The sequence below is a fragment of the Prionailurus viverrinus genome, chromosome D3 (genome assembly GCF_022837055.1).
Source record: "Prionailurus viverrinus isolate Anna chromosome D3, UM_Priviv_1.0, whole genome shotgun sequence".
Lineage (NCBI taxonomy): Eukaryota > Metazoa > Chordata > Mammalia > Carnivora > Felidae > Prionailurus > Prionailurus viverrinus.
In genome coordinates this window covers 452,370-572,646 of record NC_062572.1, presented here as the reverse complement: position 1 = coordinate 572,646, position 120,277 = coordinate 452,370, and the positions used below count along the sequence as shown (strand labels likewise).

Sequence of the window (120,277 nt, the reverse complement as noted above, 5' to 3'; positions counted from 1 at the left end):
GGAGCCTACTTTGGATTCTGTGTTTCCGTCTCTCTTTGCCTCTCCCCCCACTTGTGCTATGTCTCTCTCTATCAAAAATAAATAAAATGTTAAAAAAAATACATATCACAACTAAGTAGAAGGCATTGCAGGACTTTATAAACTAATGTAATTAGTAATGTAATGTAATTATTAAAGATTAAAGGGGGAAACGTGCATCATCATCTCAATGGATACTGAAAAATCATTCAATGAAATTCAATCTGGAATGTGTATTTTTAAAGAATTTACTCATACAGGGGAGCCTGGGTGGCTCAGTTGGTTAAGCGTCCAACTCTTGATTTCAGCTCAGGGCGTGATTTCACGGTTCCTGAGTTCAAGCCCCGTTTGGGCTCTGCACTGACATTGCAGAGCGCGGTTGGGGTTCTCTCTCTGCCTCTCTCTCTCTCTCTCACTCTCTCTCTCTCTCTCTCACAATAAGTAAACTTAGAAAAAAAAAAAGAACTGTGTTATAGCTACAGTTTTTTTCACATTTAAAATGCTCATAAAATTTCTCTCAAGTAAGAACTCTCAGATATGGGGATGCCTGTGTGGCTCAGTCACTTAAGTGTCTGCCCTCAGCTGAAGGGAGCTGCCTCACCCAAGAGTAACCTCCTTGGGGTCAGCCCATATCCAAAAACTGGTCAATATAAGGTTACAAAGTCCCCACCCCTTTACCTCCATTTTCTTCATCTCTGAACAACCAGTTTCAGAGATTCTGTGAAATTAGTTGAGGCCTCTGTTGTGAAAGCATCGCTGTTCAACTTTACCCCTCTGTCCGGTCCTGCTTCCCTCATTCCCGCACGGTGGTCGTTCCTGAGAGCCGTCCCTAATACACCACCCGTTCATTATAAAGTCTGTTTCCCGCAAAATTCAACCTACTGCATGCGTATACTAACTGTCCTAGCTAGCTTATAAATCTTAGAAAAATAAATTTGTCTCATTCTTTGCTGAGTCCCTTAAGGGAATAGACTTAGATTGTAGATATTCTACAAGAGCACGGTAATAGGAAGATCTAGAAAAGCTAAGACTGAGAAGAAACTATTACGGGGGTGCCTGGCTGGCTCAGTCTGTGGAGCACATGATTCTTGAAATCAGGCTTGTTGAGTTCAACCGTCATGTTGGGCGTGGAGCCTACCCAATAAGGAGGAGGAGGAGGAAAGAAAAGAAGAAATGGTGATGTAAAAGACAATTCCAAAAATGAAGAAATAATTATTCTAGGGGTATTCCATATAAATTAACCAACCAATCCAATATCTAATAACAGCCCATTGTTTCCAAATTTGGGAACAAAAACAAATAAGAGCACTTTTTAAAGTTTATTTTGAGAGAGAGTGTGAGCAGGGGAGAGGCAGAGAGAGGAGACAGAGCCACATTCTGTAAGCATTTATGGGAGAAACAAAGCAGCAATGACAGAAAATCTCATGATCTTGAGTAATTATAACAACACCAAAAAGGCAAATTAAAGTCTCAAAAACCTGGTGAAAGAACAAGTAAATAAGCCAAAAAAAAAAAAAAAAAAAAAAAGCAAAGGATATATTAAACGTAAAGGCAAACAACCAGACAACACTGGCAAGAACTAAAAGACGGAAAGTAACGGACATCTGGAGAACACACTGTTAGAAAACCACAGGCCCAAAGTGGGGGCACTTGTAATACCTAACCTAATACAGTCCCAACTTCCTAGAAATGCAATCCTAATAGGTCAGCACCAGTAAGATAATCTGTCACATAGCCCTTTTCATCCCCCAAAGGAAGAGGAGGTAATCCACACTAAACATCCTTTGTCCTCAAATGAAGGTGACCTTACCTAAAATAATCTTTTTTGTTTGTTTATGACCTCTTTGTCCTGCCTTTTAAAACCTTTTCCTTTCTGTAGCCATTTGAGGCTCCCCTCTACCTGTTAGATGGAATGTTGCCTGATTCATGAATTGATTAATAAAGCCATTAGATCTTTAAATTTTAGTTGGTTTGATTTTTCTTCAACAACACTATCTAAAGACTGTTAAGCATGCTAATCTTTATGTGCACATGGCACACTGTCCCGGATAGGTTCTATATTGGACCACAAAGTTAGTCTCAATAGATTTACAAGGATTGAAATTAAAACAAGACAAAACTCAACATACCAAAAAAGTCTAAACTGATAGAAATACAAGTCCTGAACTCTTTTCTTTATTCCACTTGCCTCCAATTTAATCTTCCCTTTCTATCTGAATCCAGAGCTACTCAGTTATAGACTCATAAAACTGCCAAGCAGATTATATTTTTAGCAAGTCTCAAAAATATATTCTCTGCCTAGTTCTCTGATTGATGTAAATTTTTACCACGTAAAACCTTTCTTAGGCTAGCCTCCAATCCTCCAATCTGGATTGCCATTTTATGTCATGTAAGTAAATGTAAATGCACAGGCTCTAATCCTACAGTCTTCCCTGATCTTTCCATAGGGGCTTTAGTCTCTTGCTAATCCAGGTCTCCTTATTCATAATTGTGTGCCTACATTTTTGTCTTTATTTCCCTATTTCATTCAAATATTTGTTGAATAGAAAGCTTTTCTTTAAAAAAAAAAAAAGATTTTCAGGCAGAAAGGCCTTTTAAAATTATGCTGTTCAGGGGCACCTAGGTGGCTCAGTCGGTTAGGCTATGGACTCTGGATTTCAGCTCAGGTCATGAGCTCAGTTTGTGAGTTTGAGCCTTGCATCGGACTCGGGATTCTCTCTCCCCCTCTCTCTGCCTTTCCCATGCTCTCTTTCTCAAAACAAGTAAAATAAACTTAAAAATATGCTATTCATAGTTTTGGAGGGTTTAAAAAATTTTTTTTTAGTGATCTCTATACCCAACGTGGGGCTCGCACTCACAACCCAGAGATCAAGAGTCGCCTGCTCCACCAGGAGCCAGCCAGGAGCCCCATTATAGTTTTATTGTATTGTTACGAGATAATTGTTTGATCTTGGACCAGGAATCTATTCGTGTCTATTCTTGGTGCCCTTCTATTCATTTCTTTTCACCTACTGTAGTTTCTCTTGTATGGAGTTACTGTGTTATTCAGTGCGCTGCTATTCAAGACTTGTTTTATAACGCTGGGAACGGCAGCTGGTGGCCTTACAAAGTGTCCTTCTCTGCTACGCGTTGGGATCTGAACCCTGTCTTGTTTGACAGCGGACCTCAGCCAGTCGGTCCCTGCACTGAGGCCGGAACGCAGAGGGGACCGACACTAACCCACCAGACTTGGTCCGCTCTGCACAGCCGCCTTCTGCTGGAGGCCGGGCCAGTGAACGGGGACCCTCCGCAGAGGATTCTGGGAGGTGTAGTTTTTCTTCGGGGCCGTTCCTTCAGGTGCATCGACGCATGACGTACTTCCGCTGCGCCGCACCCGCGGCTGTAGTCGCGTACTCTCCTGCAGGGCTGTTTCCGGCTCGGTGTTGGTGGACCGGAGCGGGCCCGGGAGTTGCGGGTTCCCGGGGCCCTGGACCCGCGAAAGCACAGACTTAGCCCTGCCCGGCACGTCCTGTGCAGACCGGGAGCTTGGCCAGCTAAGCCCTACGGTCGGTCTGGGGCGTGGTCGGAGCCAGGCCGGCCTCGGGGGTTCCCGTGTCAGGGCCGCGTCACCGTACAAACTCCTCTCCGACTTCTTCTGCCCGGGGCCCGAGGCCTCGGACGGGTAGGTGACAGGTGCCCGCGGACCCACCCTCTGTGGAGCGGGAGGTCCGTCCTGGGTGGGCGCGGGTGAGACCAGCAGGGAGACCCTCACGGTTCGGTTCTCTGCTCCGCAGTCTGCACGAAACAGCACGGGATGGCCGCCGGGTTCCGGACAGCTTCGTGTTGGGTAAGTAGGGACTTTCTCGTTTTTAAAAAGGTGACTCGGCACGGAGGATGGGCACGTTCATCTTATGGTCACAACCGGGGCCCGAACTCGCGTGTTCCCGCGCTTCACCCCTCCCCGCCCCCTTCTCCCCGTGTCTCTGGTCTCTAGAAACGTTCCCTGTTTTCTGGCATTTTGTGCCCGGTGTCCTCCCCTTTGAAAGTTATGCTTTATTGCCAGCTGCAGACCCTGAACTTTGGGGGAAATGAGGGTCCTTGTTAAGGGAGCAGGAGGGAGCAGTTTTGGAGCTGGGGAGGGCCAGTGGATCTGGCTGGTGACTAGCCAAGTGATTGATGGAGGGAGCGAGAGGGGACTTGACAGTGATTGCTGAACTTCTGACCTCTTGACAGGGTGGTGATGCTTCCAGTCTTGGGAACGTTATAAGCGACATCCAGGAAAAGAGTGTAGCTTTGTAGGTGTTGAACATGTGGTGCCTACAGTTGAATCTGTAGCTCGAGTGGGAGTTCTCAATTGGAAATGTCCGGATTAAAGGTCCCTATGTTAGTCGGAGCTCAGGATATGATGTCACAGAGCCCTGCAAAGGGCCAAATGGAGGGTTTGTGGCAAAGACCAGAAAGGACTGTAGTGCAGAAGGGCCAGGGAGCAAGAGAGGTGGAAGTTTGGGAGAGTGGCTGTTTCCCTGTAAATTTGAGAAAAGAGATCTTCATAAAAGCCGTGAAATGAAATACTTCAGAGCAGTACTTCATGAGACAAATGGTATCTTTTGGACTTGGATATTTATAAATCCTAAGCAGTTTTTCCCTACCAGAGAGAACGTTGGAATGGTCACTTCCTGAGAGGTAGTGGGAGTGTTGTAAAGTGGATCACATAAGATCGTGGACAGTGGAGCGTAAGGAAAATTACTGACAGCAGAGACCTCTCTTAGGTGGTGTGACACTTCGTGTGTGACAAGAGTTTGGGTGCCAGTAAGAAGGGAGTTCACTGAGGTGGCCTGAGTGATACACTTGACCTTAAAAGTAAGGATATTTTACTTTATTTATTATTATTATTATTTTTTTAGTACTCTCTATACCCAATGTAGGGCTCAAACTCACAACCCTTAGATCTAGACTAAGCCAGCCAGGTGCCCCAGGATCCCCAGGATATTTTTATCCTTTTTTTAAAAATTTTTATTTATTTATTTATTTATTTAAAAATTTTTTTTTCCAACGTTTATTTATTTTTGGGACAGAGAGAGACAGAGCATGAACGGGGGAGGGGCAGACAGAGAGGGAGACACAGAATCGGAAACAGGCTCCAGGCTCTGAGCCATCAGCCCAGAGCCCGATGCGGGGCTCGAACTCCCGGACCGCGAGATCGTGACCTGGCTGAAGTCGGACGCTTAACCGACTGCGCCACCCAGGCGCCCCTTATCCTTTTTTTTTTAAACGTTTATTTATTTTTGAGAGAGAGACAGAGAGACAGAGCCCAAGCGGGGGAGGGGCAGAGAGAGAGGTTGACACAGAATCTGAAGCAGGTTCTGGGCTTTGAGCTGCCAGCACAGAACCGAGCGTGGGGCTCAAACCTATGAACCGTGAGATTATAACCTGAGCCAAAGTCAGATGCTCAACTGACTGAGCCACCCGGGCGCCCCTAGGATATTTTTATTCTCAGTAACTATATAGGAGCGCCCGGGTGGCTCAGTCGGTGGACTGTCCAATTCTTGATTTCAGCTCAGGTCATTCCTGGGTTTGTGGGATCTAGTCAGGTCTGCATTGAGCATGGATCCTGCTTGAGATTCTCTCTCCCCCGTCCCTCTCCCTTGCTTGGTCATGTGCACGCTCTCTTGCTCTTTCTTACAAAAACAAACAAACAAAACCATAACCATATAGAAAATACCGTAAGAGAAAACATGTTTACGATAGCAACTAAAAAAAGGTAAAATAAGTGAACGGAATCATACTTTATAAAGAATAAGTAAGTAAACAAGACTAAATTAAGACTATTTTTTTAAATGAAGACTCTAAAACTATTGAATAGTAGTAGGTACCACAGTTGGGTAGGTACTTTGTATGAAATCATTAAAGACTTGTGACGCCGTGAGGCAGGTGTGTCTCCATTTTACAGGTAAGGAAACTGGGAAACCTGTCCATGGTACCAAACTGGTAAAGGATACAAGGGGACCAGGGTTGCAGGGCAGGGATTCAAACAAAGCAGTGTTTTCAGAGTTTGTGCTCTTACTGCCCCTTACATTTTAACGTGAACAGTATTTGCCTGTTTTGAGTGCACGTTTTGACTTAACAAACATTTACTGACTATTACGCCAGGTAATTTTCTAGGGCGTGTAGGAGTGAGCAAGATTGTCAGGGTCCGTGATCCCATGCAGGGTGTGGGAGATGGTCAAACATTCCAGAGGAGCGTCATAAACAGACAAAAACAGCTGTGAATATCACGCGTGTGAAAGAGAGCGGCTGGGTGGCTACTTTAGATTGGCTTCCTCTCGAGGCAACGTAGAAGTAGAATCTGAGTGATAACTTCATGATCATAGGACAGTGGGTGTAGCAGGGGAGGAAGCATTGCAGCCTGGGGTTGCGTTCCAGGCAAGTGGCAGGTGCCTCTGGTGGAAAGCAAGCCCGGGCTGGAGTGGATCGGGTTGGTGCATCAGCCGGGGCCAGATTGTGTAGGGCCCTTTAAGTGAGGGGAAGGATCATGATGGAGAGTCCTAGGAGATTTCATGTTACCTTATGTTATGTTATTATTTTCAAACTGTAGAGAAGTTGCAAGAATAGTATTAAAAACTCCTGTACGGTATTGTATTAAAAAACCCAAAAACCCTTGCCCCAGAAGGCAAGGCAACTATTTGCCATATTCAGTCTGTCATTTTCTCTTTTCTTCCTCGTCTGTGTATATACGCATGTGTACACACGCACACTCATTTTCCTCCCTCCCTCTTTGTTGTTCCAGTTCGTGGCATCACTTCACCTCTGAAAGCCAGCTCTTGCCTACACACCTCATCTTTTCCCCCCAGTCCTCTCTTCCTTCTTTCTTTCCCTTCCCTGTTATTTTATTGACACATATATTCTAGCTTAAAAGTATTGCTTTTCCTCTTTCATATTAAACAGTTTTTGATTGCATCCTTTTAGAAAACGGGATTGTAAGACACAGCCAAACCCCCTTTGGCTTCCTCTTCTGTCAAGAGGTAGTCAGTAGCGGCTGCCCGATCTCAGGGTCGAGTCAGGCCCCATAGTGGTGTGGAGCCTACCTAAAATAAAATTTAAAAAGCTTTATAAAAGGTAGTCAGATTGGGGGCTCCCCATCCAGACTTTTCCTTTCCTTTCCTTTCCTTTCCTTTCCTTTCCTTTTTTTTTTTTAAATGCTTTTTTTATTTTTGAGAGAGAGAGCGCGCCTGAGTAGGGGAGGTGCAGAGAGGGAGACAGAGGATCCAAAGACAGCAGTGAGCCCGAATTGGGGCTCGAACTCCCGAAGCATGAGATCATGACCTGAGCCGAAGTTGGACACTCAACTGACTGAGCCACCCAGGTGCCCCCAGACCTTTTCTACTGGAAACGTGGTTTTATGTTTTTCTTCTCTTCTGTAAATGGTGCCGTTTGCCATTTCCCCTACATTTGTTTTAGAATTCTTTATGGCAATACATAGAGATTGTTGTGTTTCTTTATTCTTTTGAGGGACAAGTATGTTTAAATTTTTAAAAATAATTGATTAAAATTATGATTTTTATGGGTGATGGGGTGGAATGTCAGGTGTGCTTAATTCAACATTTGAAAAGTTTTGTTTCTATATGAATTGCATCATACTGTGTATAATCATATTCCAATTTGAAAAAACGTCACTATGGAATGGACATACCATATTCTCATTTAGCTATTCTCTTATTGATGGAAATTTAGGTTGTTGAGCGTGTTGCTCTTACAGACTTTGAAACAGTGAACAACTCTGCACATGTACGGATGTTCCTATCATTAATTTTGGGTGACAAATTTGGTACTTCTACATTCTCTTAAAACACAGTGCAGTCACAGGGCGCCTGGGTGGCTCAGTCGGTTAAGCGTCCGACTTCGGCTCAGGTCACGATCTCACAGTTCGTGGGTTCGAGCCCCGCGTCGGGCTCTGTGCTGACAGCTCAGAGCCTGGACCCTGCTTCAGATTCTGTGTCTCCTGCTCTCTCTGCATTCTCGCACGCGCTCTTGCCTTCTCTCTCAAAAATAAGTAAACATATTTTTAAAAATTAAAAAAAAAATGCACAATTCAGTTTCCTATAATCGTCTTCCCATCCTACTTCCCCTTTCTCTCCTTAGAGGTAATCAATTTGGTGTATATTCTTCTAGATCTTTGTACATACCTTTGTGTATAGCTGCTTATATCCTTAAAACATTTGGTTTATTTGTGTGGGTTATTATTTAAATGGGTTTCACTCTATATAACATTATTTCTGTTTTTTTCCATTAAAAAATATATTTATAGTTGTGCCTGTAATGGTTTTATACATATTTATCCCTATGTGACTTCTGACTTTTTTTTTCTTTAATTGAGTTCTAACTTAATGATAGTAAAATGCATAAATCTTAAATAGACTATTTATATTCTTTTAGGTTTCTGGACCCAATTCCAACGAGAGGGGTGGGGGTGCAGTTCCCCTACATACAACAGCAAGCAACTCTTGGACACCAGCAGGTTGTCTGAGAATTCAACTTAATTCCAGCACTGTCTGCCCAGAGATGGCGCTAGATTTCACAAGCTGAGGGCTCAGTCCCACCAGACTGCCCTTCTTCCCCCAAGCTCAGCCACAGGTTTCAAGGCCCAGGCTGTTGTTACCAGGGTTACAGATGGGAAGTTTCAAAGACTTGCTCCTTAGGTTCAGTTAATTTGCTGGAATAGCTCACAGAACTCAAGGAAACACTTAATTTACATTCACCCGTCTATTAAAGGATATGGTAAAGAACACCAAGTCAACAGCCAGAGTTAGAAGCGCACATGGGGAAAGGGCTTGGAGCCTCCGCGCCCTCCCAGGTGCGCCAGTCTCCCCTCTCCACGTCTTCAATCTGAAGCTCTCCGAATCCAGACCTTTTGGTTTTTAGGGAGGCTTCGCTGCATCGGTGTGATTGATTAAATCATTGACTGCTGGTGATTGATTCAACCTCTAGCCCTTCTCCCCTCCTTGGAGACTGGGCAGAAGTGGGGGGGGCACTCTCCCATCAACCAGCTGCCCATCTGTAGGTTACCTAAGGGTTTCCTATAGTTGCCGCATTAACATAACAAAAGATACCTTAATCACACTTATCAGGGAATTTCCAAGGGTTTTAGGAGCTGTGAGCCAGGAACCCTTGGATGAAGACCAAATACATGTGAGAAATATGTTTTGAACATTTGAATGACCAGATATTTTTACAAATCACAAAACTGAAGCATACACTGAAGACAAATCAAAATCAAAATCAAGATTTCCGACCCCCTAGCAGGTTCCGTTGTGTTTCCTATCACCACTGCCCCCGCCCCCCCCCCCCCCCCCCCCCCCCCCCCCCGGCCCAGGGGCCACTTCTTTTTTTTTCTGTTACACCGTAAATCTTGCCTTTTTTTTTTAAAACTTAATGTAATTGGAATTCTAAGTAAAGTGTCTGGGGTTATGTGTCAAAGAGTAAAATTCCTTTCTACTTTTAGCTGAATTCTGAATTTTAAGTGTTGAATTCTACCACATTACTTTGTTTCATCTATTAAAATGATTGGTTGGCTGTTCTCCATGAATATACTAGTGTGACTTCACGGATAGATTTTTGTGGGTGTTTTGTTAATTTTGGATTGTCCCTTAATTTTTTGGATAAATTTCCTCGTCCTAGTGCTATGTGTGTGTGTACAGGCCTTGTTACTTTACTAGTATTTTTATCCAGATATTTTGATCAGAGTTAATAATAAATGAGTTAACACTACAGTCTGTGCTGTACTTGCCTGGTTTTGTCCATGGGGTTTTGTGTAAGTTTGTGTGATATACTGTGTGGGCATCCCATGGTTTCCTGGCTCAACATCAGTTAGACATTTTGGGAATTTTGTGTTCTTTCCATGTTGGTAGAACTGACTTAAATGTAGTGTGGGTCCATTGCCTTTCTGGAGAGGGTATACCTTTGTGGGGTTTTTTGTTTTTTTTTATTTATTTTTTATTTTTTTAGTGTGTTTTATTTTTTATTTTTTGTGAGAGACAGAATGCGAGCAGGGGAAGGACAGAGAGAGAGGGAGACAGAGAATCCGAAGCAGGCTTTAGGCTCTGAGCTGTCAGCACAGACCCCAATGCAGGGCTCGAACGCACAAACCATGAGATCATGACCTGGGCTGAAGCCGGACACTTAACCAACTGAGCCACCCAGGTGCCCCAAGAGGGTATGCCTTTGATTGCTACTTATTTATTTATTTTTTTTATTTATTTTAATTTTTTTTTAAAGATTTTAATGTAATCTCTGTACCCGACATGGGGCTCGAACTCCTAACCCTCAGATCAAGAGTCACATGCTCTTCTGACTGAGCCAGCCAGTGTCCCACTACTTATTTTGTGACCATTGATTAGTCAAGCTTGCTTTTTAAATTATTTCTGGGCCAATTTTGGTTACTTTTACTTTTTTAAAACAATTACTTAAATCCACGTTAGTTTACAGATTACTTTTACTTTCTTAGAGGATTTTTGTTTCTTAAGTTTTCAAATTTATTGGAACAAATTTGTAAATATAGTTAGGTCTGCCACCATGTTTGCTTTAGAAACGTGAATTCAGCACAGTTGGTACTGTAGGGAACAGCGTGAACTTTCTGTCTGACTTCAGACAGGCCTCTTTCCACTATTTTATGATCAGCTGCAGCCCCTCTGACATCCAAACACCAGGTCTTGCAAAGTGAAGTGCTATATTGTCATTTTATATATTTCTTAAATAAAAGAAATATTTTTATATATTTCATAAATGTCATTTTATATATTTTATATATTTCATAAAACTTCTGTTTTTGGTAGGTTCCTGGTGTTCATTTTTATGTGTTGCTGACAAAGGTGTTGTGCCCCAACCCCATTCTCCCCATAATCCCCGTGAGTTTGCTGTGTGACTTTGCATAGTGATGATTTTTTGCAGCGTACCTGTCACATTATGGTAGAATTGCCTCTGTATAATAATCTCATGAATTTAACAATCTCAGAGTTATGGACTCTGTCCTGGTCATAATAGTTTTCTTTTTTTTTTTAATTCCTGCGTTTCTTGACCAGGCTTGGCCAATAAAAGCTTTTTAAAATAGTTTCTTTGTATTTTATTTTTATTCTCATCAAGCTCAAAATATAGTAAAAAGCTTAAAATAAGCCTCATGGCTTGCCTCCACTCTCTGCTCTGCACCTTTTTTCTTCCATCCTGTGTCCACACTCAGCCATTTTGGTCCCTGTTCACTCTTGTGGCCCTGCCATAGCTTTTACACAGTCACTTTGGTGTGCGTTGCTTTGGTTTCTCCTCCGTCATAAAGTTGCTGGCTTGATGAGTGGCCTGGGCTTGATCTGGATGCAGGAAGTCACGGCCTCATTTTTCTCCATCACAACCTCAGATATGCCTGTCAGCTCTCCCTGTCCTTGGCTCCGGCGGTTGTGTCGGCGAGCATTCATGATTCTCTGGTCACTTTCAGACATTGGAGAGTCCAGTCTATGCTCTATTCCCGCCTCCTCTTCTCGCCCGACTTAGGCTGCGGAGGAGAGATGGGAGGGCTCATCTCTTTACTCCCACTTCCTGTGGAGGCTCCTCCTGGGTTCGGAAGATCAGTGCTGAGACCAGAGAAGCTCCTGTTGTCAGGTGGTCCGTGCCCAGCACCAACACGGTTGCTTGGAGCCTGAGACGGGCCCCGCCCTGTATTTCCATGTTGTGAAGCGATTCTCTCTCACTCACCTCTGCAAGTTCCCCCAGAATTCACTGTCTCTTCCCACTGCAGGGTCTTCCTGCAGGCAGCGCTGTTGGGTTGGGATCCTGTCAAGGGGGATCAAGTTCAGGAATCTTTGGGTGTCACTTCTCCACTGCCTTTGCAGAGTGCTCCAGAATCCTCATCTTCAGGAATTCCCAGAGTGCAATGTACCAGATTCCTGGTTTACTGAAATCCCTGAACACAGACCAGTTCCTTCTGACTGGGCTCAGTGGACATCCACACTGCCTCTTCCTTCCCGCCCTTCCCCCAGTGGCCTGCTTCAGGGAATTGTGTCCGGCTGCTTCTCCAGCCCCTCGTTCCCCTCATTCCTTCTCCCTCAGGCATCCTCGCCTGGTTAAAGGGCCGCGTCCTTGCCGTCCTCCTCAGCACCCTTCTCTGTTGGCCATGTCATACCCACCAGGATGTCATCTGGCCCTGTTCTCACTGGATGCCCAGAACCCAACCACTACTTACTACTCCAGTGCTCTCACTCTGATACCAGCTACCTTCATCGCTCCCAGATCCAGGACCCTCCCTCCTCCGTGGCAGGAAGAATGCTGTCAGGTGTGAGATCACTCTGCTCTTGTCTGAGGCCTTCCGACGGCCCCTCCTCTCTAGGAATGGAACCCCAAGACCTTACCATTCCCTTTGAGCCATGCAGGACTGTGTCTTAGTTTTCATGTAGCCTGGAGGGCTCTTCCTGCAGAAATCTTGACATTCCTTCCTATAGCGCTTGGGTTTCTGCCAAATGTTGCCTCACCGGAGGGCTCCCTGATCACTCCATCTTCCTGTGCCTGCTTCCTGAACTCTGTCCCCTTACCCTGCTTGAGTCTTGGCAGAGCGCTGTCCCCACCTGCTTGGTGGGTAGTTACAGGTTTACTGTCACCTCCCCCTGAAGGAACAGAAACCCAATGTGCATTGCTGAGCCCCCAGCACCTGGGACAATCCTGGCACTGTCGGTGACTCATAAATGCTTGTTGAACGATCAGTACTTTTTTGGTCCCATGAAAGGATTTATTACGAGCCTACTGGGTAGTCCGCGCTTACGGCTCACACAGAACTGCCAGCCCACGCCCACCCACAGTGGCTCTCCGTCGTCTTCAGCTCTGCAACACGAGCTCCAGGCCCAGAGTCTGCTGGAGGGAACCCTGCTTGGCCTCAGTAATGGATCCCTTCTTTTTTTAATCAAAAAATTTTTTTAATTTTTTTTTTTTTTTTGAGACAGAGCACGAATGGGGGAGGGGCAGAGAGAGAGGGAGACCAAATCTGAAGCAGGATCCAGGCTCTGGGCGGTCAGCAGAGAGTGCGACATGGGGCTCGAACTCACAAACTGAAATCACGACCTGAGCCGCTGAAGTTGGATGCTTAACCAATGGAGCCACCCACGTGCTGCTGGGCCCCTTGTTTTTTAATTAATTTATTTATGTATTTATTTATTTAATTTTTTTTATGGTGCCAGGCTCTCACTCCCTCTGAGACTCAAGATGGGTTGAGTAGCTGTGAAGATGACAGCTACTTTGGAGGGTAGCCCTTCCCATGTGTTTAGAATTGTTCTCTCCATTCCTGGGCAAAATGTATCCTGGATAATTTTTTTTTATCAAAGATTTGAAACACCTGTTTCATATGCATGTATGGATGTTTATCTCCCTCTACAAGACTGAAAGCTTCTTGAAGGCAGAAGCTGGTTGTGTTCATCCTGATTATTTTCAGGATCAAAAACAGTATTTTGAACATGGAAGCTCAAAAATTTTTTTGTTTTGGTTTGGTTTTATTCTAAAAGCCTGTGCTGAACTGGGCACAGGAGGCAGTCAGTCTATGGAGGAACATTTCTCCTTTCCCAGCTCCTGTACATCTGTCCACATCACCTAATGCAGTGGCATCCAATTGAATGGGATGTATATTATTACAGGGGTTGTTGTCATTCAAGGATATATCTATGGAGTTCACCTGGGATGAGTGGCAGTTACTGGATTCTGCGCAGAAGTACCTGTACAGGGATGTGATACTGGAGAACTATAGCCACCTGGTGTCTGTGGGTAAGTGCAGCTTCTTTGTTGACCTCCGATCACGAATTACAAATTGCCATCCTTTTGTCTTTTATCTACCCTGAGGTCTCTAAAGTACTTAATGATTATGGGCTTGAACTTTGGAGGTCAAAGGCTCCTAGTCCCTATTTGGCCCTCATCTCCTAATTGTAATCTTTCCCCCAAGTGCAAGTGAGCAGTTTCACTTTGTAGTTCCAGACCCCTGAGTTCCTAGCGGCTCGGCCCACATCCTCTGTGATTTTCCATCAACAGGGTATCATGGTACCAAACCTGATTTAATCTTCAAGTTGGAGCAAGGAGAGGAGCCATGGATAATAAATGCCAAAGTTTCCCGTCAGAGCTGTCCAGGTGGGTGAGTGGGAACCAGGAAGATGTGGGTGGGGGTGTGAAGCACAGCTTGCACTTAGGCCGTGTGGTGCAGAAACTTTCCTTTGAAGCCCTTGAACCATGGGGGGCACTCGGGATGGGCCCACAAGCTAGCTCCTCAGGAAGGGAAGGGACCATCGCTCTGTCCACGTGTGGGTTTTTGTCTCTTAGCTCTGAGGGGCAGGCGCACCCTTCCTATCTGCACTCTGCTCAGATGCTTTCTGGGTTAGCTTCCTTCCCCCCATGGTCCAGGGCCGCCTCAGCCATCCCAGCCTCTGAACAGTCCTCTCTCCTCTCCTTTTGTGTGACTTCATGCCCTCTGCTCTCCTTATGTGTACTTCCTCTCTTCCTTCCACAGATAAAGCCCTCAGTCTTTTCGTCCTTTGCTCAGCATCATCGTGTTGCGTTATTTCAGTGCTTCCTTTTCTCAAACTGGTCACCTTGATTACAACTGTTGCTTTCTTGGGCACTTTTCTTAAAAGGATTCCAAAACCTGCCACGGACTCTCCTGTGTCATTAAGTGATTTTGTCACCTTACATTTCCTGGCTCCTTACTCTTCCCTTCGGAGTCATACAGAGTTTCCCAAATTTACCTGTTCTTTCCTGCCGATATTGTAACGACTGAAAGTCTCTTGCACTCTGAGGATTTAAGCTTTCTTTCCCCCGTGTTGTAGCATCCTGTGGACATCCTTGTCCTCTTTCTTCCGCCGTCTCTTCCTGGCTGTAAATGCTCATAAGAGAGCCGGGCTTCCTCACTCGTTCTCAGCAGCAGAACTGGGAAGGAACGCTTCCTCTGTGCCTTCTTCTCTTTGATTACTGCTGCTGTTGCACTTGAACTACCACGACCCGGCTCTGCAGGCTCTCCTTGGGTGCCCCGTCTCCCTTCTCCTTTGCTAATATCAGTTCTGCTTCTGTTTTTGCTAGTAGCTTAACCTTTGGTGGTGTCTCCATAGCTCCTATGTCCTCAGTTGTCACCCAGACAGGATCAGTATTTTCCCAGGCGTGGACAGCTCAGATTCTTAGCCATATTTGAGAACTCTAGTCTTTTCTTTAGCTGTTCCTGCTGTAGTTATTTTCATAAACATCCCTGTCACTAGTTTGAGGAAATACACAAGTATCTTACATCCCAGATTCAACCTGAGGAAACATTAAAGAATTTATAGTTTCAAGTGACTCTTGTCTGGCACCGGATGGCAGCTCCACAGTGGCTCAGTGCAGAAGGTCGGTGATGTCAGGGACCAAGGTGCCACGTGTGTCCCTTTTCTCACCCTCAGATGTTACACTTTTCTTCTGCCCAGGTGGGTACCTTCATGCCGGGCATCACATGAAGACACAGTCAGTGGATAAGCCCTGGTTTTTTCCAGAAAATCCCTCTCATCAGTCCCCAGAATTTTTCCCAAAGCCTGCCAGCATGTTTTCTTACAGTTGACATGCCAGTGTCTGAACTAGCTGGGGGGCGGGGGCGGGGTGGCAGAGCTTGGTGGAGCACCACGTGGACCCTGTCTTCCCTGGTCAGGGCTGGTGCTCGGGAGGAGGGCAGTACCGTTGGGAGTGTAGTGAACAGTGTGTGCTGGAGTCCTGCCTCTGGGTTTTCATCACACTGCCCTTCTTGCCACCTGGACGCCTTTAAATGCGCGAATGTGAACATGAAACACGGTCATCGCTTCTCCGGGGAGCGGTACGTGTCTTGTCCTGGACCTGAGTCCAGTCCCAAGTCCAGAATTTCTTGAGATGTGTGTGGTATCAGCAGACAAGTGTGGCTGTGGCCTCACGATCTGAAGTGATGGGGTGAAAAGATCGACGGTCTGTTCCAGACACATGCAGTAGTGGGGAAGGAACTGGAAGCTATGGTGAAAGCTTCTCTTCCCAGAGGGGTGGATGAGGGATGGCAGTCATCACTGGTCTGTCACACACTCTCCTCCTTGGGAAAAAGTTCAAGGAAGACTTCTTGCCCTGGCATTGGTGTAATTTCCCTGTTCAGTCTTCTCTTTTTGTCCTGTGCAGCCCCTGGTGAGATAAGGCTTGGGGAGAATGGCCCGTGTCTGTTGGTGCAGATTTGGGGGTAGTTAGGGCTAAAAAATCATAGGCTGTTATCAGATCAGGCTGAGGTTCCCTTCAAAACTTCGCGAGTTTCCGGTTAGTTTTTTTTTTTTTTCCCCTGACTAATTCTGTTAAGCCAGTAACAACAACCAAAAATTGTCCAGACATGTCTTCAAGCCTGAGAAGTCCTCTCTTCTAGCCATTGGTCTTGGTATTATCACCCCATCCCCCCATTCTTGAGTTTAGTGGGCCCGCTTTGAGGTACAAAACATACTCCAAATTGTTTCCACGTGAACAGGGAGAGAGGGATTAGCAGGAGGTCCTCAGGAAGCAGGAGGGCTCCTGATGATTCCACGGTGTGAGGCTGTCGTGGGATGATGAGGCTGTACCCCGATGAGTGCTCGACCCACACCTGCCACTTCTTTCCAGGCGCCCTGTGTGGACATCACACTCACCATGGCGTGATTGGGCCTCATCGCTGTGCGGCCTTCAGTGTCATCCGCTCCAGGGCTGTTTTGGTACCCCTGCCCTGGAGCGGATGGACAGGGAGTCCTGTCCATCACAGCATGGAGATCAGCCCCCTCTTCACTGAGCACTGACCTGTGGTCTGTGTGCCTGCTTACTGTCTTCATTTGGATATTTGGTATCTCAAGTGTAGTAAGATTCAAAACAAAGTCCTTCGTTTTTCCTCCAAACATGGGTCTCTCAGTGTTTTCCCCCTGCAAGGGCAGCACCCCGTTTCTCAAGCCTACAATCTGGAGTCAGTGAAGCGTCCCCTTCTCAGCTTCTCCTCCATCTAGTCCTTTGGTAGGTTTTCTTGGTTCTGTGTCTGTGTATGTTCCACATTTGCTCAGCTCCAGAGTTCAGTCTGGGCCACTATCAACGTCTTCCTGCCTTACTACAGCGGCTTTCTCATTGGTCTGTCAGCCCTTCTCTTCATTTTTTACTTAACAGCCAAACATCTTTTAAAAGCATGACATGAAAGGGGGGCCTGGGTAGCTCAGTCCGTTAAGTGTCCAACTGGCAATTTCAGCTCAGGTCATGATCTCAGGGTCATGAGATTGAGGCCTGTGTCATGTGGAGGATTCTCTCTCCCTCTCTCCCCCCATCCTCTCCCCTCTGCCCTTCCCCCACTCTCACACATGCTCTCTCCCCCAAAAAATGTTTCAAAAAATGTTTTCTGGAAAAAAAAAAAAAGAACAGGGTGAGTCGGTTAAGCATCCAACTCTTGATTTCGGCTCAAGTCATGATCTCACGGTTCGTGGGTTCGAGCCCCACATCAGGCTCTGTGCTGACAGCTCAGAGCCTTCTTTGGATTCCGTGTCTCCCCCTTTCTCTGTCCCTCCCCCACATGCACACTCTCTCTCTGTCTCTCAGAGATACATATACTTAAAAGCAGAACACGAATCAAGATGTCCTCTAATTAAAACCCCTTGGTAAGATGAAAACTTTTTGTCATAGCCTTGCCTGTTTGGTTCCTGCCTCACTCTATTCATTCAGTGGGCTTTAACTATCCTGACCTTTTTCTATTTCTTTTTTTTTTTTTTTTTTAATTTTTATTTAAAGTAAGCACATGCAACATGGGGCTTGAACTCACAACCCTGAGATCAAGAGTCTCATGCTCTACTGACTGAGCCAGCCAGGTGCCCCATTTTTTCTGTTCCTTAACTATGCCAAGCAGGTTCCCTTCTCAAGAACTTCGTATGTGCTTTTCCTTCGGTTTGAAATGCTCTTGCTTTAATTTTCGTGTGGCTGACTCAATCTTCTATTTTTTTTTAATTTTCACTTTTTTAAAATATTTATTTTTGAAAGAGTGTGAGTGGGGGAGGGGCAGGAAGAGAGGGGGACAGAGGATCTGAAATGGGCTCTGCGCTGACAGCAGAGAGTCTGACACAGGGCTCCAACTCATGAACTGTGAGATCATGACCTGGGCCCAAGCTGGACACTCAACCACCCAGGAGCCCTGCTAACTCAGGCTTTTAGTGTCTCATTGTACCTGTCTGAATATTATACCCTAGTTACTCTGTATTGTCTCAGTTCACTTTTTGGGTAATAAGCATCTGTAATAATGACATTTCGATATCAGATAAATGACATTGGCTCCTAAGTGCAGGCTAAGCTTTGTAAGCCTCTGTTTTAAAAGCCATTTTGGGGGCACCTGGGTGGCTCAGTCGGTTAAGTGTCTGACCCTTGGTTTTGGCTCAGGTCGTGATCTCGAGGTTCATGAATTTGAGCCCCACGTTGGGCTCTGCACTGACAGTGCAGAGCCTGCTTGGGATTCTTTTCCCTCTCTCTGCCCCTCCCTGGCTCACCTGCTCATGTTCTCGTTCTCTCTCTCTCTCTCTCTCTCTCTCAAAACAAATAAACTTAAAAAACCATTTTTAATCACTGCTAATTTGCCACCCGTATTTCCGTAATGGGCTTGGTTTGACGTTGTTCCTCGTGCTCCCCAGCTCAGAAAGAAGGCATGTACACTTGGCCAGTATTTCTTTTGAACCAGTGTCTGAGGTCTGTTATCAAAAAAAGACTCATTTCGTGGCAGTTTTAAAACTAATTTGATATCAGCTACATGTGATGATTAAAAATATATATATGTATTTTTTTCTTAGAAGATTGGAAAGAATGGTACCAGAAAAATCCAGATGAGCTTGAAAATGTTGAGAGAACTTATGCTTGTAGTGCATTTGGAAAACTTAATCTGAGCAGAACCCATGTTTCTTCAAGACAGAGAATCCATAAGTATAACACACATGGAAGAAGTCTGACACAAAACTCAGGTCCAACCAGAAACTGTCTGAGAAAAAATCCTGATAAGTTTCATGGATACGAAGAATCATATTTTCTTAAGCATCAAAGAGCTCACAGTATAGAAAAAAACTGTGTGTGTAACGAATGTGGGAAAGCTTTTCGTTGTAAATCACAGCTGATCGTCCATCTGAGAATTCATACGGGAGAGAGGCCTTACGAATGCACGAAATGTGAAAGGGCGTTCAGTGCGAAGTCAAACCTCAATGCTCACCAGAGAGTCCACACGGGAGAGAAGCCCTACTCCTGCAGCGAGTGCGGGAAAGTTTTCTCTTTCAGGTCACAGCTCATCGTCCATCAGGAAATTCACACGGGAGGGAAACCTTACGGCTGCAGTGATTGTGGGAAAGCCTATAGCTGGAAATCACAGCTCATTTTGCACCAGAGAAGCCACACAGGAGTGAAACCTTACGAATGTGGCGAGTGTGGGAAAGCCTTTAGTTTGAAGTCCCCGTTCGTTGTACACCAGAGGACTCACACGGGAGTGAAGCCCCATAAGTGCAGCGAATGTGGGAAAGCCTTTAGGAGCAAGTCCTACCTCCTGGTTCACATCAGGATGCACACAGGCGAGAAACCTTACCAGTGCGGTGATTGTGGGAAAGCCTTCAATATGAAGACACAACTTGTTGTTCACCAGGGAATCCACACGGGAAATAATCCTTATCAGTGCGGGGAATGCGGGAAAGCCTTCGGTAGGAAGGAGCAGCTCACTGCGCATCTGAGAGCGCATGCAGGGGAGAAGCCCTACGGGTGCAGCGAGTGTGGGAAGGCTTTCAGCAGTAAATCCTACCTCGTTATACACAGGAGAACACACACAGGAGAGAGACCCTATGAATGTAGTTTCTGCGAGAGAGCCTTTTGTGGGAAATCACAGCTAATTATACACCAGAGGACTCACTCAACAGAGAAGCCCTACGAATGCAGCGAATGTGAGAAAGCCTATCCTAGGAAGGCTTCACTTCAGATACACCAGAAGACTCATTCAGGAGAGAAACCTTTTAAATGTAGTGAATGTGGGAAGGCTTTCACCCAGAAGTCGTCCCTCAGTGAACATCAGAGAGTTCATACAGGAGAGAAACCGTGGAAATGCTCCGAATGCGGGAAGTCCTTCTGTTGGAATTCAGGGCTTCGTATACATCGAAAAACTCACAAGTGAGAAATTGAAGCGAAGTAGATGTTAGAAACTCTCTCATAGAAGTTGATCCTCAGGAGACTAAATGATAATATGGGTGGGATGCATTAAGCGGGAAGTCCTAAAAATACACTCCTGCCGATTGAGTCCGAGAGAGACGGTCATATTTGGAAGAGTGGGCAAAAGCTTTGAGAAGTAAGTCCTACAAGTCTCTGTAGACAAGAACTGAAGGAGTGAGGAACAGTGACATCAGATGCGGTGGTGTCATTATGAAGATAAAATTCAGATAATTCATATTTAAAACCTTCTAAATTTAATAAATTGGAAAAGCATTGTCCCATAGAAAATGTTATCTGTGGAGAGTCACATTCCAGATTTGAAGCTATGTTTTAGATTGAAGAAAACCTCAATTATAAATGGTAGATTTTTTCATGGTGGAGTATAAAGTTGATTTTTATTTTGATATGTAAATAAAGCAGTGGAGGGAAATGGCAAGGAACATATTCTGAGGGTTGAGAGATATTTAGTGTGACTTTCCTGAGTAACACTGAATAGCATTTTTAAAAATTTTTGGTATTTTATTTTTTAACGTAACTTGTTAGACATATATTTGGTAGCTTGTGGAATAACATCCCCCCAATATTCTCCATATTAAATGCTAAATATCAGTATTGTCTCTTCATTTCTTAGCAATATGACAGAAATAATGTGGGTTTTAATAATGAAAAGATACTGCTCCCTAAAGGAGTCGACTCACTCACCAATCTACGTAAGTGGGTCTGGCAGTTATTACGCGGCTGCTGCATAAGAGAACTCATTGGAACGAACGTGGATTATATGTTAGCAGTGCGGTGTCTGTTCACGGGTAAGAGCACAACTAGTTTTCTCTGCAGAAGCACCTCTCGTGTGCGTTGTCCAGTTGGCGTCTTTCCGGGCATCTGTTCATCGGCCATTGCTGGATCTTTGCTAGATTTTGAGCCTCAGATTCAGTGTCACATGAACCAGAAGGGAAGTGTGGGAACTCACTTACTCTTGCCCCAGAGTTGAGGCCATCAATTCCTCCTGCCCTCCTGGTTTCCCAGAATAACTCTGGGTGCTGTCTCTCCTTGCATCTGCTTTGCTGGCCTGTGTGCTTCCTCCTCTCCAGTAAAAGTGTTTTTTTCTGCTAAAGTTAAAGAGAGTTGATTTTTTTTTTTTAAGTTTATTCATTCATTTTGAGAGAGAGCAGAAGCGCAAGTGGGGAGGGGCAGAAGAGAGGAAAGAGCAAGAATCCCAGGGAGTCTCCACAGTGCCAGTGCAGAGCCTGACATGGAGCTTGAGCTCAGGAACCGAGAGATCACGACCTGAGCCGAAGTCAGACACTCAACTGACTGAGCCACCCAGATGCCCTATTTCTTTTCTTCAATATTTATTTATCTTGAGAGAGTGAGAGATTGTGAGTGGGGGAGGGGCAGAGAGCCAGGAAGACAGAATCCCAAGCAGGCTCCACACTCAGCGCAGACCCGGACTTGGGGCTTGAACCCAACGAACCAGGAGATGATGACCTGAGCCGAAATCAAGAGTCGGACAGATGTTTAACCGACTGAGCCACCTGGGCGCCTCAAGGCGAGTGAATTTCTGGGGTGCCTGGGTGGCCCAGTTGGTTAAGCGTCCGACTTCAGCTCAGGTCATGATCTCACGGTTTGTGGTTTGAGGCCCACTTCAGGCTCTGTGCTGACAGCTCGGAGCCCGCTTCGGATTCTGTGCCTCCCTCTCTTTCTGCCCCTCCCCCACTCGCGGTCTGGTCTCTCTCTCTTCCTGAGTCAAGAAGAAAATCAGATTCTGTTTACATTCCAGTATGGAAACCTGTTAGCCCATAGTATGAAATAGTGTCCTTGTGGACACCAAGAACCTTGTAACCCCTGATGATTAGATTTTGGGAACACTGAGGGACTGTTGCCAAAGAAGAGTTTTTAATTTATGAAGAAATAGACGGGGTGGGGTGGCTACTCCTGGTCATACTAGCCCTTAAGCAGTGACAGACGTGAAGCCCTGAAATCTCTTCTCAAGGAAGAGTATTAACTGTGACATTTGTCTTGCTGAAGTAAGCCGTCCATTTCACGTGCTCGCTGATCCCTTATGTAAACAAGTATTGGTCTAGAAAAAGTTGTCTCTTGATGATTTCGTGTATTGATAGCTGACAGGAGCCTGAGGACTCGGTCTAGCAAACTCCTGGCAGACGTCACTAGAGGCTCTAGAAATACGTAGCTTGGATGTTGGAAGCTTACAGCTCACCCGTCACATGCAGCTTGCTGCCTGCATTTGTATGGCTGGCAAGCCAAGAAGTCTTTATGTTTTTAAATGTATTTTTATGGCTGTATGTATTTGTATGGCTGTATTTGTATGGCTGGCAAGCCAAGAAGTCTTTATGTTTTTAAATGGCTGCAAAAAGATCAAAACTACTTCATGAATTGAAAAAATTATTTGAAATTCAAATTTCAGCATCCATAAATCAAGTTTTGTTGGAACACTGCCAGGCCTAATCGTTTGTGTGTTGTCTGGCGGCTTTTGCACTAACTACAATGGCAGAGCTGTGACAGATACTGTTGCCCAGGAAACCTGCCAACTCCTGATGTAGGGCCCCTTTCCCTCCCTGGAAAAGTGGAAGAGAAAACCTCGCAAGAGCAGGTTTATTCTGCCAACACCCCAGGGCTCAATACTACCAGTTCTGTGCCCAAATCTGTTCTCATAAGGATCCCAGTCATTGGCTTAAGTCTCACCCTTGTTATCTAATTTTCACGTGATTATTTCCATAAAGAAACTATTGCTAATTAACTTCACATCCTGAGGTACTGGAGGCTAAGAATCCAATACGTCTTTCTTGAATGGACGCAATTCAAACCATAAGTTTGCCCTCTTGCTCCCCCTCACCAAATCCGTGTTCTTTTCATATGCAAAGTACATTCCCCCCAGCCCCAAACCCCCTGAAGGCTTAATTCACCCAGCAAGCAAGGGAGCTCAACTTGAAAGACTCCTCTAAACACCATCTAAATCAGATGTGTGTGAGACTTGGGGTAGCTTTGTCCCGAGGCAACATTTCTCTCCATTTGGGAACGTGAAATCAGACAAGTTCTCAGCTTCCAACGTACAGTGATCAGACAGGCACAAGATAGACCTTCCCATCCCAAAAGGGAGAAGTCAGGAAAAGGAGTTGTGAGGCCTAAGCAAGTCCAAAATAGGGCAAATTCCATTAGATTTTAAGGCCTGAGAATAATTCTCCTTGGCTGAATGCTCTGTCTTCTGAGCCCACTGGGGTGGTGGCCCTGCTTCTCATCCTGGATGGCGGCCCCGCCTCTGGAATTGAAAAGGTGGCTTCACCCTCTGGGACCGAGGAGGTGGTTCTGCCCTCGAGGTCGTTCTGACCTGTGTGCACATCTAGATGGCTCTATCAGCCTGTTTTTCTGCCTGCAGAACCCCAGACATCCAACGACTTTCCTTCATTTCAACCCGTCTCTGTCCCCATCAGTCCAAGCTGGTAACATTTCTGCTGAGTCGGTTGATGGATTTAGTCCCACACCTAATATCTCTGCTGTTCTGCCACATCCTTGTTCTCTCCAGAGCGTGCTTTTGCATTTTTTTGCAGGATGGGTAAATTGAGGGTCTTCCAAATTTGTTTAACAATTGGTTCTTCAGTGTACCTCTGTCCTCCCAAATTGTACTATTAGCAGGAAGAAGTCGGGCCAGGTCTTTAACGCTCTGCTTAGAAATCTCTTCCGCTAAGCATTCCAGTTCATTGTTTCTAAGTTCTGCTTTTGACAACACACTAGAACACAATCTAGCCACGTTCTCTGTCACTTCATTACAAAAACCATTTCTTCTCCAATTTCTAGTACCATGTTCCTCACTGTTACCTGACACCAGAAGTACCTTGGACTTCCACGTTTCTACCAACAGCGTCTTCAGAAGGCAGTCCAGGTTTTTCGTACCAGGTGCCATCCTCTGCCAAATCCAAAGCTACTTTCACATTAAAATATATAATTATTTTTTATGAGAGCGTGCGAGTGAGAGAGGGGCAGAGAGAGAGAGGGAATCCCACCAGATACAGAGGGAGAGAGAGTGCAGAGCCCAAGCTGACCTGATGCCGGGCTTGAATTCACCACCTGTGAGATCATGACCTGAGCTGAAGTCAGATGCTTAACTGACTGAGCCACCCAGGTGCCCTGCTTCCATGTTTTAAGGTATTTGCTGCAGCAGCACCCTGCTTTCCAGTGCAGAGACCTTTATTCATTTGCTAGGTTGCCATAACAAAGTCCTTCAAAATGAGTGATTTAAACAACAGACACTTGCTGTGTTATGGGTCCAGAGGTCAGAAGTCTGAAAACGAGGTGCCACAGAGTTGTTCTCTCTGATGCTGAGAAAGAAGAATCTTGTTGCTAGCTGCGCTCTTTGGCTTGTCCATTCCTTTGCCTCTTCACATCATTTTCTCCCTGTGTGTGTCTATATTTGTGTCCAGATTTCTCCTTTTTTATATGGATACCAGTCATATAGGCTTAGGGCCCATCCCAATGACCTCACTTAAACATGATTATCTTTGGGACACCTGAGTGGCTCAGTCGGTTGAGCATCCAACTCTTGATTTTGGCTGAGGTCATCATCTCATGGTTCAAGGGATAGAGCCTTGGATGGGGCTCTGTGCTGATAACCTGGAGCTTACGTGAGGTTCTCTCTTTCTCTCTCTCTGCCCCTCCCCTGCTCTCTCTCTCCCTTTCTCCCAAAATAAATAAACTTTAAAAAAGACAATGATTATCTTTTTTTTTAAGGTTGTTTTTTTTTTTTTTTTTTTTTTAATTTATCTTGAGAGAGAGAGAGAGTGAGCAAGCAGGGATACTGAAGCTACGTTTTGTCTCTTGGACTTTATTAGGACTACTGATGGAATTTGAACAAGTTTTGTGTAGTTGATAATAGAACTGCATTTATGTTCGATTTCTCAATTTGATAACTTACTGTGGTTAGATAATGGAATGACTTTCTTGGAAATACTCACTGAAGAGTTCAGGAGTGTAGAGGAATTATGTCTGTCAGAAAAATATGTTCTTACATAGAGAAAGCAGACATGGTAAAATGTTAACATTTGGGGAATATAGGTAAAATGTATTTAGGAATTCTTCACTATTCTGTGAATTCTATAATTATGTGATTTTTAAAACTTTGCATCAGTATCAAATAATTTCTAAATAATAAAAAAAATGATTCATCAGATCAGGTCAATATATCCAAATCAATGCTATTTTTTGCATACCAGAAACTTTACAAAATGTGATTTAATAAAATGAATCCATTAAAAAATATATTAAAACACAACATGTAAAAAAAAAAACTTGTGGTGTTGGAACTGTTCAGTATCATGACTGTGAATATGGATACATTAACCTACACAGGTGTGAAACTGAGTAGAACCTAATACATAAACACGGGTGTAAGTGAAACTGGAGAAATCTTGATGAGTACTGTGGGCCATATTAATGCCAGTATTCTGACTGTGATACACTATAGTTTTGCAAAATGGTAACATTGGGGTAAACTGGGCTAAGTCTGTAAGGGATTTCTTTCTATTATTTTTTACACTGCAGGAGAATTTACAATTGTCTCAATAAAAGTTTCAATCGAAATAAGTCTATTAAAGATGTAAAAGGGGAATGAATATTATATACAGTCAATGGAATATTAAGTACTATGACACAAACTACAACTGCATAAACCACATGTCCAAGTATTAGATACATAATACTGAGTGATAAAAGTCACTCTCAGAAGGCTATGCAGAATCCCATTGTTGAAGGCCAAATTAAAGTGAAATGGAATTACATATTATTTAGGCAGGCATGTAATCTGTGATAAAATGATGAACCAGAAAAGAAAGAAAGCTCCTCTCCTGTGCAGAGGAGCAGCAAATAGAAGCTGCAAATTCCTTGTAATTTCTTGTTTCTCAGATTGGATGACAGAGTCATGAACATTCATGAGAAAGAACTTGAGAACTTGTAACTAATGTTAGATGAAAAGAGGACATAAATACAGATAATTCATATTTTTTAAAATTATAGGAGAGGGGCGCCTGGGTGGCTCAGTCGGTTAAGCGGCCGACTTCAGCTCAGGTCACGATCTCGCGGTTCATGAGTTCGAGCCCCGCGTCGGGCTCTGTGCCGACAGCTCAGAGCCTGGAGCCTGTTTCGGATTCTGTGTCTCCCTCTCTCTCTGACCCTCCCCCGTTCATGCTCTGTCTCTCTCTGTCTCAAAAATAAATAAACGTTAAAAAAAATTTAAAAAAAATTATAGGAGAATACTAAGGGTAACCATGTGCCACTAAATATGAAAAATTAGATAAAATTTCTCCATTTTCTTGCAAATTTCTCCATTTTCTTGCATCGCCAAAATTGACCAAGCTGAAAAAGCAAGACTTACTAAGTCAGTAACAAATAAGGAAATTGCATTGTAGTTAAAATGTTCCTCAATGAAATGTAGCAAGCTTAGATTACTGAACAGTAAAACTGTACAAAACATTGACGGACTTGATCATCATTGTGTTATACAACGGTATGAGAAAATTTTATTTTATTTTTTAGTGTTCGTTTATTTTGAGAGAGCGCATGAGCAAGGGAGGGGCAGAAAGGGAGAGACAATCCCAAGCAGACTCCATGCTGTCAGTACAGATCCCAACGCACAGATTGAACTCATGAACCGTGAGATCATGACCTGAACTGAAATCAAGACTCAGATGCTTAACCAACTGAGCCACCCAGGCACCCCAGTATTAGAAAAATTTAAAGGATAGATCACTCCTAAATTCATTTTACAATCCTAGTATAAACTTCACACCAAATCTGGATAGAGACCACAGAAAAACATATTGTAGGCTGGTCTGATAGATGAAACCTCTCTGAATAAAATGGAATCCGAGCTTTCCCATGTACACATCAGTATATGTCCATTTAGGCCGAATTATGTGAAATTACTGATAATTGGACATTTTTTACATATGTGGTAGATTTTGCTTTCCAAAGATGGGTGTAGCCAAGAGCCAGCCCCTTCTCACCTCCTCTTCTACAGTGTGGCCGAGCCACCCCTCCCACCGAGAGTTCTGTTTGCTGGTGGTCGCCGTAGCCACCAGAATGTGGTGGAGGGCTGCTGCGTGCTCCCTACACACACACACACACACACACACACACACACACACACACACACACCCCGGAAAGGCAATGCAGCTTCTGCTGTCCTGCCTGGAGTACTTGTTCTTGAAGCTCTGGGCTGCCACGTGAGCAGTCCTTCAGGCTGTGATGCTAGGGGTACCCCTGAGAGTCCATAAAGAGAAACAGCGTAGACCGGCCCTGAGGCCACATGAAGAGAGAGATGCCGTATTCGTCAATGCCATCTTCCCAGCTCCAGCCACCAAACAGCTTTGCATGCGACATCCTGAGCCAGAAACTGCCTGGCCAAACCTTTCTGGAATTCCTGACCAACAGAACCGTGAGAGAGAATAACATCTTTGTTGTTATGTGTGCTAGGGTTTTGAGGGTGATATTTTAGGTAGCAGTTGTGATTAGAATAGAAATTTGGTCTACAAGTGGGGTGCTACTGGCCTTGGCACTGGGTGGTCAGCAGAATCTGGAAGACTCTAGAGGAAAATAGTAGTGAAACCCTGAAGGGCCCTTGGGGAGAGTATTAACAGAGTCCAAAGTCATAGGTTGTTGCTGAGCACTTGAAGGAATATGGGGAGAGTGTTATGGGAACATGGGGAAAGGAGGCTTTTTAAATTTTATTTTTTAGAGAGAAAGAGACAGAGCATGAGCAGGGGAAGGGCAGAGAGAGAGGGAGACACAGAATCCGAAGCAGGCTCCAGGATCTGAGCTGTCAGCACAAAGCCCGATGAGGGGGCTCGAACCCATGAGCCGTGAGATCATGATCTGAGCCGAAGTCGGACGCTTAACTGACTAAGCCTGCAGCTGCCCCAAGGAGACTTTTTAGATAAAGTCAGACCTTCTCAATATTGCCTTTGCCCTGGCATACCTAATGCCCTCAAATGGAATACCTGGGGATGTGGCTTTTGCCTAATTGATACATAAAAAGCCCACAATGTCCCCGCTCCCACTTCCTATGTATCCCCTGCAACAATGCATATTTATAATTACCAAACTCCTTCTCTACGAAAATACTCCTAAAACAGAAATGGGGGTGGGGGGAGTAGGCGGTGCCTGGGTGGCTCAGTTGGTTAAGCATCTGACTCTTGATTTCAGCTCAGGTCATGATCTCATGGGTTTATGGGATTGAGCCCCATGTCCAGCTCTGAGCTGATTGTGGAGACTGCTTGGGATTCTCTCTCTGCCTCTCTCTCTCTAAATAAATAAATAAACATTAAAAAAAACAACAGAAATTTGGGAGCTCCTCTTTTTAAGAATAGAAGTCAAGCCTTCAATGAGATAAGCCATAGCATCAGCTGGTGAGTTCTAAGAACCTGCTTGCAAATCTGGTAGAAAATCATTTTGAAGAAAATTTTATTACAACTTCAATTCCCAAGAGTATTTTCCATTACTTGAGTTGGAGACATGCTAACCAAAGAGTTGTCGTGAGATTCATGAATGTCTAGTTAAAAACAAACCAAAAAAAAAAAAAAGGTAAAATTGCAAAGTTAGTGGAAAAATACAGGATAAAATTATGGTATGACTAATTGTAGTGTTCACAGCGAAAAAGAAAATGGGAGAAAAATCAAATTGTAATCTGAAAAGTGATATAAATACATACATGCACACAATAAGTTTTAATTTTTGAATGTTTATTTATTTTTGAGAGAGAGACAGAGCATGAGCAGGGGAGGAGCAGAGAGAGAGAGAGACGGCGACACAGAATCCAAAGCAGGATCCAGGCTCTGAGCTGTAAGCACAGAGCTCGACGTGGGGCTTGAACCCATGAACCATGAGATTGTAACCTGAGCTGAAGTTGGACGCTTAAATGACTGAGCCACCCAAGTGCCCCCAAACCACAAAGTTTTAAACAGCAATATCAACTTTGACTAAAAAGGACAAACCCTATGCAAAATAAAAGGAGCTCTGGGGCGCCTGGGTGGCGCAGTCGGTTAAGCGTCCGACTTCAGCCAGGTCACGATCTCGCGGGCCCGTGAGTTCGAGCCCCGCGTCGGGCTCTGGGCTGATGGCTCAGAGCCTGGAGCCTGTTTCCGATTCTGTGTCTCCCTCTCTCTCTGCCCCTCCCCCGTTCATGCTCTGTCTCTCTCTGTCCCAAAAATAAATAAATGTTGAAAAAAAAAAAAAAAAAGGAGCTCTTAGGACTGCCAAGAAGAGACTGAGAAGGATTTCTTCTTGCAAACATGGATCAGTTTTTATTAATAAGGAAGGATGACTCAGATGGCAGAATCAAGGTCCAGAGGGCGCAGCCAAGAGCTAGGAAGAACTCCAAGAGAACAGGACCAAACCCTAAAGGGCGAGCTGGTAACCCGTATTTAGTAGGATTTAGGCATTTCTGTAGACCAATGACCGCGGGGTGGGGACTGTTGTCCCCGGTTTCGAATATGAGTATCTGTAGCGGTTTTTCTGTGTGTGCTCTGCTATTGTATTTTGGGTGTGCAAGATGAAGACAGCCTCATTTAACCTTAATTTCCTTAGATGTCCATCTCCAAATATAGCCACCCTGGGTTGTGATTTCAACAAAGGAATTTTGAAAGAACACAAATATTCAGTCCATAGTGTATTTAATAGCAAGTAAGAAAATACACTAGGGGAAAAAAACTTCATTATATCATTAGGATTGAGAAGCTTCTTAGGAATACATCTGGTACAATGTTGAATTAAAAATGATGGGGCGCCTGGGTGGCTCAGTCGGTTGAGTGTCCGACTTCGGCTCAGGTCACGATCTCGCGGTCCGTGAGTTCGAGCCCCACGTCGGGCTCTGGGCTGATGGCTCAGAGCCTGGAGCCTGGTTCCGATTCTGTGTCTCCCTCTCTCTCTGCCCCTCCCCTGTTCATGCTCTGTCTCTCTCTGTCTCAAAAATAAATAAATGTTAAAAAAAATTAAAAAAAAAATAAAATGAAAACTATCAGGGTGTCTGCATGGCTCAGTTGGTTAAGCCTCCAAATCTTGGTTTTGGCCTCAGGTTACAATCTTGAAGTTGTGTGAGTTTGAGCCCCAAGTCAGGCTCTGTGCTGACAGGGCAGAGTCTGCTTGGGATTCTCTCCCTCTCTCTCTCTGCCCCTCCCAACTCACCATCTCTCTCAAAATAAAGAAATAAACTAAAAAAATAAAATAAAATGAAAACTATCTAGGAATAAGTCTCTTAAAAACTTACAGAAGCAGAATTTATGAATAAAACAATAACATTCATAAAAGAACTGAAAAAATTTAGGGTGCCTGGGTGGCTCAGTCAGTTAAGGGTCCGGGTCTTGATTTTGGCTCAGGTCATCATCCCACAGTTTGTTGGTTCGAGCCCACATCAGGCTCTGTGCTGACAAAAGCATGGAGCCTGCTTGGTTTCTTTCTCTCCCTCTCTCTCTGCCCCTCCCTGCTTCTGCTCTCTCTATCTCAAAAATAAAAAAACATCTAAAAAAAGAACTGAAAATTTCAAAGATACACTATGTTAAAAAATTTTTTTTTTAATTTTTATTTATTTTTGAGAGAGAGAGAGAGACAGACAGACAGACTGTGAGTGGGGAGGGGTAGAGAGAGAGGGAAACACAGAATCTGAAGCAGGCTCTAGGCTCTGTGCTGTCAGCACAGAGACCTACCCGGGGCTCGAACTCACAAGTGGCAAGATCATGACCTGGGCCAAAGTCAGACGCTTAACCAACTGAGCCACCCAGGCACCCCAAAGATATACTATATTGATAGAGTCAAGTCAGTATAATGAAAATATTAATTCTTGCAAAATATACATTTAATAAAATTCCAATGAGAACAATAAAAGAATTTTCTTTCTTGAAATGGGACAGATTCTATCGTTTACAGGAAAGTTTACTGGTCTCCAACTATGCAAGATCATCAAGAACAAGCACAGATAGAATAGTTTCCCTTCCAGATACAGGAGGTTTTTTTAAGCTAGAATATGAAAACATTGTGGTACTCACACAGTGATAGACTAATAGGCAGGTGGAACAGAAAATATTCCAGAAAGGGTAACTTGGGCATATAGGAAGTTGGGATATAAAAGAAATTAATTTGTAAGTATTGAAGAAAGAATGGGTTGTTTGATACTTGGTGTTATGGGCTGAATTGCGCCCCCCTTTCAAATTCTTATGTTAGAGTCCAACCCCCAGCACCTCAGGAAGTGACTGTATTTGGAAACAGGGGCTTTAAAGAGGAAATTCAGGTACAACTCAGTCATATAGATGACCCCAATCTGGAAATGACTGGTGTCCTTGTAAGAAAGGCGATTAGGACACAGACACACACGGAGGGACAGCCATGTGAGGACACAGCCACCTGCAGGCCAAGGACGGAGTCTTTGGAAGAAACCAAACCTGCCAACACCTTAGTCTTGGACTTTTCACGTCCAGAATCTTGACACACGAGATTTCTGTTGTTCGTCCCACCCTGTGGTATTTGTTGTGGCAGCCCCCGTGCTACTGCTGAGAGGGTCTGTGTTGTGTCTGTGGAGTCTTGGTTCTTGGATTCCCCTCAAAACATTTGCGTGGGGATCCTGCTCAAATAAAGAGGGCCAGAAGGAAGGGATCAAGCACAAAGCAGCTTGCTGAGGACAGGCCACTCTCGGGAAGGGAGGGCGGGCAGGTCCAGGGTGGCACCTGCACTGAAGTTTTGTATTGGTGACGGGTCACAGGTAGGGCAGTCTCCGACTGAGGTTGTTCCCCTCCCCTGGGAGGGGGAGTTCTGGCTCCTACAAGGTTCTTGCTGGAACTGTCATGGCCATCTTTCCCCACGGGGAGGCGAGGTGGGAGGGGGGCTGAAACCGCCAAATGTGTGAACTATAATAAACCCGGGGTGGGGGGGGGGGGTCATGCTGGGCAGAAGTTGAAGAGGAGAGCACGTGTTTTGCACCTGTGGCTCTTGGTCTGTCAGCTCCCGGGGTGTTAGAAGCCACAAGGCCAAGATGTTGAAAACCACAAAGGATGTTGTGCCCTCGGCTTCTAATGTGTCACCTGTTTCTCACCACCCTTGCCACCACCAGCTAACTGCCTGCTCTATCACTAGCAAACGAATACCCTTGGAGTCAGGAAATTAGCTTCCCATAGGGCAACAAAATGAAATGAGATCAATACTTCGCACTATACGCATACACACAACTCCAGAAAGATTAAAACTTAAGTGTCAAGCCAAAATGCTGAAACTGTTAGAAGATAATTAATACAAGGAAATATTTTACGTTAACAAAATGGAGAAATATTTCTTTTTGTTTTCTCTTTCAAGAGAAAGATTTCTCAACGAGACACATAAGGAACCCATAAAAGAAAACCTACATTTTATAATGTCAAAACTAAAATCCAAGGGACCAACATGTTGATAATCTAAGTTCAAAGACAATGAATTAAACAAAAAAATTAAAACATGTTGCATATTGAGGATTTGTAAACAATATACATTCAACTCCATGAATCTAGTAGAAAAAGATAACCTGACAGAAAAATGGGCAAAGGATAATCGACAGTCTATGAAACAAAACCCCAAATTGTGTGGAAATATATACACTTCAGCAGACACGTTACCTGTATGTTCCGCATTTCAAATATTAGTCCAGTTTTTAAAATCTTGATCTTAACTATTCATATCTCGCCACTAACTCCTCCTGATGTTCCAACATTAAACAGCATACTAGCTTTATGGTTATTGTCTATTTTTAAAATTATGTTAAAGCAGCTAACAATTTTTTCTAATTTGTTCTTCTTTTATTCTTTTTTGAGGGGGAAGGGGGAGGGGCAGATGGAGACAAAGACTCTTAAGCAGGCTCCAGACTCAGCACAAAGCCTGACATGGAGCCCCATGCAGGGCTCAATGCCATGACCCTGGGCTCACGACCTGAGCCGAAATCAAGAGTTGGACGCTCAACCGACTGAGCCACACAGGTGCCCCTCTAATTTATTTTTTAAAACTCTGGAATGTAATTGTAAAATGTTTATTTATATTTAGAGAGAAAGAGCATGTATGCAGGGGAGGGGAAGTTAGAGAGGGAGAGAGAATCCCAAGGAGGCTCCGCACCGGCAGTGCAGAGCCAGACATGGGGCTTGATCCCACGACCCGGGCGATCGTGACGGGAGTCAAAATCAAGAGTCAGATGCCCAACCAACTGAGCCACCCAGGATCCCCTCTTAGTATTTTTGCATGGGTAGTCATAACCAAGTTTTGTCTGAGCTTCCTTTTCAAGTCATACATGTGGATTTTGGTGTCTTTATGCTGCCTAATAAATAGAAACAGTTCCTTCTTCTATTTCCTCTGGAAATTTTTATGTGTAAGAATTCTGTAATCACTGGATGTTTGAAAGAATTCCCCAGAAAGTCAATGATTGGTGCTTTTTGGCAGATAATCTCTGCCAAATTGTCCTCATTTTTATCCATGATGTGTTTTTCTCCTTTCTTGAGTTGAATTTGACACATCCATCCCAGGAGAATCATTTAATTTCAAATTTCTTAGCATAGAGAGGATTCTCATTCAATTTCCTGTATGTCTGTGGTTGTTCTCTTTTTATCATCCTTTCCTTCTCTCTGTAAGGATAGTGACTTATTTAGAACTTTCCCCACATCACTTGAATTATGGATCAGCTTTATTTTTTTGTTAATTCCTATCTACTTAATATAAACGTATGGATAAATTTTTTTTATTTCCTCAGTTGGATTCTTAAACCAATTGTCTCTTCTTTTTTAACGTATTGATAGATTTGGGTTCCCAGTGTTTCAAATCGTAATCTTTTTTTTTTTTTTTATAATGTTTTTGTTTCTTTTTGAGACCGAGAGAGACAGAGCGTGAGCAGGGGAGGGGCAGAGAGAGAGGGAGACCCAGAATCCGAAGCAGGCTCTAGGTTCCGAGCTGTCAGCACAGAGCCCGATGCGAGCGTCGAACTCACGGACCGTGAGATCATGACTGAGCCTCAGTCAGACGCATAACCGAGTGGGCCACCTAAGCGCCGCCTAAATCGAGATCTTTTACGTTTTTCCCAAAAGCGTGTTCACGCAACTCGGTCCTGGGCGAGCGGTCGCCCTCGCGTCTCTAGGCAACCAGCGCTCCTCAGACGGCCGGGCGCCTACGTGCCGCGGAGCCTTCTGGGAAATGTAGTACAAAGGCCCCTTCCTTGAGTGAAGCCGACCGAAAAAAAAAAAAAAGAAAAAAGAAAAAACAAAGGCGTCTTTCTCTCGCGCACGCGTACTCGCACTCGCACGGCCACCGACGCTTTCGGGTTGCGCCCCTTCTCTTTGTCCTTCGTCGCCAAGCGAGAGGCGAGTGTGGGCGTCTCCGCGCGCGCGCCCGCGTACCCGTGCGCGGCCCCGGGCCCCGCCGCAGCCCGGTCGGGATTTCGTGGGCCCGCTGGCTCAGCACGGAGGCCAGCGGGTCGTGGCCCGGGGCGCGTGCGGGCGGGGGGCGGGGCGTCGGTGAGTCTGGGGGGGGGAGGGGGCGCGCGGGGCGGGTCACGTGGTTCCCGGGCCTGCGCGTCCGAAGACTGAGGCCTGCGGTCGGTGCCGGGTTTTTGCGGGGTCCGGGCCGGCCGTTGGGGTTACGTGTGGCGGGGCTCGCGGGAAGGACTCGGCGGTCGTGTCTGGGCCGCAGGCTTGGAGGCCTGTGGGCGTCGGCGCGGGGCTCGGGGTTCGCAGGCAGCGCGGCGGGGCGCCGGGTGAGTGCAGGGGCGCGGGGCCGGGGCCGCCGCGGGGACGCCGCCGGCCCCGGGCCTCTGGGCTCTTACTTGCCGGGGGGGGGGGGGGGGGGGAAGGGGGGGGCTTTCCGCTGGGGTTGTGAGGGCCGTGCCTCCCCGCCTGGGTCCCCGGACGCGGGGGGCTGCGTGGGTGGTCCCGGCCTGAGCCCAGAGCTGGTCCTTGAGGCGTCGGGCGGCGAGGGGACTTCTTGTCTGGGCCCCTGTAGCCCGGCTTCATCCGCCCAGCCCCGCCTGGATCAGTAGGATTGTTTGCAAAGGCTTCGCGGCTACAGAACAACCCTCCGGGCCAAACCCCAACCCCAGGCAGTTTCTGGCCGACCATAAGTGGCCGCCGTGGCCGCGACAACAATGGCCCGAAGTTCTTAGGGCCGAATTTGGTCCACCCGCGATTTCTGGGCCTCACGTTTATCGGCTGAAAGTGAGGGGGTGAAAAGAAATGTTTTTCCCCTAGCTCTGATGCTTTTTGCTGTCATTAAAACATATTTCTGTTTATTTTAATCACTTACTGCTTGTTTCATCCGTGTAGTGCTCGGCTTGCCGGCTGTGCTCTTGGATTAGGGACCTTAAGATTTTGAAAAATAATGTTTATACTTTTTTTCTGTTATGGATTTAGAATGTGTTCACTGCAGTCAGTCTGGAGCATCTGGACCCACAGACTCAAGGGAAAATCTTCCATGATCTCATCGCCAGGAGATAGTGACTGTTAGCATTTTAGTACATTTCTTCTAGTCCGTACACGCGTGTCTACTTTTGGTACACGTTATTTATGTTTGCTTAAAAAAACAAATTGGGAGTATGCTGTTCGCAGCCATTTCAGTTTATCACAGATACGTTTCTTCAACGGGAGCTATTTTGTTCCAGGCCCTCAGTGTTTTCAGCGGGCCTCTGAGAACTTCTTTTGTTTTCCTCCTTACTCTGCCCTGGTGTCCTTATTTCTGGACAGCGAGTGGACTGCATGGCACCTGTACTGGAAATCTGAACAGAGACTCTGGGGGCCTTTGTCCAGCTCTCCCTCCAGCGTTTTGGGGAGCGGGGGGCTGTGACTGCAGGTCTGAGGGGCACTGAGGGGACCAGCGGCCCAGATTTGCCACTTCCTAGGCGTGTCATCCATGTTGGGCAACTTGCTGAACCTCTCTGTGCCTTATCACTGTCTGTGATGGGTGCGGGATGCATTAAAAAAAAGGCACGGTGATGTTTAAAACGTCTGTCACAAAGTAATTAAGTCAACACTTTTTATTCTCCATTTTCCCCCTGAATTTCCTTTAGAACTTGATGCTAAGTGGAACTGTGGGATGATGACGAAGGTTGTGCCTTCCTTCTGAAGATAAACCTGAGAGCTGTCACAGGGAGAGCTGCAGTGTGATGCGGGAAACTGCCCAGGTACACGACAAAACCGCTGAAGTTAAATCGGGCCAAATTGTACAGTGAAGGGCATAGGCTTCATTTGCTGAGAGGACGTGTGGTGCCAAATATAAAAGTTCAGAGAAGAACTTCTCCCTGAGGGGCCAACTTTCAAAACATTTGTTTAGAGTAAGGTTGGATCTCCCTTTTTTTAAACCTTTTTTTAAAAGAATGTTTGTTTATAGGGGCTCCTGATTGGTTGAGTGTCCAACTTCAGCTTAGGTCATGATCTCACGGCTCGTGGGTTCCCAGCCCTAGGTGGGGCTTTGTGCTGACATCTCACAGCCTGGCACCTGCTTTGGATTCTGTGTCTCCCTCTCTCTCTGTCCCTCCCCGGCTCACACTCTGTCTCTCTCTCTCTCAAATGAGAGAGACAGAGCACAAATAGGGGAGGAGCAGAGAAGGAGAGAGGGAGACCGATTCTGAGGCAGGCTTCAGACTCTGAGCTGTCCGTACAGAGCCTGACATGGGGCTCAATCCCATGAACCCTGAGATCATGACCTGAGCCAAAGTTGGAGGCTTAACTGAGCCACCCACTTGCCCCTCCTTTTTTTTTTTTTTTTTTTTTTTTTTTAAAAGATTTTATTTTTAAGTAATGTCTACACCCAGTCTTGGGCTCAAACTCACAACCCAAGATCAAGAGTCACATGCTCCACCAACTAGGCCAGCCAGGCACCTAACTCTGCATTTTTCTTAATGATAAACTTAAATATGATCGGAAATGTTTGATTTTTTATTTTTATATATTTATTTGTTTATTTATGTAAGTAGGCTTCATGCCCAGCATGGAGCCCAGCACAGGGCTTGAACTCACATCCAGAGAACAAGACGTGAGCTGAGATCAAGAGTTGGATGCTTAACCGACTGAGCAACCCAGGCGTCCCCATCAGAAATACTTTAAAACTACCACACTGATGGCTTGTCACACCCTGTTGAACTGAAATTCTCAACTCTGTTTTCTATAGTAAGTCTACATCATGTTGACTTAAGTTTTCCACTCTTGATAGGTTCTCACTGAAAGCAAGTAAACTTTCTTTGACAACAGTTGTAAAGGAAATTTTAAAATCAAATTGTGAATTTGTGTTTAAAGAAATGATTTCAATAAGAAACCTAGTTTCATTTGTCACAATGCCAGAAATTTTATTGTGTGAAATGAAGTGAAAGCATAATGTGAAGCAAGTGACATTTGTTGTAGGTATATTTTCTTGGTTTGTGCTGTGTGTGTTGATGTTTTTTTTTTAGCCACACGGGGGTTTTTATATTTAAAAAAATTTTTTTTTAAATGTTTACTCATTTTTGAGAGAGAGAGAAACAGCGTGAGCCGGGGGAGGGGCAGAGAGAGATGAAGACACAGAATCTGAAGCAAGCTCCAGGCTCCGAGCTGTCAGCACAGATCCTGAGGTGGGGCTCAAACTCACAAACCGTGAGATCAGACCTGAGCCGAAGTCAGACACGTAACTGACTGAGCCACCCAGGCCCCCTAAATTTTTTTAATGGTTAAATTTATTGACTTTAAAAAAAAAATTTAAAACATTAAAAAAAAAAACGTTTATTTATTTTTTCTTGAAAGGGAACATTTTATTTGCGTTTTCTAGGGAAAAAATAGGATCAAGAAATACCCTCGAAAAGATTAATACATCCCCATGGAGACTAGAACAAAGAACTCTCAATTCAAACTCTTTTATTTATGTAAGGATTGTCATTAAGAAAAAAGAAAGATGTACATATATCATTATCTACTCATCTATCTATATAGCTAGGTACAGAGAGGATACATTTACACACATGTTCATACATGGTATGTATTGGTTATATAGATACGTGCATGTATACGCCCACACACACACACTACTGTGTGTATCAAGTACCGTTTTAAGCACTTTGCAAATAACATCCGAGATGTATAGATTAAAATTACTAAGCCATAGTAATTTTATAGTAATTGTAATCTGTGAAGTTTGAAATATGCAAATAATGGTAGAAAATTATTTATAAAAGAGGTTTAATGTCATTTTGGTGCCTTTTTTTTTAACACATCTTTTTTTTTTTTTTTTTTTTTTTTTTAATTTGTATCTGAATTAGTTAGCGTATAGTGCAACAGTGATTTCAGGAGTAGATTCCTTAATGCTCCTTATCCATTTAGCCCATCCCCTCTCCCACAACCCCTCTAGTAACCCTCTGTTCTCCATATTTAAGAGTCTCTTATGTTTTGTCCCCCTCCCTATTTCTATATTATTTTTGCTTCCCATATGTTAATCTGTTCTGTGTCTTAAAGTCCTCATATGAGTGAAGTCATATGATATTTGTCTTTCTCTGACTAATTTTGCTTAGCATAATACCCTCCAGTTCCATCCACATAGTTGCAAATGGCAAGATTTCATTCTTTTTGATTGCCGAGTAATCCTCCATTGTCTATATATACACCACATCTTCTTTATCCATCCATCGATATACATTTGGGCTCTTTCCGTACTTTAGCTATTATTGATAGTGCTGCTGTAAACATTGGGGTGCATGTGTCCCTTCGAAACAGCACACCTGTATCCCTTGGATAAATAACCTAGTACTGCAATTGCTGGGTCATATAGGGTAGTTCTATTTTTAATTTCTTGAGGAACCTCCATACTGTTTTCCAGAGTGGCTGCACCAGTTTGCATTCCCACCAGCAGTGCAAAAGAGATCCTCTTTCTCCGCATCCTTACCAACATCGGTTGTTGCCTGAGTTGTTAATGTTAGCCATTCTGACAGGTGTAAGGTGGTATCTCATTGTGGTTTTGATTTGTATTTCCCTGATGATGAGTGGTGTGGAGCATTTTTTCATGCGTCGGTTGGCCATCTGGATGTCTTCTTTGGAAAAGTGTCTATTCATGTCTTTTGCCCATTTCTTCACTGGATTATTTGTTTTTTTGGGTGTTGAGTTTGATAAGTTCTTTATAGATTTTGGTTACTAACCCTTTATCTGATATGGCGTTTGCAAATATCTTTTCCATTCTGTTGGTTGCCTTTTAGTTTTGCTGATTATTTCCTTTGCTGTGCAGATGCTTTTTATTTTGATGAGGTCCCAATAGTTCATTTTTGCTTTTGTTTCCCTTGCCTCTGGAGATGTGTTGAGTAAGAAGTTGTTGCGGCCAAGGTCAAAGAAGTTTTTGCCTGATTTCTCCTTGAGGATTTTGATGGCTTCCTGTCTTATGTTTAGGTCTTTCATCCATTTTGAGTTTATTTTTGGGTATGGTGTAAGAAAGTGGTCCAGGTTCATTCTTCTGCATGTCGCTGTCCAGGTTTCCCAACACCATTTGCTGAAGATGCTGTCTTTATTCCATTGGATATTCTTTCCTGCTTTGTCAAAGATTAGTTGGCCATACGTTTGTGGGTCCATTTCTGGGTTCTCTATTCTGTTCCACTGATCTGAGTGTCTGCTCTTGTGCCAGTACCATACTGTCTTGATGATGACAGCGTTGTAATACAGCTTGAAGTCTGGGATTGTGATGTCTTCTGCTGTGGTTTTCTTGTTTCAAGATTGCTTTGGCTATTCGGGGTCTTTTCTGCTTCCATACAAATTTTAGGATTGTTTGTTGTAGCTCTGTGAAGAATGCTGGTGTTATTTTGGTAGGAATTGCATTGAATATGTAGATTGCTTTGAGTAGTATTGACATTTAAACAATATTCTTCCTATCCAGGAGCATGGAATATTTTTCCATTTTTTTGTGTCTTCTTCAATTTCTTTCATAAGCTTTCTGTAGTTTACAGTGTGTAGATTTCTCACTGCTTTGGTTAGATTTATTCGTAGGTATTTTACGGTTTTTGGTGCAATTGTAAATAGGATCCATTCCTTGATTTCTCTTTCTGTTGCTTCGTTGTTGGTGTATAGGAATGGAACTAATTTCTGTGCATTATTTTTATATGCTGCCACTTGGCTGAAAATTTTTTTTTTAATGTTTATTTATTTTTAAGAGAGAGACCAAGTGTGAGTGGGGGAGGGGCAGAGAGAAAAGGAGACACAGAATCTGAATCAGGCTCTAGGCTCTGAGCTGTCAACACAGAGTCCAACGTGAGGCTCGAACTCATGGACTGTGAGATCATGACCTGAGCCGAAGTTGGATGCTCAACTGACTGAGCCACCCAGTTTCCCCCCCTCCCCCTTTTTTAAAAATTTCTTTTTAACGTGAAGTGCCCAACTCTTGATCTCAGCTCAAGTCTGGATCTCAGGGTTGTGAGTTAAAGCCCCGTGTTGGGCTCCATGCTGGATGTTGTCGTAGACTCTTTTTTTTTTTTTTAATATGAAATTTATTGTCAAATTGGTTTCCATACAACACTCAGTGCTCATCCCAACAGGTGCCCTCCTCAGTACCCATCACCCACCCCCCCCCTCCCTCCCACCCCCCATCAACACTCAGATTGTTCTCAGTTTTTAAGAGTCTTTTATGGTTTGGCTCCCTCCCTCTCTTTTTTCTTTCCCCTCCCCCATGGTCTTCTGTTAAGTTTCTTAGGATCCAGGTAAGAGTGAAAACATATGGTATCTGTCTTTCTCTGTATGGCTTATTTCCCTTAGCAAACACTTTCCAGTTTCATCCACGTTGCTACAAAAGGCCATATTTCATTCTTTCTTATTGCCACGTAGTATTCCATGCAAACTCTTAAGTCTAAACTTCTTTCTTGGCCAGCAAGAAATCGGGTGCAGGATTAAAATGGGAGGGATGGCTAATGTTCGTGAAAAGACAAGAGCCCCGATTAAGGGTCCTTGCTCCGTTTTTATTAGGATCAGAAGGCTTACAAACATGGTGATGGACGTGCACAAAGAGACAATGAAACTGTGGACATTAACTCATGGACGTGAGGGAAAGGGGTTCTTGAAGATATTCGGGTTTAGGGGTTGGGTTGATAAAAAAACAAAATGCTGGCGACAGGTGGATGGGCAGATGTTAATGGCAGACATGAGAAGCTGTGTCTGTTTATCTTCGCTAGCCTAGGGGATAAGACATAGCATGTAACCTCAGTGTTAACAAGGCACCTTTCTTTTGTTAATTAGCTCCCCTCTGGGCAGCTTCACCTGCAGTGCTCTAGCCCTATTTACCTAATTTGGCCGTTCCTTCCTATGAAAGCAGCTTTCTGCTATAGTACTGAATTGGGGGTGCTTTAGCCTTGAATACCTAATCTTGCTTACCTCATGTACTTTTGTATTGGGGGCCTTCCCCCACCCTACTCCATTCTGGGGGCCATAGCCCCCCTTCTCTATCCTTATTCGCCTAATCTTGTTTACCCAATCTTGGGTGTGAGCATCCTATGGCCTTGTAATTCTTTATGCCTTGTTAACCCATCAGTGCAGGCTCAGGGAGTTCCTAAGCTTATTCCCCACAGACATGAAGACTACTTGAATTCCTGGTTCCTAGCAAGAGGAGAAAAGATTTTAGGTGCAGTATGAATATACCAATAAAGTGCTTTATTCCTATGTTCACAGATCCTGGTTACCCACAGATGAGCCTGCTCATGTGATATAAGAAAGGAGCTCCTGGAGCCAGGAACTTGTCAGTGTGAAAGACCCAGCCACCGCCTTACATTGGAGCTTTGGGACAGAAACGGAAGAGGTTCAGCGTGGAGCAGGTCTCAGATGTGCAACTCGTCTGGCCTAGGCAACAGAAAATGACCACGTTACAGGTTAGTTGATTGTTTCTTCTTCATTATTTTCCGGGGGATTAGAAGAGGTATGTAAGTCTTCCAGTGAAAAAGAAAAGTGTAAGTAGTTCAGAAATCAGAGGAAGATAACCTTGGAGTTGAAGATCCAGGTTGGGACAAAACTGGAGCAGTTAGAATAACGTGGGCATCAGGGATGGCAGCTCCCTGCACAGTGGAAAATCCATGTGTAACTTTTGACTCCCCAAAACTTAACTACTGGTAGCCTACTGTTGACCAGAAGCCTTACCGATAACAGGTGATTAACACGTACAGTATTTTGTATGTGTATGATATACTATATTGTATGATAAACCCATGATGTCCAAAGTTCAAACCCATGTTGTCCAAACATGTTCAAACCCATGATGTCCAAAGATCAACTTTATTTAACTATAGGGCTTTCAGAAGGTCTTGAGATTTGAATTTTAATGAGCCATAGTGTCCTGCATAATTAATGAATTTGAGGTACAAACTTGGTTCTCAAATTTTTAGCAGTTTTAATAAAGAAATTAGAACATTTCTATGAGTTGCACTATCCTAGAAAAACGTAAACTAATTCTTCATAGAGAGTAAATATTTTTCATTCTTTGATGAAGTTTTGAACAAATAATACCGTGTGAGTGATGTCCTCAGAGAAATATAGTAAATACATGGGTCTTATGGTAATTTTTCATAGTTTTCTGGAGTGTGACCCAGGGAGAAAATGCCAGAACAGAACTTAGTAATCATAATTTCTCTCTTTAAATGTGGAGCAGAATTCACATACAGAAAAGTACATAAAATGTAAAAGTACAAAGTAATGAGTTATTATCAACTGAACGAATACCCATGAACCCACCATTCAGGTCAAGGAACAGAACATTCCAGCCCAGGTGAGGCCTTCCATGTGCCTCTGCCAATCACAACTTCTCCCTCTTAACAGAGGGAACCAGGACCCTGACTTTGTAACCATTTCCTTGCTCTTTATGGTTTTACTCCAAAGTATCCGTCCCTAAACACTGCAGTTTCATGTTGTCTGCTGCAGTATGTACTAATTTGTGTTTGTTTCTTTCACCATTTTGATTGTGAGATTCAGTGCAGTTGGAATCTTCTTCAGTTAAGGCAGCTTCTCAGTATCACCAAATCCAGTCGGTGGTCACATCTCTAGTTGTCTCGTAAAATTTACAAGTCACTTGCAGTTTGTTTGCATCAGAATCCAGGAAAGTTCATACAGTGTAATTCGTTCATCTGTCTCTTAAGTCTTCTTAACCTGTTGGCTCTTTTTTTTTCTAGCCCCATTCTTGATTGAAGAGGCCAGGGCATTTATTCTGTGGATCTCCCACTGTCTGGGTTTTGCTCCTTGCATCCCCACAGTGTGCCAATGTGTTCTGTGTTTCCTGTAAATAGGCAGATTTAGAGTTGTGCTGGCTAGTACCCAAGCCACTGGCCACACAACAATGTTTAAATTTAAAACCACTAAATCCAGCCCTTCAGTCACACTAGCCACATTTCAGGTACTTAGTAGCCATGAATTAGCACAGATAAAAGCATATCTTCATCATTACAGATTTGATTTGGAGGCTTGATCAGACTTAGGTGTGACTTTTTGGGTAAGAGTGTTTCAGAGGTGGTGGTGTGTATTCCAGGAGGTGACTCCTGTCTGCTTGCCCGTTTTGTCACGTCAGCAGCTTTATGATTGTTGCCTTGATGGACTGTTTTATTAGGGGCCACAGAATGATACTCTGCTTCTAAGCACTTCCTTGTTTCTTAAATGAAGTTATTGCTCTATCACATGATAAAATATGTCAAGGATCAGCTTGTACACTTTCTGTCCCAGATCTGTAATTAGTCATTTCCACAGTACGTGGCATTTGAAATTTTATGGTATATAAAATTTTAAAAATTTTCTTGCCGAAACGTGGAAATATAGTAGGTTTTTACATACTGACTTTGCATTCAGGAACTTCTTAAGCCTGTTTGTTTATTTTTAAAGTTTATTTATTTATTTTGAGAGAGAGAAAGAGAGACAGTACCAGTGGGAGAGAAACGGGTAGAAAGGGAGATGGAGAATCCCAAACAGGCTCTGTACCTGTCAGTACAGAGCCTGATGTGGGGCTTGAACTCACTAACTGTGAGATCATGACCTGAGCGGAGATCAGGAGTTGGACTCTTAATCCCTTGAGCCACTTAGGCTCCCTTAAACCTTTTTATTAATTCTAATAATTTTCTTTAGATTTTTTAGATTTTCCATGTTAACAAAAATATCAGCAATATTTTTTTTCTTAGTAAAAATAAATTGTAAATTCCTAGTTTGCCAGGACTTTTTTTTAAATTTAATTTTTTTAAATATTTATTTATTTTGGAGAGAGAGAGACAGAGCACGAGTGGGGGAGGAGCAGAGAGAGAGGGAGATGCAGAATCTGAAACAGGCTCCAGTCTCTGAACTGTCAGCACAGAGCCCGATGTGGGTCTCAAACTCACAAACCATGAGATCATGACCTGAGCCAAAGCCGGATGCTCAACCGACTGAGCCACCCAGGTGCCCCAGGACTGTTTTTTTTTTTTTTTTTTAAGTAAGCTATATACCGAATGTGGGGCCGGAAGTCAACGACCCTCTTAGATCAGGAGTCGGACAGTCCTCCTACTAAGCCAGCCAGGCGCCCCTGCTAAGACTTTTTGTAACAAATGTTGATTACTTTTCAGTTTTTGGTATGTTTTACTCTTTTCTTGTCTGCTTGTTCTTTTTCATATTTTTGTATTCCTTCCTTATGAAATCCAGTCCTTCTATATGAAAACTTAAACGAGCATTTTAGCAATTTTGTTCAGTTTTTTTCTGTTGTTTGTAGTTCTTGTGTATATTCTTTTAATTTGCAAATATTCTTTATCTGCATCTATTGACGTGATTACATATCTTTTCTTAATCTGTTAAAGTAGTGAATATATATATTCCTTTTAATGTTAAATGCAACTTGAATTTTGAATTTCTTGGATAAACTCCAACTTAGTCCTTTTTTTTCTTTCCCCCCAGTGCAAAAGGTGATTTTCTTAAAGCACAGGGATAGGACCCATGGGCAGGAAATGCTGCCTGCCCCAGGACTGTGAGGAGAGACTGATTATATACCCAGGAGTAACTCTGACTTAGCCTTAAATTTTTTTTTTTTTTAAGTTTATTTATTTATTTTGAGAGAGAGGGTGAGCAGGAGAGGGGCAGAGAGAATCCAAAGCAGGCTCCACCCTCACAAGTGTGAGATCACGATCTGAGCCGAAATGAAGAGCTGGACACTCAACCGACTGAGCCACCCAGGTGCCCCTCCAGCTCAGTCTTGCTATATTTTCTTCTTTACATATTGCTCAGTATAGTTGTCATTTAGGATTTTCACATGAATGTTCATGTGTAAACTGGCCTTTGCTTTTCCTTTCTTGCAGTATCCTTACTGAGTTTTGTTATCAAGGTGATGATGCTTGTATCAAAGTGTAGGGTTGTGTTCTTGCTTCTGTGTTTGGTAATTGTTTAGTAAAACAGGAATTATTTCTTCATTAAATGTCTACAGAATTAACTGGTAAAGCTGTTTCTTTGTGAGAAGATTTTAACTCATAAAACCAATATTTTCCACATGACTAATGCTTGATGTTATAAAATCTTTAATGGGAAAATTATCCACTGAAAGATCCAGATAAAACGTTAGATTTTAATGTAACAATATGAGAAGCTCATTAATTGATAAAGGTGGAGGTTGTACACTGCAGCTCATCTTTTTTTTTTAAATTTTTTTACATTTATTCATTTTTGAGAGACGAGAGCATGAGTGGGGGAGGGGCAGAGAGAGAGGGAGACACAGAATCCGAAGCAAGGCTCCAGGCTCCGAGCTGTCAGCACAGAGCTCGATGCGGGGCCCGGACTCATGAACCGTGAGATCGTGACCCGAGCCTGAGTCAGATATTTAAGCCACTGAGCTACTCAGGCGCCCCTGTTGTAGCTCATTTTTAAGAGACTACAAGTTGATTAGATTTGGTGTGGTGTCAAAGAATATCCACAGTTAACTAATTATCATCGTTTGTAGGATTTCTTAAATTTTCTTCATATGCGGTCATACTATGCACGACAGTGTTACATCTTTTCAGTATTTGTACTTTTTCCTTGCATTTTATTGTACTGGCCAGGACCTCCTGGACAATGTGGGTTAGAAGTGTCATTGCCTCCCTGCTCTCGGCCGGCACTGCTTTCTGTCTGGTGCATTCCAGCATTCGTTTCTGGCACCATCTGGAGTTAGTACAGACTACAGGTTAAGGACACCCAACAAGACTGCTCTCATTTCACTTGCCAGCTGTAAGTCTCCCAAGCCACCTGTACTTGTGACCAACTGGCTACAAATTTGGGGGGTTCCCATGACCCCTTCATGTTTGCTGGAACAAGTCACAGAACTTAGGGAAGTGTTATACTTACAATTACAGTTTTCTTATCAACAACACAAACTGGAACCAGCCAAATGAGGAGACACAATAGGATGGGGTCTGGGAGGGTTGCGGATGCAGAGCTTCTGTGCCCTCTCCCTGTGGAATCAGGGCACATCACGTTTCTGGCACGTTTTTGTGTTCACCACCTAGGAAGCTAACCTCACGTTCCAATGTCCAGAATTTTTATGGAGTTTTTATCACGTAGGTATGGTCATGTAGGTTGATTGAATCAGTGGCTGTATGATTGAGCTCAGCCTTCTCCCCTTCCTGGAGGTTGTGCTGATACCACCTGACTCAAAGCCTCAACTGTTTAATCAGATGGTTGATCTTTCCAGCCAGTGCCCATTCGGAAGACTAGGAGCCCACCGTGAGTCACCGTTTTTGTGAGAAGCATAAACTCAGGAGGGGCCCCCATGAATAATAAAAGCATTTCTGTCACTGGGGAAAGAGCAAGGCTCTGTCCCAGGAATCTGACACAGGCCAGACAAATTATACAGCCGTTTGCCATTAGCTACCTGTGCTGTCTAAATTTAAATTGGTTAAAAATAGGGGCTCTTGGGTGCCTTAGTCAAGCGTCTGACTCCTGATTTTGGCTCAGGTCATAATCTCAGAGTGGTGAGATCGAGCCCTGCGTAGTTGGGTTCTGGGCTGGGCATGGAGACTGCTTAACATTCTCTCTCCCTCTGCTCTACCCCCCTTACACACACACTCTTGAGTGCTCTGTCTCTGAAAAAATAAAAAGCTGAGGGGTGCCTTGGTGGCTCAGTCGGTTAAGTGTTTGACTTCGGCTCAGGTCATGATCTCATCGTTCTTGAGTTCGAGCCCCATGTCGGGCTGTCTGCTGTCAGTACAGAGCCCTCTTCACTTTAGATCCTCTGTCTTAAAAATAAACACACATTAAAAATAAATAAAAATAAATATAAGTTGGTTAAAAATAAGTAAAACTAAAAAGTCCTTTCCTAGTCACCTTTGAAGTATTCAGTAGATGTTTGTGGCCGACGGCTACCTTGCTGGATGGTGCAGATAGAGGACATTTAAGTCATCACAAAACATTCTTTTAGATAATGCTATTCCAGTCCCCAGGGAGCAAATATTCCTTATTTTGCCGTTAAGTGTGATGTTAGCTGTAGATATTGGTAGGTTATGATTATTAGGTTTGTTCGATTCTTAGTTTGTTTGACAGTATTTTACAATGAATGGATTTTTATTATGTGCCTTTTCCACGTCTGTTGAAATAATGGTTTTTTTCCCATATTCTGTTAATAAGTTTTATGGATTTCTGAATGCTAACCCTGTCTTGCACTGCTGAAGGAAACCTTATTTGGTCAACTGACATTATGCTTTGTTTATATATGGCTTTTTGTTAGGAATTTTGTTTCTATTAATTTCCCTGTGATGTTCACTCCTTTTGTGTTCTTGTTTGGTTTGGTCTGCTGGCCTTATACAGTGAGTTGAGAAGTTTACACTCTTGCTCTGGTCTCTGGAGGAATTTCTGTGAAGTCACTTTATTTATTCCTTAAATGGTTGGAAGAATTCACCTCTGAAGCCTCATAGATTTGGAGGTTTCTTTGAAGGAAGGTTTTGGGGGATGGGGTCAGTCTTTTTAACATTCAACTAATACAGATTTTTATTTCATATTGTGTAATTTTTGAGTGCATTGTTTGAATATCTGTTTCATCTAAGTTGTCAAATACATTAACATAAATTTACTAATTTTGTTATCTTTTTTAACAGCTTTTTTGAACTATGACCTCAGTAGGATCTACCCAATTTAAGTATATACTGGGGTGATTTTTTGGTAATTTTATGTTGTGTTACTGTCCTTACCCTCCAGTTTTAGAGGGTTTGTTTCATCCCAAGAGAATTTTGTCATTTTGCAGTCAGTTCTTATTTCCATCCATGGCTAAGGAAACCACCAGTTTGCTTCCTCTCTATATAGGGTTTCCTTTTGGACATTTCATATCAATGGATTTATATAATGTGTATTCTTTTGTGTCTAGCTTCTTTGCATTAGCATAGGTTTTTGAAGTCCTTCAACATTTTAGCATATGTCAGAAATTCATTCTTTTTATTGTGGACTAGTGTTCCATTAAATGGATATACCTCTCTTTGTCTCTTTACTACTTGATGGGCATGTGGATTATTTACCCTTGATGGGCATGTGGATTATTTACCCTTGATGGGCATGTGGATTATTTACCCTTCGCAGTGGTTGTAAGTGCTGCTCACAGGAGCAGCCATGTACAAGTTTTACATGAACACGTTTTCATTTCTCTGGAGTATATACCTAAGAGTGTAATTGCTGGGTTGTATGGTCAAATTATATTTACTTTTTAAGAAACTGCCACAGTCCATCGTGTCAGACCACTTTGTATTTCTAGCACTGTTGAGTTCCAGTTTCTCCACATCCTTTCCAATACTTATCATCTGTCTTTTTATCATTATGGCGAGTGTGAAGTGGTGTTTCATTATGGTTTTAATTTCCTTCATAACTAATGATGTTGGTCATTGTTTCATGTGCTCATGTGCTTAGTAGCCGTTCCTGTATCTTCTTTGATAAAATATATTAAAATATTCTACCTACTTTTAATATTTATTTATTTTTATTTTTTAATATCTTTTTTTTAATGTTTTTTTTTTTAATTTTTTTTTTCAACGTTTATTTATTTTTGGGACAGAGAGAGACAGAGCATGAACGGGGGAGGGGCAGAGAGAGAGGGAGACACAGAATCGGAAACAGGCTCCAGGCTCTGAGCCATCAGCCCAGAGCCTGACGCGGGGCTCGAACTCACGGACCGCGAGATCGTGACCTGGCTGAAGTTGGAAGCTTAACCAACTGTGCCACCCAGGCGCCCCTTTTTTTTAATGTTTTTAATGCTCATTTATTTTTGAGAGAGAGAGAGAGAGAGGGAGAGAGAGAGAGACACAGAGCATGAGAAGGGGAGGGGCAGAGAGAGAGGGAGACACAGAATCCAAAGCAGGCTCCAGTCTCCGAGCTGTCAGCAAAGAGCCCGACGTGGGGCTAGAACCCAGGAACCGTGAGATCATGATCCGAGCCGAAGTTGGATGCCCAACCAACTGAGCCACCCAGGTGCCCCTATTTTTTAATATCTTTTTAAAGTAAGCTCTACGTCCATGCAGGACTTGAACTGCTAACCCTGAGATCAAGAGTCACCTGAGCCAGCCAGGTGCCCCTACCTACTTTTTAACTTTTCTTAAAATTTTAATTTAGTTTTTTTATTGAGTTCTAAGAGGTTTTTCTTATAAGTTCTGAGTCAAGTTTTTTTTTTCAACATAAGTAGGATTTGCAAATAATTTTTTCCTGATTGTGGCTTGGCTTTTCATTTTTCAGTTGTGTAGTTTGAAGTGCAACAGTTTTATATCTTGTTACTTGGATAGGAATATGGAAACCTTACACTGTCTAGGTGTTGTGACACTCTGTCTGCTGTGTTTATGTTACACCTTTGCATGTTGAAAATCCATCAGAAGATACTACGATACTACGATTTTTGCATCCAGCGGTCAAACATACTTCAAGGAATGAAGAGGAGGGGCACTTGGGTGGTTTAGTTGGTTAAGTGTCTGACTCTTGACTTTGGCTCAGGTCGTGATCTCATGGTTCATGGGTTCAAGTGTGGAGCCTGCTTGGAATTCTCTCTCTGCCCCTACCCCACTCTTGAGCGTGAGCTCTCTCTCAAAATAAATAAACATTAAAAAAAAAAAAAGGGAGCATCTGAGTAGCTCAGTCAGTTAAGCGTCCCGACACAAGCTCAGGTCATGATCTCACATTTTGTGGGTTCGAGCCCCACGTCGGGCTCTGTGCTGACAGCTCAGAGGCTGGAGCCTGCTTCGGATTCTGTGTCTCCCTCTCTCTCTGCCCCTCCCCCACTCATGCTCTGTCTCTGTCTCTCTCTCTTAAAAATAAGTGAACAGTAAAGGAAGGGAGGGAGGGAGGAAGGAAACAAAGGACGTTAGAGGAGAAGATTGTGTTGTATTTGCATGGATATTTGCCATCCCTGTTCTTAATTCTTGAGCCTGGAGTTGCCTGCTGGTACTGCTTCCATCGGAAGGCCTCGCATCTGTCAGCCCTTTGCCGGCAGCTCTGCTGCCCTGGATTCTCTTAGTTTTTCTTCATAAGAGAAAATGCCCTCACTTCACAAGTATTCCTGGTGAATAAGCTGGTTACAAAATCCTCGGTTAACAGGTTTTTCTTTTCAGCACTTTTAAAGTGTTTTCCTTTTCTGTCCTCTGCTTTTTAATAGGAAATTTACAGTCATTTGAATTGCTGTTCTCTGTAAGTGAGGTGACTGTTTCCTTGTCTGTATTCTGTAGCAGTTTGATTATGATGTGTTTGGTGGTGGCTTTCTTTTTTTCACGTCAGACACGTAATGTGCCGACATCGTAACAAGGTTTAAGGGTGGCACATGTCACACAGTGGCGTGAACGCTCACTTATCACACTTATGAACTACAAAAGCTCCGTGGTGGCTTTCTTTATGTTATCATCCAGTTGGGGGATCACTGAGTTTCCTGTTGACTTACGCCTTTTGCCCCATTTGAGGAGCATTTGGCCATCATTTCTGTTTTCCACCATGTTCTTGCTTTTTTCCTTCTGGAACTCCTCTGACATGCATTTGGTGACAGTGTCCTGAGGCCTGAGTGTCTGAGCTCTTTTTTAAGTTTTGTGTTTTTTTTTTTCCTCAGTTGCTCAAAATGGGTACTTTTATTGACTGTCTTCAGGTTCACCAGCTCTTCTCAGAGTGTATGATGTGCTGCTTAGAGTCAGGTTTCTTATTTTCTGATGCTATTATGGATTATTTGGAGTGCATGTTTTCTGATCATCTCAGGTAACTTTGGGATGGAAATCCATCTCTTTAAAAATTTTTTTTCTTAACGTTTATTTTTGAGAGAGAGAGAGAGAGAGAGATCATGAGCAGAGGAGGGGCAGAGAGAGAGGGAGACACAATCTGAAGCAGGCTCCAGGCTCTGAGCTGTCAGCACAGAGCCTGATGCAGGACTTGAGCCACAAACTGCAAGATCATGACCTGAGCTGAAGTTGGATGCTCAACAAACTGAGCCACCTGGGTACTCCGAGATGGAAATCCATCTTGACCTAAATCCAGAAACCTTTCTAAAACCTAGATTTGGTTATATCTCTCCCATCTCATGGAATCATGGCTAGCTGTTGGCAACGAGAAAGTGTCTATCTCTGTTAACCAGCCTGCCCCCCCCCCCCCCATGTGGCCTTTTAATCTAATTACTACTTTGTACCTTGTGTTCTTATCTAACTGAACTGTTTGTATCTCCTCAACTCTCCTGGTTTTGGGGTTTCATTGGAGCTGTTGGCTCCCAGAATGCCTTTGCACCTCCTTTTTTTGTGGAAAGCATTGCTAATTTCTTAAAACTCACCTCAGGCTTTACCTCTTGCAGAGAGCCCGAGTTGACACCGAAATTGAAGCTGTCCTTGCTTTGACCCACGTGGTGCCTCAGCTACAGCAGCTTATTTTATGAATAGGCGTATATATTTGTAGCCTCTACGAGACTATACAGTTTTTTAGGGTATTGTGTTATTACCTTTTTTTGGGTACCACCTCTCCGGTGGCAGATTTGAGGTTCAGTAAATATTTTGTTGGTGGTTCAGAATATTTTTGAATTTTTATTTATTTATTTTTTTAATTTGATTTTTTTTGGGGGGGGAGCGGAGAAAGAGTATGTGTGTGACCAGAAGAGGGACAGAGGGAGAGAGAATCCTAAGCAGACTCCAGGCTCAGCATGGAGCCTGACATTTGATTTCACGACCCTGGGATCATGACTTGAGCCAAAGTCAAGAGTCACACCCTCAACCAGCTGAGCCATTCATACGCCCCCTGTTGAGATTTAAACTCCTGAATTCCATTTCTAATGTATTGTATATATGGAAGGGTGGAAGAGTGCATCATCGTGTTTTATTGCAGAAATACCGTGCAAAGGACACAGTCATTCTCCATAACTTGCTGTGATGAGAAAAATGTGCTTACACTCCAATTCTTTCCTATCTCTCAGAGTGATAATTGCTTCAGATTCACCAGGGTTATGCTTTTACAGGAGGCATTCTCATTTGAGGATTTATCTGTGGACTTCACCCAGAAGGAGTGGCAACTCCTGGACCCCAGTCAGAAGGACTTATACAAGGATGTCATGCTGGAGAACTACAGCAGCCTAGTTTCGCTGGGTAAGAAGAACTTCCTGGAGGACCTCAGACTATGCCTAATACCTTACTTGTTTAGTTGCTGAGAGCTGTGGGGGTTCTGAATTTTTTAATGGTTTTGAACCTGAATTCAGGAGATTAAAAGTTCCGTGTACTGTGACACTAGGGAAAACATCTGGACCTGACCTTCCAATTACAAAGGCTTATTTTCTTTATGCGTCCTCCGAAGCTTACCGCATTCATGGGGGGTTGGCACCTAATGCAAGGAAATGGCTATGTTCCACTTGCTTCTTCTGTGTTGACTTACTTACAGAGCAGTTTTGTATAGCAGGTACAATTCTCCTTTTAAGTCACTTTCCCAAGGATTGACAGCTAGTCATTGAAAGGGCCTGGATTTGAACCCAGGCTGATGGGCTCGGGAGCCTCTGAAGCAGGTAACGGTTTTGTATTTGGATTACAGAAGTGAACAATCTTAGGACCATCAGCCACCAGGGAGACCCCTGCTGTTGAGAATTATTTAGTCTGTTCATACACAGATGGGTACTTCACTGGGCCGGTGTGATGCCAAACCTTTCTGTTTCTTCGGTGGCCCTGAAGCCCAAGCAGTCAGGGTCAAGGCTTTTGTGTTTTCCCCTGAACAGGGTATGAAGTTATGAAACCTGATGTCATCTTCAAGCTGGAGCAAGGAGAAGAGCCATGGGTGGGAGATGGAGAAGTTCCAAGTGCAGACTGCTCAGGTGGGTGTGAGAACCAGCCAGAAATTCAGTCTCAGTTGGTCACTGGGTTGATGACATCTCTGAAATGTGCTTTTGAGAGCTCTTTTCACAATCTCTGGCCCCGTGGTGGGGTTTCAGAACACCTGATGTGAGCCACTTTGTGTCTTTAGGTGTGGCTTCTTTGCTTCCAGCTTGTTTAGGCCATGAACTACTCCCTGTCTGCCAAGTCTGGAACTTTGGCTTCTTTCATATTCTGACATGTTTAATCTTCTGTCCTCTGCTCACCTACAGTTAGACACGTCTGCTTGTACAGTTAGGAGGTTTCTTTCTCGCCTCAGTGGGGTGTCTGATGCCCAGAGAAGTACCCCGTGGGCCCACTGCACTCCATTCAGCCTCTGTACAGCTGAGAACAGTTGCTCGTTCCTCCCAAACAATTGGTCCTTTTTCTCCCTTTTTAAAATTAGGTTCTGTTGTACTTTTCCTGTAGATTAGATACCACGGAGTACATTGAATGGTCTGTCTCTTATTTAAGTTTTTTGCGCTTTGGAAGTTATCTTTTTAACTTAACTCCTCAACACACACTTAAAACTAGGCCCATGATGTCCCTTAGGGACATCTGAATTATCCAAATAATTGGATTTGGAATTTACTTCACTTACTGAATTATCCAAATTTCTAGATAGGTGTAGAATCTAACCTTCTTTTATAAGTTCAGGCTCCCTCGAAATCACCCCCTGAGATACGTATCTGAGTGGCACTGCGGTGGGAGGAAGGGCGTTGATGTGGGGGTGGGGAGGGAATGGCAGTGCATGTGATGGAAGGATGCTCACCTGTGGCGGCTGCCTGGACCCCCCAAGGGACCAGGAAGCCGGTCACCTGCTAACGCCCAGTGCTCAGGGCTTGAGCGTTGCTCTGGGGGCGTTCGTGAATTCTCCAGAATGCCCAGAATCCCTGCACACAGACCAAGCATGCGCTTGCAGCTTAAGGATTATTTTGGGCAGAGAGAGATGGGTGCCTGGGGTGGGCCCCACAGTCTTCCCAGGGTGCAGGTGCCATCTGAATGTAGCTGAGGCATTGACAAGAGTCTGCTACAGCCTATAGCCTCTTCTTCCAGGCTCTCCACTGTGTGAATCTGTGCAGCCTCTCCTGCTGTTTATACCCTCTTCCTCAAATTCATGGTCAACTCCATTTGAACATTTCTCAGTGTTTTCAGACGAAATACTTACTCTTCTCTGCATCTCCGTTTGATTGTGCTGTGTTTTATCTTAATCCTCTCCACACAAACTCTGTTTTCACATACACATTCATACACATGGAATGTTCCTTGACTGTCCAGCTCAGTTGGTCTCACTTTTTTCGGAAGTCCCATTCCAGACCTGATCACAGGCTGGGTAATATTCTTTAGTTGGTTGGTCTCTGAGCTTTGTGTGCATGCACAGACACAGGCTTATAGTTTTATACCCAGCTCTGTGTCAGACAGGATTCATTCCGCAAATTCTTCTCCACAAGCCCATTGTTCTAATACAGATGTTTTTAGCCAGGTGTGCATTAGATCACATGGGGATTTGATTCAGTAGAGTGCTGTATATGTATGTTAAAATGTAGTATTCTAGAACTGGAATTTGTAGTTTGAGAAACTCTTGTGATTTTTTTTTTTTTATGTGCCCCTCTCTCATTGATGGCCACCACTTGAGTTTCTACTAAAGTGATTAAAAAGTAAAATACCTGGAAAATACCATACAGAAGCATAGAACTTACTTAAGAAGTGACATTTGCATCCAATTTTTTTAACTCTGCATTTAAATAGTGAACATTTATGTTTCACTGCAATGTAGCGCAAAGTTAGTTGTCAAAATTAACAAGGCCTGCACTTCAGGGTCCCCAAGAACACCACTATGCTCAGAGGTTCAACGGGACTGCGGATGTTGTAGGAATGGCTAAGATTTATTACAGTGACATAATGACACATAGCTGCATCACCATGGAACGGGCCCAGGCAGATCCAGGTGCAGGTTTCCTGTGCTGCTCCCTCCATGAGGGTGACACAGAGCTCACTTCTTCCCCAGCAATGAAAATGCAGTAGTATGTGTGGTATTTCTGCCCAGGAAAGGTCACTAAAGACCGAGCACCCAGGGTTTTATTGGGAGCTGGTCAGAGGCACCTCTGCCTAGCACTTCGGCTAGGAGTCCAGCATTTCAGACTCCCAGGAGACCAGGTACTCAGCATAAACCACGTGGTTTGCACACAGTCCACCACAGGGAGCCCCTTTTATCAGCTGGGAATGGTAGGAACACTCCAGAAACCCAGGTTCCCAAATGCTAGCCAAGAGCAATCTTGCAAGTAGTCGTGTGTGCATAGCACTCTCAGGCCTGGTGCCAACTCTTTTCTGCACAACAACTTTAGCAGTTCATAGAAAATTGAATATGTGTTGATTTCTCTTATTATTTTTAAGGTATTGTGCTGGATGGTGTGGGTATTCCTTGTCTACACAGTGCTTACTTTCTCACGGGAGGATAAAAGTGAACAAGTTTTCAAATAACCAGGGTAAAACCGAGATCCTGAAAGTGCTCTTATAGAAATAAGGTAGATAATAATATGGTAGAGAGAGTGTTAGTCTGCTCAGGAAGTTACTCCCGCAGTTTTGGAGGCTGGAAGTCCCAAGATCAAGGTGCCTGCGTGATTTGGGTTCTGATGAAAGCTGTTTTGTTGGCTTGTAGCAATGTAGCTCTGCCCTCATATGGCCTTTCCTCATTCATGCATGTGGGTAGAGTAGGGGCCAAGGAGTACTCTGGTGTTTCTGATAAGGATACTAATCTTTTTGGGTCAGGGCCCTACCATTATGATCTCATTTAACCTTAATTCCTTCCTTTGGGATCTCATTTCCAAATACAACCACACCGGAGGTTAAAGCTTAAATACATAAATTTTGGGGAATGGCACAAACATTTGATCCATAACAGGGTCATGTGGAGAAGGCAATTCTAGACATGAAGACTGAAAGGAACAAGCTATCTGAATTAGGAGAAAGTGTTCCTGAAAGGAATGACAAATATGGGGGTGCCTGGGGGGCTCAGTTGGTTAAGCATCTGACTCTTGATTTCAGCTCAGGTCATGATCTCATGGTTTGTGAGTTCGAGCTCTGTGTTGTCTGCTCTGACAGTGCAGAGCCTGCTTGGGATTCATTCTCTCTCTCTCTCTCTCTGTCTCTCTCTCTCTCTCTCTGCCCCTCCCCTGCTCGCACTCTCTCTTTCTCAAAATAAATATTGAAAAAAAGGAATGATAAATATGAATGCATTAAGTCAGGAAGGGACTTAGTTACTTAGAAAGGCCTTGCCTCAGGGAGATGGGGGTTGGGGAGTGTGCGGAAACTAGATCATACATCAACTTGTAAGCAATAGGAAGGAGTTTGAATTGATTCAAACAATTTTAAATGATAATAAAATTATCTGATTTGTATTTTAAAAAGCTTAACCTGACTGCAGAGTAGAAAATTAACAGGAAGCAGGGAAACCAGTTGGAAGGATATTTTACTGAGATATTAAGATGGATTAAACTACAGCAGAGAGGAACACCTGGGTTGCTCAGTCGGTTGAGCATCTGATTCTTGATTTCAGCTCAGGTCATGATCCTGGAGTCATGGGATTGAGCCCTACGTGGAGCCTGCTTGTGATTCTCTCTCTTTCTCCTTCTGCCCCTCTTCCTCACTCATGCTTTCTTTCTCTCTAAAATAAAAAATAAAATACTTAAAAATAAACAAGCTACAGCAGAAAAAAGTGGTGGGGAGAGTTGGGGTATCTGGGATATACTACAAATGGTCAAACATGAAGCAAACCCATTTTTCTAATGGGGAAAAATTAAAGTTGGAAGAAGTTAGATACAATTTCCAAATGTGTATTTAGTTGAACAATGTAACAGTTAAAGTAACAAAATTACAAGTTTAATTTGTAAGTACTCATTTTCTGTTCTCACGTTACCGCTTTATTCATACTTGTAACGTACATCTCAAAGCTAATATTTCTGTAGTAGACTTTTGATTTTAACCCCCAGGCTTCGTTTTCCTTCATTCTTCTCAACTCAGTAATGAACACCATAATCCACTGAATTGCTCAAACCCCAGTCTTAGGGTTCATTCTTGATTCCTTGCTTTCCCTTATTTCTTACATGTCAAATCCATCAGCAAATCTTGTTGACTCTACCTCCTGAATGGATATGGCCAACAGTAAGTTGTGGGTTTCCTGCAAATTTATTACCCTTGATTGACATTTAAGTCTTTAAAAAGTTTTTCACATTACTGGTTGGCTTTCATACCTGTGGGTAAGAGCTCAGGAAAAATTCCAAGTGTTGATTGTTAGTGAAAAATAAGCCTTTTGAAGAACACTTATAACAGTGGCCTAAGTGGTTATGTTGTGAGAATAATGACAAAAGAGCTATATAATAAAGGGCAAATTGAGAATATTTGAAGAATGGGAACTTGTATCTTAAGATATTTTCAGTGAAAGAACACATAGATTGTGAGGTTTTGTGCCTAAATACGTTAGATGAAAAATGGTGTGCTCCACGAAGTGGCTCTCTTGGTGATAATGCTGAAAATGTTTCTGGTAAGTTTAAAACATTCAGAAATTTTTAAAATGGGAAAAGGGACAAATATGATTTCTCATTCTCTAAGCTTGTAATGGCTTTAGTAGTTACTCTGTCAACCTGTTAATTTTCTCTATTTGTTTTCTTTTCCATTACAATTAAGTTGCTCAAGGTCAGGGGCTTGTTTCCTGTCTCTTGTGATTCGTGCTCCACCTGGGGCACAGTGTGTACTAAGTAGGTGTTGAGGAAATCATTTCCTCACAATATTGGATCAGTGCTTCTTCCAACCTCCTTTCTTTGTTCCTCATTGCTCTTGATATATTTTTTACATTCTCTTACATTTTATAAACTTACATTTGACCACAATCACAGGTGACATAATATACTGCCTGTATGTCATTCCTATTTATAGCATTTTATTTTCTTTTTTTCCCCAGTACCTAGAGGATAGACCTTCTACCTGGGACTGGGAAACGGCCTTCCCCAGCATTCATCCCCTTACATAGCATAGCTGGTTTTTCATTTAGGAAAGACAACCACAGAAACATTCACAGGTTTTTATTTCTTTGTAGAACAAGACTTGCAAGGAAATGGTCATATGACGTGGCGCCAGGATGACCAGGAGAAGCTTAGAAATCTGAAACAGGATCACGAATGTGATGCATTTGGAAAAAAACTCAATCTGAGCATGAACTTTGTTCCTTTAAGGAAATCAAACAGTGAAGATAATGTAGATGGATTATTTTTAAAACATCACTTAGATTTACTTATTCCAAAAGCAGATTATGGAAAGACAGAATCGGATGGTTTCAGTGTATTTGATAAGTTGTTTCTCGATACCAAGCCTGAGGAAACTGATGCTTGGTTAAAATACTATGAATATGATAAATATGATAAAATTAGTTCTAAGAAGTCACAGATTATCATATTTCACAGAACTCGTCTAGGGGAGAAACTCTATGAATGCAGTGAATGTAGGAAACGCTTCACTAAGAGATCAAGTCTCATTAAACATCAGACCAGACACATAAGGGAGATAGCCTATGGCTGTGGTAAGTGTGGCAAAACCTTTCCCCAGAAGTCACAGTTTGTTACACATCACAGGACTCACACAGGAGAGAAACCTTACAATTGTAGCCAGTGTGGGAAAGCCTTCTCCCAAAAGTCACAGCTCACATCCCATCAGAGGACACACACAGGAGAGAAACCATATGAATGTGGTGAATGCGGGAAAGCCTTCTCCCGGAAGTCCCATCTCATATCACACTGGAGGACACACACAGGTGAGAAACCCTACGGGTGCAATGAATGTGGAAGGGCCTTTAGTGAGAAGTCAAATCTTATTAATCATCAGAGAATTCATACAGGAGAGAAACCATTTGAATGCAGAGAATGTGGGAAGGCCTTCAGCAGGAAATCACAACTCGTTACACATCACAGGACTCACACAGGAACAAAACCCTATGGGTGTAGTGATTGTAGAAAAGCCTTCTTTGAGAAATCAGAGCTCATTAGACATCAGACAATTCATACTGGAGAGAAGCCCTATGAATGCAGTGAATGTCGTAAAGCATTCAGAGAGAGGTCAAGTCTCATTAACCATCAGAGGACTCATACAGGAGAGAAGCCTCATGGGTGCATTCAGTGTGGGAAAGCCTTCTCCCAGAAGTCACATCTCATTTCCCATCAGATGACACACACAGGAGAGAAACCCTTTGTATGCAGTAAATGTGGGAAAGCCTTCAGCAGGAAATCTCAGCTTGTTAGACATCAGAGAACTCACACAGGAGAAAAGCCCTATGAATGCAGTGAGTGCGGGAAGGCTTTCAGTGAAAAATTAAGCCTTACTAATCATCAGAGAATTCACACAGGAGAAAAGCCTTATGTGTGCAGTGAGTGTGGGAAGGCCTTTTGTCAGAAGTCTCATCTCATATCACATCAGAGGACTCATACAGGAGAGAAGCCCTATGAATGCACTGAATGTGGGAAAGCTTTTGGTGAGAAGTCCAGTCTCGCAACTCACCAGAGAACTCATACAGGAGAGAAACCATACGGGTGCAGGGATTGTGAAAAAGCCTTCTCCCAGAAGTCACAGCTCAATACTCACCAGAGAATCCACACAGGAGAGAAACCCTACGAATGCAGTCTTTGCAGGAAAGCTTTCTTTGAGAAATCTGAGCTAATTAGACATCAGAGAACTCATACAGGAGAAAAACCTTATGAATGCAGCGAATGTGGGAAAGCCTTTAGGGAGAAGTCAAGTCTCATCAATCATCAGAGAACACATACAGGAGAGAAACCCTTTGAATGCAGCGAATGTGGAAAAGCCTTCTCTCGGAAATCACACCTCATACCGCACCAGAGGACACACACTGGGGAGAAGCCCTACGGATGCAGCGAATGTAGGAAGGCCTTCTCTCAGAAGTCACAGCTTGTTAACCACCAGAGAATTCATACAGGAGAGAAACCTTACCAATGCCATGAATGTGGGAAAGCCTTCTCCCAAAAGTCACAGCTCATTAATCACCAGAGAACTCATACAGCAAAGAAATCCTAGGATTGGAGTTAATATTAGTCTTTGACAGAGACCTTACCTCTTTGTACTTCAGAAAATGCAGTTATGGTAAACCTTTCAAATAAATAGTCACATCACATTGTAGGTCTGAGTAATCTTTTAGGGTAGGAACTCTAAGTGAGGTTATGTAGGGAAAGTTTTCAGCTGATTAACATGCTTATATAGGAACTCATGGAGTAGAATGAGCCTATGAGATGCAGTGGATTTTAAAAGCTTGGCAAGCATACAGTAGGAAATTAATAGCAAAGATGAGTACTGTGAACATCAGAAAGTTTTGCAGAGGCCACATCTCATTAGCTGTTGGAAATATGCCCACTGGGGTAAACCCTAATCCAGCAAATGAAGAAAAATCCCATGAATACGGCAAGTGAGGTGATGTTTCCATCAAGAAATCACAGCTCATTGTGCATTAAAATACTCTCAGGAATGAAGCTCTGTGAAAATACTAAATATGGGACACTCTTCAGCAGGTAATCCAACCATATTTTTTTTTTGGGGGGGGGGGATTTACATTGTGGGTAAGCCTAACGGTTGAAAGAAATGGGAAACGTGCCCCTAGAAATAAGGCTATAAAGGGAAGCCATACATTTTTTTATAGACGTGGTTATTAGAAACCCCATACTGATGATTGACATGTTCATTCTGAAGTATGAAGTTTTAAAAATATGTGAATAAATTGAGTCATTGAAACATCTAGATAAGACATTTCTCAGTGGTATTTATGGTTTATTTTCCTGTGTCACACAGTGTGTCTCATATTTTGGAATCACATATGATGATGTAATTGTGAGCATGAAATGCACATACCTTGTAGTAGTGCCTCTGATGTCAGGACATAACCACATGCCGCTGGTTTTTCTGTTTTAATGATACTGTTGAAATGGCAATTGGTATAACATGTCTTACTGTCAAGTACGCAGCTTAATAACACTACATCTCTTTTTTTCCTTATGGCTTGTTGGCATATAAACGGGTCTGTGGTTGCTGATGTTTCTCTTCCGTTATGAAAGCCAACATTATATAAAGTCTGCAATCTCAGAAACAATTTACCTAATACCTGGTTAATGAGTATTCAAAGACAGGAACGCAAAACGCAATAGTGACTCATTATGTACTGAGTGAGCAAAAGAAAGGCGTGTGAACTGTATCACACAGCACTCGAGCTAAATGGCAGTAGTGCTGTCCAGGTGTTGTTCTCATTCAGTGTGGTGCCTTTGTGCATCCAGTGTATGTACTTCAAGTGCTGTGTGCCCAAGTACAGCTTGTATTTAAGTTACTCTGATGAAATATGCTGTGTGCTATTGTTTTCAGTGTTTCATAAGATATTTTGTGGAAAAGCTAGGGGGAGAAACCAATTATTTAGGGGTCACGTTCGGAAAATGTAAAGTATAGATTTTTGTGTGCTGAGAAATATATTTTTGATGTATTCAAGGAAGCCTATTTTACCTTCCTGCACATTTCTGTGATGTCCGGACAGGTATTAGGAAGTAGGCCTTTCACTGCTTCATCATTTGAAGTACCTGTGCTTTGCCTCTCTTCACCAGCTGCACCGTGCACATGGTGATCCTGTTGTGAACCTTTCATTGTAAGTAGGGCTCACTTCGACAGTGCATGAACCACCCTTTAGCTCAGGTGGAACTTTGCAGTGATCTTTATAATGATCCTTGACAAAGTGTATAATATTCTTTGTATGATGGTGAAATTCAGAAAAGTCCTGACTTTGATACCAGACTTGGGAAAATCAAGACTTCTTTCATGCACAAGTTGCTTTGTCCGCACCTTTGAGTTTACCAGTATTCTTTCCTGTAATTACCAATTTTACATCATTGTTGAAAAATTGGGACTTCAATGAGAGTAATTTTCTAATCCACTACACCAGGATGGTAATTTTAAAAGTATCTAACTTCCCAAATTTTTATTCATGCTCAAACATATGGACTTCCTGCTTTTCTCCCTCAAACCTGAAGGTGATTTTATCAACTTCATTTGTAAAAGAATAGTTATAGGGTTATGTTTTACTTTGTAGATTCTCCCACTTTTAAATTTTTATCTCTCCTGATTCTCTTCCCTAGTCCCAGATATTGATTCGTTAGTTCTTGGATTGAGTTTGGAGTCTGTGGTCTAAAAATGACCTAATTTTTCTCACTTCAGTTCTAGATTGTTCCATTTACTATTAAGGAGTTAAACCCAGTAGTTTACTCTCTAGATAACCAAACTTTGGCTTTAGCCTACTGGTTGAATACCGAAGAGCAGATTTTTTCCTTAGGGGTCATGTGTCAGTCATAGGGAGTGCTAACGCTGGCAACAGAGGCCTTGTTTATCAAAATACCTTACGCGGAGACCCAGGTATGCTGTGTAGAACTCACTGGGTACTCTCTTTCTGAAGAGGGGTCTTTGATTCTGAAATTAGAGATTTTCAGTGTCCACGTTTTAAATTACCTTGGTAAACCACAAAAAAACACGAGTCCCCACATTTCCCCTACCACAAATCCCACATCAAGAAGAGAGCTGGTTTTGATGCTAAGAGGGATTTACTTGCAGCTTCATGGAGCATAGTAGCTGATGTTGGTAGAATGCATAGGGAGAGCATCCCCTCCCTCCTCTTTCACCACCCAGGTTCCCCCACTGTCCTGGAAGACCGTTCTGCCAAGGACAGTTCTACTGTATTCCTTTTACTAAGTAATGGATCATTTGGAGATCAAGTCTTTGAGTCTTGGGGAGTGCCTTTCTATTCAGTGTTTCTTTGTGGGCTTTTGTAACGTGACACCATTCTCTCTATGGATCCAATGTTCTGGGTATTTTGATCTCAAGATCATCACCTGTAGAACCTGAGGTGAAATAAACCCAAAGAATATCCAATTTATCCAGCAATACCTGTACCAGTAGAAGAATGTAGGTCAGTGGGCATCTGGAATCTACATCTGAGGCTTCCCTCATTTGGCCGTTTATTCTAGCAGTATATGCTCAGGTTGTCAGCTCTGCTGGGCTCATGAGTCTACAGATACGGTACCAGCAAGCTGCTAGGTGTTCAGCACCTAGTCTGGCCTATGCTGATGTGCTAACCCAACCATGACCCTTGTAGCTGTATGTATAATTTCTTGCACCTTGCCTTCATTCTTTTTTTAGTCCATTTTCCACACTACACATAGTATTTTAAGGTGCAATTCTGATTATACACTTCTGTGTTGAAACAGCAGGTAGCTAATTGTGGACTTAATGAGGACTTCTGTATAAATCTGGCCTATCCATCATTTCTGAATATCTTTCCTCCTGCACAGTACTTTTTGGCCTCCTTGAACTACTTGCAGTTCCTTTGTATTTCTACAGTCTCACAAGTCTCCTGTCACTGAAATGCCCATGTTCCTTATTAACGCTTGGCCATCCTTTATGAACCGCACATGTGTTTGTCACTGTGGTAATACAATCATCGCATGTGTTGTCTTTTCCATTAGAAAGCTTCTGGAAACCTGGGACTATCTTGTTTGTCTATATGGTTTTAGCAACTGAGGTTGTAATCTATGAACGTGGGTGCTCACGGTGGCTGCTTTCCCCACATAGGGAAACATAGTCTGCAGTGAGGGAGAAGAGTGAAGCCTGGAAGCTTATTCCGGGACCTGGTTCTTGTCCTAATGTCCAGACTCACATCTGCCCTTTTCATGCCTTGATTGTTGCATTCTTCTGTGAGATAACCCAAATACCCTTCTAATAAATTCTCATGCTTGCTTCATCTGGTTCAAGTTGTGTTTGTTACTTACAACCCAAATATTCCTAACACAGGAGGTTAGGCTGTGCGATAAGTTGGGTTCTCTGGAAGTGGATCCTGAGATGCAGTTTGGAGTGCAAGGTGTTTATTGAGGATCAGCATCTGTGGGGTGATGGGAAGGTGAATAGGAAAGGGTGGGTCGGAGGAAGAAGTCAGGCTGGACTGAGGCTGGTGAGACCCTGGCCACACCAGTAGGAAGCTCTGAAGGAAGTGCTGCTCGTGAGTGTCTCCTGTGGGGCAAGATGGTCAGGTCTCCGCATCCCCGAGGAGCTCCGTCACCAGGGGCCTGCTGCCCTGGGAAGGGGAGCATCCCAAGTGAATCTGCTCTCTTTAGCTGAGAACAACTCCACAAACTCCGGCAACTGGGGGCAGTCAGCTGACCACTCCCTGCTGCTGAGCAACAAGTCCTTCCCTGGAGAGGGTTGGGTGGCCTCACTCTGTGCCCACAGTCCATCCCACCTCTGCTGAGTTCCATTTTCCCAGCGTTAGGTCTGTCCGAGGAGAGACTGAGGAAACAAAGTTTGCTGGGACCAACAGGTCCCTCCTGATGCTGTCGTTTTCTCTCACCTGTGAGCTATTCTGGGGCCTCTGCCACCTCTGCTGGCATTGATGGCTCACCTCCTTGCTGAGGGGTCTGAGCTATGGTTCCCGTGCCCTCAGACCAAGTTGCTGTATCTGTGCATGTACCTTCACAACTGGGTAAGAAAGTTGCAAGAAGCCCCTAAGTGGATCACCTGAATCCATTCCTTCCTCCCCACCCTGTTGTGTAAGCAGCACCGCATCCTCCTCGTGCATCAAGTACCCCTGAAAAAGAGCGACTCCTCGTCTGCCCTGCTGGTCCCTGGACACAAGGAGCACAATGCCCACGGCGTACCTGGAGCTTGCAATTAAGTAGGAAACTTGCTCTGTCTTGGTGAAAAGTGTGTTCTCCGTACAGATCAAGACTTCTAACCTTGCAGAGCCCAGAGTTGTGGGTATGGGAAGCACAAAGGCCTCGAGGCAATCATTGGTAATGTGACGGTAGGTGAGGCCATCCCTGCTTAAGAGAGACAGAGAGAGCACGGGGTGAAGGGCAGAGAGAGAGGGGGATCTGAAGCAGGCTCTCTGCTGACAGCAGCAAGCCCAGTGCAGGGCTCTAACTCACGAACTGTGAGGTCAGACTTTTGGCTCTGAGCCAAAGTCAGATGCTCAGCCAACTGAGCCACCCAGGTGCCCCTCTTGCTTTCCGGTTTTTTTCTTTTTTAAAAGAAAATTTTTAATGTTTATTTTGAGAGAAAGAGAGAGGTAGTGGGGAAGGGCAGAGAAAGAGAGAATCCAAAGCTGGCTCCAAGCTGACAGCACAGAGCCTGACACTGGGCTTGAACCCATAAACTGTGAGATCAAGACCTGAGCTGAAGTCAGGTGCTCAACCAACTGAGCCACCCCAGTGCCCCACTTTTCTTCTTTTTAAAAAGATTTATCTTAGAAGGAGAGGGAGGAAGCGGGATAGGGAGAGAATCCCAAGCAGGCTCCACACTCAGCACAGAGCCCGACATGGGGCTTGATACCATGACCCTGGGATCATGACCTGAGCTGAAATCAAGAGTCAGACGTTCAACCTACTGAGCCATCCAGGCGCCCAGAATCTGCTTTTCAAATGGAGAATATTTCTCTGCCACAGAAATCATGGCTTTGCAACAGAACCCTAGAGGGCTCTGCAGCTCCATCAGAGATTGAAGTAGACTCCAGACAGCATCCTTAACTGCCTTGGATACTTCTAACAGACCTTCTGCACCATGTGAGTTAACCTACAGGGTACCTCGCACCAGTCCTGTGCCTGCTGCAGAGCTCTCTTGCTCTAGGCGCCACTCAAAATTGGGAGCTTTACAAACCACCCAAGATCGGAGTCAAATTTCCAAGTGTGTTCCATGATCCCTTCCAGCGTCAAAGAGGCCCATGTTAATGTTCCTTTAACAAATTCTAGTCTTTACATTTTCTTAAAAATTTTTTTTTAATGTTTATTTTTGAGAGACAGAGACAGAGCACGAACGGGGCAGGGGCAGAGATAGAGGGAGACACGGAATCTGAAGCAGGCTTTAGGCTTCAAGCTGTCAGCACAGAGCCTGACACGGGGCTCGAAAACACGGACCATGAGATCATGACCTGAGCTGAAGCCGGATGCTCAATCAGCTGAGTCACCCAGGTGCCCCAGGTCTTTCCATTTTCATTCATTCTTCAGAACCACATTTTAGGACTAAATTTTGATAAAATTTAGACAATAAAATGTATCTACTTTTCACATAGAGTAGAACTTCCATGAGTTTTGGTAAAAATGTTTAGGCCAACGTGAGTACCGCTTCCTACCAAGTTGTAGATTATTTCATTTCCATCACTTTAAAATGTTCCCTTGTACCTCTTCACAAATTTCACTTCCACTGCTGACCTTAACCGCTGATCTCTCTTCTGACACTAGATTCTTTTTATCTGTTCTAGAATTTCATATGATTGGGATTGTACAATAACCCTTCGTATCTGGCTTCTCTCAGTCTAATGTTTTTGGGATATGTGCATGTTTTTTGTGCATCAGTTTTGTTTTTGTTGTTTTTTTTTATTGCTCAGCTTTCCATTGTATGGAAATACCATTGTATGGATATACCAGAGTTTGTCCATCCACTCACCTGTTGATGGACATACAAATTGTTTCATATTTTGGCCATGAAGAATAATGCTGAGTCTTTCCACTACATTCACCAGAATAGCCAAACATGGAATATAAAACAATACAAGCACTTTGGAAGACAGTGTGGCAATTTCTTAAAAGTTCATCATACAGTTGTATGGTGACAGATGGCAGCTACACGTGTGATGAGCAAGCACAATGTGTGGACTTATCAATCATTATGTTGTATACCTGAAATGTTAACATTTTGTGTCAACTATATGTCAATAAAAAATAATTTAAAAAACTGGTAAATATATATGTACCATAAGATTCAGGAATTCTACTCCTAAGACTGTACCCATGGAAAATGAAAACATATGTTCAGAAAATTTTGTATACCAATGTGCATAAGATCTGTTTAGGGAATGTTTGGTTTGTCTTCTAAGCCGTGCTGCTGATGCTACAGATTGAGGGTTAATGAAAAGGAAAAAAGAAAAAAAAATAGAGTCAACAAAAGGAGAATCCTGAGGGGTATATATTTATATATTCCTGTTCTTAAAAATGTTTGAGAAATACATTCAGAAGAGCTTTGTGTGGCAGAATCTGGGAGCCTTTTTGAACAGATGTGTTATTGTTTGTCCCTAAGTAATCTCGGGCCACTGAAGAAATTTGACTTTAAAAAAAACTTTTTTTAACATTTATTTAGAGAGCGTGAGAGCAAGCGAGTGGGGGAGGGACAGAGAGAGGGAGAGAAGCAGGCTGACTGCAGGGCTTGAACTCACAAACCATGAGATCATGACCTGAGCAGAAATCAAGAGTTGGCCGCTTAGCCGACTGAGCCACCCGGGCACCCAGAATTTGACTTTAAAATTAAAAGCAGGATTGAGGCACCTAGCTGGCTCAGTTAAATGTCTGATTCTTGGTTTCACCTCAGGTCATGATCTTGTGGTTCCGTGGGTTTGATCACTGCGTTGGGCTCTTTGGTGACAGTGCTGAGCTTGGGATTCTCTGTCTCCTTCTCTCTCTCTGCCTCTCAAACAAAATAAACTTAAAAAAATTAAAAGGATGTTTTATTCAATATATGTTATTAGGGCCCACAACCAAAAATTTTGGACAAAATAATAGCATTGAATCCTTACACTAAAAAACATAAATTACAGAAGGGATAATTTTGTAATTGCATATAAGAAACAAAACATCATATATAAATATATGAATATTTATAATGTGGATGAAAAACGGTTTTAGAAACACATCCTGAGGATGTGTTTTTAAAACCTGAACCGTGGTTCAGTTGGTTCTGCATCTGACTTTGGCTCAGGTTATGATCTCACAGTTTGTAAGTTTGAACCCCATATCAGGCACTGCTCTGAGAGCACGGAGCCTGCTTATTCTCTACCTCTCTCTGTCTCTCCCTCTTTCTCTCTCAAAAATAAGATAAGCATTATTAAAAAAACATAAATTTCACTGTGTAAAATTTAATGTTATAGGATATAAAATTATCTTCTGTTGTCTAGTTTTAGGATTTAAGTCTTTTACTCTAATTTGTGATAAATCTATACAATGAAAATGTGCACATTTACAAAATGATGCTAATAGGATATATTCACTTAATTCAAAAATATTTTATGAGCCTTCATACACCATGTACTACCTGTCATGTACCACTATTCTAGGCAATGGGGTAAAGGTCTGAACAAGACAGAAAAGGTTTCTGCTCTCAGGAGGTTAATTCAATTTAATAAGGAGAGATATGGCAATGCAAACTGGTGCCCCTTCCCTGGGAAACTGTGGAGGTTCCTCAGAAAATTAAAAATAGAACTACCCTATGACCCAGCAATAGCACTGCTAGGAATTTACTCAAGGGATACAGGAGTGCTCATGCATAGGGGCACATGTACCCCAATGTTTATAGCAGCACTTTCAACAATAGCCAAATTATGGAAAGAGGCTAAATGTCCATCAACTGACGAATGGATAAAGAAGGTGTGATTTATAAATACAATGGAATACTACTTGGCAATGAGAAAGAATGAGATCTGGCCATTTGCAGCAATGTGGATGGAACTGGAGGGTATTATGCTAAGTGAAATAAGTCAGTTAGAGAAAGACAAATACCATATGTTTTCACTCATATGTGGATCTTGAGAAACTTAACAGAGGCCATGGGGGAGGGGAAGGGGAAAAAAAAGTTAGGCGAGGTGAGAGCAGAGGAGGGACACAGAGAGGGGAAGAAAGAGAATCCCGAGCAGGCTCCATACTGTAGTACAGAGCCCGACACCGGGCTTGGTCCCAGGAACATGAGATTGTGACCTGAACTAAAATCAAGAGTTGGATACTTAACTGCCTGAGCCACCTAGGTGCTCCAGTGTTACATTTTTTTTTCAACTATCAAACTCATGAGAAGGACAGTCCATTACATTTATCCCTATTTTTACCCACGCCACTGTCTTTATAAGTTCTAACCCTTGTTATAATTTCTTTTACAGTTGGAGACCTCCCTCTAGCCAGCCTCTAAGGTAAGGGCAGCTGGTGACAGATTATTAACTTTCCTTCACCTTCATCATATGGAGGTCTTTATTTCCCCTTCATCTGAAGAGTATTTTTGCTAGATACAGAATTAAAGGTTTACAATTATTATTTTTTCCCTAGCATGTGAAAAATATGCCACCTCCTTCTGGCCTCCACTTCTCAGATGAGAACTCCCCTGTCACTCACTTTTTCCTCTGTAGGTAGTGCTTTATTTATTTTATTTATTTAATATACTTATATTTTTAAATGTTTATTTATGAGAGAGACAGAGTGAGTGGTGGAGGGGCAGAGAGAGAGGGAGACACAGAATCTGAAGCAGGATCTAGGCTCTGAGTTGTCAGCACAGAGCCCAACACGGGGCTCAAACTCACAAACCACGAGATTGTGACCCGAGCTGAAGTTGGATGCTTAATCAACTAAGCCACCCAAGTGCCCCTACAATATATTTTAAAACTTAGAATGTAGATATCCTTTATAAACAAGAGAAATTCAATAGCCAAAAAGGAAATGAACAGATTTTACTGCATAAAAACTTCAAAGTACAGCATGCACGCAAACACACACATTACACACAAAGGGAAATGAGAAGTAATGGCTTGTAAGAATATGCTTTATCTGTAACATACATAAAAGGCATAAAATCCCAAAGAGCTCTTATAAATCAATGATAAAAGCAGAGATTCTAATAGGAAAATGGACAAAATATATGAATAAGTATTTCACAGAAGGTAAATAAGAACTAGTCAATAAACAGTTGCTTATTCTCACAAAAAGCAAATTTACAATAAGATATCTTAAGTCACTATATGACAAAAATTAAATTTGGTAATAGCCACTTGTCATTCATTCAGTCAATAAATACACATTGGGCCCTCACTCTGTGCCAGCAATATGGTATAGAGATAATAATAAGCAAAATAGTCTCTAGATTCATACTAGTGAGGTTGACATTATTAACAAAGTACACACATAAATACATATATTTATAAACAAGCAAATTAGGCAAATGCTAGAGAGAGTAAGTATAGAATTCAGTGAGTTTTCTGGGGACAAGCTGGCAGCTGACCATTGCCCAGTGAGACCCTCCCTCAGAGGGTCAGAGCAGGTCCAAGTGGCAGGCCCTCAGAAGAGAGGAGTTTGGAAACAGAGCCCCATCTGAGATAAAACTCAGGAGGGTAGTGCTGCTGGTAGGCTGATGGCTTGGACATGGACAGTGTAGAAGTGGAGACTGGACAGAAACCAGAAACAAAGAAGGGGTGTCTGATGGCTGGTGGGTGAGTGCAGAGTTCCTGTGCCAGAGATTGGGAAGCTAGGTGACACCATTTTCACCTCTACCATGCATGTTCATAGACACCCACGTGCCCCACACAGTTCCATCCCAGTAAGCTAAGCAGCGCCACATAGTGGAGAACAGAGCCTTTTGCCAAGGCCCATCCAACTGTACCAACCAAGCCCTAGAGAATCACCACAAGTCTCTCTGCCTGCTTAATGTATGGACTATAGAGTGCATCATAGTTTGATTTCTAGGGGAAACTGGATGTAGTTACATTCGGATTTCATTTGGTTTGCTGCTCCATCTATTTGGGTTTTTAGGTGTTTTTGTTTTTGTTTTTTTTTTTCATTTTTTTCTTTTCTTGGATTCAGGAAAAATTTTATTTTCTGTTTAAAAAAATTTTTTTAACATTTATTTATTTTTAAGAGACGGAGACAGAGAACGAGCAGGAGAGGGCAGAGAGAGTGGGAGACACAGAATCTGAAGCAGGCTCCAGGCTCTGAGCTATCAGCACAGAGCCCAACAGGAAGCTTGAATTCATGAGCTGTGAGATCATGACTTGAGCTGAAATTGGTCACTTTAACCAACAGAGCCACCCAGGTGCCCCTATTTCCCGTTTTTATAATTTTTTTTTTTTAAAATTAATTTTTACTGTATTTTTTATTTTTTGTAAATTTTTAAATTCTATTTTACTTCATTTTATTCTATACATTTATTTTAATTTTTAAACATTTTCTTTTTACTTTCCCTTTTTTCCTTTATTCTATCAAGCTTCTTTTCAACAACCAGACCAAAACACACCTAGGACCTAGCTTCTTTTAATTGATTTTTTGTGTTGGTTTTTATTTTTTAATTTGTACTTTATTAATTATTTTTCATCCTCCAAAATGACAAAACAAAGGTATTCACGCCAAAAGAACAGGAAGAAATGAAAGCCAGGGACTTAATCAACACATATATAAACAGGATGTCTGAACTAGACTTTAGAATCACGATAGTAAGAATAGGGTTGAAAAAAGAATAGAATCCCTTCCTGTGGAGATAAAAGAAGTAAAATCTAGTCAGGACTAAATTAAAAATGCCATAACTGAGATGCAATCTCAAATGCATACCATGGCGGCAAGTATGGATGAAGCAGAGCAGTGGATTAGCGATACAGAAGACTAAATTATGCAGAATGTGAAGCAGAAAAGAGGGAAAATTAGGCAAAAGAGCACTATATAAGAATCAGACAACTCAGTGACTCATTAAAAATGAGTAACATCTGAATTATAGGAGTCCCAGAAGATGAAGAGAGAGAAAAAGGGGTAGAAGGTTTATGTGAGCAAATCATAGAAGAAAACATTCCCAACCTGGGGAAAGACACAGACATCAAAATCCAAGAAGCACAGAGAACTCCCTTTAGATTCAACAAAAACCAACCATCAACAAGGCATATCATAGTCAAATTCACACAATACACAGACAAGGGAAGAATTATGAAAGCAGCAAGGGGAAAAAAGTCTGTAACCTACAAGGGAAGACAGTTCAAGTTTGCAGCAGACCTATCCACAGAAACTTGGCAGGCTGGAAAAGATTGGCAGGATATATTCAATGTGCTGAATCAGAAAAATATGCAGTCAAGAATTCTTTATTCAGCAACTGTGTCACTGAAAATAGAAGGAGAGATAAAGAGTTTCTCAGACAGAAACTAAAGGAGTTTGTGACCACTAAATCAGCCCTGCAAGAATTTTTAAGGGGGACTCTCTAAGGGAAGAAAAGATGAAACAAAACAAAAAAGACCAAAGCAACAAAGACTAGAAAGGACCAGGGAACAGCACCAGAAACTCCAACTCTACAGGGAACACAATGACAATAAATTCGTATCTTTCAGTACTCACTCTAAACATCAATGGACTAAATGCTCCAACCAAAAGACATAGGGTAATAGAACAGATAAGAAAACGAAATCCATCTATATACTGTTACAAGAGACCCATTTTAGACCTAAAGACACCTTCAGATTGAAAGTAAGGGGATGGAGAACCATCTATTATGCTAATGGTCACAGAAAGCTGGAGTAGACATACTTATGTCAGACAATCTAGCTTTTAAAATAAAGACTGTAACAAGAGATAAAGAAGGACATTATATATAATCTTCTCGAGTGCACATGGAACATTCTCCAGAACAGATCACATACTGGTGCACAAATCAGCCCTCAACAAGTACAAAAAGATTGAGTGCATACTGTGCATATTTTCAGACCACAATGCTATGAAACTTCAAATCAGCCACAAAAAAAAAAAAAAAAAAGGAAAGACAACGAATACCTGGAGACTAAAAAACATCCTATTAAAGAATGAATTGGTTAACCAAGAAGTTAAAGAGGGAATTAAAAGGCACATGGAGGCCAACGAAAATGATAACACCACAGCCCAAAACCTCTGGCATACAGCAAAGGTGGTCGTGAGGGAAGTATATAGCAATCCAGGCCTTTCTAAAGAAGAAAGAAAGGTCTCAGATACACAACCTAACCTTATACCTTAAAGAGCTGGAAAAAGAACATCAAACAAAACCCCAGACCCAGTAGAAGGGTGGGAAATAATAAAGATTGAGCAGAAATCAATGATATTGAAATAAAACAAACAGAACAGATAGATGAACCCAGGAGCTGGTTCTTGGAAAGAATTAACAAAATTGGTAAACTCTTAGCCAATTTGACAAAAACAAACAAACAAACAAAAAACAAATAAAATCAAGAATGAAAGAGGATAGATCACAAACAACACTGCAGAAATACAGACAATAATAAGAGAATATTATGAGCAATTACATGCCAAGAAATTAAGCAATATGGAAGAAATGGACAAATCCCTAGAAATATATAAACTACCAAAAGTGAAACAGGAAGAATTGAACAGACTCATAACCAGTAAAGAAATTGAATTCTTAATAAAAAATTTACCCCAAAATAAGAGTCCAGTGCTGGATGGCTTTTCAGGGGAATTCTACCAAAAATTTAAAGAATAGTTAATGTCTATTCTTTTGAAGCTGTTCCAAAAAATAGAAATGGAAGGAAAACGTCTAAACTCATTTAATGAAGCCAGCATTACCTTGATTCCAAACCAAAGACCCCACTAAAAAGGAGAAGTATAGACCAATTTCCCTGATGAGCATGGATGCATAAATTCTCAACAAGATACTAGCCAACTGGATCTAACAACACATTAAAATAATTCTTCACCATGATCAAGTGGGATTTATATTGGGGATGCAGGGCTGGTTCAATATCAGCAAATCAATCAATGTGATACATCACATTAAAAGAAAGGACAAGAACTACATGATCCTCTCAATAGATGCAGAGAAAGCATTTGACAAAATACAGCATCCTTTCTTGATAAAAACCCTCAATAAAGTAGGGATAGAAGGATCATAAAATATCTCAGGATCATAAAAGCCCTATATGAAAGACCCACCGCTAATATCATCTTCAATGGGGAAAAACTGAGAGCTTTTCCCCTAAGATCAGGAGCACGTCAGGGATGTCCACTCTCGCCACTGTTATTCAACAAAGCATTGGAAGTCCTAGCCTCAGCAATCAGACAACATAAGGAAATAAAAAGGCATCCAAATCAGCAAAGAGGAAGCCAAACTTCCACTCTTTGCAGGTGACATGATAACTCTATATGGAAAACCCAAATGATTTGACCAAAAACTGCTAGAACTGATCCATGAATTCAGCAACGTTGCAGGATATAAAATCAATGCCCAGAAATCGGTTGCATTTCTATACACCAATAACGAAGCAGCAGAAAGAGAAATAAAGTGACCAATCCCATTTACAGTTGCACCAAAACCCATAAAATACCTAGGAATAAACCTAACCAAAGAGGTAAAAAAAAATCTTTACACTGAAAACTATAGAAAGCTTATGAAAGAAATTGAAGAAGACACAAAAAATGGAAAAATATTCTATGCTTATGGACTGGAAGGACAAATATTGTTAAAATGTCGATACTACCCAAAGCAATCTACATATTCAATGTAATCCCTATCAAAATAACACCAGCAGTCTTCACAGAGCTAGAACAAATAATCCTAAAATTTTTATGGAACCAAAAAAGACCCTAAATTACCAAAGCAATCCCAAAAAAGAAAACCAAAGCTGGAGGTATCACAATTCCAGATTTCAAGATGTATTATAAAGCTGTAATCATTAAGGCAGTATGGTACTGGAACAAAAACAGACACTCAGATCAGTGGAGCAGAATAGAGAATCCAGAAATGGACCCATAAATGTGTGGCCAACTAATCTTTGACAAAGCAGGAAAGAATATCCAATGGAATAAAGACAGCGTCTTCAGCAAATGGTGTTGGGAAAACTGGACAGTGACATGCAGAAGAATGAACCTGGACCACTTTCTTACACCATACCCAAAAATAAACTCAAAATGGATGAAAGACCTAAACATAAGACAGGAAGCCATCAAAATCCTCAAGGAGAAATCAGGCAAAAACTTCTTTGACCTTGGGCACAACAACTTCTTACTCAACACATCTCCAGAGGCAAGGGAAACAAAAGCAAAAATGAACTATTGGGACCTCATCAAGATAAAAAGCTTCTGCATGGCAAAGGAAACAATCAGGAAAACTAAAAGGCAACCAAAAGAATGGGAGAAGATATTTGCATATATCAGATAAAGGGTTAGTAACCAAAATCTATAAAGAACTTATCAAACTCAACACCTCCAAAAAACTAAATAATCCAGCGAAGAAATGGGCAAAAGACACGAATAGACACTTTTCCAAAGAAGACATCCAGATGGCCAACTGACACATGAAAAGACGTTCAACATCACTCATCTCCAGGGAAATACAAATCAAAACCACAATGAGATACTACATCACCACTGTCAGAATGGCTAAAAGTAACAACTCAGGCAATGACAGACGTTGGCAAAGATGTGAAGAAAGAGGAGTTCTTTTGCACTCCTGGTGGGAATGCAAACTGGTGCAGCTACTCTGGAAAACAGTATGGAGGCTTTTCAAAAAATTAAAAATGGAACTACCATATGACCCAGCAATTGCACTACTAGGTATTTATCCAAACGATACAGGTGTGTTGTTTTGAATGGGCACATGCACCCCAATGTTTATAGTAGTGCTATCTACAATAGCCAAATTATGGAAAGAGCCCAAATGTCCACTGACAGATGAATGGATAAGGAAGATATGGTATAGATATACATAATGGAGTTATTACTCAGCAACCAAAAAGAATGAAATCTTGCCTTTTGCAACAACATGGATGGAACTAGAGTGTATTATGCTAAGTGAAACTAGTCGAAGACAAATATGACTTCACACATGTGGAATTTAGAATACAAAATAGATGAATATAAGGGAAGGGACGAATACAAAACAGGGAGAGGGACAAAACACAAGACTCTTAAATATAGAGAACAAACTGAGGGTTGCTAGAGGGGTTGTGGATGGGGGGATGGGCTAAATGGGCAAGGGGCATAAAGGAGAATACTTGTTTGGATGAACACTGGGTGTTATACGTAGAGGCTGAATCGCTGGATTCTACTCCTGAAATCATTGTTATGATATGCTAACTAACTTGGATGTAAATTAAAAAAAGATTTCAGTGAGTTTAGAATCAAAGGGACATTGCTCAGAGATCACAATAGGATCACAGAACACTCCTTTGAGTAAGAGTTGCTTGAGTTGAATTATGAAGGATGAGTTGAAATGAACAAATGAAGTGGCACCTGGGTGGATCAGTCAGTTAAGTGTCTGACTCTTGATTTCAGCTCCGGTCATGATCTCATGGTTAATGTGTTTGAGCCCTGCATCAGGCTCCATGCTGACAATGCAGAGCCTGCTTGGGATTCTTTCTCCCTCCCTCTCTGCCACTCCCCCCACTCTCTCAAAATAAATCAACTTAAAAAAAAAAGAAAAGAAATAGGAATGAACTAGTGAAGTTATGGTGTGAAAAGATAGATAGCCTTTTTAGGTGGAGGGAATTAACATGCTCAAAGGTTGTGAGGTACATGGCATTTGGGGAAACAATGCACAGAGAGGAGGAAAGTAATATAAGAGCTTGAAAAGGCAGGGGTGAGATAGTGCACTCTTGTGGATCATGTTAAGGACTTTTGCTTTACCTCAGCGCAATAAAAAAGCATCAAATTATGTTAATCTGGAGAATATGTTTGGAACTGCCTTTTAAATATTAGGCTAACTTTTGTGTGAAGAAGAGATTTGGAGAAATGGATGTGGTTAAGTCAGAGCAGGATTCCAGGTGAAAATTGTTTGGACAAGATTACTAGATGAGATTAAACAGACACATGTCAATCTCAACGTATCCCCAAGCAAATCCATTTCTTCTAAATTTGTTTCTTTTCCTATTTTCATCATTTTGTGTGAAATAAAATGATTAGCCAAAAGATCTGGGCAAGTCATATAAATGAAATTGAAATCGAAATCATGAGAGTGGGTAACATAGTGGTAGAGGAGGTTTTAAGGAATGAACTTCCGGGAACATTTAACCCAAGCAAGAAAGCTAGCTCTTCCTGTTCTCCTATCATATCCAATTAATTACCAGGTCCCTTAGATTCTTCCTTTAAATTGTTTCTTGAGGGTGCCTGTCTGTCTCAGTCCATAGAGCATGTGGCTCTCTCATTTCAGGGTTGTGAGTTCAAGCCCCACGTTTGGCACAAAGCTTACGTAAAGTTTCTTGCATCAGTTTTCCCTAATTCCCATGCATTAGTTCCCAGAACACACAAAATTATTGCCTTCGTTGGCCATCCTGGCTCAAATTTTCCTTCCCTTCAATTCACCCTTAACACTAGGCGCTAGAGTGCAAATGATGATCATACCATTCCTTAAACTTCTTCAGTGTCTTCTCATTGCAAAATACGCAAGTTCCCCCACAATGACTTGCTTACTTTTTCAGTCTCATTTCTTTTCTTACTACTTCTCCTTTGCCCTCTTTCACCAGGCCAGTGAACTAAAAAAATATATATATATATGTATTTTTTTTTAAAGGAAGGTTTAACGCCCAGCGCGGGGCCCAGTGTGGGGCTTGAACTCACCACCCTGAGATCAAGAATCTCACACTTAACCGATTGGGCCACCCAGGTTTCCCCCATCCCCACAAAATAAATTTTTTTTAATTAAAGTATAATTGACAATGTTAGTTTCAAGTGTAGAACACAGTGATTCAACAACTCTATATGTTCAAGTGTAGCTGTCACCATACAACCTTATTCAAGTACCATTGACTCTATTTCCTATATTGTACCTTTTATTCCCATGACTTCCTCCATAACTGTAAATCTGTGACTCCCACTTCTCCACCTATTTTGCCCATCCCCCCAACCTCTCCCTCTGCAACCATCAGCCAGTGGAGTTCTTCTTCCTTCTTTCTTTTTTTTTTTTTTTTTTTTTTTTTTTTTTTAATAATGGACTCCATTTTTTTCTTGCCTTTAAGTCTTGCACAAACTATTCCCTCCACCTGGAACAATGCTCCCGGATTCAATGGGCCGGCTCTTTAAGTGTCTAGTTCCTCCTCCCGCCTCCCTCCTCCTGGGCCCCTGAGCTCTTTAAGGGCAGGGCGGCGTCTGGCTTGCGCCCCAAAACCTTCCCTACGCGGCCACGACAGCAACCTGCACGGCGTAGGGAGGAAAGGAGCCCCTAGGTCGTTCTGGCAGTTCAGCTACTCCAGCTCCTCTTTCCGAAGGGCGTCGGGCAGGTCAGAACCTGGGAGGAGGAGCCGGGCCACCCCGGGGCTGCGTTCTCCTGTCACGTCCGATGGATGCAGCGTCCGTGCTCGGCCGACGGGAGCCATCGCTGCCCTGGCGCGAGAGTCTCTTAGAATCTCAGCCCTTCACGCGGGAATTCCGTTTACTACAGCTGCCGACGCTGGTGGTTTGTCGCGGAAGTTCGGGGCCCGCAGTCCGTTTGGGTTTCGTAGCAGGTCTGAGGGTGGAGTCTTGGTGTCAGGCTCGGGACGTGGGGCATTATGGGAGTCGTAGTTGAGGCCAACGGGATTTTGGAATGGTCTCGGGGCATTCTGGGAGTTGTAGTGTGTGGGCCACAGTGTAGTCCTAGGAAGTGTCGTCGTCCCAGGCCCCCTGGCTCTGGCGCTGCGTACGCAGGTGCCTGGCATTCTGGCAGTAGTAGTGCGTGAGGGGAGCGCCTCAGCCCTCGCGGGGGAGGCCGCGGTAGGTCTTCGGCAGTGTAGCCTTCCGAGGCCCGCGGGCTCTGGCGCTGTGTGCGCAGGCGCGGGGCGTTCGGGCATTGGTGGTGGGTGATGGGAGCGCCTCTGCCCTGGCCCCGCGGCCGCGGTGGGTCCTGGGAAGTGTAGTCGTCCGCGGCCCGGCCTGGTCGCGGGGTCTGGTGTCCGAGGCTGTGGCGGGTAGAGTCCCTCCCCGGACGCGGATCCGAAAGTCTGGCTCGCTTGGGCCCAAGATACTTAAAGCAGCCCCCTCTGTCCGAGATCCCCTCGAGGTGGCCCGGGCCGAAGACCACCTGCAGCTCGAGAACGCCTCGTCCCCCCCCCCTCCCGGCTAAAGGCGCAGAGGAAACGCGCCGTCCTGTGACCCCGTTACAGGAGGCGGTGCCGGGGTGCGGGTCGGGTCTAGGCTCCCCGGATCCCACACCGTGGCTGGGAGGGACTCTCTCTGGCGGCCCCGGTCCTCTGGGTGACGAGGAAGGGTGGGTGGGTGGTTGTGCCGCGGTGGGAGTCCGCAGCCGGTGGGGCCCGGTCGCTCCCGGACGGCCCGCGCGCTCAGGGCTGCCTTTTCTCGCTGTCAGCTGTGCCGTTTCCCCCTGCGCCCCTCGGTCCCGCCGCGAGCCATGTCTCAGGTGAGCTGCTCCTTTTTTCTTTCCCAGGGCATCTGTGTGCTTCAGGACTGGGGGACAGAGGCTTGCTTTCTCCGGAAGTGCCCTGCTCTGGTCCTCCCCTTCGGGCACCTGGACCTGAGGGGACGTGGGAAGGTTGACGGGAAGCTGTCCGGTGGTGGGCGGGTTTCGGACCTGGGGGAAGGTCGGGAGCCGGCGGGGGAGGGGGCGGGTGTGTTAGGTCACTTCTTCCTCCTTTTCCCAGCGTTAGAATGAGGAGTGCTTTACTCTGTCCCTCGCCCCAGCTACCCCTTTCTCAGTCGTACATATTAAAGTTTGTTTATTTTTGAGAGAGGGAGAGAGGAAATCCCAAGCAGGCTCCTCGTTGTCAGCGCAGAGTCAGAAGTGGGGCTCCATCCCAGGAACCGTGAGATCATGACCGGAGCGCAAATCGGGAGTCGGATCCTTAACCGGCTGAGCCACCCGACTGCCCCAATCGTATTCTAATTAAGCATGGACTTTCAGCACCTGTGTCAGTGGTCGCAAAGTGGAATTCCTGGACCAGCAGTATCAGCATCGCGTGAGAACGTACTAGAAACGTATAGTCATGAGCTCCCTTCCCATACCTTCTGAACCGGAAACTCTGGGTGTGCAGTTCAACAGTCACTCCCAAGTGACTCTGATGCGTGATGCATCCCGGGTGTGGGGGGTTCAGCGGGGGCAAACAAAGTCTCTGGCAGTTGTTTCACAGAGGTGGGGGTAAGAAGTCCAACTGTTTGATTTAGTTCCTGTTTTTAGTTCTACTTCTCTGCCCTACATACGTTGTCTCATGCTTGTCTCCAAATCCAGATGCTCTCCCAGATTTGCCGGGGAGTCCAGTTTCCATCTGTGCTGCAGATTCCGTGGTTGAGAAAATAGCTTCCTTTACTAGTCAGTAACCTTTATCGCTTAAAACTTTTTTTTTTTTTTTTTAACTGTAAGATACAACTGCCATGCATCTGGAGCTCTTACTAGTTTGACCCCTTTTAAAATTTCTGCTCATGCTTAATGGTTCTGTGGGTTACTGAAGCAGTGCAAAAGCAGGCCGTGAAGTGGGGGCACATTATTACTCCTAACCCTGAGGGGAAAGCTTTTGGTTCCATTCTGGGATGGGGGACATGTCTTCCTTGGGTAGTCTTTCTTACTGCGTATCCTTGTTCTGTGACACTGCTTACATCGCCGGTAAGTTTCATAGCCCTTTTTTCAGGAATGGCGGTAACCGTGTTGCACTTGAGTGCATGCCCCTTTTTAAAGGTACTGCTGCTGTCTGCTGTAGCCGGTTGTTACCATGAAGATATTCTTGCCGGATCTCATCAAAATAGGCTGCTATCAAGGAAAATATACACTGCCTACTGAATACAAAGGGACTGTCTTTGTTATTCATTAAGTGTTCTAAGATTCTAAGAACTTGAACAACAAAAGGCAGAAATCCATGTTGTTCATGTGTATAATCCTTTATCTTTCACAAAATTGTAAATTATGTCAGGACAAATCGTATTTTTTTTTTTTTCCTTTTCTCCAATTATGCAATAAAACAAAACTGCTAGGCTCTTACTAATTAGAATTCTGAAAACCCCCATTGCTATTCTGTGCATACACTGTCGACTCTCCATGGTGAGACTCATTTCACTCCTAATCAGGGCCTTTGGGAGCATGGGTGCTGGTTGTGCAGATATCTGTATATCATTTCAGGGGTCAGTGACATTCAGAGATGTGGCCATAGACTTCTCCCAGGAGGAGTGGGAATGGCTTCAGCCTACTCAAAGAGATTTGTACAGACATGTGATGTTGGAGAACTACAGCCACCTGGTTTCACTGGGTAAGTGTATTCCTTCTTATCTCCTCTAAGTCAGAATTTAAACTTGGGAACGGCTGTTGTAAATCTTGGTTTTCTGACTTAATATTCCCAAGGGAGGTATGTTAGTTTTCTTTTTGTTTGTTTTTTACATTCATTCATTCATTATTTTAGGGAGAGAGAGGGAGAGGGAGTGTGTGAGTGGGGAGGGGCAGAGGGAGAAGGAGGGAGAGAATCCGAAACAGGCTTCACGTTCAGCAAGGAGCCTAATGTGGAGCTTGATCCCACAAGGCTGGGATCTTGACCTGAGCTGAAATCAAGAGTTGGGCGCTCAACTGACTGAGCCACCAGATGGCCCTCTTTTTTTTAACTTTTTAAGATGGATTATAAGCACTGAATCCTTAGCGTTCATGTTTACATCTGGTAGATATTTCTTTTTCTTTTTTTTTTTTTCTTAATGTTTTTATTTATTTTTGAGACAGAGAGAGACAGAACATGAGCAGGGAAGGGGCAGAGAGAGAGAGACACAGAATCGGAAACAGGCTCCAGGCTCTGAGCCGTCAGCACAGAGCCCGATGTGGGGCTCAAACTCACAGGCGCCCCAAGATATTTATTTTTCGAAAAAGTTTATTTATTTATTTTTAACATTTATTTATTTTGAGAGAGAGTAAGAGAGCGGGGGAAGGGCAGAGAGAGAGGGAGAGAGAGAATCCCATGCAATCCATGCTGTTAGCGCAGAGCCTGACACAGACACTTAACTGACTGAGCCACCTAGGTGCCCCTAAAGATTTTATTTTATTTTTATTTTTTATTTATTTTTAATTCTTTTTTAACGTTTGTTTATTTAAAAAAAAATTTTTTTTTCAACGTTTATTTATTTTTGGGACAGAGAGAGACAGAGCACGAACGGGGGGAGGGTCAGAGAGAGGGAGACACAGAATCTGGAACAGGCTCCAGGCTCTGAGCTGTCAGCACAGAGCCCGATGCAGGGCTCGAACTCACAGACCATGAGATCATGACCTGAGCTGAAGTCAGCCGCTCAACCGACTGAACCACCCAGGCGCCCCTAAAGGTTTTATTTTTAAGTAATTTCTACATGCAGTGTGGGGCTCAAACTCACAACCCTAAGATCAAGAGTTGCATGCCCTACCAACTGAGCCAGCCAGGTGCTCCTACATCTGGTATTTCTTTAAAAAATTTTTAAAAAAATATTTATTTATTTTTGAGAGAGAGAGAGAGAGTGCGTGTGAGCATGAACAGGCAAGGGGCAGAGAGAGAGAGAGACAGAGAGAGAGAGAGAGAGAGACAAAGAGAGACAATCCGAAGCAGGTTCCAGGCTCCGAGCTGCCAGCACAGAGCCTGACGCTGGGCTCGAACCCATGAACTGTGAGATCATGACCTGAGCTGAAGTCGGATGCTTAACTGACTGAGCTACCCAGGCACCCTTGGCATTTCTTTTAATGGCTCCTCTTCTAGGGACTGAAGGACTGATTTTGAATTTATTTCCTTTTCTGCAAGCAGGTCTTAACATTTCTAAGCCATATGTGGTTTCCTTATTGGAGCAAGGGAAAGAGCCCTGGTTGGAGAAAAGAGATGTGAGAAGAGATCTGTTTTCAGGTGAGTAAGTTAATAACAACCCAACTAATCAATGAGAATGCAATACTTTTTTGTATGTTGGTTGGAAAGTTTTCCCTTAAAGATAGCAGAGGTATGGAGACTATGAAGTCTTGCCCACACAGCTCCATAAGGAACCGCGTTCACACCCACTTACCAGTCTGCCTTTAGTTCTCATCTTATGCTTTCCCCGCTTTCTTACAAATAGATGTGTGCTTTCTTTCCATTGTTAGCTCTGTCTGGGCTCTGGATTTCAATTCTTTTTGAATTCTCCTCCCTGTCTGTCTTGAAATTGACCTCTGTTTCTGTTGCCTAAGTTAAAAGGTATATATTTTTTCTGTGTACTACTGTTCCGGTTAGCCACCTTGGAAAGACTGATTCGTTGCTTTTTGGTTACCTGATGGCTTTATTCGTTCGCTCACACATTCCTTTAATGTTTATTTAAAAGACTTTCTCTTAGGTGCTACAGAGAGCAGAAAATATAAAAAAGTATAATAACCACCAAAGAAATTATAGTCTAGTGAGATATGATAGGTCTGTAAATAATTTCATTAGATGTCCTCAAATTGTCAGTTCAGCAGTAAGGAAAAACGAATTCCTATTTGTTTAGGCCTAGATGATTTGGATAGGGATAGTAGTAATAGAAGCAGAAAAGACAGGAAAGAGATCAGTTTTGGAGAGTAAGTGCTGAATTAGTAAGGAGATGTGCTTGGTGTGAGTAGAGGATGGTATTTCCAAGTGAAGAGATGCATAGGCTGTTGGAATAGATCACGGAAAACAGTTCAAGTTGGAGATGTAGATGTGGGAATTTTAACACTCAGAAGCAAAAATTGAAGCCCTGAGATTGAGCAGTGCCTGAAAACCTTCACCTTCAGTTGACCGTAGAATGGCTGGTGAAGCTCTTTAAAAACAAATGGCCGTGCCCTGCCCTGGAAGAGTCTATGGAGAGTAGACTTGAAGATCTATGGAGCCTAAATTCTTTATTTATGCAGGGTTCTGTAAGTTCTTTCGTTGATTCTGAAACGAACCTCTCCTGGAGGTACACTGACCTTCCCCTGAGATAACCGGAGACTGCCTCCGTGTGCCGGAAGCAGCAGCTTGGAAGGACTGGTGAGGGAGCAGGAGCAGGTGTCAGGAACACTGAGCTCCATCTGTCGGGAGAGCGGTGGTTAATTGCATGTGCTGCAGACTTCCAGGAGGGTGTGGAAGGTACTGATGTGGGCTGAAGTCGTGAGTGGAGCAAATGCAGGGAGAGTTCTTCATTTAAGTATGAGCTGAAGAACAGTGTCCTCTTGTACATGTAAAAATAATAAAACCAATAAAACTGTGTACAGGGGAAGGGAGGGAAAAATTGCCGCTAGTCCCACTACTTCCTGCCTCCCTTGCTTCCACCCATCTCTGTGCCCAGTGTGAGGCTTGAACTCATGACGTCAAGGATCGAGAGTCTAATGCTCTCCCGAGGGGCGAAGTGCCCCTCCGTTACCTTAATACAGCTTGTCCAGTTTTTGTGTGTTCATTCTAGTACCTCTGTCTCCCTTTTTTTTTTTTCAAACAGAGTAGGATTTATTGGTGGCACAAAGGTGGGGGGCAGTGGTGCTGAGGTTCTCATGAATACAGGGCTTGCCATGTGTCCAGGGGGGCCACGATTAGGGATGTATTTGACCCCATAGTTATTTGGGATGAACTGTTTTTTCAGTCATCATATCTTCAAATTCATGCGCATTAGAGTTAGTGAAGCCCCACTTCTTGGAGATGTGGCTCTTCCGGCAGCAGGGAACTTGAACTTGGCCCTGTGTACGGTGCCAATCACATGCTCCTTATTCTGCAGCTTGGTATGGATGGACATGATTTGGTCTGTGCGGACCCTGGCCATGGTGCCCTGGGGCTTTCCAAAGGTCCCCCCACGTGCCTGTCTGGAGCCCAGACTGGGGATAGCATGAGGTCAGACGTGAAGGTCCACTGGAAAGGACTGCCTCCTCTAAGGCAACTCATAGAAGCAACAGGCTGAATATACGACTGAGGAGGCTGCACACCAGGCCCCATGGGGAGACAGCACGGTTGGCTTAATTGGCTGCAGTCCAGTACATTTTTGAAAGGTGAAATATCACACAGAAATAATGCATAAAACATAAATCTGCAGCTTAACCAATTACTAAGACACCCATGTAACCACCACTCAGGTCAGTAAATAGAACACTGCCAGGTCCCTAAGAACTTTCTGAGTGCTCACTCCTGCCCCCACTCAAAGGCAGCCTTCTCTTTAATGGGAGTAACTTACTTTGTTTTCTTTATAGCTTTGTCATCTGTTTGTGTCTGTAATCACTATAGTTTAGGTTTGTATGTTTGTGAACTTTACATAGAGGGGTTCATAATGTATATGTTGTGATTTGCTTCTGAAAAGTACTTTTAAGATTTATGCATTTTGCATATTACCCTAGAGGTCGTTTCATTGTACAGCTAAGCCTTCCCCCATTTATTCTATTATTGAGGCCTTCTTGGGTTGTTTGCGTTTTAGGGCTGTCACAGGCAGTGTTACTATTGTCCCTGTATCCTGGCATGGGTTTCCTGGGGTGATATTTAAGGCTGGAATCGCTAGGTCAGAGGACAGTGACCCTCCTTCACATTATTAGCTAATGCCAAAATGTTTTCCACAGTGCTTTTACTGACTTACGTTCTCACAAACACCGTACGTGGGGTCCTCTTGTTCCCCAAACTCACCAATGCCCAAAAGTTCGGCACCATAATATTCAACTCTCCAGAAGAGTGTGCAGTGGTAGCTTGTGGCTTAAGCTTGCATTTCTGTGTCCTCCTCGTTAGGATAGTGGTGAGTGTCCCCGCCTGTCATAAACTTGCATTTCTCTGATTACTAATGTGGTTGAGCACCATTCTGTGTGTTTATGGGATATTTAGATACCGTCATTTGTGAAGTGCCTCTTGAAGGTTTTTGCTCATGTATTGGATGACTTACCTTTTTCTTACCGATTTGTAGAAGCTACATATCTCAGATTCAGATTCTTTGCTAATTATTGTCACTCACTGCAAACATCTTCTCTCACATGTGGCCTACTTTCCCCCTTAATAACTTTTTTTGATGAATGGAAATTCTTAATTTTAGTGGGGTCAGATTTACCAGTCTTTCCCTTTATGGTTGGACTGTTTAAGAAACTGTTTCTTACCATGAGGTCATAATGAAGACATCTTCCTGTATTTTCTCTTAAAAAGCCTGGTCTTTATGCCATTCACATTTAGGTCCATAGCCTATTTTGAGCTTATTCTTGTGCGTCATGTGAGTTACTCGTCAGTTTTGATCCCTTCTGTGAGCAGATCCAGTTCTCATAGCACCATATACTGATGTGTCTGTCCTTTCCTTTTGTTGTCTTCAGTTTGTCATAACTTAAATACCATTTTTTGTGTATGTTTCTGGGTTCTCTGTTCTTTAGTGAATCTCTTTTTTTCTATCCTCGCATACATCTATTCAGTCTTAGTCATGGATTTAATAATGGATAACATTTTACTGTATTTGCCTTACGGCACCCTTTTTTTGCTGAATAATTTAAAAGTAAATTACAGGGGCGCCTGGGTGGCTCAGTCAGTTAAGCATCTGACTCTTGATTTCGGCTCAGGTCATGACCTCATGGTTTGTGGGTTTGAGCCCTGCATCGGGCTGTGTGCTGTCAGCATGGAGCCTGCTTAGGATTCTCTCTCTGCCCCTTTCCTGCTTATGCTGTCTCTCTCTCTTTCAAAAGAAATTAAATTAAAAAAAATTTTTTTTAATAATAAAAAAAGTAAATTATAGACATCTCAACATTTCACTCTACAGTACTTCACTATCGATGAATAAATGGGACATTTCCTCCATGAGCAAAATGTCATTTTTCATACCAAAATAACAGTTTTGCCTAGTATTTTCTAAATTATTTATTCATACAAGTTTTTAAATTTTTGGGGGGGAGAACGTGAGTGAGCGAGCCCACACTGCGGGGCAGGGACAGAGAGAGGGAGAGCGGGTGAGTTGCCAGCAGGCTCCAGCCTCCACACTGAGCCCGATGCAGAGCTCGATCCCATGACTGTGAGATCATGACCTGAGCCAAAATCAAGAGTCAGTTGCTTAACTGACTGAGCCAATCCAGGTGCCCCTAGTATTTTTTTTAAGTGCACTGTCCATACGTAAATGCGTCACAAGTGCGCGCTGGTTGTCCTGCCCTGCAGGATAATGCAACGTTTCTGTTTCTCTGTATGTCCTGTAACTTTCATTGTAATGTATTCATTTTGATATTTTAAGACTTTGGGTCTTGTTTAAGTCACATTGAGATGTTAATTTTATTTAAGCAAGTTTGAAGCCATCAGTTCTAACCTCTCTCCTATGTATGCGGCTCCGGGACAGCCCTGTCTTTAAAGGCTTTGTGGGTCTGTTGTACTTGTCTTGCATGTGCACCTCCTACTGGCCTTTCCGAACTTGCGTGGTTTGTTCCCCTTTGTTTCCGTTTTCACAGTTTCTAGTATGTGATGCAGGGTCAGATCCATGCACGTGCAACTCAGGGATGAGCCCAGGATTTCATACACAACTTTACGGGAGCACTTTCCTGAGCTACCTCTCCTACACGTTTTGGCTCCCAGGCCCCCCTCTTTCAAGTCTTCTGGGTAGAAAGGCAGACCTTTAGTTTCCCCTCTGCTCTGTATTTCCTGCAGCTGTGTCTGCCTCTGCAGCTGAGTAACAAGGAGACAGGGAGAAAAAGAATAAAAATGGGTGGGATCCCTGTGCTCTTGGGAACATGGATTTTTCTGCTGAGAGAGAAAACTCCTTTCGTAGAGTTTTAAGAGCCTGTATGGCCACCACTGCTGCTAGATGCCTTGGGGTTAGGCAGGAATGGGAAATGAACAGACAAAAGATAAGATTTCTCTCTGACTAGTATAGACCCTCTTTCCCATTCCTCAGACCAGAAATAGAGGCTTCTCTGGGAGCTCTTTCTCCTCATACCTACTGCCCAGTTCCTGGTTTCATGCTGCCTTTGGCTTTAAGCCTGGAGAATTTGGAGGGGGGAAAAAAACCTAAGAAACTCACCACCAGTTCACTGTTACTTTAAGGTCTGATTTCCTTCTCTAATCGCCTTGCTACCCTTTACTTTTTAGGGCTCTTAGATGTGCATTCTGTGCACAGCGTTTACCTACATGCAGTAGGAGAGACAGGTCAGAGTGCACGAACTCCATCTTTACACGACTGGAACCATTCATCTTGTGTTTTGCAAGTGGAAACAAAAAGCAAAGTTGTAGCATGTAGAAAGAGGATACTGATAAAATGAGAATAGGAAGTTCAGTCTAGATTGAACAGGAGTATAAAGTAAAGTAAAAGGAGGAAAATGGTGGGGATTAAGGATGGTTAGGGAAAACATCGGTCAGATCGCGCAGGCGCTTTACAAGCCATGTTAATGAACCTAGAGCTCCTCCCTGTTAGGGAGTCATTAAAAGATTTTAGGCAGGCAAGCGTTTTATCTTAGCTAACATTTGGAAAACAGGTTTGTCGGAAGCAAGACTAGGAAACAGCTCTCATTTAAGAGGTGTTGCCGTGACCTCGGCCAGACGTAATCATCACATGAAGTATGGAGGGGTCCAGGGAATGAGTGGAGGAACGCAGGTTGGTAACAAACTGAGGAAGTGGACTCAAAGGGACCTGGAGAAGCCTGAGGAAACGTAGTTGACAGCACTCTCCATGGCGTTACTGGGGGAAAAAAAGTGAAGGGGAAAGAAAGACTGTCAATTTGTGACTGAGTTTTGGGGCTTTGTGGGATACTTGAATATATCAGTTCAGTAGGTAACTGGGTATCGTTCTGGAGCTTAAAGAGATCACAGTGCTTCTCAAATTTCAGTCATTTCGAGAGTTTTAAAGCACATATTTCAGACCCTACTCTGGAAAAATCTAAGTCATTACATTTGGTTTAGAACCCAAGAATCTGCATTTTTTATTTTTTTAATTTATTTTGAGAGAGGGAACACGTGAGAGAGCGTGAGTGGGGGAGAGGCCGAGAGAATCCTAAGCAGGCTCCACGAGGACAGTGACACAGGGCTCAATCTCAACGAACCATGAGATCATGACCTGAGCTGAAATCAAGAGTCAGATGCTTAACTAACTGAGTCATGCAGGCGCCCCAAGAATTTGCATTTTTTTAAGTGTATTTATTTTTAGAGAGAGAGAGAGAGAGAGAGAGAGAGCGTGAGTAGGGGAGGGGTAGAGAGAGAGGGAGAGAGAGAATCCAAGCAGGCTCTGTGCTGCCAGTGCAGAGCCTGATGTGGGGCTCAAACTCACAAAACCGTGAGATCCTGACCTTAACCGAAACCAGGAGTCATACGCTTAACTGGCTTAACCGAGGTGCCCCCCAAATTTGTATTTTTAACAAGCTCCCAGATGCCGATACTGAGCTAAAGTACATATATGGGAGTTATTTTCACAGCTTCTTAAAATTTTGAATCTTCCGTGTAAACTCCCTGCATTCCCTATATGTTGTTGAACTTATTCTTAAGCAGCTTTACCTAGTTTCTTTTTTTACAAGTCATATTGCTTTTCTGCAGGAATGCTAGTGAATTTGTATATTTATATCCCTCAGTCTTTATTGTAGCAATAAAAATACCCTAAACCTTTCTTTGCTGTAAATACTGTAATGCTTTTTTTTAAATTAATAAACTTCTTAAAAAGTAGTTTTAGGTTCACGTCAAAATTAAGTGGAAGGTACAAAGAGTTCCTATATGCCCCACCCCCACCACAACTTCTGACACTGTGGACATCCCATACCACAATCTCATATCACAATAGTACATTTGTTACAACTGATGAACCTAGATTGACACATCATCACACAAAGTCCATAGTTCACATTAGAGTTCATTCGTGGTGGCGTGTGTATTCTGAGGGTTTTGACAAATGTATAATGAATGACATGTGTCCACCATTTTAATAGCGTACAGAATACTTTTACTTTCCTAAAAATCCTTCACAATCTGCGTGTTCCTCTCCCCCCACCCCGCCCTGCAACCCCTGGAAAACACTGATCTTTTTATTATCTCCATGGTTTTGCCTTTTCCAGTGTGTCATATGGTTGGAATCATACAGTACTTAGCGTTTTCACATTGGCTTCTTTCACTCAACATTGTGCATGTAAAGTTCCTTTGTACCTTTTCACGGTTCAACAGTTTGTGTCTTTTTAGTGCCAAATAACGTTCTATTGTCTGGATGAAGTACAGTTTACTTTTGCATTCTCCTACTGAAGGATATCTTGGTGGCTTCCAAGTTTTGGCAATTTTAAAGAAAACTGGTATAAACATTCATATGCAGGCTTTTGTGTGAACATAACTTTTGAATTAATTTGGGAAGATACCAAAGAGTGCAATTGTTGAATCATGTGGGGAGAGTATGTTTGGTTAAGAAACTGCCAAACTATTTTCCAAAGTGGTTCTACCATTCTGCATCCCCACCAGCAATGAATGATAGTTCCTGTTGCTTCACATCTTTGCTAGCATTTGATGTTAGTGGATTGGATTTTGGCCATTCTAATAAGTGTGTACTGGTATCTCATTTTAATTTAGAATTCTCTCATAACATGATGTCGAATATCTTCCCATATTCTTACTTGCCACCTGTGTATCTTCTTTGGTGCAGTGTCTATTTGGGTCTTTTGTCCAATTTAAAATTGTATCGTTCATTTTCTCATTGAGTTTTAAGAGTTCTTTGTATATTTTGGATGCTAGGTCTAAACAGATATGTCTTTTGCTCATATTTTGTCCCAGTTTGCAGCTTGTCTTCCCATTCTCTTGACGCTGGTTTTTGCAGAGCATAAGTTTCTTATTTTAATGAAGTCCATCCAGCTTATCAATTACTTTCATAGATCATGCTTTTGGTTGTTGTATCTAAAAAGCCATTGCCATATCTAAGGTCATCTAGGTTTCCCCGTGTTATCTTCTAGGAGTTTTATAGTTTTGTGTATTACATTTAGGTCTATGACCATTTTGAGTTAATTTTGGTCAAGAGTATAAGGTCTGTGTCTTAATTCATTTTAATGCATATGGATGCATAGTTGTTCCAGGACCCATTGTTGAAAAGATGTCTTTGCTCCTTTGTCAAAGATCAGTTGACTATAATTATTCTGGTCTATTTCTGAGTTCTCTACTCTGTTCCATTGATCTACTTGTCTTTCTCTAGAACCAAACTGTCTTCATTACTATAAGTTTAGAGTAAGTCTTCAGGTTAGGTAGTATCAGTCCTCTGACTTTGTTCTTTCCCTTAAATACTCTGTTAGGTATTCTGGGTCTTTTGCTTCTCAATATAAACTTTAGAATAAGTTTGTTGAGATCTGTAAAATTGCTTTCTGGGATTTCATTGAGTCCGTAGATCAGGTTGGTAAGTGTTGTAGACTCTAAGTCTAAAGTTCTCTCTTGTCTAGCAAAGGAGCAGGATACAGGATTAAAGCGAGAGATGGCTAATGTCTGGGAATAGACAAGAGCACTGAATAAGGGTCTTTGCCCCGTTTTTATTGGGATCAGAAGGCTAACATGGTGACGGATGTGCACAAAGTGACAATGAATCTGTGAACATTAACTCATGGACGTGGCGGAAAGGGGGTCTTGAAGATATTTGGGGTTAGGTGTTTGGGTTAATACAAAACAAAATCCTGGCGCCGGGCGGCGGGGCGGAAGGTTGTTTACAGTGGACATGGGGCACCACCTCTGTTTATCTCAGCTTAGGGGATGAGACAGGTAGGGCAAGTAACCTCAGGGTTGACAAGGCACCTTTTCTTTTGTTAACCATCTCCGCTCAGGGCAACTTTGCCTGCAGCGCAGAGTAGCGTCTATAGCCCAATTTACCTGTTTATCTAACTTGGTCCTTCCCTCCTTTCTGCTATAGTACTAAATTGGGGGGCACTTCTGCCCTGAATGCCTAATCTTGTTTATTTCACATACCTCTGTTCTATATTGGTACCTTTGCACCTCCCTATTCTGGGGCCTTTTCCCCTCCCTCTCTATTCTGGGGGCTCTGCACCCCCTTGCTGTTCTCGGGTGCCTTTGCCCCTCCCTCTCTATTCTGGGGTGCCTTTGCACCTCCCTGTTCTGGGGTCCTGATCTTATTATCCAAACTCGGGTGTGAGCATCTTATGGCTTTGTCCTTCTTTATGCCTTTGTAACCCATTGGTGTAAGCCCGGGGGATTCCTAAGCTTATTTCCCACAGGTAAGAATTGACATCTTGACAATATTGAGGCTTCTTATGAATGTGGAATATTTCTGTCTCTCCTGTTACTTCTTATTTCATATCTTTCATCAGAGTTTTGTAGTTTTCCTCATACAAATCTGGTACATGTTCTATTGGGTTTATACCTAAGTATTTCATTTTTTTTGGTATGCTAATACAAATAGTAATGTCTCAGTTTCATACTGCATTTGTTCATTGCTGGTATATGGGAAAGACTGACTTTTGTACATTGACTTTGTATCCTGCAACCTTGTTATAATTACTTATTCCAGGTTTTTGGTTTTTGGAATCTCTGCATAGATAATACTGATATCTGCCAAAAAAAAAGTTTTATTTCTTCCTTGCCAATCTGTATACCTTTTATTTAATTTTTATGTCTTTTTTTTATTTTTATTTAAAAAATTTTTTTTCAACGTTTATTTATTTTTGGGACAGAGAGAGACAGAGCATGAACGGGGGAGGGGCAGAGAGAGAGGGAGACACAGAATCAGAAACAGGCTCCAGGCTCTGAGCCATCAGCCCAGAGCCTGACGCGGGGCTCAAACTCACGAACCGCGAGATCGTGACCTGGCTGAAGTCGGACGCTTAACCGACTGTGCCACCCAGGCGCCCCTATGTCTTTTTTTTAATGTTTGTTTTTGAGAGAGAGAGAGAGAGACAGACAGAGAGACAGAGAGAGAGAGACAGAGCACGAGTGGGGGAGGAGCAGAGAGAGAGGGAGACACAGAATCTGAAACAGGCTCCACGCTCTGAGCTGTCAGCACAGAGCTCGATCCAGGGCTCGGACTCACAAACCATGAGATCATGACCTGAGCCGAAGTCGGACGCTCAACCGACTGAGCAACCCAGGTTCCCCTCGTTTGTTTTTTCTTTTTTAGGGTTTATTTTAGAGAGAGAGAGAGAGAGAGAGAGAGAGAGAGAGAGAGAGAGACCGACCAACAGAGCATGAGCCAGGGAGGGGCAGAGAGAGAGGGAGACACAGCATTGGAAGCAGGCTCCAGGCTCTGAGCTGTCAGCACAGGGCCTGATGTGGGGCTTGAACTCATGAACCACGAGATCGTGACCTGAGCTGAAGTCAGACGCCTAACTGACTGACCCACCCAGGTACCCCCTTTTCATGTCTTTTTACATTAACTAAGAATTCCATCATGGCATTGAAAAGCAGTGCTGAGAAGGGACATCCTTCCTGTGTTCACATTTAGCAGGAAAGCTTCAGATTTTTCACCATTAAGTCTGACGTTACCTGTAGATTTTTTGGTGTTCTTTATAGCTTGAGGAAATTCCACTCTATTCCTAATTTGTTGAGGTTTGTTTTTGTTTTTGTTTTTTGTTTTTTGTTTTTTAATGAATGGGTGTTGGATCTTGCAAGGCATGTCTCCTGATGGTATGTTTCCTCAGTTTTTGTCTCAGAAAATCTATTTCTCCTTCACCTTTGAAGTATAATTTTGTAGGGTACACAATTCTAGGTTGGTGGATTTTTTTTCTGTCAACATTGTAGTACGTGAAGTACTTCCTCAATGATCTTAAGTAACGTGATAGAGGATTTTTTTTTTTCATGAGAAGAGAGTCAATGCATCTAAAATTTTTTGCTTTGAGCATATTAGGTTTTGATTTATCATAGGAACGCTTTGTTACATTAAGAATGAATCTTTGTATCTCTTTAGGCTTTTAATAAGTGTAAGTGCTTTGTTATAGCAGATCCATTTGGGAATTACCAAAAAGCGTGTGGGCATAGTAGGCGATGGAAGAAGGGGAGGTGATGTTGAGTGAAGGAAGAGGGGGGTGAGGAATATATAATTAGCGTTCTATTTATGTCTTGTACCTAATTTTCTTGGTTGTGCTTTTGACTCTCAATGGTCTGGGAAACCATATGGCAGATAATATACTAACTCTGTGCAGTTAACATCAATGGCTTTTTCTAATATCATGAAATATCTAGGTTCACCTGACTTATAATATATTTCAGTTCCCAACTAATTTCCTGAATGAAGCCTTTGTTTACCTGTTGCAGTGATTTTTATGTGTTGTTTCTGATCTTTTATACAATTTTCATTCTAAATGTAATGAATTTACTCCTTTCTTACATTATTGTTTTCTTCTGTGTCCTCTTTATCTCCCTATTTAATTTCTCAGCTCATGAAAAGAATTATTCAGTTTTTTTTTTTTTCAACGTTTATTTATTTTTGGGACAGAGAGAGACAGAGCATGAACGGGGGAGGGGCAGAGAGAGAGGGAGACACAGAATCGGAAACAGGCTCCAGGCTCTGAGCCATCAGCCCAGAGCCCGACGCGGGGCTCGAACTCACGGACCGCGAGATCGTGACCTGGCTGAAGTCAGACGCTTAACCGACTGCGCCACCCAGGCGCCCCAAGAATTATTCAGTTTATATCCCCAGGGCTCTTACTGAGGTGCTCAGTAGATATGAGATTGGTTTATAGAGGAGTCAGGAAAGTAATGTGAGATTTTCCCTTTATTGGGGCGCCTGGGTGGCTTAGTTGATTAAGCATCTGACTTCAGCTCAGGACATGATCTCGCAGGTTCAAGCCCCATATCGGACTCTGTCTGACAGCTCGGAGCCTGGAGCCTGCTTCGGATTATCTGTCTCCCTCTCTCTTTGTCCCACGCTGCTTGTGCTCTCTCTCTGTCTCTCAAAAATAAATAAGCATTAAAAAAAAAAATATTTTTGCTTTATTGAGATCATTTTCTTAACTGTTATTTCACTCTTTCCTGTATCCTAATCTTTCATTTTTACATGCCTACCCTATAAATATAGATCTTGATCCTTTGTTCAGATATGTATTAAAGCAATAGATCTATTTATATTTCCTAGAAGCTTATGGTCAGTGATAATAAAAGATAGCACCCCCTCAAACAAAATAAATGTCACAGTGTGTTTTAGAGGAAAATGAAGTTTTTAATGTGTTTTTGGATATAATTTTAAACTTCCAGAAAGCTTGCAAGAATAGTATAAAGAATAACCACAAGCTTGTTACTGAAATTTACCTACTGCGGACATTTTACCTTGTTTGTTCTATCCTTTGGTATATGCTTTTTTTCTTGAAACATCTGAGAGTAAGTTGTATACATCATGGCCTTTTACTCCTACATATTTCCTAAGAATTAGGATATGAGTGAATATATTTTTTAAAAAGTCTTCATATTATTCATATTATAGTTTCTGTTTCCCCCCCAAAATGATAAAGTTAGCCTGGAGAAAATCGGGGCCTATGTTTGTCTATCAAAAGCATCTGATGGAAAGACACTGTTATACCAAAGTAGAGTGTCAGCTGTCAGTTTGGAAAGTAGAGTTAGAGTGAGGGTCATAGACCGTCATTGTCAGAGGTACCTTTTACTTATTTGGTCATTTAGAATAAGTTACTGTAAGGTGTTCCAAAGGCATTAAGTAAACAGAGTGTGATGTCTTTGTGGGACGTGAGGAACATTTGTGGTTTATTAGCAGCATTATGAAATTGTCTTTCTCAAGTCATTTTGGCCTCAGATAAAGTTTAAGTGGAGCTGAGGACCAAAACCCATCCTTCCCAATTATTTATCTTCGTGTTCTGTTTTATCCTCCCTCTTCAGTTACTTCTACTTAGCTTTTCTTGTTATTTACCTACATCTCCCCTCTGATATGTTCTGAATTTCTGGGCTTACTGTTCTGATTTCAGTCTCCACGAGAACTACAAAAACTGTGAAAGCTATGCACTGCTGAGATGCCTTTTTTAAAAATCTCTCATTAAAAAAGTGAGGAGTGGCTTTATCTTACTCAACACAGAAAAAAAGAGAAACAACTGCTTTGTTTTTTCATTTTCAGAACCAAATCGTGAGGTCAAAGAGTTTTCTCAAAAAAATGTCATTTATGAAGATGACTCACCCCAGTGTTTGGTAGTGGAAAGAATTCTAAGCCACGGCCCTGAATATTCCAGTTTTAAAGGAGGCTGGAAATTCGAGGAAGATACTCAGATGCAAGGAAATCAGGGGTGTATCCGGCAAGGAACAGTGTCTCATCAGGGAGCCCTGTCTCAGCACACGAGTATCAATACCGTGGAGAGGCCCCATGGATGTCATGAATGTGGGAAGACTTTCAGTCGGCGCTTTTCCCTTGTGCTACATCAGAGAACTCATACTGGAGAGAAACCATACGTATGTAAGGAATGTGGCAAAACCTTTAGCCAGATCTCAAACCTTGTGAAACATCAGATGATACATACTGGAAAGAAACCCCATGAGTGTAAGGACTGTAATAAAACGTTCAGTTATCTCTCATTCCTCATTGAACACCAGAGAACACATACTGGGGAGAAACCCTATGAATGTACTGAATGTGGAAAGGCCTTTAGCCGTGCCTCAAACCTCACTCGACATCAGAGAATTCATATAGGAAAGAAACAGTATATATGTAGGAAATGTGGGAAAGCCTTTAGCAGTGGCTCAGAACTCATTCGCCATCAGATTACACATACCGGAGAGAAACCTTATGAATGCATTGAATGTGGGAAGGCATTTCGCCGTTCTTCACACCTTACTCGGCATCAGAGCATCCATACTACCAAAACCCCCTATGAATGTAATGAGTGTAGGAAAGCCTTCCGATGCCACTCATTCCTTATTAAACATCAGAGAATCCATGCTGGAGAAAAGCTCTATGAATGCGATGACTGTGGTAAAGTTTTCACGTGGCATGCATCCCTTATGCAACATATGAAAATTCATACCGGAGAAAAGCCCTATGCGTGTACTGAATGTGATAAGACCTTTAGCCGGAGCTTTTCCCTCATTCTACATCAGATAACTCACACTGGGGAGAAGCCCTATGTATGTAAGTTGTGCAATAAGTCCTTCAGCTGGAGCTCAAACCTTGCCAAACATCAGAGAACACACACTCTAGAGAACCCTTATGAATATGAGAATTCATTTAATTATCACTCGTTCCTTACTGAACACAAAGAAATTCACGCTATAGAGAAAACATAAGAATATGGATTAAGAAAAGCAAACAGTTAATGCCTTAACTTTGACTTCAAAGGATTCTTGGAAAGAAGCCTTATGTGAATATGTTCAATGTGAAGAAAAATGGGTCATACTTGATTCAACATCCTGGAGAAAAAATAACCTAGGAATATGTGGGAAAGCCATTAATAGCTTTGCATTCTTTTTGTAATATCAGAAGATGAAATCAGTCAATACTGAGAAGCCTTCATTTGGTGAGATTCCCTTACTCTACATTTGTAACTTCCTACCAGACAAGGATACGTGGCCAATAGATGTGAGAAAGCTTTTAATTAGAAATTGGCCCTAATTCTGCATCTGTCGGCTCAAACAGGGCAGAATGTGTGGGTAAGATTGCACTTTTTCTTGGACATCAGAAAATTAATAATGAAGCAAAGTCATGCAAACACAATGATTCAGGAGTGTTTTTTGTACCATGCAATATTTATTAGGTTTTAAAATACTCTTCTAAAGAGAAAACACAACACTATAAATGTACTGAATATAGGGTGACTTTCTGCATTATATCAAACTACAGAATTATACTGGGGGAAAAACTACCATTGTAATGAGTGTGGCAAAATCTTAAGAGTTCTGAGAAGTCATACTGGAGGGAATCTGTGGGAGGTTTTTTTTTTTTTTTTTTTTTTCTTTTTTTTTTTTCTTCTTTTCTTGGGGGTGAGGTGATTTTTGCTTTAAAGCAAATTCAAAAAGCTATGAATAAATATTTTATTTTCTAGTTAATTAATCTAGTACTTGCAGAGTTTTTTCCACACATTTGTGATTATGAAAATGCAACTACCACAATATCGATATCACTAACAAGAGTAGTGCGCTTTTGTTGAAACATACATGATTACTGAAACCTTTTTAATATATTATGGCTTTAACTGTGAGACAATTTAGATTTAAAGTTATGCTAACTCATGTTTATCCTTGAATATGACTAGACCTGTTTTAGTCCGAAATAAATGTAAATAAGGTGTGTCACAGGAAAATGCCAAGGTACTTTTCCTCTTGTTCCATTTACAGTAGGAACATTTCTTTTGTAAGCACGTATTTGTCAAAATAAATCAGATGATGTTTTCACTCTCCATGTACACCTTGCCCATTTTTTAATGTCCCAGTTAAAGGTGTATCTTTCAAGCATCTGTCTGCCTCCTTTTAAGAACTTACCTTGCATTTAGTATAGATAATATGCAACTTAGCACTTGAATAAGTGCCTTATTTAAGTCTGTTTTTTTCATGTATGGGTAAATCTTTCACAAAGTGAGAGGCTGGCATTTTTCTCTCCTACTCCTTGTGACATACATCGCTGCTGCCTAATAATTTTCTCCAAGCCTCAATCTCTACCAGAACAACTCCGTGGTACAAATCCTCCCTTTCCTTTGGTGTGCCTGGCATTATTTTCCTAGCACCATATGGGGGTCTTTGGTGAACAAAAATGTATTTATCATTTTAATTTTTTTAATGTTTTATTTTATTTTTGAGACCGAGAGACAGAGCATGAGCGGGGGAGGGTTAGAGAGAGAGGGAGACACAGAATCCGAAGCAGGCTCCAGGCTCTGAGCTGTCAGCACAGAGCCCGACGCAGGGCTCAAACTCAGACGGTGAGATCGTGACCTGAGCCGAAGTCGGAAGCTCAACCAACTGAGCCACCCAGGCGCCCCAAATGTATTTATCATTTTAGAGGTTTGTAACATTGAGACGTGGCCATAGACTTGTCTCAGGAGGAAGGGGCTGATTGGACGCTGAGCAGAAGTTATATGGGAACATAATGACTGAGAACTATGGGAACCTCATCCAAGGTTACTATTCCTGCAAATTTAGAACCTGAACTTAGGTATCTTTGCTTTCTCTTTAGGAAATAGGGAGTGGGCTTTAAATTGCCCACCTGGATTCCTTCTCCATATTCTTGAGAGAATGAATTAAAATTGGTACAAGTGGGAAGTGGCTTGCTTGTTTCCTTCTGCTTTTGCTTTTCTTGTAATAGCTTTTCTGCCTTTATATTAAGAGATTGGGTCTGGATCTAGGAGGAACCATAATATTTTGAAGTATCTATTTTTTCCCTCTTGTAAGCAGGACTCTCTGTTTCTAAATCAAATGTGACCTCCTTACTGGAGCAAGGGAAAGAATCAAAGAATGATGGAGAAAAAATGATAAGAGGCCTCTGATCAGGTAAGGGTGGGGCAATCAGGCAGGGAGCACCTTTGCAGGTAGTGGCCCAGCTTACCAAATTGCCTGAATCAGTCTTTCAAAAATAACAATTTGCCCATAAAATTCCCTTCATGCAACATCATCCTGAACTATGTAACTCATCCTAAAGGTATTCTCAATTTGTGGTTGAGATATTTCAGAAAATAAGAACTATGCCATTATTTTTAATTAAATTTAAATACGTAGTTTCTAGATTATACAATAAGAGATGTCAAGACACTACTAAGTAAGAAAGAAAGTGAATGGTTTGTGGGAATTCTGTTATACAGTATGTTTTATTTGTCATAACAAGAAGGTGCTGGCAAGGTTCATAGTTGCTTTCTTTCTCAATTTTAGCACACAAATCTGTTACATCTTTCCATATTTAACATAATCACTTTTTGTAAGCTGTAGTGCTTTCCAATGGTAGTGGAAGCCCAAAAAAGAAAGTTGCCTGTTTTTCAAGGAGAAATTCTGCAAAAATAGCCAGACACACTAAGATATAACAGCAAACAGTAGGAGAAAAACGTATGGATGATATTGCACTTTATTTTTTGTAATGTTTCTTTTTGAGAGAGACAGAGCGTGAATGGGGGAGAGGCAGAGAGAGAGGGAGACACAGCATCTGAAGCAGGCTCCAGGCTTTGAGCTGTCTGCACAGGACCCGACGCGGGGCTCGAACCCACAAACTGTAAGATCGTGACCTGAGCTGAAGTCGGACGCTTAACCGACTGAGCCACCCAGACACCCCGATACTGCATTTTAGGTCACTTGTAGAACATAATATTATTTCAGTTCCTATTTGTATGCTTGAGACAGAAACAATGGTGATCTATAGTATGACCATCTCAATACACATGAGGGCGTAAACATCCAGCTTGAACGCTTTTTTTTTTTTTTTTTTTTTAGAGAGAGAGAGAGAGAGAGAGAGAATGAGTGAGGAAAGGGGAGAGGGAGAGAGAATCCTAAGCAGGCTCTGTGCCCAGTGCAGAGCTCAACACGGGGCTCAATGTGGGGCTCTATCCCATGATCCTGGGATCATGACCGGAGCCAAAATCAGGAGTTGGGTGCTTAACTCACGGAGTCAACCAGGTGATCCCCAGCTAAAGCATTTTGTTCTATGTAGTAGTTTGTATTTCAGACACAATTTTCTTAGGATTGCATATTCGAGATGTGTAAAGTTTAGTGAAACATGCTCAGGAATGCAACCATTATTTGAACTGAGACAGACACAGTATTTTCATTATTCTGTTGTCCTTTGTTCAGTTATCCATATAGTATAAAAGCATCATACTTCAAATGAATAGGTCTATCCTTTATAGAAGAGCATATTGGGTAGTCATTCACATAACACATGGTATCTTCTGGAATATGACTCCTGTATAATTACTGTGGGAAATCTTCCTGAATTGACTTTACCTTCGGAATAATTATATTGTATACTGTCAAGCTAGGTCTACAGCTGAATGACTGTCCACATCTGGCAACTCCTAGATGCAGCTGTCGTGCTGTTGTGAGTGTAGAATGTGTACCAGTTTTTACTGTTCTCTCTTCAAATGAATGTGATGTTACTATCAGGTTGGATTCCACTGCTACTTCTAATGTTTTCAACAAGTCTACTTTCAAATAGGATGAAGTATTGTGGCAACAACCAGATAAAGCAGATAAAATACAAATATATTTTTACTAGTTTTTTTTTTGTTGTTGTTATTTATTTTTGAGAGCGAAAATGCGAGCCAAGGAAGGGCAGAGAGAGAGGGAGAGAATTCCAAGCAGGGTCCACACTGTCAACACAGAGCCCAATGCAGGGCTTGAACCCACAAAGCGTGAGATCATGACCTGAGCCAAAGTCGGATGTTTAACCAACTGAGCCCAGGCGCCCCTTTAGTGGTTTTTTGTTGTTTTTTAAATGTGTATTTATTTGAGAGTGTGAACGGAGTAGGGGCAGAAAGAGAGAGAGAATCCCAAGCAGGCTTTGTGCTCCCAAAACGGAGCCCGATGTGGGGCTTGATCCCACCAAACATGAGATCATGACCTGTGCTGAAATTAAGAGTCAGGTGCTCCACCGACCGAGCCACCCAGGTGCTCCTCAAAAATCATATTTTTAAAGGCATATTTGAACTGTGGAAGCAATGATGACTAAATGGACCAAAATTCCAGAGGGAAATCTCAAGTTTTTGTGGTCATTTGAAGGTGACGTGGCAGATTAGCAACTTGAGAAGCTTCAAGTGCACACAGCTGGTTCCCTCTCCTGGGACATTTGCTGAATTTTAAGGCTGTGCAGAACTCTGGGTGGCTAGAATCAAAGCTGAAAGAGTGAAGTATCTGCAGTGTCTGTGGTACTTAGGGATGAAAAGCCCACTAGAGACGGGTGACTGCCCAAAATAAGTAGCCAGTCTTCTCCTCAAGCCATCTGTGAAAATTTGAAGCTGCATGAGGTAGGAGGTTAAGGAGACTAGGACCTACCAAGCCCTCGGATTTAAAAGCTTTAGGAGAGTCCTGCCTAAAATACAAAGGCTAAACAAGGCTAACATGAGGCTTATTAAAAATGCAGTGTAGCTCTGAGCCAGCTCAAACTTATGGGACTGAGGTGATTAGCACCTCAAACAGAGGAAAGGAGAAACTCTCTGGTAGAAGGTAATGTAACCTAGAGCCCCTGTGGTTCTTTTAAACATGATGTCTGGTACACAATTAAAAAACAAATTACTAGGCATGTGAAGGACAGGAACATATATAGATATACTTCATTTTAGTGTGCTTTGCAGATACTTTTTTTTTTTTAAACAAATTGAAGGTTTGTGGTGACCCTGTGTTGAACAATTCTATCTGTGCCATTTTTCCAACAGTATTTGCCCACTGTATGTCATTGTGTCACATTTTGGTGATTCTCATAATATTTATTTTTCGTTAATATTATATTGAATTGCTGCAATCTCATGATAAAATTTTAACAGATGAGGAGTTGCTTCTTATCAATGAGCAAAGAAGGTGGTTCCTTGAGATGGGATCTAGTCTTGGTGAAGATGCCGTGAAGATTGTTGAAATGACAAAGGATTTAAATTATTACATAAACTTAGTTGACAAAGCAGTGGCAGGATTTGAGAGTGCTGACTCTAATTTTGAAGGAAATTCTACTCCGGGTATAAAGCTATCAAACAGCATCATATGCTATAGAGAAATCATTCTTGAAAGGAAGAGTCAATTGATGGGTCAAACTTCTTTATCTTAAGAAATTGCCACAGCCACCCCAGCCTTCAGCAACGACCACCCTGATCAGTCAGCAGCCATCAACAGCAAGGCAAGATCCAATACCAGCAAAAAGGTTATGAGTCACTGAAGGCCCAAGTGGTGGTTGGCATTTTTTTTTTTTTAGCAATAAAGTATTTTAAAAACTAAGGTGTGTGTGTGTGTGTGTGTGTGTTTTTTAATAGAAATTAACAATATAGCACACTTTATAGACTGAAGAGTAAACATAACATATGCACTGGGAAACAAAAAAAATCATTTGACTTGCTTTCTTGCGATATTGTGCTTTACTGTAGTGGTCTGGAACTGAATCCACAGTATCTCTGAGGTATGCCTGTAATCAATAAGAGACAAAACAGACGAGAGAAGCAGACATACAGGTGCCTAGATATTGGGGGTTTTAGACAAGGATTTTGATATATGGTTAATATGTTAAAATACAGGAAAGAATGGAAGAAAAAACAATTTCAACTAGTAAGAAGAATCTATAAAAAAGGCAAGTGGCTATTCTAGAATTGAAAACACCATATCTGAAATTAAGAATTGAATAGATGGACTAAACACAAATTGAATACATAACTAGAGATAGTAAACTGGAAGGTGAATCAATAACAAAAATACTGAAACAGAGATGGGGGAGGGGAGAGAAAGAGAGGAAAAATATGCCATGGTCTGAATGACGACTTTGACTCTTGTTCTATTCAGAAAGCTCTCCTGTTCCCCCCGCCCCGCCAAGGAGGACTACTACCTTTCCTTCAGATTCCGGCTGATGGTCACCTGGGGACCTTTCTTGACTGCCTTATCTAACACAGGTGCCCCTATTCTTATCCTACCATCTTACTTGTTTCCCTCTGTTCTGAATTTAGCCTCAAAGTCTACTTAAATGAAGTCTAAAAAGAGCCCACACTCTTAAGCAGTACTTTAAAACATGCTTTTTCAAAAGGTTTGCTTTTAAAAAGTTGGGAGATAGTAAAGACAGTTTAAAAATGTAAAAAAAAAAATATCTGATACTTCAAAAATGGATAGAACCGATATCCAGTAACAGTCTAAGCAAATCTATGTATGACTTTGAAGACATTATAATCATGCTTTTGGAAATTAGTTCATGATAGAATTGTTCACCTAAAAAGAACAGAAAACTTAGTTCTGTTTACTACATGGACTAGAGAACAGACAAGTAAAATAAAATTATGACTCAGAAATAACCACTAATAAGACAGATCAAGGTATACATGGTTCAATGGAACAGTACAGAGAGCCAGAAATAAGCCCTCGCCTATATGGTCAATTAATCTATGACAAAGGAGGGAAGAATATATAATGGAGAAAAGACATCTCAATAAGTGCTGTTGGGGAAATGACCACTTTCTTGCATGATACACAAAAATAAACTCAAAGACTTAAAATGTGAGACCTGAAATCTTAAAACTCTTAAAAGGAAACATAGGCAATAATCTCTTGGCCATTTGCCTTGGCGACATTTGCTAGACATGTCTCCTTAGGAAAGGGAAACAAAAGCAGAAATAGACTATCGGTACTATACCAAAATAAAAAGCTTTTGAACAGCAAAGGAAATCAACAAAATGAAAAGGCGACCTAGTGAATGAAAGAAGATATTTACATTCAGTATGTCCAATAAGGGGTTAATAGCCAAGATATATAAAGAACTTGTTCAACTCAATGCTAAAGAAGTTGAATAATCTAATTTAAAAATGGACAGAGAACCTGAGTAAACATTGTTCCAAAGGTATACAGATGGCTAACAGACATATGAAAAGATACTCAACATCACTAATCATCAGGGAAATGCAAGTCAAAACCAAAATGAGATACCACCTTACACCTGTCAAAATAGTACTGAAAAGACAAGAAATAACTAGTGTTGGTGAGGATGTGGAGAAAAGAGAACTTTCATGCGCTGATAGTGGTAATGTAAATTGGTGCAACCACTGTGGTAAATAGTGTGGAGGTTCCTCAAGAAAGTAAAAATAGAAATACCACATGATGCAGTAATTCTACTGGGGATCTACCCAAAGAAAAATGAAAACACGAGTTTGAAAAGATATATGCATCTACATGTATATTGCAGCATTTTTTACAATAGCCAAGATATGGAAACAACTCAAGTGTCCATGGACAGGTGAATGGATAAATATGTGCTATATACCTACAATGGAATATTACTCAGAAATGAGATCTTACCATTTGAAACAATATGGATGGACCAAGAGACTATTATGCTAAGTGAAAAAAGTCACAGGTAAATACCATGTTATTTCACTTATATGTGTAATCCAAAAAATATAAGAACTAGAATCATAAATACAGTAAATAAAGTGGTGGTTGCGAGAGAGCAGGGGGTTGAGGAAGTGGGCAAAATAGATGCAAACTTCCAGTTATAAAATAAAAAACTCCTAGGGATAAGACGTACAGCATAAGAGGTGCTTGGATGGCTCAGTCAGTTGAGTGTGTGACTCTTGATTTTGGCTTGGGTCATGGTCCTGGGGTCATGGGGTCAAGCCCACATTTTCTCTCGCTTCCTCTCCCTCTGTCCCTCTCCCCTGCTCATGCTCTCTCTCTCCCTCTCTAAAAAAAGTACAGGATGAGGAATATAGTCAATAATACTATAATAATGTATGGTGACGGATGTAACTACATTTATGATGAGCACACAGCATAATGTACAGAATGGTTGAATCACTGTGCTGTAGACCTGAAGCTAATATAGCATTGTATGTCAACTATACTTCAATAAAAAATTGTTACTCAGAAATAACTACTGATAACATTTCAGCGTATGTCTTTCCAGGATATTTTTAATGCACGCACATACATACATACATACTTATATATTTTAACATGATCATATTCTGATATCTGTAATTGTATTTTTGAAAGTCACAATATATTGAATACATCCCCACACCAATAAATATAAAACTACATTTTAATAAGTGCATTTTGTCCCATTTTATGGACATACATGGTGATGTAAAACCCAACTAGATGCTATTAGAAATTTAGGAATTTTGCAGTTTTTCACTAGAGCTTGAAACTGAGATGACAAATGTTACTTATACAAGCTTCAATGAAGAGCTCTTTCATAAAAGCTCAGAAAAAAATTGCTAGGTTAGGAGTTATGAATATTCTTGTTTTGGGCACATATTGCTTATCTGTCCTCCAGAAAAGTTGTATTAATTTATGCTGCCATCAACAACCTGAAGAATACTGCACCCTCAACAATGCTGGGGCATTTCATTCCTTTTAATACACAATGTAGCAGCATACGAACACTGACTGCAAAATAAATTACATGAGTGTGTGACAGAGGAGGCAGGCTGTGAGGTGAAGGAAGAGGGCTGAGGGGCTGGGAGAGGAGAGAATAGGAATACATATCCATTAAACTGAAGTTCTCTTGACATGCCTGTCATGGTGGGATATCTTGCTATGCTGAGTGGGACTCCAGTGCTTAGAAAACAGACATTTTGATACATGCAAATTTTGCCTTATACAATCCCTTAAAACCCAGCCCTTGTTTTAACCTAGGCCTCCACTGAAATACTAAGTAAACAAGAAAAGGCATACAATGCATTGAAAAGTTTTTTTAAAGTCTATTTGAGAGAGCATGAACGGGGGAGGGGCAGAAAGCGAGAATCTCAAGCAGGCTTTGTGCTGTCAGCACAGAGCCATACATGGGGCTTGATCTCATGAACTGTGAGATAACGACTTGAGCTGAAACCCAGAGTCGGATGCTTAACTGACTGAGCCATTCAGGTGCCCCTGCACTGAAAAGTTTTAAATGTTTAAATCAATACCTACTATGGGCCAAGTACTAGGAGTAAAACAGTGAAAAACTGAGACAAAGTTCTCCCCTTACCAAAGCTTACGGTTTAGAAGGCAAGATATGTATTTAAACAGGCAACACTGTGTCTGATCAGTGTGTTAAAGCAGACAGAGGGTTCAGAACCAAGGGTGAACAGGCCAGGTTAAGGTCCAGAGAGAGACTGAAAAGATGGGTGTAGCAAGGAAGGCAGCCCAGAAAGACAGCTAAGAGTTTGAGTGTGGAAGGTCATGTAAAAGGAATTTTTTTTTTTAATTTTTTTTTTCAACATTTATTTATTTTTGGGACAGAGAGAGACAGAGCATGAACGGGGGAGGGGCAGAGAAAGAGGGAGACACAGAATCGGAAACAGGCTCCAGGCTCTGAGCCATCAGCCCAGAGCCTGACGCGGGGCTCGAACTCACGGGCCGCGAGATCGTGACCTGGCTGAAGTCGGACGCCCAACCGACTGCGCCACCCAGGCGCCCCTAAAAGGAATTTATCTTAATGGAGGAAAAGCCAGTGGAAGACTTAAAAGTGAAATGTAATACAATGTGATTAGTACTTTGATGGGTCACCCTGGGAACAGCATGAAGAACAGATTAAGGGAAAGCAAGATACATAAACAATATTGTTCATGGCAGTGTTGTTTATTATAAAATATCTGGAGGGGGAAATGACTGAATACAGTACATCCATATGGATGTACATATGGATGTACAGATGTATAGGTATATATAAATACTAAGCAGTTGTTAAGAATGAAAAATTAACTACACATACTGGGGTGCCTGACTGTGAGGCCTTCAGGTTTGCTTTTGTTTTTCAAGATTGCTTTGGCTATGTGGGGTACCTGGGTGGCTCAATCAGTTAAGCAAGCATCGGACTTGATTTCGGCTCAGGTCATGATCTCATGGTTCTTGAGATAGAGCCCCGCATCGGGCTCTGTGCTAATGGCGAGGAGCCTGCTTGGGATTCTCTCTCCCTCGCTCGCTGCCTCTCCCCACTCACTCACTCACTCACTCTGCCTCTCAAATAAACTTCAGGAAAAAAAAAAAAAAGATTGCTTTGGCTATGCACGGTTTTTTTGCGGTTCCATACACATTTTAGGATTGTTTGTTCTAGCTCTGTGAAAACTGTTGGTATTTTGATAGGCATTGTGTTAAATATGTAGATTGCTTTGGGTAGTATTGACATTTTAACAATATTTGTTCTTCCTACCCATGAGCCTTTGTGTCATCTTCAATTTCTTTCATTAGTGTTTTATAGTTTTCATAATACATGTCTTTCACCTCTTTGGTTAGGTTTATTCCTATGTATCTTATTGGTTTTGGTGCAATTGTAAATGGGATTCCTTAATTTCTCTCTCTGCCACATCATTATTGGTGTATAAATGCATTGGATTTCTGTACACTGATTTTACATCCTGTGACTTTACTGAGATCAGGTATCAGTTCTAGCAGGTTTTCGGTGGAGTCTTTCAGGTTTTCTCTATGGGTTTCAGGTCATCTGCAAAGAGTGAAAGTTTGACTTGTTTCTTGCCGATTTGGATGTCTTTTATTCCTTTTCATTGTCTGGTTACTGAGGCTACAAATTCCAGTACTATGTTATGTTACTGTTATTTAACAGTAGTGAGAGTGGACATCCTTGTGTTGTTTCTGATCGTAGTGGAAAAGCTCTGCCTTTCCCCATTGAGGATGGTGTTGGCTGTGGGTTAATACATAGCCTTTATTATGTTGAGGTATGTTCTTCTAAACCTGGTTCGTTAAGTTTTTTTTTTTTTTTTTTATCATGAATGGATGCTGTGCTTTGTCAAATGCTTTTTCTGCATCTATTGAAATGATCATATGGCTCTCATCCTTTTTTTTAAATTAATGTGTATCATGTTGATTGACTTGCGAATATTGAACCATGCTTGCAACCCAGGAGTAAATTCCTCTTGATTGTGGTGAGTGATTTTTTAAACATATTGTTGGATTTGACTTGCTAGTATTTTATTGAGAATTTTTGCATCCATATTCATTAAGGATATTGGTTGTAGTTCTTGTTTGTAGTGGAGTCTTTATCTGGTTTTGGGTTTGGGGTAATTCTGGCCTCATAGAATAAATCTGGAAGTTTTCCTTCATTCAGAAAGTAACTCTTAAAAAAACCAAAGAACACTTTACACTTCGGATACTCTGAGGGCAGCTCCATTAAGTTAGCTATAAGTAAATAAGCAGAAATTAAAACCAGTCCACCCACTCCTCCCTTCCTTTGATGGTGGAAGTATCTTCTTCGAGGTAACATTAATACATCTCTCTGTGCTCCAGACACCTGCAACCCCCTCTCAGGAACTTTGTATGATTGACTATCTCTCTTCTTACATCTGCATATTTAATCTCTCCAAACTGGGTACATTACGTTAGGACTTAAAGATGTTCTAGTTTCTCATTACTTTAAAAATCTTTTGCCATGGACGCATGGATGGTTCAGTAGATTAAGCGCCCATCTCTTGATTTTGGCTCATGACCTCCCAGTTTGTGGATTCAAGCCTCGCGTCAGGCTCCGCAATGACAATGTGGAGCCTGCTTGGGATTCTCGCTCTCTCATCCTCTGCCTCTCCTCCAGTTGTGCACGTGCACTCTCTCAAAATAAATTAAAAAAAATCTTTTGCCTTGGCCACATCTTTCTGTAATTACTACACTTTGTCCTATTCACACTTGTCTATATTCAGTCTTTACTTATTTGTCCTTTATTGATTACTAAACCTACCCAACTTACCATCCATCCTTAATGTATTATTTCCAACTAAGGTTAACAGTATTCCTCATGTTGCTCTATGATATGTTCACTTTTTAAGACTTCATCATCTAATCTGACCTCTAAAGAGCATTTAGAAGAACTGACTTTACCTTCCTTCTTGAGACACTGGTTTGTCTTGGTTTGGCAAAACTCCAGTCTTTCTGGTTTTCCTCTTACCTACTAAGAGTCCTTTATTCAGCCTACCTTTAAATAGAGCAGGTCTTCATGGTCAGTAGCAGACATTCTCTTCTCACACCATCCACTTTCTCTCTGCAATGTTAGTTGCCTCCACAAGACCTACTGTAGTCTATCTACTGATGTTGCTAAAATTGTATCTTCATCCTGGACACCTCCTCTGGTCCAGAAGTGCAGCCTGTTCATCTGGATGTCTCAAACTCTATAAAGTTAACATGACAAAAACTGCAGCTACTGCCTCTTTCTTCCATCATAGACTCCTCTATGTTTTGTTTCTTAATATATTAGAGCCAAGCTAGTCAGTTTTTACAGGACCAACTAGCAAAATCTCATGGGCTTCATTCAGCAATTAAAATTGTAACTTCCTCTTTCTCTGAAAACTTGATTTCTAATACTGAAATGTTTGGGATTCCCTGCTTCTCTGATCACTTGGTTCAGTGACCTTGGTTCTATCATCATTTCTAGCCTAAGCACAAGAGTTCTGTAAATATTCTTCTTCTATTCCTCCCTTCCCTATGTTCCTATCCAAACACATGCATCAAACATAAAATATTTAACTCTACATACCTCTGTGACCTTTTTCTTTTTTGTGTGTGGTCTTTTTTCTTTTTAAAAAACAAGGTTACTCTGTTGACTGTATATATATATATATATTTTTTTTTTTAATCAAGCTTACTTTTCTCACATAAAAATATCCAAATACAAGGAGTATACTGCTGGTACAGCTATTTAAATAGGTCTCTGAGGAACCAGGATCTCCTTTTATACCATCCTTAGGCCATGGTTATCATTCTCAAGGCCACAGATGGCTCTTTCAGCTCTAGGAATGGAAAACTCGAAGGGAAAACAATGGAGAAGGTATAAAAGGTGAAGTGCAAAAGGCAAAGAGAAAAAGCTACATAGGTCTGTTTCCAGTGATACTAGTTTTGATTCTCAAGATGAGGAAAATGGCTACACTTGGCTGCAAGGAGACTGCGAGGAGTTTTATAACTGGATATATTGCTAGTGTGAGCCAAAATAGGGTTATCAGTAGGAAAAGATGAGATGGATGTCTGACTGACTAGTAATAGTATCTGCCACAACAGGCCAGAAAGAAAATACCAATAAAGTAGTATCAGATACTCCAGCTACTCTAAATATAATGCAATTAACTTAGAAATCATTAAGAACATAACTGCAAACTTCAAATCATATTTTAAAAAGCGTAATTCTAAACCCATATAGATTCAAAAAGTTGTGATACATTTATACATTTAGAATTAAACTAACACAGACCAAAATGTATTACATTGCTGAAGAGGTGTTTTAGAGGACTATATGTTTTACATGCTTATTTTGGATAACAAACACTGTAACAATGAGTTGGAGTTCACTTTAAGACAATGAAAAAAACAATTCTACATTCATAACATTTATAGAGTTTCTCTCCCAGTATGAATTCTCTTGTGCATAGTAAGTGAACAACTCCAACTGAAGGCTTTTCCACATTGAATACATTCATAGGGTTTTTCACCAGTGTGAGTTCTCGTGTGTCTCCTAAGGCAAGAGGAAACACTGAAGGTCTTCCCACATTCGTTACATTGATAGGATTTCTCTCCAGTATGAGTTCTCACATGCATCCTAAGGGATGAGAAACCCTAAAAACGTTCCCACAGTCATTGGATTCATAGAGATTCTCTTGAGTGTGTATTTTCTTGTGAACTTTAAGGTGCGAGCTTGTTGTAAAGGCTTTTCCACAGCCACTGCATTCCTGGTTTCTCCCCAGTGTGCATTCTCTTGTGCACTATAAGATAACTTGTGTCAAAGGATTTTTCACAATGATTACATTCATAAGGTTTCTCTCTGGTGTGAGTTCTCACATGAACCTTAACAGATGTTTTCTGACTGAATGCTTTTCCACATTGATTACACTCATACACCCATGTGACTTTTCTTGTGCAAAATAAGATTAGAATTTCTTTTGAATGCTTTCCCACATTGATTACATAATATTTCTTTTCACTAGGAGTTTGCTCTTGTTGCCTAAGGGATGGATAATGACAAAAAGCCTTGCTTTTATTACATTCATAGGGATTAAATTGTTATATATAGGAAGTATATTATTATGTTTGAAGTGTATGCCATATTTGAAACATGCACACTCTTTTTGTGCTGTTTGAGTTTTTTCCAAGGTGTCACAGCTCTATCATATGTATGAATTTCACAGAGATTCCCAGTTTCTTGTAATTGTTTAAGATTGATTTTTTAAAAAAACATTTATTTATTTTGAGAGACAAAGCATGAGCAGGTGAGGGGCGGAGAGAGAGAGAGACATACAGAATCTGAAACAGGCTCCAGGCTCTGAGCACAGAGCCTGATGCAGGGCTCAAACCCATGAACCATGAAATTACGACCTGAGCCTAAGTCGGACGTTTACCTGACTGAGCCACCCAGGCACCCCAAGATTGAATTATGTTCTTTTAAAAATTTTTTTTTCACATTTATTTTTGAGAGATAGAGACAGAGCACAAGTGGGGGAGGGGCAGAGAGACAATGAGACACAAAATTCGAAGCAGGCTCCAGGCTCTGAGCTGTCAGCACAGAGTCCAATGCGGGCTTAATCTCACAAACCGTGAGATCATGATCTGAGCTGAAGTCAGATGCTTACCTGACTGAGCCACTCAGCCACCCCAGATTGAATTATATTTCAAACACTCAATACTAAGTAGCATTTATGGCAATGTTTAGTGGAGACTCTCTTGAAAAAAACAAGTTTTGATTTAAGTTTAGAGTTTTCCTCTAATTCATGATGGTCATAGAATCTCTCCTGAGATGCTGTTTTATTTTGGGTCACTTGCCTCATATTTCTCCCTGGGATCTTGCACTGTTTTCTGGTCTTTATGGAATTCTTGGTCTTCAGTTAATGTGGAAGACCAATCATCCATTATGAATCTTATCATTTTCACTGCACTGGAGGATTTTTCCTTACAAATATTCTGCTTAAGAGTGGAGTCTTTTAAGTTGAATATACTAGACTGGATAGGTGCCTTGGAGAATTCGCTTTGTCATAGTTCTTTTATATATATATATATATATATATATATATATATATATATATATGTTTATTTTTGAGACAGAGAGAGACAGAGCACGAGTGGAGGAGGGGTAGAAAGAGAGGGAAACACAGAATCCCAAGCAGGCTCCAGGCTCTGAGCTGTCAGCACAGAGCCTGATGTGGGGCTCGAACCCACGAGCTGCGAGATCATGACCTGAGCCAAAGTCAGATGCTCAACTGACTGAGCCACCCAGGTGCCCCTCTTTCTCATAGTTCTTATCTCTTCTTTACCCAGCTGGGAGATCACAGTAGGCTTCTGTAACTGATATTCCACTGAGATAAGATTTATATAGCTTTCCAACATCACATCTCTGTAAATTCTTCTCTGAGCAGAATCAAGCATCATCCACTCCTGGGTGAACTCCCCAGCCACACCCTTAAAGGTCACTGGTCCCTGTAACCACGTTGTGGGAAATCAAGCCATCATCCTTTCTTCCTCAGTGTTTCTCACATAGAAATAGAGTCCTGTGTCGACAGAGCCCTTATGGAGGACAGATTAATGGCTGCCATCTTGAGAGTCTAAAAGTGATATCTGCTTGCACAACAGAGCAGAGAGATCAGGATATTTCTTGTTTCTCTGATCCAACCACAGCATGGATACATTTCACTGGGTATCCTCCCTGCAGCCAAAGAGGCAGGTTCAGGTGAAAGAAGAAAGGTGGAAACAGGGCCCCATAGGTGGCAAGGTAAAAAGAAAAACTGTAGACCCCCTCCACCACCCCAGCAGGGTTTGGCCAGCTTAAAATCTTTTTTTTTTTTAATGTTTTTATTTATTTTTGAGACAGAGAGAGATGCTCAACCAACTGAGCCACCCAGGTGCCCTTAAAATCTTTACTAGGATTTGTAGTCACATGCAAAATAGTCATCGTGGTTATTTATACTGGTTTCTCCTGGAGACTATTTGTCAGCAATGGGTGGGAGAAGCATGCATTATTATTATTTTTAAAAGTTTTTCCATTTCTTTTAAGAGAGAGAGAGAAAGAACAGGGGAGGGGCAGAGAGAGGGAAAGAGAATCCCAGGCAGGCTCTGTGCTGTCAGCACAGAGTCTAATAAGGGGCTCGATCTTGGCCACAAGATTATGACTTGAGCCAAAATCAAGAGTCAGACACTCAACTGACTGAGCTACTCAGGTGCCCCAGGAGCATGCATTATTAAAAGAAAAAAGATTAAAGCTAAAGAGAACCAGCTAAAAGAAGCATGGTTGTTTAATTTCGTGTGTACTTTTTAGTTACCTTCTGAAATGGAAAAATAATTTTCCTGTTAAACACAACTATTTTAGGTAGGCTTACTTTTCTACATATCACTTGATGTTTTTAACTGAATAACACACATGATCAATCAACTGATGATTTGGCTGCTACTCTACTCAGGAATTTTATTAAAGTTGTTAAAGGTAGCTATGTGACTTTGAAACAAATGGTCATTTGTTTACCTCCAATCCAGTCTCTCTTCCCAAAGTCTGTATTTTCTCATGATAATTTATTCTATCTAGAACTTGAACGGGATCTACAAAGAAGCACAAACCATGATCCAAACGTTGGGAAGAAGGTCTTAACAATGTTAATTAGATGGTATAACACTTTCCTAAATAATTTTTACAATAGCTTTAAAATAAATTAAAAAAAAAAAACCAGTGTGTATACAAAAAATTAGTGCTTAGAGAGACTTTAAGGATCACAACAAATCATGCAATAATTTATTAGGTTAATATTTTTACAAGTCTCACTTTTTGAAGATTAGGCGATAACCTCCAAATATGAGCCCCCATCTCAATACAATAGAGTTAAGTTTTAATGGGAAAAAATACAGAATTGGCATTTATTTTTATTTTACTTTTTAAAATTTACATCCAAAGTAGTTAGCATATAGTGCAACAATGATTTCAGGAGTAGATTCCTTAGTGCCCCTTACCAATTTAGCCCATTCCCCCTCCCACAACCCCTCCAGTAACCCTCAGTTTATTCTCCATATTTATGAGTCTCTTATGTTTTGTCCCCCTCCCTGTTTTTATATTATTTTTGTTTCCCTTCCCTTATGCTCACCTGTTTTGTCTCTTAAAGTCCTCATATGAGTGAAGTCATATGATATTTGTCTTTCTCTGACTAACTTCACTTAGCATAATACCCTCCAGTTCCATCCACGTAGTTGCAAATGGCAAGATTTTATTCTTCATGATTGCCGGGTAATACTCCATTGTATATATATACCACATCTTCTTTATCCATTCACCCATTGATGGACATTTGGACTCTTTCCATACTTTGGCTATTGTTGATAGTGCTGCTGTAAACATTGGGGTACATGTGTTCCTTTGAAATAGCACACCTGTATCCGTTGGATAAATACCTAGTAGTGCAATTGCTGGGTCATAGGGTAGTTCTATTTTTAGTTTTTTGAGGAACCTCCATACTGTTTTCCAGAGTGGCTGCACCAGCTTGCATTCCACAAGCAGCGCAAAAGAGATCCTCTTTCTCCGCATCCTCGCCAACATCGGTTGTTGCCTGAGTTGTTAATGTTAGCCATTCTGACAGGTGTAAGGTGGTATCTCTTTGTGGTTTTCATTTGTATTTCCCTGATGATGAGTGATGTGGAGCATTTTTTCATGTGTCGGTTGGCCATCTGGATGTCTTCTTTGGAGAAGTGTCTATTCATGTCTTTTGCCCATTTCTTCATTGGATTATTTGGTTTTTGGGTGTTGAGTTTGATAAGTTGGCATTTTTATTTAGACAAATATCTTTGACAGGTAGATTCTATGTCCTTAAAACCAGAAAGGTCTGTCTCTTTGGGGTAAACCATATAGAAATAGATTTCCATCTCATTTGTTGATTCCTGTATTCCGAGTACCTAGAAAGTTTCCCAGCATATGGCAGACACTCAACAAATATTTATCAAATAAGCTGAATGAGTCCACAGCAATTAAGGTTTTGTGAAGGAGGTCTCCCCCCCCCCCCCCCCAATCCCACATCCATACCCTTCTTTCAGGAGCAAAACAAAATTAGAAAGTTATGTTTCCTGTTCAAAAAAGGAACTTACTTTGCCTTCTGGTTAAAGCTTTTTAAGTTAAGAATTGTACTCTGGACTTGCTCCTTAATTCCCCAAGTTTCATTTCTTTTCTAGTTACAGAACTAATAAGAAAAACTAAATGAATTTAGGGACAAACAGGAAAAAAATAATAAATGGAGACATTCATCATGATCATGGATCCAATATTATACTGGTTTCAGTTTTTCTCTGACCAGAATTGAATTGTATTTTCATTAATCTATATACTCAACAGGGACTTCTTGAAATGAGAATCTGATTTTTTAAGGTTTTATAGGAAAACAAAGCTACACAAATAACAAGGCAATTATTAAAATAGTGCTTTGCCCCTACTATATTTCAAAATGTGTTATAAATCTCTAGTAACTTAAACATAATGATAATGAGGCAATAATAAAAAGTAAAACAGTAACTTCAGAAACAGATTGATGTGTAGCTGGCCGTTTCGTACATGATAAAGGCAGCAGTGTAAATCATGGGGGAAAAGGATGCACTAGTTATCAAAATGCTGTCAAGACAAATGACTATCTTTTTGAGAAAAGCATAAATTCTACTTCACATATTTCCAGAGAGAGGGGGAGAGGAGACACAGAATCCAAAGCAGGCTCCAGGCTCTGAGCTGTCAGCACAGAGCCCAATGCAGGGCTTGAACCCATGAACTGCAAGATGATGACCTAAGCCAAAGATGGATGCTCAACCTACTGAGCCACCCAGGTGCCCCAATTGTTTTAATTTTTAAAGGAGTTCTTATTATAGATAGATTCTGAAATATTTACAATATATCGTGTAAAAGGTCTGCTTCAAAATAGTGATGGATACCAGGGTGTTCATTATCTTTTTTTTTTTTTTTAATATTCATTTATTTTGAGAGAGAGACAGGCTGAGGGAGAGACAGAATCACAAGTAGGCTCCACACTGTCAGCATAGACCCAATGTGGGGTTCAATCTCATGAATCTTGAGATCGTGACCTAAGATGAAATCAAGAGTCAGATTCTCAACCGTCTGAGCCACCCAGGTGCCCCATCATTACACTTTTTTTATGTTCTGAAATTTTCATAATATAAATCTAAAAATCATCAGAGAGAGATTTTACTCATAAAACATTAATAGGATGTATGGGTTATTATTTACATATAAAATCACAAATTAAGAGATCTTAAGAAATTTAAAATTATAACAGAAACCAAAAATAGGTAAAAAGGTTTAAAGATAAAGCTGAGGAACTTTTCCAGCAAGCAGACCTCCCAAAAGAGATAAGCAGTGAGAAAGAAAATGTAAGAAAATGATATGATCAATTTCAAAGGTTCAACACCAGATTATTCAGAGTTCCAGAAAGAAAAAAACAGGAGGAAGAGGGAAACAAATACAGGAGAAATTCCTAAAAACAGTGAAATATCTAAGCATTGACCCATTGAAACGGGCAATTTCTTAAAGACTGGAACTAAACATATCATCATGAAAGCTTTGAATACCAAAAATAAGTTGATCTAAAAGTTCCAAGAGATGATAAACAGGTTACATACAAATCAGTAACAGGCATGACTTTTCAATGGTAACACTGTTCATTTTTTTTTTTTTTTTTTTTTTTTTTTAAATTTTTTTTCAACGTTTATTCATTTTTTTGGGGGACAGAGAGAGACAGAGCATGAACGGGGGAGGGTCAGAGAGAGAGAGAGGGAGACACAGAATCGGAAACAGGCTCCAGGCTCTGAGCCATCAGCCCAGAACCAACGCGGGGCTCGAACTCACGGACCGCGAGATCGTGACCTGGCTGAAGTCGGACGCTTAACCGACTGCGCCACCCAGGCGCCCCACTGTTCATTTTTTTTTAATGTTTATTTATTTTTGAGACAGAGAGAGACAGAGCATGAAAGGGGGAGGGTCAGAGAGAGAGGGAGACATAGAATCTGAAACCCAGGCTCGGAGCTATCAGCACAGAGCCCGACGCGGGGCTCGAACTCATGGACTGTGAGATCATACCTGAGCCGAAGTTGGATGCTCAACCGACTGAGACACCCAGGCACCCCTGTTCTTTTTTTTTTTTTTTTAAGTTTATTCATCCATCCTGAGAATGAGAGAACGCAAATGCCCGTGTGAGTGGGGAAGGAGCAGAGAGAGAGAGGGAGAGAGAGAATCCCAACCTGGCTCCCTACGGTTAGCTCAGAGCCCAATGCAAGGCCTGACCGTGAGATCATGATGTGAACCAAAACCAGGAGCTGGACATCCAACCGACTGAGTCACCCTGGCACCTCTTTATTATTCCATTTCTATCTAGCTTTGCCTGCTTTCAAAATCCCGAGGGAAGGCAGGTTCTTACATCGACCACCTAAGGCACATGCTGTGAGAAGCAACAGCCCCTCCCTGTCCTCCCCACCACCTGCTCAGCGGCCACGTGAATACATCTCCATCCATGTTGGCCAGGCCGGCATCCAGTTGTACTGCCTGGAACAGGGCATCCCGCCCATTGGTCAGAACAATGGGGGAGGGGATGTGTCCTTCAACACCTTCTTCACTGAGATGGGTGCTGACAAGCATATGCCCAGGGCAGTGTTTGTAAACCAGGAAGCACTGGCACCTACCGCCGGCTCTTCCACCCTGAGCAGCCCATCACAGACAGGGGAAGTGATCCCGAGAACTATGCCTGAGGGCACTACACCATCAGCAGGGAGATCACTGACCTTGTCTTGGACTGAATTCAGAAACTGGCTGACTTGTGCACGAGTCTTTGGGGCCTCTTGGTTTTCCACAGCCATGGAGGGGGAACTGGTTCCAGGTTCACCTCCTGCTGACGCAACTCTCTGTTGAGTCTGACAAGAAGTCCAAGCGGGAATTCTCCATTTACCCAGCCTCCAGGTTTCCACAGCTGTAGTTGGGCCCAACTCTATCCTCACTACCCACACCACCTTGGAGCACTCTGATTGTGTCTTCATGGTAGACAATGAGGCCATCTAGGACATCTGGCGTAGCAACCTCGATATCGAACATCCAACCCACGCTAACCTAAATAGGCTGACGGGTCAAATTGTGTCTTCCATCACTGCTTCCTTCAGATTTGATGGAGCCCTGAATGTTGCTCTGACAGATTCCAGACCAACCTGGGTGCTTTACCCCTGCGTCCACTTCCCTCTGGCCACATACGCTCCTTTCATCTCTGCTGAGAAAGCCTACCACGAACAGCTTTAAAAAAAATTTTTTTTTAATGTTTATTTTTGAGAGAGAAAGAGAGAGAGAGAGAGCTCAAGAGGAGAAGGCCAGAGAGAGAGGGAGACACAGTATCTGAAGCAGGCTCCAGGCTCTGAGCCGTCAGCACAGAGCCCGATGCAGGGCTCGAACTCACAAACCACAAGATCATGACCTGAGCCGAAGTTGGACACTTACCCGAGCCACCCAGGCGCCCCTACCATGAACAGTTTTGAGCCAGCCAAGCAGACAGTGAAATGTGACCCTTGCCATGGTAAATACATGGCTTGCTGCCTGTTGTACTGTGGCCACGTGGTTCCCAAAGAGGTCAATGCTGCCACTGCCACCAGCAAGACCAAGCATACCGTGCCATTTGTGGACTGGTGCCCTATTGGCTTCAAAGCTGGCATTAATTACCACCCTCCCACTGTGGTATCTGGTGGAGACCTGGCCAAAGTACAGCGAGCTGTGTGCACAGTGAGCAACACCACAGCCATTGCTGAGGCCTGGGCTCGCCTGGACCGCAAGTTTGGCCTGATGTATGCCAAGCGTGCCTTTGTTCACTGGTATGTGGGTGAGGGCATGGAGGGAGGAGAGTGTTCTGAGGCCCACGAGGACATGGCTGTCCTTGAGAGGGAATATGAGGAAGTTGGTGTGGATTCTGTCGAAGGAGAGGGTGAAGAAGAATACTAAAGTTAAAAAAGCCACAAACGTGCTGCTTTTACAGGGAAGCTTATTCTGTTCTACACATTGAAAAGTTGTGCTCTGACCAGTTAATTTCATATACAATTACTGACCTATGCTTTAAAACACAATGAGACCCAAGCTGTCCATTTCTCTGATGGGTTTGAAAAAAGTATTCCCTGTTTTAAATGAAAAGAAAAATTCTTAAGGAAAATAATTGCCTTTCCAGGACTTAGACAGAAGGCCAAAATACCAAACAAATATGAGGACGAGAGAAAGTATTTTGTAGTTATAAACAACTTAGCTCATATGGGCTCTTTTTCCAGAAGGTAATAAGATTATAATCTACCAAAAAGGAAAAAAAAAGCTTCCAGGAAATGAATCCAAAACAGAGATGAGCTGAGGGAATACATAAGCGTAAAGGGACGTCTCACAATGCCAGGAGGGTTATATATGCCTGGAGAGTAACGGATCTGTCAGACTTCAGAAGGCTCCTCAGAAAAATGGTAAGGCTGTATGACAGGTTTGACCTTGAGGAAAACAGAATTGAGAGGCATTTTACATGGACTTAGTGAAAACAAAGAAAATGAATAAGAAAGGCAGTTACTAAAAATAGGAAGAGCAGAATTTACACAAGAAAGAAACTTATTATGGTTCAGCACTAAACCATATAAATAACTGTATTTATACAGTTATTACAATGAAAGTGCTGCACATGGATAGAACCGAAATTTGTGAGAGAACATTATAACACTTGCAATATAATTGCATTATGGTTTAAGAA

At 42.3% G+C, this 120,277-nt stretch overlaps 3 protein-coding genes, 1 non-coding gene and 2 pseudogenes across 20 annotated transcripts; 4 read left to right on the top strand and 2 right to left on the bottom strand.

Annotated features, from left to right (window-relative positions):
• Positions 1-3,537: 3,537 nt before the first annotated feature.
• LOC125148583 (zinc finger protein 26) lies at positions 3,538-20,802 on the top strand. Of its 3 annotated transcripts, none has more exons than XM_047826554.1 (5): positions 3,538-3,679; positions 3,792-3,844; positions 13,674-13,782; positions 14,044-14,139; positions 18,807-20,802. In XM_047826554.1, the coding sequence occupies exons 2-5, from the start codon at positions 3,812-3,814 to the stop codon at positions 20,156-20,158; spliced, it is 1,590 nt and encodes a 529-aa protein (XP_047682510.1). In that variant the 5' UTR covers positions 3,538-3,679; positions 3,792-3,811; the 3' UTR covers positions 20,159-20,802. The 3 variants fall into 3 exon arrangements, with proteins under 3 accessions (XP_047682510.1, XP_047682509.1, XP_047682508.1); XM_047826553.1 differs by having other exon boundaries at positions 13,656-13,782; positions 18,810-20,802; XM_047826552.1 differs by having other exon boundaries at positions 13,656-13,782.
• A 13,761-nt stretch (positions 20,803-34,563) lies between these two features.
• Positions 34,564-64,268, top strand: LOC125148582 (zinc finger protein 84). Of its 6 annotated transcripts, none has more exons than XM_047826549.1 (7): positions 34,564-34,703; positions 36,248-36,361; positions 37,154-37,346; positions 41,838-42,034; positions 52,570-52,696; positions 53,314-53,409; positions 58,539-64,268. In XM_047826549.1, the coding sequence occupies exons 4-7, from the start codon at positions 42,020-42,022 to the stop codon at positions 60,521-60,523; spliced, it is 2,223 nt and encodes a 740-aa protein (XP_047682505.1). In that variant the 5' UTR covers positions 34,564-34,703; positions 36,248-36,361; positions 37,154-37,346; positions 41,838-42,019; the 3' UTR covers positions 60,524-64,268. The 6 variants fall into 6 exon arrangements, with proteins under 6 accessions (XP_047682505.1, XP_047682502.1, XP_047682506.1 ...); XM_047826546.1 differs by lacking the exon at positions 34,564-34,703 and adding an exon at positions 34,750-34,942; XM_047826547.1 differs by lacking the exon at positions 34,564-34,703 and adding an exon at positions 35,068-35,683.
• Positions 50,862-50,964, bottom strand: LOC125149752 (small nucleolar RNA U13). The gene has a single exon (XR_007146048.1). It is a non-coding gene; the product is annotated as a small nucleolar RNA U13 (small nucleolar RNA).
• Positions 64,269-78,421: 14,153 nt separating the features above from the next.
• Positions 78,422-115,369, top strand: LOC125148584 (zinc finger protein 140). 10 transcript variants are annotated; one of them, XM_047826557.1, is made up of 5 exons: positions 78,422-78,491; positions 79,556-79,606; positions 80,432-81,440; positions 82,938-83,033; positions 96,079-98,347. In XM_047826557.1, the coding sequence occupies exons 3-5, from the start codon at positions 81,233-81,235 to the stop codon at positions 97,236-97,238; spliced, it is 1,464 nt and encodes a 487-aa protein (XP_047682513.1). In that variant the 5' UTR covers positions 78,422-78,491; positions 79,556-79,606; positions 80,432-81,232; the 3' UTR covers positions 97,239-98,347. The 10 variants fall into 10 exon arrangements, 9 of the variants coding, with proteins under 9 accessions (XP_047682513.1, XP_047682515.1, XP_047682514.1 ...); XM_047826559.1 differs by lacking the exon at positions 78,422-78,491 and adding an exon at positions 78,515-79,366 and having other exon boundaries at positions 81,314-81,440; XM_047826561.1 differs by lacking the exon at positions 78,422-78,491 and having other exon boundaries at positions 78,516-79,606; positions 80,432-80,512; positions 81,314-81,440.
• Positions 84,998-85,107, bottom strand: LOC125149741 (uncharacterized; annotated as a pseudogene).
• Positions 115,370-117,700: 2,331 nt separating the features above from the next.
• Positions 117,701-119,502, top strand: LOC125149308 (tubulin alpha-1 chain-like; annotated as a pseudogene).
• The last annotated feature ends 775 nt before the right edge of the window (positions 119,503-120,277 follow it).

Coding starts and splice junctions, on each gene's coding strand:
- LOC125148583 (XM_047826552.1), top strand. CDS start 3,812: ATGGCCGCCGGGTTCCGGACAGCTTCGTGTTGG. Junction 3,845..13,655: donor TCCGGACAGCTTCGTGTTGG/GTAAGTAGGGAC, acceptor ATATTATTACAG/GGGTTGTTGTCATTCAAGGA. Junction 14,140..18,806: donor TTCCCGTCAGAGCTGTCCAG/GTGGGTGAGTGG, acceptor TTTTTTTCTTAG/AAGATTGGAAAGAATGGTAC.
- LOC125148582 (XM_047826549.1), top strand. Junction 52,697..53,313: donor CAGCAGCCTAGTTTCGCTGG/GTAAGAAGAACT, acceptor TCCCCTGAACAG/GGTATGAAGTTATGAAACCT. Junction 53,410..58,538: donor TCCAAGTGCAGACTGCTCAG/GTGGGTGTGAGA, acceptor ATTTCTTTGTAG/AACAAGACTTGCAAGGAAAT.
- LOC125148584 (XM_047826557.1), top strand. CDS start 81,233: ATGGTGAGACTCATTTCACTCCTAATCAGGGCCTTTGGGAGCATGGGT. Junction 81,441..82,937: donor CAGCCACCTGGTTTCACTGG/GTAAGTGTATTC, acceptor TTCTGCAAGCAG/GTCTTAACATTTCTAAGCCA. Junction 83,034..96,078: donor GAGAAGAGATCTGTTTTCAG/GTGAGTAAGTTA, acceptor TTTCATTTTCAG/AACCAAATCGTGAGGTCAAA.